This window comes from Uloborus diversus, chromosome 9, assembly GCF_026930045.1.
Source record: "Uloborus diversus isolate 005 chromosome 9, Udiv.v.3.1, whole genome shotgun sequence".
Classification (NCBI taxonomy): domain Eukaryota; kingdom Metazoa; phylum Arthropoda; class Arachnida; order Araneae; family Uloboridae; genus Uloborus; species Uloborus diversus.
The window spans coordinates 89,949,266-90,093,444 of NC_072739.1; the positions used below are offsets into that span (position 1 = coordinate 89,949,266).

The window sequence follows — 144,179 nt, forward strand, 5'->3', positions numbered from 1 at the left end:
TTTGTCGAAGCAACAGGACGAGGATCATGAGCGAAACGCCGCTCAACGAAATCCCACACATGTTCAATCGGTGACATATCCGGGGAATATGCAGACCAAGGAAGAAGCTGTACCTGCTGCGAATCAAGGTAGGATTTGACGGTCCCGGCGACATGTGGACGTGCATTATCCTGCTGGAATACAGCCCCTGGCAATCCTTGCAGGAAAGGAATAGCTTGGGGCTGTAAAACGTCGTTTATGTATCGGGTACTGTTCAAATTGCCTACAATTCGTAGCAATTGTGATCGTCTATGATATGCTATGGCACTCCAGACCATAACTACGGCTGTTCGTCCACTGTGGGCGTTCGATAATGCACTCCGGGATGTGCCGTTCACCGGCATGGCGCCTGACACCAATTCGGCCATCATGGTGCCACAAATTGAAGCGGGATTCGTCAGAAAAGACGACCTGCTGCCAATCAGCACTCCAGCTTCTATGCACATTGGTCCATTGTAGCTGCTGGCGGCGATGTTTTGCGTGACAGGAATCCTGTAAAAAGGAAACTTTGCGCGCAGCCCACGCTGCAGCATACGTCTCTGAATTGATGAAGCACACGATGAAACACCAGTAGCTGTTTACCACTGTGCTGCCAATTGTCTAGAAGCTGTGCGGTCCGTCAGCGCCATACGCACCAGGTGTCTGTCATCGCGAGCTGACGTCACATTTCGGAGTCAACTCCCGGATTTCCAAGCTGTCCGACCCTCGTCCGTCCGCTGCTTTCAAACACGCATGATTGTGCTGCTGTTACACACACGAGCGGCTACTGCACGATAAGACAATCCAGCTTCACGAAGGCCGACGATTCTGCCACGTTCAAACACCGAAATTTGCTCAAATTTCGCTTCCTTTCGTCGAAGAGGCATAGTAAAGATTCAGTTAACGTTTACTGTAGCATATAACCACCGATAATCATACACTCCTCGCTACAGCCGTCTATTTATATTCGGTTCGATCCGCCGTTCAGAGGGCGTTGCTCAGCATGCGATACCGGTCTGCAATTCTAATCATTTGCATATCATGCCCTACCTTATATTTCCTACAATTTTCACAAACAGGAGTGTACTATAGCTCTAATGTACTATTTAAGTCAAGTTTTTGCGCGAGTCTAGTTTCCATTTTACGCATAAAAATGAAGCCAATATAAGAAAAGTGCCCCCCCCCCTTCACATCATGCTTTGCTTATTATCTTGTGTGAGGGAGACAATTTACAATAGTGCTATTTTCGGCATACAGTGTTATAAGAGTGAGAAGTAGAGGTGCCACATCGATGTAAGAAATTATACCATCGATGGTTTTGATACATCGACCAAAAAAAAAACAGATATTTCAAAACATCGATATTTTTATCAATACATAGCATATATTTTTCAATATTTTACACTATAGACTTACATAATGATCTATAACAAATGTTTCTTAGTGGATCAGTGAATTCTTTTGGCATTGCGTCAATTTGTTAAATTATAGCTATTTCAGAAATTTCTAAGTAAAGTCAATAATATACATATATATTTGTTATTTTAAGCAATTCAAAAGAATAGGGTCTGGTGGGGTAAAGTGGTCATAAAATCGTAGGTTTTCAACTTAGGTGGATAATAAATACAATAAATTCTTTAAATACTTCAACTTTTTTTGTTATTATTTTACATTGCATTATTAAAGAACACGTACATTGAATTTCAGGAAAAAAAATATTGATTTAAGTAGTTTTATAACATTTTCATTTCCCTCTGTATTTATGACCACTTTACCCCATGGGGTGGGGGAAAGTGGTCATAGTATGGGGTAAAGTGGTCATAGTTAAAAACAGCTGCAAAACTGTTACAAATAACCCTATTATTTGTATATTTCCGTTATTTTTATAGTTACAAGTATATGTACGAATATATGCGGGTATACACAAGTATATACGTGTCGTGTAAACAAGAGTAAACATGTTCATATATGAATAAATACATGTATACATCAGATACATGCATGCATGTGCCTACTCAAGTATATTCGTGTATACACGAGCGTATAAGCATGTATACGTGATTGCCTACAGGAGTGTATACGTGTCTACACGAGTATATACGAGTCACGTGTATATGCGAGTATATACGCGCAAAACGAACATCATTTGCGTGTTTGCACATGTATCTCGAGTATATATGTGCATACCTGAGTTTCTGAGTATATACGTGCATAGTCGACGTATATACGCATAGATAAGTGTACATAGATACACTACTGGCCATTAAAATTGCTACACCAAGAAGAAATTGCCAGAATGAAGCTAAATTTTACACACGTGATAATAAAATTGACATTAGAAAGTGATTACAAAATTAAAGCAAATTGATCATTTATGGTTGGAAAAATCTCGAATAAATGGAGGTTTAAGTACTCTGTTAAGCCACCTCTAGCGTGAATGTACGATGTACTTGAAGCGAAACAATCGGGCATTGAGACATAACAGTCTCCTACGATATCCTGCGTCATCTCGTACCACAGTTGCTGTAAACGTGCCACTCATTCGATCAAACTCATACGTGTTAGCACTCACGACGGGGCTCCCAGGAACCATTTTTTAACATGACAATGCTCGGTCAAACACAGCAAGGGTGTAAAGGGATTTCCTCTTCCGCACTATCACTTTCTCTGGTCTGCGATTTGTGACTTGTCACAAATTGAGCATATCTGGGATCACTTGAGACGGTAAATTGGACAGCCTGTAAGTTTGATCAAATTAGTGGCGCGTTTACAGCAACTGTGGTACGAGAAGACGTAAGATATCGTACGAAACTGCTGTACCTCAATGCTCGACCGTATCGGTTCTTAAATTCCAACTAGAGGTGGGGCAACAGGGTACTTAAACATCCATTCATGTGAGAGTTTTCCAGTAATAAATGATCATTTTGCTTTCATTTTGTAATCGTTTCCTGGTGTCAATGTTGCCATCACGTGTGCAAAATTTTGTTTCATTCAGATTATTCCTTCTTGGTGTAGCAATTTTAACGGCCAGTAGTGCACTTACATACATATACGGGTATACACGAGTTAATTCGTGGATATATCCAGTGCGTGTTTGGTACGAGTCTACTCACGTATATATATATATGTGGAAGCAAGAGTATATACGTATGCTTACGTGTAAACACGATTCTATACTTGTTAGACGTATATACGTACATTTACGTGTAAACACCAGTACATGTATCCACGTATATCTACGAGTATATCCGCTAATATACATGTATGCTTACATAGTGAATCCAAGATCTTGGGCAAAATCTAAGTGGTGTGAAAGGGGAGGATAAGAAGCAAAGAATCATAAGGAACTTATGGTCGTTGACGCGCTACATGCACAAAAGACAGAAATCGATGGAATGAAAACAGGTCACAAATTTGTTACACAAAGATGATTTTACCCGATATTTTAGTTCTTAAGAAATATTCAGACAGTTGTTAAAAAGTAAGACCTGTAGTAGCTCTAATACACGCATCGCAACAAAGGCGCAGCTACTGATGAAAGTTTTTCAAGAGTCTCGTAATTGCAACAGAGTGATTACGACGCATGTATTACAGATGCCGGCCGCAAGCTTCATCAATGACTTTAAAACTTTCTTAAGTCGTTGAGTAAAATTGTCTTTTTTGTAATAAATTTGTGACCTGTTTTGCATTCATTAGTTTCTGGCTTTGCGTGCATGTAGCGCGTCAACGTTGAGTTTGTGGCCATATGTTTCTTATGATTCTTACTTCTTATCCTCCTCTCTAACACCTTTTAAAAATTTGCCCAAGAGTTTAAACTCACCCTGCATGCATGTATATCATATGCTAGTATGTAAGTGTCAGCTCGAGTATGTATGTTTATATACGTCGTGTCTACCTGAGTATATAAGTGTTCGTATATGTACGAGTATAAGCGGGTATATATGTGTATAGTCGAATGTATATCTGTATAGATAAAAAATACTACGAGATACCCAAATACGTGTATATTGATGCATTTATGTGAATACGTATATATACGAGCCTACACGAGTATATGCGTATGCATGCGCATATACTCATATATTTACCCTTGTTTACTGTAAAAACAATACATATTAAGTGAAATTAATATTTAATTTATACCTGCCTTATACTTAAAGATTAAGTGATTTTAAAAGAACAATATTCGTTAAGCCTAATATTATGACCACTTTACCCCATCTTACTAAATGTGTTCTAAAAAATTATTCAAAATAGATTCAGCTAACTGCTAATGAGTATGAGTTCTTGAGACATGTAGGAAGCTTCCTGTGCAGTCAATCTGTTCATAATTCTAACAAACAAAATTTCCCAAGAAAGTTAAAAAAGGTGTTTATATTTTTAAAAAAATCATAATCACTCAAAATATTTTTTTTTACCAAATAAAATTTTGCCAGTTGTAAAATTTTGTATTCAAAATGTAGTTTCTAACTGCACTAGCGCAAAAATAAAATTTTCACATTCATTCGAACATTTATTTTTAAGGTATAGCCATTTATTTTAATTATGACCACTTTACCCCATTGACCACTTTCCCCCACCAGACCCTACGTACGCGACAAATGTATTCAATACTGAACCTCAAATCATGAATATAATTTAGTGGAAATAATTTCACAACGTCTATTTACTATAATAGGCAAAAAATAAGACATGCAGCGATTAATACAAACTAGTTATAGAAATAAGAAAATATTTTCTAACTGAATAAAAATAAATCTACATCAAAAAAGAATCTAAGAAAAAAATGTATCGGCACTTGCCGTCAGTTGAATGATTAGAAAGAGTTGTGCAAATTATATTAAGAATATAAAATTAATTCTCTAACAATTATTATTAAGAGCAAGAAACGTGTGTAGTGTTTGTGCTACATAATTAAACACAAATTGAAAGTAATAGAGGGACGACTTGTTGAGAAAGTCGATAAGTATTATAACCCCTCAATATTTAGTGTTGAGTTTTGAGAAAAAGAAGTTTACTTTGTCCCCAGAAGTGAATTTCCGTTTTCGCTGACAAATTTACCAGTCAGCGGAAAAAACTTTCCGATGGGACAGAAGTTGCCATCACTGTCAAATACTTCAATGCCATTATAACCAGTTCTGAATTTTTAAAGTTGAAATTTTCACCGTAATGTATAGGATTTTCCTTCAGCTTTGACTGCAAGTTCTGGCACCAGACTACCTGTGTCGAGTTTTCCAATTACTTCGACCTCTTCCTCACACTCCAGTTATTTCTTACCATCTTGTTGTAATCTTCGCAAAAATCATCCTCTACACAGAAAAAAAATTAATCTTATAAAATGTGTGCAAATGAATTTTTTGAGCAATTTCATAAGTAAACTTAATTACCTAGCTAGCAAATTGGAGCAACTTTTATTCAATTAAAATACTAAAACATCAATACTAAAAAAACATTGAAAATTAAACATCGATGTTAAAAACATCGACGTTTTAACAAAAACATAGATATCAATATCGCATCCCTCGGTGAGAAGTATCAGATTGGACTACGTTTTGCCGTGGCTGATGACGTAAAACTTCATTGCTGGTTAATCTTTGAGAAACATTTTTTCCTAAAATTGAAAATAGTAGCCTTTAAATTCTGGATGACTCAAATAATCTGCTTTTAGGGCAAAAAGATGTTTATAAGAAATATGAACAGAAAAAGAGAAATTAAGTTAGGTTTACGTCTTACAAACTTGATGACGTTTTAAGATTCGATAAAAAAAAACGTAAGTAGTCAAGAAAACATTCTTTTTTCGAAGAATCTTAATAAAAATTCTTTGTTATCTTTCCGTAGTACTAATAATTTTATCTGAACCATGAGTGTTATAGTCTATTATACACTCATTCAGAAAAAGAAAAAAAAATTATTCTTGAAGGCTGTAAAGGAAACTTCCGATAACTCGAACTGCCGATTACTCGAAGATTTTAACCGATCTCTTGGGACTTCGAGTTATTGAGAGTGGACTACTTAAACACTTCGGAGGGCCAACTAGTATTTCAATGGCACCGCTAAACTAATTTAGAAGTGATACTTAACTCTTGTTTTAGAGTGACGTGAATGCTGAATTGAAGATTCCAAACACTTCAAATATGGAAATCCCAGCAAAAGAGTGGAATCGATACAAGGTACGTACTGAAGCGACTAAGTATTTTAGTGCAATGTAGATACGTATCTCTATTCCGTGTAGAAAGAATCCTTTTCTTGGAATGAAACATATTTCCCCAAAAGGGCCATTCCACGGAAAACGGTTATTTTGTAACGCACGTGATGCCTCATATATTTCATTAAAAATACTTTAAAATATTTTTGGACAGTTTTTTCTGCCTTAAAAATTACAAACTTATGTGATATCTGAAGCAAAAAATTTCGTCATTACCCTTTAAAATTGAAGGGATTGGGGCAGGAATGTGATATGCCACTTGATGTGAATTTTCAGTAGGCCACTTTCCAACTTATAAAAAATATTTATAGGATTTTTCAAACGTATTGTATGTTCTATATATGCAATACTAAAACCATATGTTTTCTCCAAAAGGCATATTTAATCCATTGTCATGTTTAGTTCAACTTTAGTTATGAGGAACAAATTTTGATCGAAAAGTCACTCCTTGTGGCTTGTCACATTTCTTCCTCGAGCCATTCAATTATTCTTTTCAAATGAAATATATGAACTGTTACGTGCGGGACAAGTGGTTGACTTTTTTCGTGGAATGGTCCAAAAATCCTTTTTGTAGGAGAAATGACTTTCTTAAGAAGTCATGAAACTTCGGGAGTAAAGCATCATTTCGATGATGGAATTTCACAATGATATTCAAGCATCCGAGACACAGGTGCAAAAGATTATTCCTATAACCGAATTAAAAAGTCTATGGATAAATTGGTTAACCGTTTAAAACATGGTACTCATAGGCGGATTTAGGACTGAGTTCCTGGGGGGGCAGGATTTTTTTTTGGAGCAACATTTTTTAATTGCCCTCCCCCCCTCCCATGTTTTTGTCTGTTTTCTGTGATGCGTAAGGCCATTCTTTACTTTTTTTATGTGTCGTTTTCATTACTGTGTGTAATCATGCTGTCCTTTTTAAATTGACCTTAAGAGAGGGGGCTGGTATTAAGAGAGTAAGGTAGAGCTCCCTTTTAAGTGGGATATAGAACATCTCCAGTTTTAGGGGGCCCGGGGGTTACTCCCCCGGAGGAAATTATCTAAAGTGGATATAAAATTCTGCATTTTGAAGTCTTATAAGGGTTAATTGGAAATAATAGGCAAATAATTTTTTTTTTTTAATTTTACACTTTAAAAGTGCTTTGTGATGCAAGTTAATACTTTAAAAAAAATGGTGCAGAGATTTAGAGAATAGGTATTAAGAGAGTAACATACTACCCATTTGAACAATTCTTAATTTATACACTTGATAAGAAATAAAATTGAAGCACAATTTGCTTAGGAGTTTCAAAGACTTGTCTAATTATTTTCAAGGTTTGGTAGGCTAGATTGGGTTTTTGGTTCAAGAGCCCTTGTAGGCTATATTACGCCAATTCTTTTCAGGGATTTTAGAACCTATGAATAATTTGCACTTTCCAGTCTCTGAAATTGAGTAGTAGATTATACACTTGTACAGTATTGTTCAAACTTTGTAGGAAACGGCTATTTTAAGTTTAAAAGAAAAAATAAACTTTAATTTCCTATTCAAAAAAGAAAAATCATGATTTTTTTTTGGTATAAGATTTTGGAAGATAAGTTGTTGCTATATAAACTCCTCCCAAAACTGGGGGGCATTGTCCCCTCCCCCCCTATAAATCGACCCATGCTCTTCTGAACTATTCAAAAACGAAAAAATAATATATATATATTTTTTTTTTTTTAATTTTTGAAAGATGTGTTGTTACTACATAAAGTCCTTCCAAAACTGGGGGGGCATTGCCCCCCTCTGACCCCCCATAAATCCGCCCATGATGGTACTGTGTTAAATGGATCCTATTTTGAATAAATGTTAGCTTTAAACATATTGCCACGCTTATTTTATTCTATCCCAAAAATGTTCGGTTGTTTTTCTATCCCAATGTTTACGTAGTTAAAAATTTGGACTCTTCATCAGAAACGATATGTTATGCGAAATCTTAACTGTTTAAAGTTTGCGTCCAGTTAATTTGAATTCCACCAAAAAAAAAAGTTTTGTTAACGTGTTTTCAGACTCTATTTGTTCTGTAGGTCGTTTAACACTTCTATTACTAACGTTACCTGATATAAAAAAATATTGTAATGCTTTACAAACCAATTTGCCTAGTGTTCAACCTTGTATGTTTTTTCTGATACACGAGTTAGTGGAATATTAAGGATGTTTCTTATCTGTCAAAATATGGCAATACTACCAGAAGACTGTTTAAGAAAATGTCGAAATTCTTAAACAAATCTATACTAGGAGAGTACTGTTGATATGAAGTTCAAAAAGATCGATGTTGCTTTTCTTTCTTCAGGAATGGGACGTTGTAGAACTTACACAGAACTACATGGAACTGATTCTAACCTACTTTATGCAAGGTAAGTGAAACTGCTTAATTTTGAACTTTGAACACAAAAGTTTTAATTTTTGCCAGAGTTAACAATTTTTTGTGTTACCAATTAGTGTTAAAAACATTGTGAAGCGTCGAACCATAATTTGAGGAAAATTTACTGGCTCTTCTATTTGGAGGGTAAACTACGGCAGTGGGTAAGCACCAGCGAGTAAAGCACCTTTTACTTGCAAGAATGGTGAAAGGTGAAACCTAAAATGAGTCTTTTGTGTAAAAGACTAGTGAGAGGTTGAACCAAAGCCTGGGTTTTTCGGGAGAGGGGGGGAGGTATCAGAGCTCATTGCGTATTAATTTTATGTGAATGTTTGCATATCAGGCAGAATTCAGGCAATTTATGCTTGAAAATCAGTTTTGAAGTCTGTGCGGCTCAAAAGTAGCATTTTAACTTAGATATTTCTTATTACAATAGGAAAAAAGAAGGTCCATACCTTAGCAATTTCGGTGTATGAGTAATTACTGGAAATACGGGAGTGAAAAATCTTATGCTCCTAGAAAATCTAATTTAGTTAGAAGTTTTAGTTTTTGTTTAGAATTTTTTTCTTTCCTGTTACTGTGCGGAGATTTAAATGCAAGTTCATATTCGTTTAGTAGGCAACATCTCATAATGTATGACTGATAAAATTAAAACGTTAGTTAGAAATAAAACTAATGGTTTGAATTAAAAAGAAATAAGATTATTATATTTAGAGGGGGAGATTCTGAAGTCTGATTTTATTTTTTCCAATCGCAGAATAGAGCATGGAACAATCTAACTGTACTTCATTTACGGGAAAGATAGACTAGCTGCAAAGTATTGCGCCATTTGGCAAACTCAATCACGTGCTTGGCTTCGACAAGAACAAATCGGTGCCAAGCAGGCGACGAGTCCTATTTAACTTTTTCTATTACAAAGAAGCCCCCAAAATTGGCATAGTGGCAAACATTCTGGAAACATTTTTGTTTACTTTCGGTCTATATTTCATGAACACGGTAGTGGTGTTCAGATGTTTTGGATAGAAAATTTTTACTCATGGGAAAAGTAATCACAGGAGCAATGTAAAACAAATGATGGCATGAACAAACGGTACACATTTTATGTGCTGCTTCTTACAAATAGCAGAACTGACTACTTCAGCCTGATGAGCATTTAAACTATCCTGGCAGTTTGTGAAAAGAAGTTTAGCATTTTGCTCCGCTTCAAAGTTTGGTAGGGGAAACTTACTTGACTTTGCAATAGGTACGATCAGCAAAAACGCACTAGCGTACCTAAGCAGTAAAAACTTTACTGCTTGCGCGTTCTCTCTGATCATACCTAAACAAAATGAAGGGGTCTGTTTCCGCTTCCAGCGCGTCACCCGTCTCTCCGTGGTACAACGATGGAAGGACTTTCTACAAGACGTTCAAATTTAAAAATGACTGCACTTTGTCAACACTCCGTTCTTTGGGCTACTTTTGCATAAGTTCTTATTCCTCTTTTTTAGACGAGTTAATTTGCGTGTTTCTATTGACGGGTTTAAGATGTCGCAATTGCGACCATGACATAGGGGTCCCAAAGAGGGTTCAAAAAGCACATATGGAAAAAATTTTCATCGTTCTTTTCATCTCTAAGGGGCTCCAAAAAATGAACTACGATCAGCCCTGAAAGTTATCGGTTGATTGAGTTCATATTGGAAGAACATGATGGTCAAACCAATAGTAATCCTCCTTTGTAAAAAAGTCAGTCCAGCTCAACTTTAAGTGCTCGAGCAGTTAAGTCTAATTGGTGCTTGCCTAATCGATGCTTGAAGTGCACAGATATAGCTAGTAATGTGCTCAAGGCTTAAATACTTCCTGATATTTTATAGAGGAGTGATATAGACGATAGCAGTTAAAACGATCATCGTGATCAATTCCATAAATTGTATAGGGGCGAAATGGAAGCTATTAGGGAAGGAAGAGACGCGATTGTTTGAATTTATGCATTTAGAACGATTGATTTTGCATTTTGAAAAACATTTAAACGTGATGCTTCAAATTTTTTTTAACTTCGCTTTCCATACTGAAAAGTTTACGAGCACAAAGCGTGAACTTGAAAATTTGCTGGACTAAATTTTTACTTTCAATATGCGAAATCCGCTTGTGGAGGTATTAAAAATATTTCTGTCGAAGCGTATTAAAACTTACAATGTGCAGAAACAAATTCTACTTTATGTTTTGTGCAGGAGACATGAGCATATTGATCCACTGCATATCAGGCTGGGACAGGACTCCCCTCTTCATTGCGCTTCTCCGCATCTCACTTTGGGCCGATGGACTAATACATAAATCCCTAAACGCTCATGAAATGGCGTATTTAACTCTTGCATATGACTGGTACCTTTTTGGGTAAGTGAAAAATTTCCCACAGTAAATTATAAACCTCGTTTATATATTTACACATGTGGGTAACAACGTTGGACTTCATAATTTGTCAGATGATTAAACATATTTTTTTTTTTTTTTGAAACTATGTGTACCTTTCGTTTTCAGGCACAATCTACCAAGCCGCGTGAAACATGGCGAAGAAGTAAGTAGAAGTATTTTTTGTCCTTGAAAAAAAGCAAGTTGAAAACAACTTGAAATGAATGCTTACCAGGGCCAACGTTAGGGGTGCTACACCCTCCCCCCCCCCCCCTCAGTGTTTCAAAAGTAGAGCCGCAAATTTCATTTTAGCGATGCAACAAAGAAAAAGGCAAACTCTTCGCTTTTTAAAAATATTAAAATAGAAATTATAAATGAACAATTGAAATAATAGTGACAAAAAGTATCTTTTCTGTAAAATTTGAATAGAAAATGTAATCTTAAAATAACAATTTAGGAACATCCACGATTCTTTTATTAAGATTATCTAAGTAAGGGCCGCAGAAATGTACGCTTCAAACATTTTTAACTCAAAAAAAAAAAAAAAATCAGTACACGATTCATTAGGCCGCAGAGTGGGTATGCCTGTCTAGTCGGAAACTACGGGCCCGACTCAAATTAAAGTATTGTGCAAAACACCGAGAGACTCCTTGTCTCTCGGCGGCCTTGGTTATTCAAAACCATACTTCATGGTTCTTCAGTTAAAATAGATAAATAAGATAGCTTCATAGGGGCCACCGAAACATTCCCATATGTAATTTTTTTGAAAAATATTGTCCTGAAAATCATTGCTAAGTGGAGAAAAAGGAATAGATCGCCGAAATATATTTGAAATAGAGAGGAAAAAAAATGTTTAATGCAAAGAGTCAAATTATTGTGATAAATACTCACACCAGAAATGCTAAATGTTTGAATGTAAAAATCGTAAGTAAATCAAAGCTTGATCAAGAGATGCAGGAAGCACATTTAAAGTAAAAGTGGAATAAATAAAACCTAAGGCATCACAGAAAATCATCAGATCCGTTGAAAATGTTAAGTTCTTTTTCTGGGGCTTCCAAGCAAATAATCGTCTTTGGCAAAGGGAAATTAGAAGAAAATATTACCACAATATGTTAACAATTCCAATTTAAAATGGAGATAGGGACGTAGCTAAAGTGAGGGAAAAGTGGGGAACTCCAAACTCTTCTTTTTAAGTCCCCAAAGCTGGCCTGAAAGCGAGTTTTTAACTTAGGTTTTCAAAAAATTCCGGAAAAACGTTCTCAAACCCCTTTTCTTGGCCTAACGCCATTAAAGACGTCCTACACATCAGTCTCCCAACGTAACCCCCCAAAAACGCCTTCTTAATCATTCATCATCATTCACGGTCGAATCCATTCCGTCGAATGGACTTTAATTTAAAAAAAAAAACTCCATGAGTCTCCATGAGGTCCTCTTACTATTACCGAAGATCCTTCAAAATTGCATTGTTGAGGCTTATTTTCAGGAAGACTTTCGCGGGAGATCTACCAAACCCCCTACCTTTCTCAGTACAAAAGCGCCTACAATTGCGTTAATTGAATTTCAGTTTTGAACATTTGCCAGGTGAGCCGGACTCCGAATCTTTCCACCTATTAACTTTAACAAAAATATTATAAAGCTGCGTTCTAAACATTTCTTTGCGCGAGTCCGTTTAAAACTGCCCCCCCCCCCCTCCTTTTCATCGAAGGTTGACATTTAAACAAAATGATTAAACTACTTTTTCGGAGCTTTAATTTCATGAAATTGGAGGTGCACTCAATTTTAACAAAAAGCCTACAATTACTTTTTTAAGGCTTCAATTTCAAAAAATTTCTGATGGGTGGCGATCGCATCTCTTTTCCTTAATATCAACATCAATAGTCTAAAACTGCATTTTTCAAACTATTTTTACATTTTTCCCGGGGGGAGCCCCCGGACCCCCCTTTACCTGTCACAATCAGAGATAATTCACAATGGGGTCGTTTCCAAAATTGTAAAAGTATTTTTTCTGAAAGAGCATGCTTAAAAACGTAGGATCTGACCATTTTTTTAATTTACGTTTTATATTTTTCAAAAATTACTTTAACTGAAATGCCTTTTTCATAGAGCTAAATATTTAATTCGCATCTTTACTCACGTTTATTGGCAACGATTTGGTTGATAGGAAGCGTAGAGCGCAATGTTAAATTTGCTTCTTGATTATCGTAATGTGGAAACGTGGAAGAAAGATGCTCAAAAGTGCATCATTTGACGTCATAAAGACCACACCTTGCTTGAAAAATCGGACATTTGAAAAAATTAATAAATAACTAAAAAAAATAATGTATGTAAAATGAAAGTATTTTCTGGGTCAATGTTTTTTTTTTTGCTTATTCGACCAATTTGTGACTAAAAGTAGTACTTTTGACTGAAGGAAACAACCCCATTGTGTGCTTGAAGTTAAACTGAAAAATAAGTCGGGGAGGATCCAGAGTCTCTTCCTTTCTTAGCATCACCATAGATCGTCTAAAACAGTGTTTTTTCAAATAACAATCTTGAAAAATTCCCGGGGGAGAACCCCCGGACCCCCGCTTTTAAGCATGATCAAATGTAACTTACAGTTGTGTTTTGGAAACCTAAATTTGGGTAAAAATTATTGAGAGAAGCTATCCTGGACCTCCTCTCCCCTTTCTCCCCACCTTAAAATATAGTCTAAAACTGCGTTTTTATATCTTAAATTTCGAAAAAATGCCAGGAGGTAGCCTTCCGACACCCCTATTTCTGAAGGAATATTATCCTTACAATTAAATTTATATTGCTAGTACTAGGGTCTAGTAATATGACTATCACTGCTAAACTAGAAGCTAAATCTCTCTCTCTGCATATTGGAATATGCGTTTGAAACAATTTAGGGGCCGCCAAATGCGTACACCCCCCTGTTTTTTGACCTAGCGACGACCCTAGTGCTAACGCCCTCCGTCTCTAATTAAGAGCTATTCACGTGAACGATATCGCATTTTTCCCAACATTTTTGACTCCCTTTCCTTTTTGTCAAAGTGATACGCTTCACCCCCCCCCCCCTACCCTTGTGACAACGTGTGAGGGGGGTAAGCATTCTTTGTCACATGTCACTCTGTTTTTCATAAACTTTTTTTTATTAAATAGTGACCACCCTGAAACCGTGACAACATTTTTAGACAACCCCTTAGTTGCTACATTTTAATATTTTTGCACTGATTATTAATGATATTTTTAGGATTTCATGTGCACATTTTTTGCGAGTTTTAGGTGTGCTATGCCATCAGCATTTGTTTCCCAAGCATTTCTACCCTGCACCCAATTAATTGCAAAAATTCAATTAGCACACTCTTAATCCCTTACGCCCCATTTGATATGGACTATCCCACCATTATACCAGAAAGATCAGTTTGCTTTCTAATGAACTCGCGATTGAAGATAGTTTTATGCGATTACTGGTGGAAGAGTCCATTCAAAATGGGGCTTGGCTAAATTGGATGTGAACACTGGATTTTTGAAACTAATTTAGTTGTGATTTAAGGAGGGAATGCTTGGTAAGCAATTGTAGTAGATTTACAGCGCAGAGCCCTGTCAAATCTCTGAAAAATGTTGGAATAAAATAATTACTTTCAATATTCAGAACAGAAGTGTTCAAATCTAGCATCCAATGTGGGACACAATTTGTGATCTAAATGTAGCGACTGATTTGGAACGGAGTAATTTATTTTATGAGCCATTCCATTTCAGATCAGGCAGGGTCTGTCATACGACCATCGCCGATTTTTTTGAAAAAAAAAATACAGTAGTTACAACTAAGGAACATATGAAATATCCCAAAAGGATTTTGCAAGAATTTTTTTACCTTCAGTTACAGCCTTCTAAAATTCTGCACAAAATCGACTATTTTGGAAAAAACCGAGCAAAACGCTCGATTTGAAATGGACACTATTTCAAAAGTATTTAACCTATTTGAATAATTCTTTTTTCCAAAAATGAATAAGGACCCATATATCATCTAGACATCGTTTTTGAAAATTTAGTTAGGTTTTTTGGACAAAGAAAAAAATATTTTTGTGGCGAAAATCTTCATTTTTACAGATTTCATTTTTTCTTCATGAAATTTTTTACTAAACGGAGAAGGCAGTCTAAAGCCCTTATATGATAGTTTCATAGCATATTTTATCCTTAGATGCATAGTCTTGGGAAAAAAATGAAACTTTAAATTTTCAAAAATCAACGATTTTTAAAGTGAGATTACTTAAGAAATCCATTTTTTAAAAATCTAAATTGGCTCATTTGAAACCCTTTTAATGCTTAACAAGTGGATATACACCGCATCCCGTGTTTTTTCTCAAAATGTTTTATTATTTTTTGAAAGTGACCTTGTCGCCCATGGCATGCATGTAAAATGTCTAATTTCATTCACTGAAATTCTGATTATATTAATGCCTAATAGCTACAATAATGGTGTACTTTATCAGCAACAACTAAAATCTTACTGACTTTTAATAATATACGTGTAACAAACCGCTTTTGATGATCCAGTCAATTTGTCTTTTTGTATGACTCTGTGCGTAATTATAGAAGAGCCTTTGGTGACCATCTGACTTCGTTATATAAATATATTTTCCTGGTGTCAGGGCTTTGTTATGAGAGCTTAGCTCCCGTACTTCCTTGCTTATTTCACTCAAATTTTTGTAATTTTGACCGAATTCACGCCACTTAGGCATAAAAAAAAGTTCTGAAGACTAGAAGGCTCCTGCACTTATTTTTAAAGAAATTTGGATCCCTAGCTGTTATAATAGCTACGTTTGGTGATCTGTTTAGTTTCCTCTTTCAACTATCTTCAATTGATTACTTTCATAAAACAGGTAAGTTTTTAAATTCCCAAACTATAGGTGAGTTTTGAGTTTTGAATTTAGTGTACCTATACGTATGTATAAAAGTAATCATACGAGGTAGGATCTAAAAATTTTGGGTCAACAGTCACCAATGACAACCAAAGCACGAAATTAAAATATTAAATCGTTTTAAATGCATTGTCCTGTTCTTCACTTTGAGCTTGGATGGTTTCCCTTGTCATGTAATTAAGTTACACGTTGTAATTGAAAGAGAAAATTTGATTGGTTGCGACATATGTAAGTAACTGTGATTGCATAGCTTTGGAGTCAAAATAAACTAATATTGAAACAAGAAAAAGGAATGATTTCAGCTGTTATTGATAAAGTACACCATTAATTGTAGGTATTAGACATTAATATGATTAGAATTTCAGTGAATATTATTATTAGATTTTCATTTTACATGCATGCTATGGTCGACAAGGACGGATACAAGGGAAGGGCGATGGGGGCGATCGCCCCCTCCTTGAGCCGAGATCTAGGAACTCTCCTTCGGCTTATTTTCGATAACTGAAGTTCCAAAAACGTAATTTTAGACGATCTTCAATAATGTTACGTAAAAGAGTGCTCTCCATCGGATTTTTTTCAGAATTGTAGTCTTAAAAAAGTAATTGTTTAACATCTCTTAACACTCAAGGATCGGAACTTTGTATAGGAAGTTTTTCGAAGTTTCCAAAGATCAATTTTAGACGATCTTAGATGGGTTTTGGAAGCTTTGATTTGTAAATTTTTTTTGAATTGAAGTCCAAAGATAGTAATTATAGGACACCTTTGATGACATTTAGGTAAAGTATGGGGTTCAGTATAAATTCATCCGAAATTTTTTAGAAATGGAAATTCCAAAAAAAAACTTAATTTGAGAGTATCTTTCAGGATGTTAGGGGGCGGAGGTTTAGAAATTTATAAAAGCGTAAATTTCCGAAGTCAATCGCCCCCTCCTTGAATATTTTCTGGATCCGTCCTTGATGGTCGATAAGGTTACTTTCAAAAAATCATAAAATATTTTCCGAGAAAAAACGCGGAAGTCGGTGTATATCCACTTGTTAAGCAATAAAAAGAGTTCAAATGAGCCAATTTTTAGATTAAAAAAAATGGGAGTTTTGAGTAATCTCACTTCAAAATTCGTTAATTTTTGAAAATTTTCAAATTTTATTTCCAAGGCTGTATGAATTTAAGGATTATTACAAAATATGCTATGAAACTATCATAAGGGCTTTAGTCTGTCATCTTCATTTAGTAAAAAAATATTTTTTTCATGGAGAAAAAAAAATCATAATCAGTAAAAATGCAGTTCTTTTTACCACAAACATTTTGTTTCTTTATCAAAAAAAAACCTAACTACATTGTTAAGAACAATATTTAGATGTATAGGTTCTTATTTTTTTTTAGAAAAAATAATTATTCAAATAGGTTAAATACTTTTGAAATAGCGTCCATTTCTAGTCGAGTGTTTTGCTGGTTTTTCCAAAATGGCCGATTTTGTGCAGAATTTTAGTGGGCTGCAACTGAAGAAAATTTTTCTTGCAAAATCCTTTTGGGATATTTCATATGTCTCTTACTCTGTCTGTAACTATAATTTTTTTCAAAAAAATCGGTGATGGTCATATAACACTTTTCATACCTGCCTGCCTGATTTGAAATGGAATAACTCTGATACCTTTTTTTTCGTCAGAAAAGAAAACTAAGCTTTCAAACAAATTTGAGTACCTCGGTAGTTAAGGAAAAATATTGTAAAAAATCTTTCGGTCACCAAGCAGAAATAGTAATTTGCTGCATAAAATTTATTCGAACGTTACATTTATTAAAAGGTGTTATAGGAGGTGTAGCTTAAATGCAAATTTTTACTAAAGATTTGTTGAGAAGTGTATTTAAACAGATCTTAAATTCACGATTTCCCACTCATGAAGTTTTAGGAGTGTTCAAATTTTAAGTATTTCAAAAAAATGCCGCTGACAGGCACATAAAACATTATAGCTAAGCATCTTTTCAAAAACCTCCTATTCACTAAAAATAAATTTCTTAATTAAAAGAATTGTTCTAAGATTTGAAATTTTTCAGATTATGCACTTCTGCTTCAATTTTCTCAAGTACTTCACAGACGACCATTTTTCTGCGACGCTGTAAGTATGATTTTTAATGGCTTACGTAAACAGAATACTTATTTTAAGAGAAGATTTTCATTTTTATTCAAAAGGAAAATAAATCATTTTAACACGTAACCCTGCTCGGGAAGGAGTGTTTTTCCTCCAAAACAGTTTTTCTGCTATTTTACAATGGAGTTGTTTCCGAAATTTTAAAAGTATTTTTCTCTGAAAGAGTATGCTTAAAAACATAGGATTTTATCATTGTAAAACTAATTTGACGAAGCTTAGTATTTTTTAACAATTATTTTAATCGTTGCACAGATTGAAATGAATTTTTTATGCTTCTGCACATGACATCACAAGTGATGAAGTGCCATTCACTTATGTCATTAGAGCACGGCACAAATTATCATAACCTGGCAACGCGTTTGACAGCAAAGCGTAAACGTTTGGCGGGGCAATGGAGTAGCGCGTCAAAGTACATAAATTGTGATGTTATAAAGACCACGCCTTACTTCCACAATCGGACATTAAAAAAAAAAATAATAAATAAACTGTTTGGAAAATAAGTTTTTTCTGACTCTGGGTATTTTTTCCTTATTTTATAAATTTCAGTGACTAAACGTAGTATTTCTGACTGAAGGAAACAATCTCATTTGGTATCCCAATGTGGAAAATATGCGTAAAAACTGCACGAGTTGCTTCTCAAAACTCATTGTTCATTTGAAGACAGTTTATATCTTTTAAATAAAATAACCGAAAACTCAAGATTCCAACCTAATTGACTTACGTCTTGAACCAACAAAACGTTAAACCAAATACCATTCCAAAAAAAAAGTTGAAATACTTGAATTTTACTTTTGCTTAGCATCAACAAAATGAGTTCCTTAAGAGCTGAAAAGTTAAGACGTGGACTTGAAATTGCTGTGAGAAGAGAATGTTTTATGTGGGAAACATTTTAAACAGCTTCTTAAATTTCACTAAACGAAAATTTTTATTTGAAATTCAGTAGACTTAAATTTTTTGGTGACAATATGAATGAAACAAATGGTTAAATAATTGTTACAATGTTCTAGCTGAAGTGGAAGGTTTGCTTTTGCAGTACAACTTTTTAATTGCTGTGCATTAATCGATCACTTTCGAGGTACGGAATAATACCACAGACTCCACCAAACGTAATGCCAAAATTCAAACCATTTCTTCTAAAAATCTCTCAAAGGAAACCTTTTTAAATATCCACAGAAGTACAATTCGTCTTATTTCCGTGCAGTGATTCTAAGTATCTTTGAGCTGGTCTAGCTAACTTTGCGACACCTCATATTTTTTAGTTACTTTGACTTAGAAAAAAAACTAGAATTCTGCTTGTTGGGTGATATTTTGATGGTTGAAATTTTAACTCTAACTCTAGTGAATTAACATTAAACTCCAGTAGATAGCGTTAATGGGCTAGTTTCCAAAAATTTAAAAGTATTTTTTTTTTCTGAAAGAGCATGATTAAAAACGTAGGATGTGACCATTTTTTTAAATAATTTGCTAAGTTTAATAATTTTAAAAAAAATTCATTTTTATATTTCTGCCGAAGACATCGCAAATGATGAAATGCCATTCAGTGTTGCCATTCACAGAGCAAAATATTTAATTCGCATCTTTACTCACGTGTATTGGCAACGATAGGGTTGATAGCAAGCGTAGAGCGCAGTGTTTAATTCGCTTCTTGATTATCATAATGCGAAAACGCTGTAGAAAGATGCTCCACACAAAGAGCATCATTTGTGACGTCATCAAGACCACGCCTTGTTTGAAAAATCGGACATTTTAAAAAAAATTAAAAAATAACTTTTGGTAAAATGAAAGTATTTTCTGGGTCCTTGTTGTTGTTATTTTTGCTTATTCTATCAATTTCAGTGACTAAAAGAAGTACTTTTGACTGAAGGAAACAACCCCATTGCTGACCACTTTTTCGTTTCTTCATTAGGGTGGTTCGAAGAAATTGATATCTTTATTTTGGAATTGCATTACCTCTTAAAAGTTGTAGTTTGGTATCCTAAATTGGGGAAAATTTGAAAAAATTCTTAAGTTGATATTTTTAGTTTGCGCGCATAAGGCTTGAAAGTTTGAAAAAATATGCTAAAAATTGAATCATTCAAAAAATAATAAAATTATAATTTTTATAACGCAACAGCCATAAATTGTCGGCATATAACTTAGTCTGAACACCAAAAAATTTTTTATTGTTTTTACATAACATCTTTCGTTTGCGCATACGCCTTAAATTGGGCTAAAATCTCCTGCCCAATCCAAGGCGTATGCGCGAACTAACTCTTATGTAAAAGCTATTTAAAAAAAATTTAGGTTCAAACTACGCTTTTTGTAGACAATTTATGGCTGTTGCATAATGAAAAAAAATCAAGTAGCCAGTCGAGATTTTCGGAATGCAGAAAATGGTCCCCTCTCAGTGCCGAATCTTAGTTAGATTTTTCGAAGGCGGGGCAGCCCTTCAGGCCTAGCCGTCGACAGGAATTATCGGCCCGTAAGCAACTTTCTTCAGGGCTCCTACCTTTTTACTTAGTCCTCCTTTTTCTAGACAAATTTTTCACATAAATATCCTGAATATTGTAAGTTTATCTGATAGTTTCTTTTTTACCGGAAGTTTTTTTCAATTAAAATTGATTTGCGATTTCAGGATGTTGGACCCTTTCTTTTGTAGCTCGGACAACTTTATGTCAATAGCAAAACAGGCCATTTTAAGTTTTTTCCTCAGGGATGTGTTCTAACTTAGTAAGAAACCCCTATTATTCTGCACTACTTGTATTTTTTAATAACAGGTAGTGTAGTAACTTTTTCTCATGCGGAACAGATTGACAGTATGCAATAGAAATAATACAAAAGCAAGCAATAACAAAAGAACTTTAAAAATACCGAATTCATGTTTGAATTAATAGCAAAATGTGAACATGCTAGTCACGAAAATATCTCATTCAAGCAATATGGTACAGAAACGAGACAACCACGCTTTTTACATTCTTGATGCAGAATGTAGCAAGGAGCTGAATTTGGCACATTTGAGCATCCCCTTCCTCTCCTTCGCATTTGAAGAAGTTTAAAATGTGCCAAGTTCTTTAGGATTTCATGCTTGTGAAAATGAAATTCACTTTTTACAGCATTCTTCCCTTTTTTTAGGATCGAATCATGCAATTTTTTTCGAGAGTTGGGGAATTATCTTTTTCTCAGGTCAGCTTAGTGGGCCCCAATCTCTCACGGGCCCCTGTGTAATGCATAGGCTTGCCCCCCCCCCCCCCTTCTCGACGGTCCTGCCTTCAGGAGCGGATACAGACTACCATTTTTGGAGGGGTCGTGCTGAAGGATGATATCCCTTCCCTACAAATGAAATTACGGTTTTGGGTTGGGAAAATTTCTGAAACTGCTTGGGTGTCAATACAAAGTAAATAATCGGCCAGAAATGCACCTAATAGGGCCATAAAGTTGCTAATAAATTTCGTAAACAATAAAAAAAAGTAGTATTTAAAGTTTTTACTTAATTTTTTTACAAAAATTAACTAAAAACAACTGAAATCGTTTAAATTTTATTCATAAATTGTTAGAACACAATGTATATGCATAATACTGTCGACGGTTTGGGGAGGGGGTCATGACCTCATAACCTTCCCCCTGTATCCGCCCCTGCCGCCCTATCTTCATTTAATACTTTATCTAGTTTCAACGAAAAGGCGCAGTAGGGTGAACGCCGCTCGGGGCATTTAAATCCCACCTTGCTCTCCCCCCCCCCCTCAGCATAGATCTGGCGCTGATGGCCAGTGCCTATATCGCATGATCATGCCGCATGTTCAAGATCCCTTGAGTATATTTGTGTCAGTCACTGCTAGTTAAATTGAATTCCTAGTGAAAATTCGAATGATGAGAGCAAGAGCCTCTATCTGATGGGAAACTTAACGTCAAAATTCTCTCAAAGAAACCACCACGTTTTGAGAATATTTCTCTCAGAAGCAGTGGAGCAGCCAGATAATTTTTCTGGAAGGGGTTTTCAAAATCGAAAATTATTGCTTTCTTTCCCATTCATTAACAATGCGTAATTATTCAATATGAAAGAATTTCTACAGATTAGTAATTATTCATTCAAAGTAACTGCTTAAAAACAATAATTCGTATTGATATCACTATGAAACGAAGAAAGGGGAAAAAGCACAGAATATTTATTAGTTTTACTTTAATCTTATATTCACTTTTTGTGTGTTTTTCGCGAGATCATTTAAAACCTCCTCCTCAAATACATTAATGTCTTTATGAATGTCAAATGCTAGCTAATAACGGTTTCGATCTTCCGATGAGAATTAGTTAAGAGCCTCAGAAAATCCGATGCGGTAGGCTTCCTCTAGATGTCTCTAAAAAGGATTTGTGCAGTGATGGAAGTGCTGAGGGACCATGACACCCTGTAGAGCTTTAATGACACCATTTTAGCTATCTTATACCAGGGGGGACGTGGGACGCTCATCATGAAGTACAACTCTTATATTTAAGAATTGAAAAGTAATTTCTGACTGCTTCCCGATCATTAAATGCAGTAAGATATTTTGTTGAAACCTATTCCGCTTGGAAAAGCTTAAATACTGTTTTTTCCCCCTTGACTTTAACGGAGGAAATGAATGTTGTGTTCTGGGAAGGGTTTTAACCCCAGAACCCCTCCCGTGGAAGCGCCACTGCTCAGAAGCATGTCCATCACCCATTGCATTAACCTTGTACAGTAAACTCCCGATTATTCGCGGAATAGGATGGCACGGTAACCGTGGATGATCCGTTAAAAGGTAAAAACGATATTTGTGTATCCCAGTAGCTTAACAAGATCAATAACACTAGCATATATTTAAACTATAGCTTAAACTATAAGTGTGCGTAAAAGCTAAACACAGACCACTCATTATTGCAAACAGATTAACTGAAACAGATAAAGCTAGGTTTTACGGTAGAAAAGGGGAATATTTTCGAACAAGACTGGTCCGGTCACTCGTCCTACGCGCACAAGTTATGTAGATCTAAAAATCAGTTTTCGACTACTCGGGTTTCGGTGACCATGGAAGGTTTGATGTCATTGGAAGGGACGGGGGAGAAAGAATTAGGAATGTCTAAAAATAGATTTTGCTATTTTTAAGTTTAAAATGTGCATTTATCTAGAATCGGTTAATCATGGACGATCCCCTCCCCCCCACCAGTTTGAAAGGTTGCGGATAATCGGGAGTTTACTGTATGCGGTATTTTAAACATCTACTTTTTCAATAATAAGTTGTTAAATGTAGTAAAATTATCAGTACTCAGGTGACAGTGAAATAACTAAATGTTGAATAACCAAGATCACTTTAACATTGCGTTCATTTCATTTACAGAATGTGGAACAGCAGCAGAGTAAAAGCCGCGGCATCGGAATCTGAAAACGAGGGATTAGTACTATTGCCCTTCTGTCCTGAAGATAGGGTACAAAAAATTCAGCAGCTAAGGCAGATCGTCTTGGAATTGTATGACGAGCATGTTTCGAGAATCCCTGCATAATTTATTATAGACTTACTACTTTTAAAACGGTTTTTAATCATTTTATTTGTTTTAGTGAATGATTCTGAGACGATTGTAATTTTTACTTCAATTACTGATTTTAATCGTATGCATTTGAATTTTACATCAATTGCTACAAAACTTTATTTGTTGAGCTTGTTACAACTTTATTTTTAAACATTAATAAATATTTGTTATTAAAGACTTTTTCTTGAGTTACTCTTTCTGACACAATGCCTGCAGGGTTCGCAATTCCATTATTGGCAAAAAGATGAAACAATGTTAATTATAAAGTTAATTTTGGATAGGATAGGCGATAGGCAAATAAGTTTTTTTAATTTCGAAAAGTTTTATCTCAAACAAATTCATAAAACTTTAAAATAAAATAAGTAAAATATCTTTAGATTTAAAAAATTGTGTATTTCTTTAGTATTTAGGTTTGAAAAATTTAAGTGAAATCTGGAAAATGTTCCGGTTTTCGATGCTTGGGAGTGGCGGCTAGTGGGAGTGTGATAATGCATATCACATTTTTTACCCATTTACATTTTTCCCATGTTTTCGGTCATTTTAATCGTTTTCTTCCCCCATTTTGTTGTTTTTTATTTTCTTGTGCATTCCACGTTTTCCCCGCGTTCCCCCGTTAAATTTCGCACACTTTACGATATCAAAATATGACTTATTCACTTTTCCCATCGTTTAACTTTTTGTCACTTTTTCAAGCGTCGATCCAATTTTTTGCATCTTCTTGTCGGCCATTAAAATGGCGTAGCGTCCCCTTCCCTTCGTTGTTTGGGCGCCAAACGCACTCATTTGTTCCCGCGCATCACCGCGTACCCGGATCCGATCGCTCATTTGCCGATTCATTTTTCCACCCCACTTCACTCTACTTGCTGCTCTCTGTCCGCTCGGTCGCATTTTCTGCGGCTCCGGTTTTTGTTCTACGATGGCGATAATGAAGCATCGGTGCACGGCGTCTGGGGACGGCCGTTGCTCGCCGCAAAATCGTTAATAACCTCAACATGAGGTGAACGTGTCATTTTTTCATATATGTTTAAAATATATTAATCAAGACCGTACTTCGTCGCAGCTGAAGATGAGTGCATTGATGATCCATCACCTGTTTGAATGATGGCGTCCGATGGCGGCACGCAGAGTGCACCTGAATCGTCCCCTTAATGTAACTACTTCTTCGATGATCTACATACCATGAGGTGACGGCATGGATCCGCAATTACCTTGAAAGTATCCTGATTCCTTTTTAAGCGTGTGACGAGCTCAACGTTGTCACCATGGTGATTACAGCCTGCACCATTTTCGTCTCAACGTACATCGGCCTGCAACGGACATTTTTTTTTTGTCAAAAGCCATCCCTCGATAACATCCCACCATATTCATAGCGAACTGTACGTCCTTCGTCCATTTCAATTTAAATATTCCACCGCCCTCCGCGAGAACTCTACCTTTTTTTGATCGTTAACGAACTTAGCAACAAAACCCAGCTCCATTCATGAACTCTTAAGTCTGTATTCCTCGCATTTGTTTTTTTTTATACTAAGTGAAATGTTCTGGTGATCACCATGCCTAGTGCCTGTCTTCATGTCTGCTTGGAAGTAACGTAGAATAAAGAATGTGTGGTAATTAATTTTGTGTTTTCTATCGTCAACAAACACCACCCCCGGGTAAGTCTCTTTTAAATTTTTGTTCTTGGGCATTCAAGGCAGTCGTTGGTCTGAGGTTATGCGCGGCAGCGATGCTTCCACTTCCACGGCCTAAAATCGTTTTTTTTTTTGGTTTTCGTATAATTTGACAAAATTAATCGCGCGCAACATGACAAAATGGCGCCGTTTTTGACCAGGTCTTGAATGCCTTTTTTTTTCTGAAGTTGAATGCATATGCACTTTTGTTGTTTTTTTCATATGGCTTTTTGTATTTCTGTGATGTTAATGGGGGGATATATTAATTTTATATTTTTAATTTAGTTCAAAAATTTGATGTCATTTTTTTATTTTATTAGTTGCATTTATTCTCATGTGTGCATGTGCTTTCAACAATATTTGCATTTAAAAATTTTTTGTTTCTCATGATTGCACCGTGTGAATTAAGTGAAAATTATATTAGATGCTCATTGATTTTTGTGATAAAGTAAAAGACGGCACATTTGTTGCCATGTCAACTGATAGTACTCAAACCGACCCACCCCAAGGTGTGAATATGGCCAATGAGTCACCTCAAGGTGCTGTGGCGAGTAGGAATTTTAACTTCCCCATTCCCTCATATTCAGGCGAGCCAGAAACTGTTGAATTTTTTATATCACAAATTAAGGACTTGCAGAATTTAAACGGTTGGGATGATCCCACGACTCTTATGTTTTTAAAGTCAAAACTTTCTGGCTCTGCCTTGTATTTTTTTGCGACCAATCCCAGTTGCTTGGAGTCTATGACTTTTAACCAGGCTTGTGACAAATTGCGTGCATTTTTCAAAATGCATACCCCTTCTTCTGTGTCCCTTTCAGAATTTCAAAATATCAAATTTGAAACTCATGAGAGTATTCAGAGTTTAGCACATCGTGTTGAACGTGCTGCTCACTCTGCATATCCTTTTATTACGGATAGTGCTGCCCTCACCCAAATAAAATCTTACCAATTTTTGGCGGCTTTACCATTGAATATCAAGGACAAACTACTTGATGTCGACACGTCAAAGTTTACCGATTTAGTCGACAAGGCTAATAAGTTACACTGTTTACATGTAACAGGCCAACCAAAATTGACAAATGCTATGACTAGTGCTCAAGTGCAAATAGATGCCTTGGCCGAAAATTTACGATCTTTAACAACATGTGTCACTAAATTAATGTCAAATTGTCGTCTTTGTGGGGAAAGTCCACACCCACTTGTTGAATGTCCTTTGTACATTCGCGTCTCTTCCGTTAATGAGAAAACTGTTTTGCCCAAACCCCAGCAAAAAGCCTCTCCAAATTCTAACAACACTTTTTGTGTATTTTGTGGTAGAACAAACCACTTAATGATTAATTGCCGGATTTACAATGGGGGTCAACCCCTTAACAATTTCTCAAATCAAGGTCAAAATAGGCCTCAAACTCAAAATTTTTTTGCCCCTCGTATTCCATTTAGGCCACGAGGTAACTTTAATTTCCCCAACCAGTTTGTTCCACCCCAACATTTTCTGTCGCAAAACAGATTTTCATCGCCGGAAGTAAGACTTAGTACTCCAACACAAAATGGAGACAATTTAAACTGGCGAGGGGGTCATCCATGAGGGACGGCTTGGCCTCGGTAACTGATTTCTCATCTCTGGTCCCTCAAAATATTAGTGTACAGGAGACTGAATCTGTTCAATGTAAGAAACATAATACATATCCAGATTTACATACCTTTTTAAATAGCTCCATTGGTAAAGATACTATTGGGGAATTTTTGTCGAAATTTTCAAAGCCTGATGAGTCTCAATGCAAACAATCCGAATCCATTTTTAATGTTCATTCTGATAACAAGGTTAGCGACTTACCTATACTTAATATTTCAATTGGTCATGAGATATTCCCAATGCTTTTGGATTCAGGATCTTCGGTCAGCTTATTTTCAAAAGCTGTTTTCGAACAGATAAAATCTTTGACAAAATGCAGATTTCTCTCACGCACTGTCACAATCAGGACTGTAAATTCTAACTTATCATTTTCTGCGTGCGCTGAGGTTTCATTTAAAATTGGTAAAAATTTCTTTAAGCACCCATTTTTTGTTGCTGATTTTGCACCTTCCTCTTTTTATGGGATATTAGGTTATGATTTTTTAACCCGTTTCAATGTGTTAATTGACACTAAGACCGGCAGTGCCACTTTTGATAATTTTAAAGCTCCTTTAATGCCTCAAACTGACATCTCACAACATTTGGCCAAAATTAATTCTCTGCATAGTGACAAGGCTTTTTCTGTTGCTCTTAAAAACAAATTAATTATCCAACCGGGGGAAACTGCCATTGCTAATTTTTCGTTATCTGACATACCGGTCAAATCATCTGAAATTTATTTTATTCCTACCGTTAATGACATAACTTGTGAAATTCATCCCGCTGTGCACTTAGTCGAGAAACATAATTTCTCCTCTATTATCAGAAATATAGGTAACAATCCTCTTCATTTAAATAAAGGTATGGTAATGGGTCATGTCACTGAACAGTTTGAAATTTTAAATGATTCTTTGAATGAAACTACATGCTCAAGCAATCAATCCCAATTTTGTCACCAAATTATTGCATCAGACGAAGTATTAAAAATCAGGAAAGAGGAACTGAGTCCTTCAGATTTTAAATTAGATCACTTAAATACTTCACAACAAGATATTTTATTAAACATTTTGATGAAAAATTTTTCTGTGTTTAGTAAATCTGTCAAAGCTTTAGGGTGTTCTGACATTGTCACTCCTTCAGTCATTTTGCGTAACAATAATCCAATTAAGGCCTTACCTTTTGAAATTCCTCAGGCGTTAAAAGGACAGGTTCAGGAAGAATTGGATGAATTAATTGAGGCTGGAATTATTTCTAGAAATGTGAGCCACTATGCGAGTCCAATGATAATGGTACGTAAGAAATCTGGGCCTAATGAACCACCTAAGTACCGTATGGCATTAGATTTAAGATTATTAAATTCCGTCATCGAAAGTTCCACATACCCACTTCCCAAAATTTCTACGTTAATCAATGCCGTCTCATCCTATAAGTACTATACCGTTTTAGATCTGCATTCGGCCTATTGGCAAATTCTCCTTCCCAATCATCTCCAAGATATTGTGACTTTCTCGACCGAATTTGGCTCTTTTGCTCATAACCGTTTGCCCTTTGGCCTTAAGGTAAGTAGCAACATTTTCCAATCTGCCGTGGATCAGTTAATTGATGAGTTAAAATTGCTAGGAATTCACGGAATTCATGCATTTCAAGACGACTTTTTGGTTTGTGCCGAAAACTTTGACCAGATGGTATCTAAGCTCGAGGCTGTCTTTTCTGTTCTCTCCAAACATAATCTAACTTTATCGCCATCTAAATGTGTTTTTTTCCAGACCGAAATTGATTATTTGGGATTTCATATATCACACAACTGTATTCAACCTATTACTTCTAATATTGCCAAAATTACCAAATTTGCCCCACCTCGCACTGTGCGACAGGTCAAGAAATTCTTGGGGTTATGTGGATTTTATAGGCATTTAATTCACAAGTATGCTGAACGTACCCATGTGTTGACACAATTAACCGCAAAAAATAAACCTTTTGAATGGAATGATGTTCACCAAAAAGCTTTTGATGATCTCCAGTCTACCTTTTTTAAGCAGCCTTTTGTGGTTCTTCCAAATTGGAATGATGATTTCTATTTAAATACTGATGCTTCACTTCAGGGAATTGCTGCTGTATTGATGCAAAAGAGAGATGGTATTCTAAAACCCGTGTCTTATTTTAGTAAAGCTTTGTCAAAGTCTGAACGTAATTATCCTCCAATTAAACTCGAGTTGTATGCTATATATAAAGGAATGACAGCATTCAAGACATACCTCTTTAATAGAAGATTTATTCTCATGTCTGACAGTAAGCCCTTAGAGCGTTACAGCAATGTAACCTCGCCAGCCGATGTTGTTACTCGTTGGTTGTTAGAAATTGGTCAATATTCCTATACTTTTTCATATATCCCTGGCCCTCAGAATATTTTAGCAGATTTCTGTTCTCGGAGCCCTGACCCCAATTTACATGAATCAGCTCTTCAACCCAATGCGGATAAGGAGTTGATCCTTCCCTTCACTGATATTTCCACCCCTGACAATATGCTGTGTGATATACCCTCTAATACTCCTTGTGTTGAATCCACTAATGTGGTTAATTATTTGAGACCGCACCCTACTTCCCTATGTGAACCTCAGTCAGGTCATAATTTAAGCTCTCATTCATTTGTGTGTGCCCAAACTGATGCACATAATGAAATATCTATTAAAACCTTTTTACGTGAGCAACTTAATGATCCGTACATTAAAGAAGCTGTTTCCTTTTTGCAAAAGCCTAATCTGCATCATGCTCACAAGCTTAAGGATTTTTTCATTTGTCCAACTACAAACCTATTAATGCATGTACGCAACAAAACTTGTTTACCTACTATTGTTGTTCCCGACACATTGAAAGCTAAAGTTTTGCAAATTTGTCACATTTCTCACACCGGAATAAAGAAAACGTATGAGGTAGTTGTTAGTAAATATTTTTGGTTAGGAATGTATCGGGATGTGTCGAATTTTGTTTTATCATGTGATTTTTGTATTCGACTGAAGCCCTATTCCATTAAACCCGCCCCATTGCAAAATATTTGGATTCCGAGGAGACCTGGTGAGTTCTGTTCAATCGACCTGGTAGGTCCAATTCGCCAATATGGATATATTTTGACGGTTACTGATCATTTTTCTCGTCACGTTGTCCTTTATCCTTGTAAAAATATTACTGCTAACACAATAGTTAAGCACATGTTGAATTACATTTCTCTATATGGTAGAATGTCGTATCTTCTGTCAGATTTAGGCCGTCAGTTTGACAGTGATGTATTTCACTCTCTGAACAAGGCCTTAGGTGTTACAATTCAGCATTCTTCTCGTGCTCATCCCCAGTCCAATTCGATTTCTGAGAGAATTAATAGTCAAATCAAGTCTAGTTTACTGTCTTTACTCGAGCAGAATGTGTCTTTAGAAGTTGCTGTTATGGTTCACATGTCTATATATAATGGGACAACTCATTCATCTACTGGTTTCACTCCTAACATGTTGCACTTGGGAAGGGAACTATCCTTGTTTTTTGACACTTTTGATAATGACGTGCAACCTCGATTTCTTAACACCTCACATTATATACAAAATGTTCTGCAGGATCTTCGCCTAATCTATGAGGAGGCGTACTCTTCTTTACAACTCAAACAGATCAATCAAAACAATAGGCAATTGCCTGCTTCTCACAGTCGAAATTTTAAACAAAATGATATTGTATACATGAAGTCGGCTGACACTTTTAAACCTAGATTTGATGGTCCTTATACTGTAGTAAGCAAAGTAGGGGAGGTAAATTGTAAAATTAAACTCTTAGGTGATGACTCCGCGCAACCTTTTGTAATTCATGTCAATCGTTTACGTTTAGCCCCACCTCGCAAAAGCAATTTAATGTCTGTTAACACAGATAACAATGTGTCCCACCAACCTCAGCATCCCAGTCAACAAACCCGTTACTTTCTCCGTAGTTGTAAGTAATTTAATCATAGGGTGTGCCACTTGCTGTTATGTACGGGCAGTCGTGCTGGTCGTGATTGTAATTCCGGAATCCGTATCATTTTGCTTGTGATTCTCTCTATGTCTTTTATGAACGTTTTTTTTTCTCCCCTATGTTTGTTTTCATTGAGGGGCACAGTGATGAGAATGTATTGTTAATACACGGCAAGTCGATCTCATTTTTTCTATTTTTGGAAATGTATTTTTATGTTTTTTTTATTTTTACGTATGACAGGACGCTGTCATATTTTTTGCTGTTGGTACCAACATATGTATGTCAACATGTGCGTAACAATTTTTCCTCCACATAATAATGTCAATCTCTCGATTATGTCCTAATATCTACAACCGGTTTTCTTTATTATGTCTTACTCTTCATGCTTATGAATTTGTCCGTCTCAATCTTAGTGTGTCTTCAACATTCAATTTTTTTTCAAATACAAATTTTGTACTCAGTGTGCTCCTGGTAATTTGGTGCACTACGCTGTTGAACTCTTTAACAATATGAACTGTTTAAAAAAAAAAAAAAAATTTCTACTTGAAATTTTTTACTCATGTTACCCTAATGTGTAACACTTGACATAGATAGTCAAGATAATGATTCTAATGTTTTTTGTGCATTAATATGTTTCTGTATAATTTAATGCATATCGAGAATGGTCATATTTGAGGGTTATTGCATTTTTTTGTATTCATACCTTCTACATGTGTTGGGTTGTTGTGAATTTTTTTTGAATGTTTATATTTTTAACTCTTGGTATGCTATGTGTTGTTCACGTAATCACAACTGTGTGTACTTTTTTGTCCTTTTGGTTGGTCGTGTGTGGCAAATTGTTGTGTGAGCAGGGTGCAATCATGACATGCAAAAAGAAAATGCAAACTGTTCATTTTCTTTGACTTACCCATTTTCTACCTTGACGATAATATAAAGCTGTATCCCATGTCTTTTTTTTTGGATGTTACAACTCTTTATGCATTTGAATATATATGATGTATGAATTTGTTGTGTAAAGTTTCGGTAAATTGGAGCTGGACTTAAAATTTTCTTTTTTTTCTCTTTTTTTTTCTTTTGCTTTGCCAGTGTATGTGATAATGCATATCACATTTTTTACCCATTTACATTTTTCCCATGTTTTCGGTCATTTTAATCGTTTTCTTCCCCCATTTTGTTGTTTTTTATTTTCTTGTGCATTCCACGTTTTCCCCGCGTTCCCCCGTTAAATTTCGCACACTTTACGATATCAAAATATGACTTATTCACTTTTCCCATCGTTTAACTTTTTGTCACTTTTTCAAGCGTCGATCCAATTTTTTGCATCTTCTTGTCGGCCATTAAAATGGCGTAGCGTCCCCTTCCCTTCGTTGTTTGGGCGCCAAACGCACTCATTTGTTCCCGCGCATCACCGCGTACCCGGATCCGATCGCTCATTTGCCGATTCATTTTTCCACCCCACTTCACTCTACTTGCTGCTCTCTGTCCGCTCGGTCGCATTTTCTGCGGCTCCGGTTTTTGTTCTACGATGGCGATAATGAAGCATCGGTGCACGGCGTCTGGGGACGGCCGTTGCTCGCCGCAAAATCGTTAATAACCTCAACATGAGGTGAACGTGTCATTTTTTCATATATGTTTAAAATATATTAATCAAGACCGTACTTCGTCGCAGCTGAAGATGAGTGCATTGATGATCCATCACCTGTTTGAATGATGGCGTCCGATGGCGGCACGCAGAGTGCACCTGAATCGTCCCCTTAATGTAACTACTTCTTCGATGATCTACATACCATGAGGTGACGGCATGGATCCGCAATTACCTTGAAAGTATCCTGATTCCTTTTTAAGCGTGTGACGAGCTCAACGTTGTCACCATGGTGATTACAGCCTGCACCATTTTCGTCTCAACGTACATCGGCCTGCAACGGACATTTTTTTTTTGTCAAAAGCCATCCCTCGATAACATCCCACCATATTCATAGCGAACTGTACGTCCTTCGTCCATTTCAATTTAAATATTCCACCGCCCTCCGCGAGAACTCTACCTTTTTTTGATCGTTAACGAACTTAGCAACAAAACCCAGCTCCATTCATGAACTCTTAAGTCTGTATTCCTCGCATTTGTTTTTTTTTATACTAAGTGAAATGTTCTGGTGATCACCATGCCTAGTGCCTGTCTTCATGTCTGCTTGGAAGTAACGTAGAATAAAGAATGTGTGGTAATTAATTTTGTGTTTTCTATCGTCAACAAACACCACCCCCGGGTAAGTCTCTTTTAAATTTTTGTTCTTGGGCATTCAAGGCAGTCGTTGGTCTGAGGTTATGCGCGGCAGCGATGCTTCCACTTCCACGGCCTAAAATCGTTTTTTTTTTTGGTTTTCGTATAATTTGACAAAATTAATCGCGCGCAACATGATAGGGAGAGGCGAGAGGAGGCCACAACCAGGGTTGTCCGATTTTTCCAACTCCGGGAAAAAAACGCACCAGACAAAATATCATTTCAACTTTTTCAGAAAATTCAATTCTGGACTAAAACTGAATAACTTAACAATAACAAATATATTGATTCTCGCAGGGACATTTTTACATCAAATCATCCCACATGCAGTTGTATATACACAATATATGAAATAATAGATTTTTTTTATACAGTACGTTTATAAAACAGATGAATATAATTTTAATGCATTCAGTAGCAATCATAAAAAATGTAGGGGAATGTGAGGCAAAGTGAAATACCAGTTAAGATGAGTTTTTCAAAATGAACAAATTAGAAATTTGTTTTGAAAATTACAGAAGATAAAGAAAGAATATTATATTTTTTAATAAAACTTGCAACGAAACATAATTTATTTTTGACAGTAAAATTGTTCCTCTAAAAAAGTGAAATTTTTAGTTTTTGTCTGGAGCAAAGTGAAAAATGAAATATTTATCGAATGAAATTTGTTCTATTTGATAGTAAAAAAATATTTTTTAACTAATTAATCAGCAAATAAAAGGATAATCCAATAAATGAAAAGATAATCAAACAATAAACTAAGTTATTTTTCTTCATGTATTAATTTATTAATTGGGTGAATGAATAAGTGAATGAATGAATAAGATAATTATTAAATGAAGGAATGTAAATAAATTATTTAATAAATGGGAGAAGTAAGTGATTTAATAAATGAATGAGTAAATGAAATGAACTATTTCACTTTATTCCACATGGACTTTACTAACTGAAAAATATTTAAAATACAAATAAGATAAATATTAAATACTGCACCGAATATTAGAAGGTCCCAATTAATGTTTAAAATGTTAATGACGAACTGTAGTATGTGGTACCTTCAAAATACTTTTTGACATACAACAAAATATTACAATTTGATTATCAATTTTTGAAAATTGCTTGTATTATCATATGCTTTGATTTTCAGGGGTAATCTTTCTTGACTGAAATAGACTATATATGCTACTATATAGTTAAAATATTACTAGGTAAGTGGAGCTAAAAGGAGTAAACATTTCACCATTTCACTTTACCCCACATTCCCCTACCCCCCCCCCCTTTTTGTTTTAAAACATAAAAATTGTAAAATGTAATAGTCTCACACATGAAATACAGTTCAACTGTAGTGAATTCACAGTCCCAAGAGGCCAACAAAAACCTTTTGAGTTAAAGTTTTGCGCTAGTTCTCAAGAGTTTGGGACCCAGTGAAAACTTGGAGATAAAGGAATATTCAAGTGATAAAGCTTCGAGTTATCGAGGGTTGACTGTATATATATATACTAATAATAAAAAAGCAGAAAGTCTGTTACGCGCATAGGGCCAAGACTGTTCGGCTGATTTTCATGAAATTTGGCACAAAATTAGTTTGCAGCATGGGGAAGAGCACATCTAAGCATTTTTTCGAACATTCGACCTTTTTTTATTCCAGTTTTAAGCTCATTTTCCCCATAAATTTGATAGTATGGGGAGAAATATTTCATGTACATTTTTAAATCATTCGAAAGCTGGGAATTTTCTGCTTAAGATGAAGTTTGTTCGAAGTTTCTATGCATTAGGAAAGCAGAGAATTGTTTTTAGAAAACCAGAATCTAAAACTTACCTCAAGCAAGCCAAACAATTTTTAGTGATTGAGCTCGAGAATAAAATTACAAAGATGAATAAATTGAAATATTTTCCCTCCAAAATAAAAAGGTATGTGTTTTCCCCCTCAATTTTTATGGTTTAATTATGCTTAGCAAATCATTAAAATTAATTGGACCTAAATAATGCATTTGAAATGTTCTTTCTAAAATGTTGAATATCGGAAAAATTAATTTTGCTTTTTAAGCTCGAAAAGAATTAAAACTTTTACAAGACTTCTGCTAAGCTCTGTAAGCAACACAATTAGCTTTTTTTCTCTTTTGTCTTATTTTTTATAAATTTAATAAAATTTAGTCCAATTATACCTTTGGTTGGAATTTGTGTGGTATAGGTTTATTACTGCCGATTCTGATTTATAATATTTCTTTTCCCCAAATGATAAAACTAATTTTAATTAATTTTAGGAAGAAATGTCCACTTTGTCTTCCATTTAAAGTTTATTGTTTGGTGCTTAATTTAATGCATTAATATCAAATATTATATTTCCTCATAACCAAGCTGATCTAATGAATTTAAATTCAATACACAAAACAAACGTTTTTGAAATTCACAAATGTAAAAGTTATCCTAATTTTGGTTTGATGAAAGCAAAATTTCTAATTTCATTTGTAAAGTCGCGTAAGTAATGTAATAGAGTGACATGGTGAACATTTGACGACAACATAGATATCATCTTGGAATACTTGAAGCTAAAAGTGATGCCTCAAATTCAATGATAAGAATATAAGAGTAAATGCAATTCTGATTTTGTTTTCTTTTGCATTTTTTCTCGCAAAAAATAGTTGACGGAATAGAGGCTAATCAACTGGTAGCCATAGATGGCAAATTTTCAAATCTGTCCAATTGATGTAGTTTTTGAGAAACAATATATACTGAATGCATAACGAAGTTACCTGTAAAGTTGGGGTCCCCCCTAAGGGCAAGGGCTCACCACCTTGATATGGCGAAGACCCCGCCCCAAAAGCAAGAGCTCCCCCCCCCCAAAAAATGAGAAAAATATCCCTCAAAACAACCTCTCTAAAAATTTCAATGACACTGTGCGCCATGATCCCCTTCCCCCCCCTCTTTAGGTGGGCACCCATACAAGCAAACCAAATGACTATTTAATATTCTAAATGGGCAAGCTGTGCAGGTACTGCTTGTAATGAAATAAAATAAATTGGCATTAATAAAGAAAATGTTTCATTGAAACAAAATTGAGTTTTTTTACATTAATATAAATTTAAAGCCGAACTTTTTTGTTTTGGTTAAAGTTCTTATTCACTATGTTTCCACATTTGGTTTAATATACAGGTAGTTATCAAAATAATGGAAACACTTGGAAAAAAATTTCGGAATCGCTACTCTGCCGTAAATGTTCTGTTTATAAAGAAGCCCTACTAACTATAATCACTCACACTGGTGAACCCAGATCGTGATTGAGTTCTGTGGTCACTTTTGCTGCTGTTGTTCACTTTTTAGATGCTGCAATCCACTTCAGCACCCGTTGGTTTCTTTTACTGGGCTTCTCTTTCCTTCCACTGTTTTACTTTGCCAAGCTTGTCTTACCGAAATGTGTGTATGCTAGCATGACTTTAGATACTGTATCTCTAGAAACGCCAAAAAGTTGGGATGTTTCAGTTACATTTGCTCCAGCTACGAGGCGTATCCGGAAAGTAAGTACCGTTTCGTTCTAATGCCGCTGCAGCGCTGCTGTCGGCGTTCAGTGCATGCGTACTTGTTTCCTCTGTTCATCGGCTACAAACTCGCGCCATTACGGTTGATTTGTCTTGTGTTTTGCGTTTACTGTGGCCGTATATAATATTTAAAAAAATCTATGATCCCGCCGACTGCGAAATTCGTTCTGTGGTCCGGTTTTTGAATGCAAACGTAGAGGAATGCTCAGTGAAGGAATTGTGTTGCTGCATGACAATGCTCGGCCCCATACTGCTCGTGACACTCAAAGACTAATTGAACAGTTCGGTTGGGAGCAGTTTAATCGCCCGCCGTAAAGCCCAGACTTGGCACCGTCTGATTTCCACTTGTTCCTGCACATGAAACGAGAACTTGGAGGTAGGCGCTTTGCTTGTGATGACGACGCAAAAAACGCTGTAAATTTATGGCTCTCTTCATTGGCGGCAAGTTTCTTTGAGGCAAGTATAAATAAGCTGGTGAGCCGCTACGACAAGTGCCTCAACAATGGTGGAAACTATGTTGAAAAATAATTTAAGGTATGATCTTTCATGTAAACATTAAATAATCTTAAAAAAAAAAAAAAAATATAGCTTTTTTTTTCAAAACGGTACTTACTTTCCGGATACGCCTCGTAGATGCGCTCCAACAATTTGGTCTCTTTAAAAAATTGAGGTTTGACAGTTCACGCGCTTGAAAAAAATCCAAGACTTCCAGAACTTCCGTTAAACTACCAAATACTACCAGATGATATACATTGCTATTTATAAAAAAAATAAATATCTAGTTTTATTCTTTATTACTTACAAAGAGCATTCAAAAATGTCGCTTTTATTCACAGGTGTTTCCATTATTTTGATAACTACCTGTATAATTGGACTTAACGTGAAACTTCTTGTGGCATTATATGGTTCTAAATATGTATGGTATTCCTTGATTTAATGATATGTGTCACCAGTCCGGATTTGACAGCATTGAATGTCTATGCTCCTCAATTTAACAATATCCTTGATTTAACGATAATTTTTCCAGCCCCTTGACAATCGTTAAATAAGGGTTATACTGTATGTATATTTTTTAATTTCAAATATTTATTTTATAAATTATAACAAGATTTCATCAAGTAGTTATTAAATGCAAGAATACAAATGTACACAAATCTTTTGCGAAATGTATTCGATTGCAATTTGCTTCATAAAATAAGTTTGTTTTAAAATTAATAGCAATATAATAACGCAAATTACATTAAACAGCTATTTTATTTTGTTAAATAGCTTTACTTTTACAGTATAAAATTGCTTAGAGCTTGTTGCATAAAAATGTAAATAACACTTTTTGAATTTATTAGATTATGATCCCGGAGGATCGCATCTTTAGTGAAGCACAAACAATCTATTATATGGGCAAGGGAGGCATAGAAATTTTATAATTAAGAAAGATTTTCAATTCTGTTTTTTCTTTCAACAATACTCATTTCAGTTTTAAAAATATTTATTTTAATAACAACATCAAAACCTCATGTGATGTATTCATCAGACTTTATTATTACAAAATATTCCTTACAATTTCAATAACTCATTTTTGAGAAAATAAATAATCAAAACTGTTGATAAAATATTAGAGTTAGTATTAATCTTTTTAGTTTACACACTTAAAGTTTATTTCACAAAACTTACTATATCAGTTATAGTTTTATAATTAGCTTGTACATCAAAAATTAATTAAAAACAAAAAAACATTTTTGAATAACTTTAATTGAACAACAATATTCAATCTTCAAACGTTTAAGCAATTTATCATTAACAACATTGAAAAGATTCAATACTAATAAATACAGTTTTAATACTTTAAGAAAATTCTGCATTATAATCTGTAACTCAACAAAATTGTTTCAGCTAGTGCATATTATAAAAATTGAAAGTTTTATCATTAACTGCATGGCTTTTTTTATATTACTAAATACATAAAAAATATATTTGTATAAATCAAGCTTAATAAAAATTTTTTTGAAAAAATATATTTGCATAAAATATAAGAGTTAAAAATGCACAAAGATTGAAAGCTTTATCAAAAAATATTTACAAAATTTTCACAAAAATACAACACATAAAATTTTCTCTCTAACAATAAATACTATTTACAGCATGGTGTACAGACAAATTCTTATTTACAATCATGGCGATAAGAAACATAATATAAATATATATCTTATTTACAAGCACTATGATTTGTCCAATATCAAATCCCAAATTTCATAGAACAAAAGCGGCTTTGCAAAGAAGGAGTTGCCTTAGTTTTTCAAGAACATTTAGGCATCTGAAATACCATAAACAAAAAAGGCAAGTTAGAACACAGCTTTTATACATTAAGACTATAACACTTTGAATTTTTTTAAATTTTAAATCATATTAATTTTAAGAGGAATTAAATGTTTTTCTTGCTTTTAGGTGAATTTCATAAAATCTAAAAAACTAAACTACAATACTAAAGAAGTTGAGTAAAAATAAATAAAAGTACTTCAAAATATATTTGAAATTCAGCCTATTATTAATGCAACCTATAGATTGGCTTGCCAGATTTCTGAAATGTTCAGCCACAATGTTTAACACCAGAATACTTCCCCCCACTCCTTAACCCATTAATGCCGGTTTCGAAAAAAACAATAAACTGTGATAATTTTATTAGTATTTATTTATTTTATGTCTATATATTATAATTTTTTTCCCGGTTGGTATATTTTTGTACCAACCGGCATGAATGGGTTAATGTAGGAAGTATTCAAAAGGGTACACACCCCCGATTGCTTTTTTAGAGTGTCTTAGATGGTAGTTCATTCTCACTGCTATGAATAAATGGTTATTGATTATGAGCCTAAACCAGGGGTAATAAATAATACATGATGCAAACAGATGCATTTAAAAATTTTATTTCCCACACATTAATATTTTTAAATTACTTTAGTAAGAAGAAAAACTTTGAATGAGGAATAAATAATTTGAATAATATTTACATGTTCTTTGCATTAGCTAGGAACATTTTAGAAAGTCTTTTTTTTTTTTTAATTTTTTTGTAAAAATCCTCTTTGGCAAACCTGATATTAATTTTGCAAGTCAATGATAAAATCTGTCCTCAGAGCCAGACTAACGTAAGTCACATGATCGCTTTACTTTACAGGAGATAGGAAAACCATTTGCCTAGAGCTTGCAAAGGACAGGACTTAACACTGGTAACACTCTTTTAACACTGGTAAATAATTGCAGAGGATTTTTTTTTTAGAATTACATTTGCATGGCTTGATGTGGACTATGATTCTACAGACAATGCAGCAATAAACAGAAAATCGCAATTTTTGAACTTATGTCAGTCTGGCTCTGAGGTACAGAAATGACAATGTTAAAATTTGAAATATTTCTTCACACTTAAATTTAATTACAGATGACCAAAAAAGTCTAAAGATATTTATCTTTTACAAGGAGGTGAAGTAAACCGCATGGGACACCGGGATTTTGTATGAAAACCTGAGCCTGTCCCGGTCAAACCGGCATGTCTGGAAAGCCTGCCTATACTGCCATGCTAAGGGGTCATTCATTAATTACGTAAGGGTCCTGGGGGGGGGGGTTGGAAAAATCTCTATGTATCTTTACTTGGAGGGGGGGGGGACAAACTCATTCTTACATAATATTTTCCATGTCGGTATTTTACATTAGAAATTGTGCCGTCAAGTGATCTGGCAGAGATTATGTTCCATTTGCATCTGGAAGGTAAGAAACGTGTTAAGATAAGATGTTTTTCATTTGTTTTACAAGGAATGAACAGTGTAAAATATAATAAAAAATCGCACTGTGTATGGCATGTTTTATTTTTAATTAATATTACATCAAAGCAAAAAAATGTCGAAAAACAGTCAGTCTAGATTCTAACTTTTCAGTAAATATTTCTTTTCGCAAAAGGTTAAATTAAATAATGTGAATTTAATGATGATTCCAGTGATGTAACGATTACAAGATTTGTTATTTTATTTTGAAAAAAGAAATAGAATCTTACGTAAGAATAGGGGGGGGGGGTGAGAAATCTTACGTACCCTTACATGGGAGGAGGGGGGTCAAAAATTGCCAAAATCATCCTTATGTAATTAATGAATGGCCCCTAAGCGCAAAAGTTGGATCTGTATCTGAGTTCAAAATGAGAAATTGCCGTTTAAAGTTGTGTGCTCCATGTATTTGATACAAATACAACTTTCTCATAATTTAAAAAAAATATATTTCCCATTCACAAATGACCATAAAACATGGTATTTAGGTAAAATATGTGATAAAGAATCGCTCAATGACCACAACTCAATTTTGATAAGAAGTACAGATATGCCTTTCTCTTTTGTGCTTATGCAAATCATTATGCTTAGTCTCATATTGCGTAGAGTTATTTTACGATTTTCGGAATTATTGAAAGAATATTTTGCTATGATATTAAAAACAATGAAAATTATACTTGTGTGTAATAGTGAAATATGTTAAAATTTATAAAATTTAATGCAACAGAAAATATTGATTTTTTAAGGAAAAAAATAGTTTTGAAGTTACTAACCTCATAACTCAACTAGCATTGAAAATTACAAACTAAACTCCATGAAACTAATATTAGTGTAGAACACTGAAGTATGTTAAGATTTAAAATTTCAATGAGAAAGGAAAAACAAAATTTACATAAAGTTTGCTCTCCTATGTGAAAATTCATTTAACTAAATACAGTAAAATCCTGTTACTACAAATACTGATGCAACCAAATATCCATAACAATGAACAAAACATTCGGTCCCGTTTGAAATGCCATTAAGATAATGTATAAAAATTCTGGTTTCAATGAAATAAATTTATTAAAAAATTCGTTACAACAAAATGTTTTCTCAACCTTAATTTGAATATTTTTTACTTAACATTGATTTTGGAAATTAAAAAATGACTTTCACGTGTCGTAACATGAAAACTCCGTTGGTGCTTTTGAAACAGAACCATTTAAGATGGATATCCACTCATGCTGAAATGTAAAATGATGTGCGACAACAAAAGCCAGTGTGCAAACGGTCAGCAAGCTTTCAACTTTTCTTGTGGGTAGTATAAGTGACGTTAATGAATTAGAATCTTTTATAATGTCCTCTGGGACCAAGTCTCTCGTACAAAGAAAAACAGCACATTTTGAGAAGACGACCAATGAATAAAAGGTCAGTGTTTAATATTTTTCTCATTGATTTTTCAGAGTAAATGATGTCTTTAGTTATATTTTAGATTGTTACTAACAATAAATGTTGCAGATTTAATTATATTAGAAAGTAGCTAAGCGAATTAAAACTTTTATAACAAAAAAGAAAGTTTTATGACAATTCCGTAACAACGAAATATTTTAACGGTTCCTTGGAGTTCAAATAATGGGCTTTTACTGGGATTATATTTCAATGTCAAAATACATACAATTAATAAAAAAGAATAAAATTAAAGATGAATGAAAAGCAAAGGACATTATGTTCATGCAAAATCAGGCCAGGCTCCGGGGGTAAGTGACCTGTACACCTAGGGTGGCAAATTTCATGATAGCAAAATGTGAAGCGGCAAAAAAGAAAAAAGAAGAAAGAGTATGGAGAGTATGGTTGGTGATTCAATATATATATTATTAAGAAAAGGGGATGGCACTTGCCAACATCACTTGGGGGCGACAAATCTACTAAAGCCGGCCCTGTGCAAAATCATTGTTTGTACATTTATTTGCATTTTACCTTTCAATTTCTGGAACTAAAGATTCTCCATTGGAAGCAAAAGAGGCGAGATTGATGGCACAAGAGTTTATTTCATCAATGGAATGCATCGAGGACATAAGCTCGCTTAGTAAATTACAAACTTCATTTAAGCAGTGGGTCAGTTGTTCCCCTAGGTGATGAAAGAAAATAAAAGTTATTTAATTAACACATTAACTGTAGTGTTCATGTATCAAGTATTATTTTGAAAAGATGAGTCATATGATGGTAGTATTCAACTAAAACAAATCTACAAAACTAATAGAGGGATGAATGTGGAATATGTACAAAAAGTCTGAAAATATACACACAAACAAAAAAAAAAGAACCTAAACTTATATTTTGCACTAAAAAAATACAATACTCAGGTAATGCTGATTCAAAATGAGATTTGTGAAATTTATTGGCTAAGACTACTAGTCTGTAAAATGAGCGATTGTACAAATCTGTAGCTCCCATAAAATTTCAGTCAAATATATTAATGCACGGCCGACAACTAAAAAAGGACTTTTTAACATTTTTTTTTCTAATGTACCTCTCAATTATGAATGATAGTTTTTAATGCTTACATTTAAGATATCAAAAAATAAGATCTTTGAAAGTCTCATGAAAATTTCAGGTGGTCATTTTTTTTTTTTTTTTGATATGGAATAACTCAAACTGAAATTGATGGTCATGTTCTGCATCAGATTACAGTTATAAAATTTCAATGGTTAAGAATTGGTATGAAATGAATTCTTTAAAGCTGCCATTAAAATAAACAGGATTTCTACTTCTCAAATATCACTACAAATTACAGACAAATAGAGCAATATTTTTTGCATTAAAAAAAAAAAACTTTAACACATGAAAGAATTATACATAAATAAATAGCTGGGAACTTAACACTGAAGTGACAAGTAACAATTGGATAATATCTGCTGAATATAAGAATAACTGTTACTACTTACGAAAAGTAGAGAAACCTTCAGATGATTTATTTAATTACCTACTGATAATTAAAAGAAGGCAATAGTATTCCCTAGCATTTCTTAGAAACATTCATTTCAGCGAATTACTGACCCTTTTGAGTAGGACCTGATTACCCAAAAGGCTCGGGAAGCTGGAGCTTCCTTTCAGAATTTTTAAGGGGCCCAAATATGAGTGTAAAATTATGCTTAACACTTCCAGTTTCTGTTTTTAACAGTGCTTTTCCAAGAAATTGCAAAAATTAGTACGTGCTTGCTAAATAAAAATGTTTGAAAGAATTAAAACAATTATAGAAAATGAAAACACATTTGATAAAATGTGGTCACAAGCTATATTTTTAAATGAGGGATTATATTTTCAACTCTGTTACAATGTACTTTTATAACATTTAATTTCCTTTATAAAGTCAAATATGTCTATATTTGTTAAGAATTCAAAGGCAACGTATGTAATAAACAAAATTTCTGTCATTCTGTAAGCTGGAATAAACTTAAATCAGAATTCTGCTGGCCCACTTAGTATTAGTCAGTGTTGTATCAATGTGCATAGAATATTTAGAAAGATTTTATGAAACAAAAAGTGGGTGGCCCCAAAATGAGACTGAGCTAACCCTAATTTCAGAGGTTAATCGGATTCTGCTTTTGAGGGATATACAGGAAGAGGTTTTGTTGAACAAAATGAGTGCAAGTTAATATTCTTAAACATCATTACAAGACATTTTCTTTCACAAATTAAGAGATCTTACTCATAAATAATCATCAATACCTTCACAATCAGAACTTGGTAAACAAACATTCTTGACTAGTAACTGATGTCTGACAGAATCAACAGCTGTAGCTATCTTCTCATACTGACTCCTTAGTGTGGGAAGAATGTCAACAACAGATTTGAGTACTTTTTCCTGAATACAAACATTCAATTTTAATTATTTTCAAATTATATTACACTTGACAATACTGCATAGAAATGAACAAATAAACAGATATATTTGAGGTATTGAGAGCCCCTTAGAGATGAGCCAGGCTCAGCCGGCACCGGAATCTAAACTACAGTTGAATTAAGGAATTTTAATGGAATAGCCATTTGGCCACAAAAAATAGTGTAACAAGTGAGATATTCCATTAATAGGGATCAAAATAACACATTACATTGGTTTGGTACATTAAAAATGTATTATATTAAGCGATATACTCTTTTAACCAATATTTTAATAAGCGGACTCGACTATATTATGAAACTTCTGAATTCAGCAACTTTATCAAAGATACTATTCTAATTTCTTCTCAGTTTTTATAAGTCTGTTAACAATTTTTATTGCACTAGGAAGGTGGACTAGCACCCAACTGATTTCTTTGATCCATACTGTTTTATAAAAAGTAACTGAATTATTAAGATACTGTAAATCATTTTCTTTGTACAAGTATAGGCTAAATAAGAATATTAATACTATTAATAACAAAAGAGTACAATGAAACTGAAAAAGTTATAAATGCTGCAAGGTAAATGAATTAGCTGATAAGAGAATAACTGCTGATAAATGACTATTAACAATAACTGCTATTTTATTATACTTATTATGGATTTTATTTGATATTTCTTTTAAATATGAATGTTCAGTGAGAAATTTTGGTTTACTTCCACAGAATTCATTTGAAAAATTTCCTCTTTACTTGCATTAGTCTAATTGTTAACAGCCTCCTTTCTCTTCAGATAATAATCAATATGCATTTAAACCCTAAGCTGGTTTTGGATTTGGTTTTAGTTTTTTTCTTCAAATACTACGCTACACACAAACATAGATTAGTTAGTTAGTCCATGACTGCTCAAGCCATTTGACCTTGAGTCTCCCAGTAGAACAAAAGAGTTAGACAGACAAGCAAGTGCTCATTCATCCTGGTCCTCTGCTAGTTATTTATCCTGGATGACTAACAGAGAGGACACACATTATTTTGCATGCATAATAATTACATCAGAAGGATTTCCAATTGTACTACATAGAACTTCAAAACAATTAATAAAACAAAAGCTGGAAAGCAAAATATAGAGCGAGGGGGAAAAAACCTGGCCAATAATTTTTAAATATATTTCAATAAAAAATAATTCATTAATAAAATTCAGCACATAATAATAAGAATAGATTTTTGCTAATAAATAAATTGCTTATAAATTGGCTATCTTTCTTAGTGAGGAAGAAGCAAAATTCCTCATTGAAATTTTCAGCAACGGGTTGCATGCCTTCTGCTTTTATTCTATCTGATTCCTGCTGAAGCAATTGCTTCAGAGCACCCAAACTTTTGTGTGGTTTAGTGCAGGTCTTAATGTACTAAACGGACTATGCACTGTAATCCATAGGGTTGAGATTTTGCAAATTGGGTGGTCATTCCGTGGATGACATTGTGTCCAGTAGAATGAGTCTTGCCCCACTCGTGTCTTTTTGGTGCTATGAGCTGATGAAGAGTCTCGTTAAAACATCTAGTTTACATTGCAGAAGCAGTTTTGGACCCACAGAAGTACAGCAGCTACTAGAATGTTCTGTTGGTACACTTTTGTGATTAATTTTAATGCCTCATCCAGAAAAACCAGAGATGTTTTGCTACTTGCACAAATTCTGCCTCTGATCATGACCAACTTTGGATTTTGGCAATGTTCAGCAATTTCTGAGCTGCTTGCAGTTTCTACAGACCAGTTTCTATTATTCTTGGGTTATGAGAACCTCAAACCCAAGCAGACTCAGAGTTGCACTAGTTTTGGGGTAGAGGAGTTGGAGTCAGGAGTAAAGGCTTAAAATTCCAATAGTTGGAGACAGTCCATTTCTCTCAGAGTTCGGGATTCTGCCAGTGATGCAGAGTCAGAGTCGGACTGATTTTGTGGTCAATGTTGGCTCTTTGAGAAGGACAATTCTGATGCAATTACATTCTGTGCACGCCGACTGGGCGCTGGATGAGGCGGTTTACATCATCGCTAATCAGCGATTGGCACATGCCGAATTAGAGTGTATAAGACGCATGTTTTGGAGGAATGACTGAGCTTGTAGTTTTTAGCTTTGAGTGAATCGATAGATGTTGATAGGGAAGCTGTTTTTTTTTTGTTAATTGTCATTGGCTATGCCTTTCAGTTACATTTATAAATAGTTATGTTTGTAATAGTTTTGTTTAGTTTTCAAATAAACTATGAGTTTTTTACACTTAGTTAGTTTTCTTTCAAGATTGTTATATGGACACAGGGGCGGCAAATAGGGGGGTCAAGAGGGGGCGGTCGCACCCCCAAATGTTTTGAGCAGAATGATAGTAAATGGGTGAATCCAATTTATGAAAGTTGGAAATAATGTTCCTTAAAAAAATCTCGCTGGTTCTCAGTAACTATTTGATGAAACTCGACACATTCTCAGACTAGAAAAAGTGTTTTTCGTTATTTGGAAGTAGATTTAGAAATTCATCAAGCATTTTCAGAACATAGAAAACTGATAGAGAAACATGGTTAATTTCAACTGAAGAAGACATTTCCTCATATAGGCTAAATATTTCATACTTGTGTGCCCAGTGTAACGATGGTATGTCCAATATGAGAGGCTCGTGCAAAGTGATATGGCTGCGTGGTTTTCACAAGAAAATTCTTGATATTTTACATTCACTTTTACGCTCACTTTTAAAGTGTATATTTCATGAGTGGTCATCGCTTTCTTCTGCTAGAAACACGTTTCAGCTGCTCAATGCTTTCATAGAAACTTCTTAAAAATGCATTTGATTATTGAATCAATAAAAACATCTCAACAAATACCTTTTTATGGGGTTCTATAATTATGCAATCTTGGAGTGACACAAGATGGTATTCAAAAGTTAAAACTATGTAAAAACATTTCTCTATAGCTTCAAAGCAGTGTTTTGACGACTGGAAGAATTTTTGTAAAACGATTGTTTCAATGGTGAAAAAGCTCATGCCTTTTAGCATGTATGACTTCGTTTGAATTTTTATTCAATTTGTTTGTATAGAGGAAAGTTTTTGAAAAATGCTTTACTCTATCAAAACATCTTTAATCCGCTACCCTTAATTTTTGGAGTATTCAAGCCACAGTTCAATCTACAATTGATCTGTTGTGCACCATACTACCATAGTTCAATCTACAATTGAAACTGAAAATTGATTTTACATAGATGTATATTTCAATCAAGCGTGAAACTTAAAAAAAAAAAAAACTCTTCCTTCGTGCCGATTTTAAAAAAGCGAAAAAAAAAAGTGACAAAAATCCACATGATGTTGTGAAGTTAAACAGTGATTTTTTAAATTTTGTATGAAGTAAAAGATTCAGTTTCCAATGAAATTAACACAAGATTTGATGATAATCATTTTTCTGTATGGTTGGCTCTATATTATTTGGATTGGATTTTGAAAACGTAAAATAAAATGTTTCAATTATGAGTAAAATTTTAGCATGAGGCAAGAAAAATTACAAGCAATATACCGGCAGACCAGTTATCACATCTGGAGACCGCAGTTTCGTCAGTCCGGAATAGTGAATAACAGACCTGGAGGCAGATGACATCTCATTTAAGTTGCGACTGCCGACGAGACTAGATTATTCAATGATGAAAAATTAAGCTCCTCACAATTTTTGAAGTTGCTTGGGTGATTTTGAAGAGCAATATATAAAAAGTGTTTTCATACATAACTTAGTTACTTCAATTATTTTTTAACTATTCCAATCAGCTCAGATAGTAGAGAAAGATTTTTTTATTTCTCAGAGGGTTGTTTTCGGAGCACAATGGGCAAAAAAAAACAAAACTTTTCTATTTAGCTGTGCTGGCAAAACAGCACGACACTGGGCACTGATTGATTAGTAACACGATTCCCTGCTCTTTAGAATTCCAAAAATCATGCATTAAAACTTTTCCAAAAGCTATAAAAACTTTAGTATCGAGATGTTTTGCATGATAACTTATTAGAAAATGAATCAAAATTTTAATTTTTTCTAAACACTAATTTTTATTTATATTAAACTGATTTAATGACCACTTCCTGTTAGCTTATGTGTGTTTGGTACCACACTGTGGTAATACATATTTAAGAAACTCGACCCCCCAAATAAAATGCTGAAATGCCGCCCCTGTATGGACATTAGATGTTGGGAAATTTAAAAAGAATTTCCTAACAGTCAAGAGGTTGGAGTTACACTTGAAGGCTCCAAAACTCCCAAAGTGGTCATTTTCCTTCTGACTTCACAGCCCTGGTTATGAGCTTACTACACAGTAAAAAATTTCTCATCACAGAAAAGGAATCTCTCCCAGCACTGACTCGTCATTCCTCTCAAAAGTTTGCGGCCTTTTTAGCGCCACACAAGCCTGCTTTCTTTAGTGAGAAGCTGAATGTTCAGGAACTAGTACGGCTTTCATCCAATTTCCGTTTTTGACGTTTGCCTCACTTATTAGTCACTTATTCCAATTTCATGAGCAAGCTTTCTCAAGGAAATTCCCGGATTTTGTTAAACTTGCTTTTTGATTGCCCCACAATTTTTGGAAGTGCTCAACTTACGAACACTCCCTGGACCAGGGGCGGATCTAGAGGGGGGACATGGGGGCCATGGCCCCTCCCAAAGCCTTGTGATTGTAGGATTTTTTTTTTAAAGAAAAAAAAGATCGAAAATATTATGAGAAAATAATAAAATTTAACACATGTTTTTTACATTAAAAGAAATTTAAGCCTTAATTGGGAGAGAAATTATATCTCTCTCCTCGAAAAAGAATTATTATTTCCAAAATTTTACTCCTTCGTTTGCATCATATCTAGATTCCAACTTTAGACACTTGGACGCTCTCTAAATGCTGTTGTATTGCTCACGAGACCAAAGAGAGCCTAAATTTGCGTATTTATGGCTTTAATTTCGAAATTTTTCGGAGGGAGAGCTCACAAATCCTCCATCGCTTTCTCTAATACATGCAAAAGTAGCTTAAAATTAGATTTTTAGATCGTCTAAGGTAAAATATTAAGGAAGGGGGGATTCCAAACACCCTCACTCTCTCTTTAGAATCATTTATTTTAATAATGTTTCTCGAGAGTTTGTTCAAAAATTTTGGATAGCCCCTCCCAAAATGATAGGCTAGATCCGCCACTGCCCTGGACATTAACCATCATTGTCAAGCTCTTTAAAACAACATATTGCATCAGACAGTTTCCAAAGCACGCTAAGCAAATGAACTGCTGCTTTCCTTGCTTGTAAAACTCGAAAATAGCAGAAGTTTTGCTTGAGATTGTAAAAAGTCCAAAAAACAATACTAAGACATATATTATAAAGTTAATGTGCTGAACAAAAGAAATGAACACATATTTAAAAGAAATCAGGTTGATTCTATGATGCACTAACTTTGACGTTTTTTTTTTTTTTTTTTGCAGCACCTTTTAACAAATATATATTTAAAAAAAACTCCTTGCTGACTTACTCTTTCTTTCAGAAGCTCATATGTTTCCAGTAGGCATTGAACTAATGACAAACATTTGCGTGCAGCTTGGCTATTATGCAGATAAACTTGCGACAAGCGCCACATTTTGTGATACTTTTCCTACAAAAATATACATAAATAAAGCTTAAATACCTAGAAAATACACCTGAATAGGTAGGTATAAAACACTAGATTTTTTTCAGACATTTACTTTAGTAAAAATATTAGATATTTTTGGAATCTTACATATTATGCAAATAGAATACGACACAACACCCCCACCCCCTCCTTACATATAAGACATTTTTTATTTTGATTTATTTTCTATCAGAAATCTTTTTTAAGGAGTTGTGTTTAACTGTTTTTCCAAGGTTGCGTTCGACGAGCTCGACCGGGAGCGACCGGTTAGTTAATCACGTGACAGCTAATAATCACGTGCTCCAATCAACCAATCAACTGCTTAGAATGGTAACCGGTTGATCATAGAACACTTCGGTTAGTAACCAGTTACTTACCGGTCGACCGGTGAGTTTCGTCGAAGGCAACCCAATTGTAAAAGCAGAACATAACTATTTTATTGTTGCAAAATTAAGTAAAGGAAAATCAAGATTCAAAGGCAACAGTAATCTCTAATCTGTGTCATAATTAAAAATTGAGTACATACAAACATAAAATAAATGAGTTTGTTTAAAAAGGTATTTAACTGACGGATTGAACTTCAGACAAAAATTAATCATTTCAAATTCCTTCAGAGAGTTGAAACAAAAAAAAAAAAAAAGGAAATGTCAGTCACGTGTGTGTCTGAATGAAAATATTTTGCTTTGTTCAGCTTTAAAAAGAAAAATAATATACAAATAAAGACACAAATGGAAAATCAAGAAACAAAAAGAAAGTTGAAAACATTTCATTGCCAGAAACTTGTACTTAAACATTATCAGAGAAAAGCAATTCTAAATTAGTAACTGAGCACTTTTAAATCTTAACGAAGAAAAGTAAATCTTTCAAGACATTGACAGACAGTTGTACCTGTTTGTAGTGAACTCGAATATGTGGCTGTAACAGAGATGGGCAGATTCGTATTCGTAAATCCAAATCCGAATTTGATTCATAGCACCGTAACGTGTCAATCCGAATACGAATACATTCGTATTCACAAGTGTGAATTCGAATAGATTCATGTTTGCTAGTGTGAATCCGAATAAGAAATTCGGATTCATACCTATGAATCCGAATCTATTCGGATTCAGACCTATGAATCCAAATCATTTCTGATTCACATCTATGAATACGAATCCATTTGGATTCACACTTGGATTCACTGAAAAATTCAATTTAAAAGTTCATTATAAATAAATAAATGTTTCTTTGTACCTCGCTACAGTTCGAGTTTTGGGTGTTAGCGAGTTTTTGGATGTATATTTATTGGCGTCAAACTAAGTAATTGGCCCGAAAATGAACTTCCTACTATTTAGAGCCCCAAATCAAATACGAACCCAGGTCCTTAGAAGTCCATAAAAAGTTAAAAATCATGATTTTATGGTCATGAACACTAAAAATGTTCGCTAATTTTTCGTAGAGTCAAGTGCCCATACTTGGGACAGTTTTGAACTTTTACCTCTAGTAGCATATTAATCATACGTTTTCCATTCGAACGAAGTATTTTACTTTCAGGATGTGCCTTACTACGTCCCTTCAAGACAAGGTATAAATGTGTAGATTTGTCATTTTTCCCTTTACAAATAAAACAAAAAAAATGTTCATTCTCCCGTTAGGGACTTCCCTACGGGGTTCGTGATAACGAATTCTTCCCTCGCAGATATAAGACTAGCTTTGAATTCTTCTACAGTATCAGTGGAGTGGTATCGCTGTAAATGGCGTATTAAATTCGAAGTATTCAAAATGTTCACCTGAACTTCTTTAGTTTTTGAGGGAACATTCGCATCACATTTTAAAAATAAAGCTTGAATAGATTAATGAGAAGCTCTCTCTAGGGAAATAGCATCGGCATTATCACTCACCGGCTTGAAAAAATCACCACTTAGTGCTGATCTAAGCGAAAATCGCAATTTCTGAAAAGGTTCGCATTCCGAATTCAAAGAATTGTCCTCGGAATAATAAGCAATCTTACTAAAAAAAACGAAAAAAATTCATATTGTTATTAAATAAATGTAATTTAAACCGAAGAAAAATATAAAAAAATCATAGTAGCAATTAACATTAAAAAAGAAAAAACTTGCAAAGTATATATATATATATGTGAAACGAGATTACCTTTCAATGAAATTAAAAATAATAAATTAAATTGGATACGTACCTATTAAGAGTCAAGCTTCGAGTGGTTCAAAAAAACTTTTTTTTGCTTGAGACCAGGACACACTCTATTTTTTTTTTTTTTTTTTTTTTTTTTCACACTTACTAATAGTATTATGCTGTAAAAGTTTTAGTTTCTTACTCAAATTTTAATAAGGTGCTCAATTTGACATTAGTCGTAGCATGAAAAATGTCACAAATTTGGAAACATTTAATTTCCCCAGCTGTGGTTTTGCAAATAATTTTTTTTTTGCAATGTATATGCATATTGCTTTTGTATATTATAATATGTAGCATTGTTATTTCAGTTCAATGTAATTTTTAACGCCCCTCCCCATACTTACGATGTTTGGGGGAGGAAGTTGAAAACACTCTTTCAGTTGAAATAAGAAATCAAAATTCTTCCGGTATATTACTATCTACATGTCTAAAAATATTGAGGAGTGTCCTGTTATCTATTAGAAACTTTTTTTACATGTATTTTTGAACCACCCTAGTTAAGCTATTTACTTATTCACTAAAAATAAACATACAATCCTCCTCAACTTACAGTAAGTCAAAACAGTGAGAAAAAAAATGCATGCGTTTTATAAGATAAGAATTCTAAAAAACAGTCTTCTTTTCAGTCCTTGATGAGTTTTATTAAAATATTTAAAATACAAGAAGCATATGGTTTTCTTTTTTTCTTCGTGCATTTTATTTCAGGTGTTATTTTTCAAAAAAAAAGGGGGGGGGGAATAATTAAATGTTCTACGCTATTTTTATTCTTTCTCAGTTTATGCAATTCCATATTATTTCCTTTTTTTCTTAGGAAAAAAAAGGTGTTATTTATTTTGATTGTTAAAAAATGTCTGTAAAATACACCCATATAGATATGGGACTTTATATTGTAGCAAGATTTTATCAAGCTCTGATGTGTAATTATTTTTTACTGATTTCTGAATTACTCAAACTTAGATTTTATGAATTTTTAACCGTATATAGGAAAAGGATTATCTAATTTAACATCTAACTTGGGCATTCTAACTTGTTAATATCACTATATTTAAATAAATTTAAATTTCAAAAATTCTATTTAAATCAAAAAAAATCCGATTTAAATAAAAAAATTCGAGCTTTTATATATATTTTTAAAAATTCTGATTTTTATCAACCCTGTTATGAAGTAAGATCCAACAATTTAAACATTATTTTATAATCTGTTTAATAAAATATGTAGAGTTTTTTGGTGTTCTTAAATAGTGATTCAAAATTTCCCGATTTATCTGTTGAAAATCACTGTATTCTGTCAGTGCATTTATACATCATTCATTAAAACTTTTTATACAATTTAACCTCAAATTATTTGACAAAAATTCCTAGCAGATTCCATCGTTATTTCCATTTGAAATTGCATTTGAGGAAAAAAAATCAGCAATTTGACGCAGTAAGAGACATTTATCGCAGCTTGAATTTTCATTACGTTTCTTAACGAAACTACCGTTCTTGCCACTCTAATCTCTCTCAAACCGATCTCCGTGCTTGGTCATGGCGGCCAATGGAAGCAGTATACGAGTCGTTCCTCTACCCTATTATAGAACTCTTTGGTACAAACAAGAACTTTTTCGCAGTAGTCAACGGTTGCGATAGTTGAAAATAAATGCGAAATACAAAATACAACCTAGCTTTCTTTTACGCATTTTCTGTTTCTTCGTGAGAAATTTGGTTAGAACTATTAGTAAATAATTATCTTTGTGATCGATGCTTCTTTCTGGAGATGGAGTATTAAATGTATGTTTGTATTATTGAATAAAAAACCGTTTTCTTCCATCATAATATATTTGTTCTTTTTTTTTAAATGAAACGTTTCAGAGAGAATCTGCATTTTCAACGGTTCAAGTATCTGTAACATCAACAAATTTTTACAATCAAATTTGGTCCTTTGTAACATCAATCACTGTATATTCATTATATTTTAAAGTTGTGAAATTGAGATAAATTACCTGTGGTAAAATTATATAAACAAATCAAGTTTCAATTTACATGACTTTGGTAGAATTCCACTTTTAAAATTTTTGGACCTATAACAATATCGTCAATTTTCTTCAGAAATTCACTAACACCGAAAACTCGACCTGTAGCGAGGAACAGACAGACATTTATTTATTTATATTGGGCTTTTGAATTGAATTTTTCAGTGAATCCAAGTGTGAATCCAAATGGATTCGTATTCACAGATGTAAATCAGAAAAGATTTAGATTCATAGGTCTGAATCTGAATAGATTTGGATTCGGATTCATAGGTATGAATCCGAATTTCGTATTCGGATTGACACGTTAAAGTATTGTGAATCAAATTCGGATTCGGATTTACGAATACGAATCTGCCCATCTCTGGGCTGTAACATAATAGCTTTAATTCCCCTTCTTGATTTACTGAGCATTGTTTGACTTTTTATAATGAAATAACTGCAATCACAATATTTTTATTTGTCACTTTATTTTCGCTAAAAACCAGGGGTGCTCACCTTGGGTTAGTCATGGTGCAGACTGCGCAATTGAAATTTTTAAGGGGGGAGCACCGTTGCCCTTAGGGGAGCTGGGCACCCCTGGATAAAGGGGTGTGACTGCATATACTCAATTCACAACAATAGCTGCATACACTCATGCTCTAAAAATATTATTATTGCATACTTGGGGTTTCTGTAATGTGAGTTCAAGAAAAATAAATGGTCTTCTTACGGGCTGGACTTCTGTTAGAAGGGGGAAAATACAGTCACGCTTTGCTTAAAGTGACGATTGGTGTTAGGGATTGGGAAAAAAAAGACATTAAATGGCGAATAAATGAAAGATTTTCAACATTTTTAGACATACAAGCACTTTTTTAAAAGGTAGTATTAAAATGTTCCAGCATCGTAGACAAATTTTTTATCTGCAAATTGATATTTAAAAAAATAATTTTTAAGATCTTTTTCTATCTACATAACTGAGACAAATTATCCATCGAACTTTGCATGGCTTCAAGAAAAAGAAAGGTTCATGAAATTGAAAATTTTTTACTAAGATAATAAAATTTCTCTACTAACTAAAGCACATTTCGAGTTCTTTTCCATATCAGACTTTGCTTGACTGAGCTGAAATGCAGCTTGCAAATACTGGGCATACAACACGTCTATCTCTTCTTCTTGCTGTCTGCTATTTAACTGTAACAAAATATAATGCCATTACATATATCAGCATGTAAAACAATCATTTTCCATTCAATGACTAAAGTTGACTTAGGACTTTTAACCTTTCAGACTATAAAAATAAAATGCACAATTTGCCACTTTTTAAAAACCCTACTGGCTACAGATATATTAGGTTACAAAAGGGTAAATAGAATTATCAGGGCAAACAGAATCACATTTTTGAGAAAATTCCTAAAAATATTACAAAACGTCAAGAGATTAAAATAGGTTCAAAATTATTTTGACAGTGCAAAGATAACCAAATAAAAATACTTATATAAAAAAAATTATCTAAAAGTGACAACACTGCTCTAGGGTACGGTTAGTAACTTTTGTTGGGTTCACAGCTGTCAGCCCAGACACTCCAAAACTCCAGATTTAAATTAGTAAAGGTACAGTTATGAGTGTTTTGTTTTGTTGCTTCTCCTATTTTTTTAACGTTAAACCAGTGCTGGTTTATTTAACTAGAATTAGTGATCATAAATTGATTTTTATTTTACATATTCATTCATTCATTTATTTATTGTGATTTTTTTAATTTCCCAGTTTTAGATGTCATAAAAAAGGGGTGAATGAAGAAAATTAAAATTGTTTATTGTTTGCATAGAATATTTTTGTTAATTAGGCTGATAATAAAAGTTATTTTTTATTTGTTTATTTTATATTATATTTTTTTTTCAGCATAAAAAAAATTAGCAGCAGCATGCCAAATGATTATAAACTTGATCCTTGTTTTAAAAGAAGTATTAAAAGCTCAAATGAAGAGTTTGAAACAACTTTTAAAGCAAAAAAATATAAATAAAGAGCTTAATTTGGAGCTAAATTTTTGGATCTCCTCTTTAAATTTCAAGTTTACCCTTTATTAATCATTTTTTTGTAAATACCTTTATCTGTTTTGTGTAGTTATTAATTGTTATTTCATTTTTTTTTTTTAAGTCGTGTGGGATTACACATTCGTATAAATGCTAATGAGTTTGACATTTTTTTTTTTTAATGAATACAAACTTTAAAATTATATTGATTCTCCTGGTCAATAAGGTTCCCAAAAAAATGTAGCAATATGGTTTTTAATTACAGTCGAACCTCCATATATCGAAATTTTCTGTATATCGAAATCTCAGAAAATTTCTATGTTCATTATATAGAAAAACTGTTTCTACATATCGAAAAAATCTCTATATATCGAAATTTTTTCGAAACATTCGTAGATTTTTTTTTCGTTTTTGAATGTTTGTCTCATGAAAAATGAAGGTTAGAGGAGAAAATAGCGTTCACTAAGTTTGCTCCGGAACTCATGAGAAATCTCGGGTTGAAGGGTGTGTAGTTTAGTCGTTGTTCCGTTCTGAAGTTCTTACATTCCCTCAAGTTTATTTCAAATCTTAGCTGTAACCACTAACACTATAAAATCAATTTCAAATTATCCCTTTTGTTTGTTGATAATCATTTCTAGTCTTCTTAGCTTCAGTAAAAATCATTCAAGTTAAGTAAATTGATTTTTTACTTTGCTCTCGATCTCATTGTTAAAATAAAAATCCCTAATGTTGCGATCAAGTTGAACTGCCGAAGAATATGAAGATGTATTGTTGGCGTAAAAATGTAATTTCTGTAAATTTTTAATCACTGACTTTCATTTAATCTGATACTCGTATAAATTATAAATTGGGTTTCATACACGAAAATTAGCTTTTATTTTAATGTTTTAGGATACTTTTATGATAAAATTAGATAGTTTCCATGTATCGAAATTTCTATATATCGAATTTTTTTCTGGCAATTTGCTACTTCGATATATGGAGGTCCGACTGTATATCTATATGCACTAAATGCTACATTTTCCCATTTTTTTATTTTAAAAGACAGCAATTTTATCAATTTTAAGAGGAGGATTGAAAATAAAGTACATATTTCTGGTTGAACCGATTCACCCTCTACTTTCAGACTAATAGCGTCACTAACAGTAGATATAAAAAAAAATTAACTTAAGAGTACTGTTTAGTTAAATTATGAAAAATTCTTCCAAAACTAAAAGAGTAGAAAAATCAGATTGCAAAAATCTGATTATTTTTACATAAAAAAAAGCAGCTGCAAAAAGTTAAGAACTAATTCTATTCACCCTGTTGTATAGTACTCCTCTCTTCATTTATATTTTAACAATTAATTTCTATTTTGTCGCACTTGTTTTGTGATGTAAAAATGATCTAAAGTTCTCACATGGTATTCAATATTGTAGATGGATTTAAAAAAAAAAAAATCATATATAAACTTCAATTTGTTTTACAAAAGTTGATGGTTGAAGCAATTCTAAAATTTTTATTACTTCATTTCTTAAATATTAACATGTATAACGTTGCAGTTCCATATGCCAATGTTTTCATTTTTTAAAAAAGTCCCGGATAAAGGTCTGCGAATGGTTAAAAAAAGTGGCTGCTAAACTAAAAGTTCTTGCTAGCCACTGGTGACTAAATAAAAATTTGAATTTTCAGGTCTAAGGTAAAACCATGTCACCTTCTACAGAAGTTTAGAACAAAACTATCATTTAATGAAGATTTTATATCTTTTCAGGTTGATTTTCTTAAAAGTGGTGGTAAAATTACACTTCGTAACTTTATGCATGGAGACAAATGAAGCAGTAATAGTTTTATTTTGATATAACAAATGATAATAATAAACAATAAAAAGAAGAAAACCCCAGATCATGGCTATGTTTGCAATACAGAAAATTAACTTGATTGATATAAAAATATTCTGTTACTGGAGATAATGCTTAGCTTTCAGACTTGATAAGAATGTATTTAGTTTACACTAACAGCACCTATCAATAGGTGAAACTTACTTGTATTATCTCCCCTGCTAATAATAATTATAATAAAATTAATGTAATTAATAAACTACTAATCTAAATCTAATGTTTACACTATAAAGAATAACTTTTATACTAAATTATATTAATTCAAAATTTTAAAGAATGCCTCTTTCAATATAATTTATAATCTAACCTGATGCAACTGTTTTTTATTTCCATCAGAAACCAAAGAAGATGAAGTTGATGAAGCTGAAGCACTTTTTGAAATTCGAGTACTTTCCAAGTTTGTATGGCTAAAAGTAGTATCTGAAAATACATTGCATGCTCAAAATATATAAATAAATAAATAAATAATGCAGTAGTTTATTATTACAATTGGCATTTGGGAGATAAATATAAAATTTCAAGCAAGTGGAAAACAAATTTTAAAACTAACAGAACATAGTTCCTACAACAAAACTTAATCCTCAGTGAAATAAACAAAAGCAGAGTGCTAGTTGGAGCACCATATTGATGCTCCAACAGGCCATCGAGTGGAAGCTTTGTGAATTCTGAATTTAATGACATACAGTGAGTACCTCAACCCACCTGCTTTGATTGCTGTTTCTCTATGGAATGGATTAGTTCAATCTAGACCTCGAAAAACCTGGTGCTACCATTGCAATGGCACTGTGCTCCTATTGGTCAGGAGGGTCTGTAAATCTGTAGAAAAATAAGGGGGGGGGGGGCATTTGATGAAGTTTCTGAAATCAAGAATTTGTTGTCCACATTTGCCAAAATAGTAGATAATCCAGACAAAGAAAATTTTAAAACAGTTTTTGGAGGTTTAGATTTCTTTTTAAATGAACTGAAGATGGGAATTTAAGTAATTAATGAGCTAACAGAATTGTTTAGCCCAATTCTTGAACTCAGTTCTATAGAGCAGATGGATTTAAAAATTAATTTTCATTTACCAGTTAACATATACAAAAACCACTGATCCGTAAATTTCAATGAGGAAAGTATCTATATTTCAATCGCAGTATTGGAGGCTCAGCCAAACTGCTTAAAATTGCGCAATTCAATCTATAAAAAGAAATTATAATAAACGTTTGCATTGCCCTGAAATTTTTTGCAAGATTTTTGCTACCATTGCCACAGCAGAAAAGGCATTTAGCATGCTTGGAATCAAAATAAAAACATGGCAGTGTTCATCTAAGAGCAGGGGCATGCGCAAAACTTCAGTAAAGGGAGTACCAGTATACCAGAGTCTGAGGGAGGGGGTTTTAGGTAATCAGCGGAAAAAGAGGCATGGCCGTCGCGAGGTCAAAAAATAGGATAAGTGAAATTGGTGGCTTTAAATTTTGTCAAAAGCATCCTAAATATAGAGAAATGATTTAGCTTCAAGTTTAAAATGGAGTCAAGGGAGAGAGAGGGGATCAAAACTAGATATAAGTAATAGCAATAACCTTATCGGTTATTGCTATTACTTATAAGTAATAGCAAGCATAAGTAATAGCAAGAGTATAATAGCAAGAGATATAAATAATAGCAAGAACCTTATCGTAAGCATAATATTCGCTCAGAAGTAGGGGGTCCAGCGGTTTCTCCACAGAGTTTAAAATTGTAGTCTTAAAGATGCATTTTAAACTAAATTTGGTAATGTTAGGGATAAAAGATTCAGAGACGCTTTCTTGTACAGTTTTCAAAATTGAAAGTTTTAAAATTCCAGTCTCTCCGCAAAATCTCTGAATATGTTGAAGGGAGGGGGCAGGGGGGCAGCCTTCTTTCAGAAATTGCTTGAAATTATAGCTCTAACAATGCAATTTTAGACAATTTTTGATGAGATGAGGAGGAGAGAGATTCAAGGGCTCTTCCTCGGAAATTTTTTTATCTTCAGCATGTCGGCCATACAGGAATACTCTCCCGCAAAATTTTCGAAGTTTGCTTTTATTGGCTTTCAGGTAGACTAACGGATGTGGAATGGTAAGTTCGGGAGAAATGAAGCAATGGAAACTGAATTTCAATTTAAATAACATTTTATTCAAAACATGTGTAAAATGTAAATAGGCAAAAACAATCAAACATTTATAAAAAGCACATCCCCTATTAACAATTCAAATAGAATAATCCCCCCCCCCCAAACAAACAAATATCACTGAGAAATATCACAAGATTTAGTTACTGAAAAAAACCATCAACAGTTCTAAAACGTTCCTAATATTTTTAAACATTTACCCTACGCCATGCCACTATGATGTCCAGAAAACTATTTAAAAATTCATACCACTGGAAGTCCATACTTTAAACTTGGCACACATAACAACGAAGGCAACATCCATCTGTCGGATGTTCAGACGAGTTGAAAACGTCCACTCGTGGACGGCAGACCAAAATCCATGGTCAATCAATCCCAGGCACACCCATGCCACAGTAGACGACTCCTCACCATATGCAGCACAGGAAATTATTTGCCCAGCTTCAAGCAAAACAGGAACCATCCACTAGCAGAGGATGCCTCACCATATAGTGGATTCAATCCAGTCCGACCGGCTCCGTAATCGGGTATATGCCAGACGAACTTTCCGGCCCTGTTAGGCCTAATACTTAAAAAACATCAACTCTTCAAACTTATATTCCTTAAAAAAACTCCTTCGCTACTTGTAGGGCACTGTTTTAGAACATCCTGCACTTTTAGCAGGCTATCGAATCTTGTTATTACATACCTCAAAACTTCCACGTCCTCTGCGTGGATAAATCAATCTATTGAGCACACCATGCTCAAATCAAAACACACCGTCTGCAGAACGGAACCAAATCATAAGAGGACGATTGATTGATTTACTTTCTATTTAAACCATCTCAGTTACCCCCAAGCAATGACGTGACGTCGTCAAAATTTACATCTGTTGCCTCTCAAAGCAACTCACAGTTAATCCTTTTAACTGTTGCTACTTCTTAAATTTACTTTCTTGACTGCTACCAGCAGAAAGATCCTCAACTCTTGAAGCCTGACGTCACGTCCGCCAATGGGCAAAACACGTGATTGACTTGTTGGGTGTTTAGTCACTGGGGATTTCAACACGCTCGCCGGATATTTACGTCTTTTCAAACCGGGAATCAATTTCTCAGATAGTTTGAATTCACAGGTAAGTTTTAAACAATTTAAAATACATTCAAGCTTTTTATGAAATTGCTCCAAGAACATAAAAATATAGGCTTATGCCAACAGTTTTTAAAACACGGTTTTTAGAAGATGATGTTAGTGGGCGGAAAAGTTAGCGGACCTCCCTTGCTATTTTGCAAAGTTGAAATTACAGAAATGCAATACTAGATTATCTTTAAATCATCAGGGAGTTTGGGTGCGCTCCTTTGGAAAAATTTTCGAAAAAGCTCAAAAGAGAAATTACAGGCGATTAACGTAAATTTTTACGTTGATACCTGGAATGAATTTTGTCAAGTTGAATATCGGATTGGTTTTGTTATAAATGGATCTCAAGGTAAGATAATTTTAGTTATTGGCAGGTACTGTCCCATGGATGGCTAATTATTCGGAACTTGTTTTCCTAATTAGTCGAGGTGAAACCCCCTGCTTTTATTTTTAGGTTTAAGCTCTTGTTATAGTTTACAGTTTAACATGTGGTGCGTTTTGCCCAATGTTACTCTATATTGCATATACTGGAGCTTAGACACTTTCTTTTAGTATATAGTTAAATTTTTTGGTTTTTTGACCATATTTATTGAATCCTCCATGGCTGATGAGCTCTGGATTCATACTTTGTCTTTTCCTATCAAATAGCTGCTTGCAATTTTCATTTTTCTCATCATTATTTTTTATATAAATTGTTTAATATTTGGTATTTGTCTTGCATATTTTTTATATTTACTTGGCTTTTTAGTTTTGCTGCCTTACGCTTGTATGGGCTTTTGGTGTGGTCTTTTCAATATTTTTCACTTTTATTATTATTTTATATATATATATATATATATATATATATATATATATATATATATATGTGTGTGTGTGTGTGTGTGAGGGTATGTGTGCATTTGAAAAGCAATATCTGTAAAATAATTTTTTTTAATAATGCTATTCCAGAAATATTCAAAGCATGAACTAAAGTTACTCAAAACTAGAATATCCATTCAACTCATCACAAATATTTTATAGCAATTAAAATGTCACATACCACTTCGACCTTCTAACGAAATATGAGAACATGAAGGAATTGGAACCATTGGTGCTGAAGAACATGAAGAAACTGCTACCATTGGCGTTGAAGTAAACTCTTGAATACCTTTCTTTCTCATATTGAAACTAGGCCCAAATCTTGGCGTTGCTGAATCGAGGAAGGATGGATTTATTGTAGTCTCATTCTGGAACAAAAGACAGAATGTTGATATGCATTAAAAAGCCTTCACTGCATAAAGTTTTAGCTGAAATTCTAATCTCAAACAAAAAATGCAAATAACAGCATCATTAATCAAATATAACTCAAATTATATATAAGCCTTAGGTTAGATTTGAAAGAGATTTGAGTTCAAGACAAAAGCTTTTGTGTTTTGTAACATGCTTTTTCATTCAAAACCTTTCTTTTTTTTTTTTTTGCATTGAAAAAGGGGTTCTCTGTAACACCAAAACATATGTCAACGGTTCTAAGCAAATTTGTGCAATTTAACATTAAGATAATTATACATCTCCTTTTCTGCACAATGATATTTATTGATTTATTATTACCAAACTCTCTCATAATGCCTGTAAAAAGCCAAACATATTAACAGAATGAAATTACACTGGACAATGCAATTTTAAGAGTTAAAATGAATAAACAAAGGAAATGAAAATAGTAATTAAATTACAGCTCAGCTGAAAACCAATGAAGCAAAGCTGCAAAATTTTCAGCTTTTGATTAGATGTAGTATAAAAAATGAGACAAAGTAATCCTGATAAAAAACAATGTGGGAATTATAATGACATAGGCAAAACCACCCTCGGAAAAGGCTGATCTACCTTTAAACAGAAACAAAAGTAGAAGAGAAAACATGCTAAAAAACAGATAAATATATTTTTAATATCTTCTTAAGCTGCAGAGCTGCACTAAAGCCTTTAATAGGACAAGGCTATCTTTACAGGTCCCTTCCAATTAATTCAATTCAACATCTGAGTCTGCCAACAATTAATTTTCAATGTCTTGACCAGGGAACCAACCGTACCAGTTTTTTAAAAACAAAAAAAAAAAAAAAGGGGGAATTGAAAGAGGATAAATTTTGACTCACAAGTTTCATATTTTGCTATTTATTCAATCCTGAATGCAGTAGTTTGGAAAAAATTTTGTATTGTTTGTTTTTATCTTACTTCTACTGCATACTGTTAACCTGTTTTGCCTGAAAAAAAAATATTACTCTACCTCAGTTCCTCTTTGTTTTCTACACTACTTGTAATTGAAAAAAGGTTGTTGTAATGAAGTTATTTTTTCTTTAAAAGCTGTTTCTTACAAAGTTTTAACAATACTGTAAGACTGTAAAATCTAGTGCTCAAGTTCAAAGACTGGAAAGTGCAAATGAGGTACCTTAAATAATTAAATTTTCTAGAATCCTTGAAAAGAATTAGATAAGTCTTTGAAACTCCTATGCAAATTGTGTGCTTCAATTATATTTCTTATCAAGTGTATGATTATGAATTGTTCAAATGGGCAGTATGTTACTATCTTGTTATGCCTATTTTCTAAATCTGTACACCATTTTTTCAAAAGCATTAATTTACATTACAAAGAACATTTAAAGTATAAAATTTTTTATTTGCCATATATAAGATATTAATTTTGCCTGCCTGTATGCCAGCAAAACCTGGACCTTGAATTTAAAGACCCTACTAGCTCTAGAAATAAAATTTTCGAAAGGAACTAAGAACTATTTTTGGACTTGTTAAAAATCAAGGATGTTGGCAAAACAAATTCAATTTTGAGCTATATAGACATTACAAAGAACCTTAAATTACTCAAGTCATCTGAAGAAGCCCTGAAAATTACCTGACCATCAGGGTCGGATTTGGAAGTGTGGAGGCCCCGGGGCAAAAAAGGAGTGGAGGCCCCTAATCAGGGTTCGAAAAGATCACCATATTTTTGAAAATATCCGATAGTTTTATATATATCCGAATATTTTCATATATATGTATATATCCGATATTTTCGATTTAAAAAATTTCCATTCAAGTCATTTCGTCAAATAATTTTTAAATTTTTGAGCTCAAGAAGCGAGAAGTTGTAAAAATGACCTGAAAGTTAACCATTTTTCGGATTTTTTTTATTTACTTTATTTTTCTTTAACTCATAGGTACAAATTACAAATTAAATAAATTTAAAAAAATAATAAATTGCCACTGAAATGCTCGATTAAAAAAAAAATTGATAGTAAATGGATACTTGCAATCAGGGCTTCCTGATATATCCATAATAATGTTATTTATGTGCAAGCATTCTTTGTAGAAATACAAATAAAAAAAGTCTGGGAGAAAAAACGTGAAATTTGCTGACCCGTGAAAGTTAGGATATTTTGTAAAAATTTTATTGTGGGGGCCCCTTTAAATTGGAGGCCCCGGGGCAGTAGCCCCGCCTGCCCTCCCCTAAATCCGGTCCTGCTGACCATAGAGCTTAAACATTCAAGAATCCTATTGGATCCCGAACAAGAGAAAGACCACCAAATATTGAAAACGACTTGAAAACTTTAAGTATTAAAAATTGGCAGTTGCTGCATATTACTTGAGTTGGAGGATGCAAGCTGTCAAGGCAGCCAAGACCTGCAACAGGGCGTTGCACTTGTACAGAAGATTTTTTTCCCAGAGATGTTTGCCACCCCCTCCTCCATCCAGTTATCCCTTATAAGGCCTCAAAATGCAGAATTTTATATCCATTTTTCAATAGTTCCTAAATTTGGAGTTATTCTATATATCACTTAAAAAAAGAGCCCTGTGTTACTCTCTTGATACCAGTCATCCTCTTAAGGTCAATTCAAAACCAGCATACAAGCATATAAATAAAACGAGCTGATGTGTGCATCACATGACTTTCCTTTTACTCCAATTTAATGTCATTTCCCCATTACTGGCAATTTTAATGTGATTCAATAGTTTACTCTCTAAATGTCACCAACAGTGGCCAAATTGAAACCGATTTAAAAAAAAAAATGCCGAATTTGTCGCCAAGTTGGCGACAAAATTTGGTGACCAAAACAGTGGCGATATATCTCCAAGTGTCCGTCAAATTATAACACCATTTGAGTTTATATCGAAATTAACAATGATTCCCCCCCACCCCAAAAAAAGGGGCAAAAGACCCCTTTAAAAACACCCGAATGCAACCAAAAGAGGAGGTGCACAACTAGACCCCACTAGGAGTCTACGTATCAAATTTCAACTTTCTAGGACTTACTGTTCTTGAGTTATGCAACATACATACGCACATACATACATACAGATGTCACGAGAAAATTCGTTGTAATTAACTCGGGAATCCTCATTACGGATATTTCGCGTGCCTATATGTTCCTAGGCACTTATTCACATGTGGTCGAGTCGAAAAAAAACTCAATATTCATTCAGAGGTTAGTTAAAATGGAAATTAAGATTGATTTTTGAATGAAAACTTTTTTGCGAATACAATACTTCCTTTTTGGTAAAAGGAAGTAAAAATGACACACATAAAAAAGTAAAGTATGGCCTTATGCATCACAGGAAAAAGACAAAATCATAGAAGTGGGGAAGCATACAAATAGTGTTACTGAAAAAAAGCTCCCCCTCTAGGAACTGAGTTCTAAATCCGCCTATGCATACATGGCACAATTTTTGAGAAAACTCGGGCATTTCTTTTATTTTCAAAACTTAGGGCATTTGCTTTCAAATTAAATGTACAAAATCATTCATACTCGACTTCACAAAAGAAATTGGAATTTGCAAAAGAAAAACTTTAAACTCATCTCCTGATTAATTTTGTTTTTGTAACTTAACATCCTTTATCTCCCAGGTACAGAAATAGACAAAGAACTTACAGCTCTAGATTTAGCACCAAGAAAAGTTCCGTCTTTCGGTGTGGCTTTGGTTTTTGGAAAATCATCAGCAGCTTGCTTGTATCTAGATGCAACAACACGACCTACAGAAAAATATAAGTTAAAAATAAAAATAATAAAAAAAACATTCGATATGCTGAAAAAGCAGTCTTTAATCTGTTACTTGTATAACATTGTTGAATCATTTACTTTTTGGAGAGACTTTTCACCATCATCCAGTTTAATAATGATCATGCCCCCCCCCCCACTTGATTGCGGGACTGCATTTCAAGGTCCAGTGATGGGCCGCCTTTTTTGTAGTCGTAAATTTTTAAATTAAAATTGCATGAATATTTTTTACCAATAAAGTATTATAATGTAATTCAAACTGAATATAGGGCAATTCCACCGTTATGGACGTAACAATCACAGACTTTAAACACTCATAATTTCAATTTGGTTTCATAAAAAGCTACAATTTTTTTTTCTGTTGAATAGTTGGGTGTTATTAATGCTATCAAAAATTTGGGTGCAGATTGCTTTATTAGAAAAAGTAACAAAAATTAAAAACTGCCTGTTACGGACGTAACTCAGAAAACAGCAAAATGTATACATTGTCATACAATTGCCAATATTCCTGTGAATTATTCATAGATTTCTAAAATTTTCTTTGAAATACTTGTTCTAGAGATTTTAAGCTTTCTAAAACCATGAAGTTTTCATGGATACTGTTTGTAAAATTTATGATAGAAATTTATATATTTGTTACGGACGTAACAAAAAAGTGTTACGGACGTAACATGTCTGATATACTAATTGCACAAAGCAAATAAAAGCTTATGTATACTAATAATTTTTGTTAAGAGAGTGCATTGGTCTAGATTAACACATTATTTTGACCATTTAAGTTACACTTTAATAGTTTTTAAAGATTTGGGGAGGTAGGGAGCAGCCCCTGTCCATATACCACCATGTAAATAAATATAAAATATAAATTGGTGTGTCATAAAAAGTGAAATTATCCAAGGGGAAATTAAGCAAAACAAAAGTGGAATTATTCAGTTACAAATAAATTTTTCAAATTTTTAACATGAACATGGAGGGAGAGCGGGGGGGGGGGGGGGGTCTTCTACAAGGGGGGGGGGGGAGAACTTTTACAGTTTAAGAATTTTCGATGATTTTCTCTATCTCTCAACAAATACATTAACTGCCAAATTTCTTTTAAAGTTTAACGGTTGCCTTTGATTTTGATCGCTTTTTAATAGAATTGGCACGTTTTTGCCAAAGGTGGAAAAAAAACTGTCGAAACTGACATCGGAAAAATGCATTTTGGCCAACATTTGCCTAAGTAATCTAAATCTTGCTTCAAAACTAAATAAGCCTTATCTGAGGATCAGATGTAGCTAGTTTAATATTTAGTATTTTTAACTCTAATCTAATTATGCTTTTTAATTTAAGTTTTAAAACTATAAAATATTCAACGCATCAATGAAACAGTAATCTGAATATTATTTTTTTGTGGAGAGTAAATAACAATAAAAAGTAACTCAGTAACTTTGGTTTAAACTATTAAACAGGACAAATTCTTATCTCTAAGTTAGTTTTTAAATAGGAAGTAATATCAATTTGGCTATGCTTTCAGAATGATAGAAGCTTGAAGAGAAAAACTATAATTAATATCTGTAACATAAATTTAAAAAAAAAACTTTATTGATGAAAATTACGCACAAAATGCTTTGGATTTCATCGTGTTAAATGATCAAGGAATTTTCACAAAAATCTACTGGGAGAACATTATTTTTTTTTTGTGTCATAGTGCATTGATGAAGCAAAGTTTAAGAAATTAAGGAACCCTCTAGAATATTTTAATGCATGTTATTAAGCATTAATTGCTAATCTAGAATTATTAACACCAATTGAATTAGGATTTGGAGGACAAAAAAAAATCTTACATTGAGAGGAACATCTTAGAGCAACAGTAGGATATCTTGTCTTATTCCTAGGATTAGATGTCTTAATGTTGCTCTGAGGCGACGATGTGTATTTCAATAATTTTAAAAAATGAAATTAAATATCCACTAATATTTATAAAATTTTGAAAATCACAGTATCAGAAGTTTTGTTATATCATATTACATGTCATACCCTATATTTTCATTGCCTATCCTGTATTGTTTTTCTTTTTAATTGAAAATATACATGTGTTACGGACGTAACGTACTGCTTTTTGTTACGTCCGTAACAAAAAATGTTACGTCTGTAACGCCATTTTTTTAAAAACTAAAGAAATTCTAATGTTTTAAACTATGGTAAACAATTACTCTGATGAATTGCTAAAAGGACAAAAAAGGATTTCTTTTAATTTTGATTTTTTAGGAAGCAACAACAACTTTTGCTAAATTTTTGTTACGGACGTAACATTGAACTTCATTTTTAAAAAATTTTAATTGCCTAATTTCATTTTGTAAAAAAATAAAAATAAATGCATGTTATTATAGTATTATGTTGATAATTTAAGCTGTACTGCAATTAATTTTGTTTATTTTTATTTTGCTATTAGAAATAAGCGTTTGAAAATGGGGTATTTTTTTCTGATTGTTTTGAAGACCCGACTATCATACTTCCAACTAGGAAAAAAAATTATTATTTAATTTTTATTAAAAAAGCAATGCAATATTCTGAAAATACACATTGCAAGCTTTACAATGATGTATAATATAGCAAAATAATTGCAATATGAAATTTTGACTTACTGGTTTCACTTTTCATGGAATTGCCCTATAGAGAGTTTAAATAAGATAACTATTAGTTTAAGTTAAATTTGCATTGTTTTAATTAAAATGACATACACTTATTTAACTTACTAGTATTAAAATAAAAAAATAACGATCAGTGATAATATCTCATTACTGTTCAACTGCCACAAAAACACTAGTTACAACAACATAACTGAAGAAGAATTAAGCGGGTCTTCCTTCTTCTGACTAAAAAGGTCAATCGTCTTTCCCAACTCATTTTCCTCTGACAGAAGTGCTACACAATTTAGGCCGCTTTGGCTTGTACTTTTCTGCTAGGTTTTTAAAAAATTTGCTAATCTACTGAAAGACCTTTCAGCTGAAGACACAACGATTGGAATGCAAAAAAAGAAAAAAAAAAGACTCTCTGATATCAGTTCACAGATTTATGAAAATCATCTCAAGACTTCTTGTAATTGAAGTTAAGAAGATTCATTGGTTCTTTTTCAGATAAGAAAACATTGTCTTACAGACACTCTTCATCTGTATAATTGCATCAACTAAGCTGTCTGTGTCTGCAAAGTCCAAAGGATATTTACAGGCAAGATTGATGGCTATAACTTTCAGTTCATTGTTCTTGACAGTTGCTGTCAATAGTTTACAATGAAAAACTATTGACAGTATTTTTACTCACGATTCTTTGTTACAATCAGCAATATAATTTAACCCTCTGACAGTTCAATTAAGATCTGTGAAATTCTTCCCCGTAATTTTTTTTTTTTTGGAGTAACTTGCTACGTAAATTAAATGCCCTATCTTCTATCAATGCCTAGCTACCGCCCTGCACTGCTGACAACAAACATTTAGCATCAGAAAAATGAGTGTAAAATGCTTTTGAAGAATGCTCACTACGGCGTGATAAGACGTTCAAAACCATCAGAGAGTTAAGCTATAAAAAATAAATATAGTAGGACTAATTCAATGCATAAAAATCTTTTTAATTTAAATTTATGTTTACTAGTTTAAATGCTTTAAAGGACTAATATATTTAAATAAAAATACCACCTAAATTATGACCCATACCTCGGAGCCCATCATTTCAAAATTTTCCAGGGGGTTTGTGTTCAATACATTTTATAAAGGACTAGTAAAAAATACCCGGCGTTGCCTGGGTTAGCAATAATTATCAGAAACAATCGTTACTTGCATTTGTTTTCTGTTTTAAGTGAAAGAACTTAAAACACACCTTTTTGACGTGACTTAAAATCTAGCTTCTTCCTTACTCATAAAACTAAAGTAGCAGTAACTAAAAAGAGCAAAATAGTATTCGTTTAGAAACGAAAACACAAAATTTAAGCGTATACAAATTTGAAGAATTTCCGAAATATGAAATTAAACTTCACATGTTTAAAAAGATTTATCAGTTAATACTTATTTATTTATTTTTTTACATTGAGTCTTACCTTCTCTGTATGTATATTGAAGAACGAACTGTTTAAAAAAATGTGGCCGCGCGCCCGTGATCCCCTTAAACTTGCTTTAGTTATTTTGGAAAATTTCAATTATTATGGACTCTTAGTGCGATTTAAAATATTTCCGAATTTGCGGGAATCGTTTTGGGATACCTTGGATAATGCTCCCCCTCCTTAATTTGAAAAACGGTATGTTACTAATTTTTGTTAAAGAGATATTGTCGCCATATGCTAAGATATTTTTGGTCACCATAAAATGGCGCTAAACAATTTCATCCGTAATGTTTCCAAAATAAGTAGTAAAATTTGGCGATGGCTTGAATTTGTGCACAAAGTCACATTAATGGAAGTTTTTGTGCTGTTTATGGATTTGCCTAATTTAGTTGCTGGATTATTTTACAGTAAAAAAAGTTTTTAAAGATTCTTTGATTGACGATATTTTGTTTACATGGTGAAAGCCGACAAACATTATTACGTAGTCTTTGACTTCAAAAACCGTGACAGTTGAAAAAACTGCCAAATGCATCCGCTACTGAAATCAACCTGCATAAATTTTGGCGAAGTTTCTGCTGTTAGATTGGATAATGATGAAAAAATCCAATCAGCACAAATAACAAAAAAAAAAAAAAATCATTAATTACACTAAAGTTCTATTTAAATGGAAAATAATCAACCAAATCTACAGTTATTATTAGCCAATCTTGGGGAAAAAACGTTAATTTAAGATTGGACTTGAGAAAAGCCTCAAACAGTCAGACGAAACACAAAAACATTCAACAATTCTAACTATGAACTGGGAGTTGAGATGATACACTAAATAATGAATTGGGCTTAGGAAAGCCTTCGAACATGGAACAAAAAAGCCCATAACTCGTTTTTCATACAACTTAGAACTTTCTAACAGATGCCATCTTCAGCAGAAAAATAAGCGCTTTCGATGGACACATAATTTTAATATGTGCACGTATTTTTTAACCGTCATATTGGGGCATTTATGCGAAACTTTGGACAAATTAGAATAAAAAAGGAACTATCAATCGGATTTTTATCGAACTGGTCTATAAACCTTCCCAGTACCAAACTGAACAAACGGTGAAAGTTTCAGCCAAATCTGCCGGGTAGTTTCTGAGATCTTAGGGAACAAATTTACCAAACTCCATTTTTATATATTAAGAAAAACAATAACATAAGTACAAAAAATGCCTAATTTCATTATGTTTCTAAAATACAGACCCATAACTTGACCCCTGATTGTCAAAATAAATAAGCTGGCCTGAGGTCTACCCAGAACCTATTTCTGTGTGTGTGGGTGTGAGGGGGGGGGGGGGAGGGCATGTTGATAATCATACTGGATGATGGTGGATAGTTCCCAAATGATGCATATACAGTTGATGACTCTCAAACAAAAATATTGTTAGAATATACAACAGGGTCATTCCATAGAAATGTCAACATCAACCTCAGAAATTTTTTTTCCACAAAGCCTTAACTATGACCCATCATTTCATTCAGCATACTTTCTAGTGCATAAATCCAGTAACAGTTTGCAAAAATTTAATTCGGGGTTTTTCTTCTGGCTCTAAACGTGAAAAGTTGTAGAAAAGGCTTAGCATGTGCAAAAAACATGAGTCTACATTTTCTTGTGTAATGTAAATTTTTTTTTCAAATTTTTAAAAGGACTATGTTTATTCTAAATGATTAGATGTTGGCCCAATAAAATTGACTGTTCTTTATGCATACATTATAAGATAAGTATTTTAATTAGTTTGGTTATTTCACTGAAAATATTTAAGTTACGTTAGTCACGAAAATGTACTATTTTCTGCTTAAAAACTAAACCACATGATTGAACCAAACAGCACTTTTTATTTTCTTACATCTGTGTCATATCTACTTTAAAAAGTGCAAAATATTTATTTTAAGTATCAGTAGATATAAAATAATTAGTGTGACTAACGTAACATTTGAGCTGTGACTAACGTAACATTTTAAAAATAACTGCTAATATTTAAAATTTATTTAATTTAATGTACATTTTCATGAACAATTTTGAATATGTAGGCATTCTATATTGATTAAAAACATAAAGGGTGAAAAATACCAGTAATATTGCATTGTAGACATTCTGTTTACTTAGAAAAATACTTTTTTAAAGGTCTTTAAAAAGATACTTCCAATTTAAAGAATTATTAAAAAAGAAAAAAGGTGAGTAAAGCAAAATGAGTACTCTGCTGAATGTGCATTCAACCCCTGAATCCAAGCTTAATAATTAAGATAATAGAAATTGTCTTAACAAAGGAGAACGTACATGAAATACACCGCCAACTCAGTCATTTCCAGCCGAGAACTGCAGTTTTGTGCTTATTAGCACTCATCAGCCCGGCATAGGAAAGTGACTGAGCTGGAGATGGAAAACCTCTTATGGAAGCCAAGAGGGCCAAACAAACTGGTAGCTAATGTAGAATTAGCACAGACAAGCCGGGCTGATGAGTGCTAATAAGCACGAAACTGCAGTCCTCGGCTGGAAATGACTGAGTTGGAGGTGTATTTCATGTATTTCTGCTTTAGCCCTGGCTAATGGGCGGTAATTTATTGAATATACCATGCCTTGCCATCAATTTTGAGTTGAACCGAACCATTGCTTTTGTCGCTCGGCTGGTCTGTGCTAATTTTACATTAGCTACCAGTTTGTTTGGCCCTCTTGGCTTCCATAAGAGGTTTTCCATCTCCAGCTCAGTCACTTTCCTATGCCGGGCTGATGAGTGCTAATAAGCACGAAACTGCAGTCCTTGGCTGGAAATGACCGAGTTGGCGGTGTATTTCATGTATTTCTGCTTTAGCCCTGGCTAATGGGCAGGAATTTACTGAATAAAGGAGAACGTCTCTGTTTTTTAGAAAATACATCTCCACCTGTTATTAAAATGAAATAATGGCTGCTCGTTGGAAAATATTTGAAGATGTTACATGATACAGTGACAATAAGCGCTGCTGCCATATATTTCAGAAAATACAAGAATGATCATTTAGAAATTCAAACATTTGAGGTGATATCTGGAATTAAAATGCATTCTGCAAAAACGTTCGAATATTTTTTTTTCAATATACATTTTAATTCAAAAGGATGCACAATACAATTTGTTCGATGAATCAGTAAACCTTTAAAAATAATATGCCATTGAAAAGTACTACGGAGTTTCTTATAACGATAACTAGTATATCGACAGAATACTAGAATTCGGTGAAACTATCAACTTGCATAAAGTTAATTTTTTAAAAGAGATATATTTAGGATTTAATTAGCCCAAAATGATGTTATTCAGTTTGTAAAAGCAGTTTTTTTTATTTGTTTATTTTTTTTTTTTTTTTTTTTTTTGCACATTCAAATTTAGTTAACTGAACTGAATATTTCCATTCAATTTCTTACACTAATATAGGAAAAAAATAAAGGAAGAACCATAATGCAACACAAAGAACAGGGTGGCGACAGGAATTGTGAAAAAAAGTTCCCTGACTTTTCCCTGATTTACGTTGCCAATGATAATGGCTTTCTTTCTTTGCTCTACTTGAAATTCATTGTATGTTTGTATAAAATGCAGTATTTTAAACGTTTTAAGTTGTGTAAAGTTGTTGAACTAAAGATATATTTTAAAAAGATGCTACTTTTTTAATAAAATGGTTAAAAAAAGCGTATCAAGTCAATTTTTTATTGGGGGAAAAACCTACAAAACAGTATATTAATTTTTTCTACAATGGAAAGATTATAGAAAATTAAAATAAAAAAAAAACTTTACTTCCAGAAACACCACTTAGCATAAGAATTTTAAGAAATTATTAAAATTACTCTTAAAAACATATGTGTATTTATGATAGAACTAAAAAGTAATAGAAATTATTTTAAACTAAGTTTTCAAACAGTATAATAATTGTTGCAAGAATAACAAGTAAAATAGTGAAAGAAGAGAATCAATGTAGTTATTCTTATATAACTAACTTTGCATAAATATTGACATATTTATGCAAAACAGATGAAACCATTTGACATCCATTCATGGGGAGCTAGCTTTTCTCTAATCAAGACAGGGGTCTGTCCAGGATTTTTCACAGGGTCCATTTTTTGTGAAAAATCAAATAATTTTGTGAAAAATCAATTAATTTTGTGAAAAAATCAAATAACTTTGCAAAAAAAATTTTTTTTTTTTTTTTTTTTTTTGTAAAAACGAAATTTTATAATTTTGATGGTCCAAATACTGCATCATTGAAGCTTAAACTAAGGTGTTTTTCTTTTTTCTGTTGAGAAAATCATTATTGGTTGTTTTGCTAGCATTTGGGGGGAGGGGGGACATCGCTCTCTGGGAGATGGGCACCCCTCAAGTATCAATATTTATATACAATTCTACATTGTGTAAAAAACACTAGAAATGTTGTATGTATAGTACTCAAAATAATTGAAACAAAAAAATAAAATTCAGGCAAGGATTCAGCATTTAACTTTTTGGCCAAAGACACTCTTAACTAGTATGTTGTGGCCATCACGAAACTTTCTTCTATATTTTTCCTTTTTCTGATCCCTCCCCATGCTTGACGAGGAAGCAATATTCCCAACAAAAACAAAATTACACATGCAAAAACTTGACGACTATCCCAATGTCTGAATTATTGCAAAAGCAAAGCAAAGAGCGAAAATTGAAAGTTATTTTAAAAGCCTTGCTTGAATTAATTACAAATATTTTATTTGTTAACAAACATAAGATGGCAACAGTTAAAAATTTTAAATCATTGAGATAATATTTCCTATCATTTCCATACAATTAAAATCACGAGAAATACGCAGACGACAATCTATTACGATTTATCTTTCTTATTGTTGCATTAATAAAAATATTTTTATTCGCAAAAAAAAAAAAAAAAAAAAAAAAATCAACACCTCTTGGAGCGATCGGCGTCAAAATAGAACCAAAGCCTGTTTACATATGGATTCACATATATTCCAAATTTCAACCAGAACGTAGCATTACTTCTTGAGATAGGGCACTCAAAATGGAAAAAAAGAACGGGTGATTGCGCTACCCCCCTTTTAGCTGTTGACACAAAACTAAAATCAGTTCTTATACCCACTAAGGGCTACTTGCCGATAAATTTTTCTTTCATTCCGTTCATTATTTCTTGAGATACAGCAGTCACAATTGACGACAAAAAACGTTCTACAGCTCAACCCCCGTTTGAGTTATTGACACCAAAATTGAATCAGCACCTGTTCCTGTTAATACCAACATATGGACCAAATTTTGTTTGATTCCGCCAGTAACTTCCTGAGGAATAGCAAGCACGCGTAACTCGAAAAACGTCCCATTGCTCCACCCCCCTTGGAGGAATTCGCGCCAAAAACTAATGGGCACAAGTTCACATAGGGGCACATATGTGTACTAAATTTCGTTCGATTTCATGCGGTAGTTTTTGTTGTAGAGCGGCCACAAAAAACTGGTCACACACAGACGTGACACACATACATACACACACACATACACACACACATACATACATACACACACACACACACACAGACAGACATTTTCCAAAAATGATCGAAATGGATTCAGCACACCTCAAAACTTTCGAATCCGTCAAAATTCGAAATTCGAAAATTTGCACGAATCCAATACTTTCTTCTATATATTAGATATAGAAGAAAGTAAAAAGCACAGAATTTCATTTAAAAATTTTAAATTCCGTGATTTTAATAAAAACTAACAAGATATTTTATTTGTTTACCTCTTAACAAAGCGAACTAAACATTAACAAGTCAAAAAATCCCATCCTTATAGCAGATTCAAAGAGATCACTATCCTCAAAGTAATGGCATCAAAAGTATGCAAACGGTTTGTAAACGAATTTTTTTTTTGTTAAAAACTAGTTTAGAATAGCACTTAAGAGGCCTATGACAAGCGAATCATTGATATATATTGACACATTGAAGCAATAATAACCATCGATTCAACATTTTCAACAACCATCAATTCAACATTTTACTTTTTGACTCATACTAGAAAATAAAATTTCGTTTTAAAAACTTGAAATAAGCGTCGAAACAAAAATAAAGATACTTTTCATTTATTTGTATCTTAATAAAGCGAAGTTATCTTGAAAAAAGAATAAAATGTGATTCTCATATTGGATGTAAAAAGATTGCACTTTTCAAAATTTAGGCATTTAAAGAAAAAAAACGGTAAATAAAGGAGTTAATTTAAAGTCAATCATCCTTGCTAGCATTGAAAAAACAAACCCATATAATTTTTTACCAAAATAATAGTTACTGATAGCATCGCAGATACGCAAGTATTGCATAACAGGTAAGAATATTTTCTAATCAAGTGACTAAAGATTTAATGCCAGTCGCTAAGTGGCAAAGTTGGTAACCCCATCTGAAGCGATCATTTTTTCCCCGCCAGTACTCCGTTTGCCATTCTAAGTTCATTTTCTGATATATATTATTATTGTTTATTAAATCATGAGCAGGGAGAAAAGTGCTTAGGAAGCAAAGTGCTTATGAGCTGCCTTTTCAGAGCAGAGAAGATGGCAACAACACTGCAAAATAGCTATGATAAAACAAACAAGCAAAATTATTTAAAACCAAACTGACTTTCAGCTGTTAATTTCTTTCAAAGAAACAAACAAGCATTATATTTATTTGGCAGTTAGTAGTTATTTATTGCTTGCAGAAGCGGCACAAGTGCAGATTTTTTTTTCTACAAAATTAGCAGATTTTGTATAAGCTCATCCCTCTAATTTAACTTTAAAAAAGGTTTTAAAAATTATTGTTTTTATACACGGAAAAATATGCATTATTTTGATTTCAGACTTGCTCTTTCAATAAACAATTAGTGAAAGATCCGTTTTTGTTTATCAGAATTTTGTGAAGGGTCCGTTTTGGTTGATCGGGATTTTGTGAAAGGTCCGTTTTAGTTATTCGGATTTTTGTGAAGGGTCTGTTAACGGACCCAAATTTCCTCTGGCCAGACCACTGCAAGAACATAGAGTTTAATGAATGAACACAGCATTTTAACAATGAAAAAATAAAGATATTTACTTAAGTACACAAGTTAACTCTATTTCAAATGATTTCAGTATGTAACGAAAAAAAATCTTAGATTGCTTTTGTAGCAAACAACTTTGAAATGCAAGGAAAAGAAAAAAAAGCAATTAGTTAATTTTAAAATATATAAAAGAAGAATACAACTTGGTTATAAAATTAAAGAATCAATTAAGTCTGAAGAAAAGAAAACTTTTATAATCTGCGGTGACAACAAATAGTATAATGGCAACAAAGGTTTTTTTTATTGAAAGTTCAATTTTAGCAATTAAATTAAAAACGCGAAGAAGTAATAACTTTTAAGCTTTTTTAGTATTATTCCAAAAACCAAAGATTTCTTCTTGAAATCGTGATTAGAGTACGCTAATTACTTCGAGACAATGGAATAAAGGCAAAGGAGCTAAGGCATTAATGAAGGCTTCCTCTTTGTCTGTATGGTTTATTTTACATACCACTGAAAGCGCAAAAGGAAATTTCAAGCTAGGTAAAATAAACAACCTAACAGACACAGAAGCAATCTTAGGAAGTTCATCCTGTGGTTAATAAGTAAGAATCAATACTTTGACGTCGAGGAAAAAAGATGCAAATATGTGGCAGTGTATAATCGCACCTCATTAATTTTCCTTTTTTTTTTCAACAGATAATTGGCGGAAAATGCGTGGGGAATTAGAGTACTTAATTTTGTAAAGCAAAAAAAATTTTTTTCTTCATAAAATCAATTTTCCCTGATTTTTTGTTATTTTTTCAAAATTCCCTGACTTTTCCCTGATTAATAAAGTTCCCTGACTTTTCCCTGATCTGTCGCAACCCTGAAGAAGATTCCTAAAAAGTGTAAAAGTAATATAAAAGCAAGAGATTAATTACAAATTTTTTTATATGCATTCATTGCTTGTTATTCGATGGTTACGTTAGTCACACACAGTTTTTCGTAAAAGTACCATTAAGGGCCAAAAAAGTTTCATCTGTAATAAATCTGAAGTACATTTTTAAAAATAAATTGTTTACCTCTTACAAATATATCGGCCAATTTTAAATGCCTGCGTAAGTTTCAGAAAAATTTGCCTCGTAACATAAGCATTGTTTCTCAGGGTTGCAAAAATGTTGGTTAGTCACAATGCCTTTTTTGGTGACAAAACACCTACCAGCGCTTATTTTGCTTCAAATTCTTGGTAGAAATGGAAAATAGTCACCTTGTACATTTTAAATCTGCGTATTAAACCAAAACACATTTATTTTTACTCCCGGTGTAAGTAAAAAGAGTTTAAAATCAGCTGTGAATGTTACGTTAGTCACAATGGAATGACCCAACAAAATTTTCCAATCATTAAATATTTTTACATTAATTTTTAACAGAACCTTGTGAACTGGATCAATGTCTGAGACAACTTTTGCACAAACAACTTCTATTACAATTTTATTGATCATTATTCTCCCATATTGAAATTAAACTCATTTTCTTTTGCGCTTAAAATAAAAAATATAAAAATCAATAAAGTACAATAAATTAATTTTAATTAGTAATTTTAAAAAATACAATAAGTGATCACCATTAGTACAAAATTATTATTCAAAGATCAAAAGAAAAATTAAATATTCATGAGAAAATTAATGCATAATATGAAAGTAAGCAAAATGATATCTGTGAATACAAAAGTTTCAGACTTCCTGAGCAAACACTGGATTCTCAAAGTATTTAAGACATAGTTATGTTCTTTTTAATAAACAGTTGCATGATAAACATTTGCTAGAAAAAAAAGCATTTTTGTCTTCTCCATTGCATCTTAGGAAGTGAATCTCATAATGCCATTAATCTATTTTAGCATTCCTCAATTTTAAGTAATTTATACTATTGTGTTTTTCGTCTCAAATTTTGACAATACATGGTAAACAGGGGCGGATCCAGAAATTTTTGTAAGGGGGGTCAAGTTTCAATGGCCAGCGTTATACTTCCAACATAAAAAAGTATCAGTTGAGGGGGGGGGAGCAAGGAGGATGGCGGATCTCCTCATATGCTACGGAGCCCCCCCCCCCCCCTTAAAAGAGATCAAATTTCTTATTTCAAATTACCCCCTCACCCCTCCCTTCCCTAAATTTTGTATAACTTATGACATGGATCTTGGTGCAAGTTGCCTTAAATTTTAAGTAAGTCATATTTCTTTAGGTAAACAAGCTGGACACGGTTTCGTATAAACTTTGAATATATTTTTCTTTTAAAAATTATAATAAAAATCTCAAAAGAACAATAGCCCAGTAACCGAACTCAGTCAATCCTTTGAAATATGACATGATGAGAAAAAATACCTTGCAGATAGAACCAACCAAAAAAAGGTTAACATTGATTTCATGTACTATTTTTTCGAAAATTGAAGTTTAGTAACAATCATGATATAATTCATGCCACAGGGGGGTCACCTGACCCTTTGACCCTCCCCTGATGGTAACCAGCTTTTACTTGACCATCATTTATGAGATGCAAGAAGTAACACAACGATGGCCCGCACGAACTTCACATTTTCTGGTTCTTCTAAAAGTTTTCATTTTTGCTGTCTTTTAAAAGATGGCTAGTGGTACCCTGTGCTCTTTTTGTCAACAAATGCTATCTTTTTTTTCTTCTTTATGACAAAAAAATAAAATTTTACACATAATTGTGAGATAAAAAACTAAATGTAATTGAGAAATTCAAATTATTGCCCCATATAAATAAAAACCGTTTAAAAAATAAACTTTCAAAATTCTACACTTCCTGAATTAAAATTGGTTCAAATATTTACCATGTGATTTTAATACTGGATTAGTAGGACTCAAATAGTTCGTTGTTGGTCATAAATTTAAAAAATAAAATATTAATAGTACTAAAATAATTGAGACTTGTTCAAACTCCAAAGTGACACATGATTCAACGACTTCAGACTCCTCCTATACGCATGATTTCGATTTTAATTAGCGATTGGTGATGGCATAGAGCAGAGTTTGGCTAAATATGTATTGAGTTTCAGCATTGAATGCACATCTAAATGCATTTTATATCATAGCATTCTGAAAATATCAACAAAAATGACATTATAACACTGCTTCTACTTTTCTTTACACGCACCCACTTAAGTCAGAAAAAAAAGAGAATTTGCTTACACCTTCGGGAGAAAATCATAAATAAAACGAACATTGCCGCCTTTTGTTGAAACTCTCGAGAACTTACCTTTCGTTTTTTTAACATCCCTCGGTTCCGACGACATGATGCTCTCAATTTATATAAATATATTGAAAAATGAAATTCAGGATAATACAATAAAAACCATAGAATATGTTCTTAAATTCAAAAACTTTCAACAAGATAACAGGAATCTCTTCCAAATGCGATAATAATAAAATATAAACCACTTGGATTTGAATTTGACACCACACATTCGAGGTTCGAGCGGTATATTACGGTGCATTATATTAGGCGCTATGGCACAGTAAAAAAATGAGAGAAACAGAAACAAAGCTTCTACTCTTCAATACCTATAGCATAGATGACTGTCGCACTTTGTTCATTAGAAATTAAGCATTTCTAACACGATACTACTGTACATTGAAAAATTCTAGAAACGATATGCAGCAAGTCATCCTAATTTCATCCCAAAAATACTTGAATTGAATAAGTTTTGATTAAAAATTTGAAACTTCTGGGAGAGGAGTATTCTATGGTTCACTAACTGCAATGTTATTGGTATGCGATATCACTCCAGAGACTCGAAGCTCACGACTCTCACTCCACTCAACTCTACACTTTCGTAAATTTACTTTTATTTTGTTAAAGGATTCGCATTGTAATTTCTATGTGGAAGGAATAATTGACATAAGTACAGAGAATTTGTGTAGTTATTCAAAATGGTTTTGGAGAGCACTATAATTTGGTATGTGCTTAAATTTCGTTTATTTTTTTCAAAACTAGTCACTCCTATCTAACGTTGGACATAAGTAAATTGTTTGTTTTGTTTACATGACTTGCAATTTATGAAAATCTTTACTGCTAACAGTAAACTAAACGTAAGCCTTTTTTCGATAAGTTTGGCAGTAAAGCGCTGTTTTTGCTTTAAATTAGCTATAAAGATGTATTATAAAGTAGCAAAATTAGAATTATACTGTTAGTAAGATGGCTCGATGCAGCTATTTCCTAAATGTCATGCATCTAATCTATCATGTTTGACTTAATTTTCAAAGACAAATGTGGAAGTATTATGTTCTTGTGGGTATTTCGCTAATTGCGATATTGACGTGACCGCCAAATTTTAGATGGATTGTTTTATTTTTGCAATGCTGAGTCCAATCAAACCATAGTGGGTCTCTAAATGGATTTACTCATGAATTAAACAAGCTATAGCTTAGGGCCTCCAACTCCTGAAAATTACGTGATTCATTCCAAAAATATTGAATATTTAGTTACAAACCTTGTATTTAAAATTTTTTAACTAATACAAAGGGGAGTGGGGAAAGCCAAAATGAGGCAAATTCTGTTCCTTGCTACATCCTGCATAAAAAATAAAAATCATGGTTCTCACTTTTCTGTAACATATTTGGGATAAATTTTTGAGACTTGCATGTTTCATGCCTTGCTAATTATTTAATCCTAAATTACTATTTTGGAAGTTCTTTTTTAAATTTAAAGCAGGAGTTTCTTACAGAGTTAGAATGATTTGGCAAAGCTATATGATCAAGTATTAAAATGTTAGTGCCTGGCAAGGGAAAATGAAGAGCTTTAAATAATTTTTATTTTAGAGATTTTTCAAAGAAATTGAGATTAGTTGAAAAAAATTTCAATTTTATTTATCATCAAGAGTGAATAGTATAAATCAGGGTTTCTCAAAATGCATGCCTCAGCACCCTAATTCACCAACTACAGATGCTCTGCAGAAATTTTATATTCTAAATATGAAAAGATTCTGATTCTTCTAGCAATTTTGGTTCCCCTTTAACTTATTTTACCAATTGATCTTCCTCCACTACAATTTCCTTCATAAACTTATGTTTTAGAAACATGCCAACATTGAAACACGTCCATCGCTGAAAATTGAGTATCCTGTTTGAGATTTCAATTCCTTTGAATCCTGAAAATATTTGAATTATTTATAAAGTTTTGAAGAGTTTTATTATATGCTACCCTAACTCAATCGACTCATTTTATTTATTATTTTAGTACTTTATTAACACTATTTTAATTGCTCCTTCGTGCTGTGTAAAATCAAACAAAAAAAAATGTAGTTTGACACTTGGTTAGGATTTTTATAAAATTTTCTATGCATTTTATAGAAAGCATATAAAATATTTTTGGAGACTCTGAATTGGTTTAAGTTCCGTAGAAATGCATAGCAACAGTGTTTAATAACTGGGGGGGGGGGATTTTTATTTAGGGGGGCTTCCGATCTGTGGAAAAGGTTGCTGTATATACAATGCTTGAAGTATTTGCTGAACAATTTAGGTGAAACGATTATGTATTGCAGAACATAGTGAAGTATTCTGCTTTTTGGCAACCCAGGATAATTGCTTTGGAGACTTTATTATAAACTATTTCATCTAAAATGCAGTTTCCTGCCAACTTCTCATTTATTTATTTATTCAGCTTTTTATTTTTTTGTTTTGAAAAAAAATCAAAAATCTATTTTAATTTAAATTTTCCATATGTAAAAACACATTGAATAATTCTCTTTTAGAATGCAAAGTTTTAATCATTTATTTTTTATGAAAGTTGTAAAAACTACCCCCTCCCCTGTTTTATATCTTAAAACTTTCCGGTTGTGGTGGCCACTAAGTTGTTGATGTCTTTCGGTTTACGACATTTCTTATTATTTCTTCAGCAGGACACAATATCAGGGTTATTTAATTAGACCACGTTGGTTTAAACCAAGTGGTTAAAAAAAAACATTTGTTTTTTCAAAAATACTTTTTTTGAAAAACTTTGTTTTTCCCCAAATGTTTTCATAAATTTTGCAAATTATTACAGAGAGTAAAATCTAATTAGCAAAGTAACTAGCAAAGCTTTAGGGTTAAATTAAAGATCGATAAATTTAGAAACTTTTTTTTTAAGGTAATGCAAGTTCGCTAAATAGTTTTTTTTTTCTTTTTCTTTTTTCAAATCAATTCAACATTTCTAATCATTGCAGCTTTTTCTATTAGGTACCTAAATATACAAGGCAGACCAACTAAGTTTTCTAAAATTACATGTAGAAAAAAATCCAAGTAGTTCATTTTTATTTACAGTCGACTCCCGCTACAACGCGATCCGACTCACGCGAAATAGCTATAACGTGATTTTTTTCCGGAACAACGAATTTTAGAGCTAAAGCAAATTTCTCGCTCTCAACACGAAAATATTTGAAAAGAAATCGTGCTGTTAAGTTTCGGCTTTCTTATTAACAGGAGTGCCCATCCCCCCTCCCCCCCAAGCTCAATGGCGCTAATTTGCCCCCAAAAATCTTCTCGCTTTCGAATCGGGTTAAATATAACAGTTTTTAGAGTGTTTAATTTCCAGTCAAAATCATGGGGGGGGGGAGTAGCGCTAAGAAATAGCATTTGAACTGAAATATTGTTGGATTGTTGACCTGTCTTGACTTCCCAAAATTTACAACATGTACCTTGAGTGAACAAGTTTTGGGTACCCCTGAATCGAATTTTGCTACACCTTATTTTTTTTTCAAACGTATGAACAATTACAAGAAGAGTGGATTAAACTTTCTGGCTTGGGATGGAATCATTACTAGATGTATACAATATGAATCCATAAAATATGAATCTTACTTTATTGTCAATTAGATAGGGTGTTCGGGGGGTTCTCCTCCGGAAAATTTTCGAAATAGTTCTTTTAAAACCAGTTATAGACGATCTCTGGTGATGTTTGGGGGATAAAATGTTTGGTGTGCCCTTCCCGGTAATTTTTTCAATATCGAAACTTTAAAAGCGCAATTGTGGATAGTTTAACGGTATGTGAAAGAGGGCTTTTCCTTTGGTTTCATAATTGTAGTTCTAAAAACGCAGTTTTAGACTATTTGTGGTAATGTTCGTGAAAGAAGAGATCCTAGGGCTTGCCCCAGGAAAATTTTCAAAATTAAAGTCTTAAAAATGCTATCTATGGTTAGGGGAAAAGCAGTTTTCTGAAATTGAAGCTCTAAAATCGCAATTGTAGCCTTTGTGACGTTAAGAAAACGAGTTTTCGGAAGCTCTCCCGGAATTTTCTCGAAATTGAAGCTCTGCAAACCAAATTTAACACGAATTTTTAATGATGTTCACGAGAGTAGGGGGGAGGGGAGAGGAGCGCTCCACTTAAATTTTCGAACTTGTAGCTTTAAAAACACAGTTTTGATAGATCTGGATAATGTTAGTGGAAGGTGAATTTCGGTGCCATTCCCCCGGCAATTGTTTGAAATTGATACTCCAAAAGCGCAATTCTAGTCTTGTCCTTGATTGGTCAAGGAAAGAGGGGGGGAATCAGGGGCTCTCTCCTATAAATTTTTCAAAATTGCAGTTCGACACATGCAGTTTTGATGACTCTTGATGATAAAGAGGGTGTTACTCTGGCGCTCTCCTGCAAGTTTTCCAAAATTGAAGTTAAATATCCAAAAAAGATGGATCATATACACCGTGACAGATATGTTTCAGAAATCCTTAAAAATTGATTCAGCTATTCAGCACACATCGAAAATCAGAACTCGAGATTTTTAACGAATCAAATATGCTTCTATACATATCAGATATAGAAGAAAGTAAATATGATTTACGAAACATAATTTAAACACCTTAAGAACAGGCTATTCTACCTCCATCAGCAAAAACCAACATCACTGAAAGTTTTAATAAAAATCATCTAATGATAAATTGAAACAATCAGTTTAAAAATGGTAGAGAAGATGGGAGTAAAGTGAAATGAGAAAAATTCTTCATAAGCTTAAGCTCGTTAACGAAGAAAATATATTAATTGTCAATTGGAGGGATAAAAAATATGTTATTCGCAAACTTCTAAACTAGTTCTTAACGATTGTCGAGGTGCAAATGAATCAATGGAAGACTAGAGCATGCTGGTCAGAATTATTACAAACAATAAAACATTTTTGACCCCTCTCCCTCTCATTGATTTTACGCATGCATTCATCATGCAAAATTGTGCTACTTTAAGAAAATTTATAAAAAATTGAAAAGAAATCAAATCGTCTGATCCAGATTTAAAACGGACACTAACTCCATGCCGTCTGTGATGTTCTCTTCATTGAAAAAGAGACTCGGTCATTAAATTTTGGAAAGGAGTACCAGGGCCGTTGCTAGGTCAAAAAAAACTGGGGGTTTGGAGAGGGATACGCTTTTGGCGGCTCGTTAATTGTTTCGAACGCATGTTCCAATATGCAGAGAGAGAAGATTTGCTTCTGGTTTAGCAGGGATAGTCATATTATTAGACCTTGGTACTAGCAATATAAATTTAATCGTAAGGATAATATTCAATCAGAATTAGGAGGTGTCGGAGGGATACCTTCTTTGATTATTTTGAAATTGAAGACAAAAAAAACGCAGTTTTAGACTATATTTTAAGTTTGGGAGGAAGGGGAAGAGGAGGTCCATGATAGCCTCTCCCGATAATTTTTCCAAATTTAAGTTCTCAACACAATCGTACGTTATATTTAATTGTGTTCAAAAAAGGGAGTCTGGGGCTCTCCCCCGGGAATTTTCAAGAATGTTATTTGAAAAACACAGTTTTAGATGACCAATGGTGATGTTAAGGGAGGAAGAGACTCGGGGGTCATCGTTCTATAATTTTTCAAAATACAAACTTCAAGCACGCATTCCCAATTGCAATTTATTTGATTGTGACACGTAAAGGGGAGTCTGGGGGCTCTCCCCTGGGAAAAATCTGAAAATTGTAGTTTGAAAAATGCAGTTTTAGATGATCTATGGTGATATTAAGAAAAAGAGAGGTGCCCCCCCCCCCCCTCGATTTTTTTTTGAAATTTTGCAGCCTTAAAAATGCGATGGTAGACATTTTTTTTTTTGTTAAAATTTAGTGCACCGCCAGTTTCTTGAAATTAAAGCTCCAAAAACGTAATTTAAGACAACCTTCTATGAAATGGGGAGTTTTGAAGGGGCTCGAGACCAGAAATGTTTCGTAATTGAAGCACTAAAAGCGAGATTTAAGATATTTTTCGATGATAATGGCGAAAGAGAGATAGAGAGGAAGGGGGGGGGGGGGGGCATTCTCTTGAAAAAATTTCGATCTGTTGAAACCGCAGTTTTAGAAGATTTTCGGTAATGTTAATGGGTGGAGAGATTTGGAGTCCTACCCTGGCAAATTTTCAAAATTAAATTCAGTTAACGCAATTGTAGACGATTTTAAATACTGTTATAGGAATAGAAGGTTTTGGAGATCTCCCCCGAAAAATTTTCTGAATTGAAGCCTTAACAATGAAATTTTTGAGGATCTTTGGTCATATTTGGAGAACGACAGTTTCGGGACACCTCAGGGAGTTTTTTTTTAAATTAAAGTCCAAAAGACGAAATTTATTCGATCTTGAATGATGATGAATGATTAATTGAGAGGGCGTTTCTCGGAGGTTACGTTGGGAGCACTCTCACAGCTTTTCAAAATTGCAGTCCTAAATACTTAGGTGTAGGCCATCTTTAATGACGTTAGGGTAATCGATTGGGTTTGAGAACGTTTTCCCGGGATTTTTTCAAAATCTAAGTTTTAAAAACTCACTTCCAGGCCAGCTTTGGGGACGCAAAAATAAGGGTTTGGAGTTCCCCACTCTTCCTTTCAGTTTGGCTACGTCCCTCCTATCTTCATTGTAAATTTCAGTAATTGATAAACATATTGTGGTAATATTTTTTTTTCAATTTTCCTTTGCCGAACACGATTATTTGCTTGGATTTTCCATAATAAAGTTTTCAATTTCCCGCACAATATTTTTGTTTTCTTGCAATACAAGCATTTGCGGCCTTAGAAAAAGGACTTTTTTAACATTTTGAACGGATATGCTAATTTTCTGCAATACCTTAGGTCTCTATTCCACTTCATTTTATTTTAAATATGCCACCTGCATCTCTTGATCAAACTTTGATTTACTTACGATTTTTACATTCAAACATTTAGAACTTTTAGTGCAAGTATTCATTATAATACTTTCTCTCTTTGCATTTAACTGTTTTTTTTCCCCTCTATCTCTCTATTTCAAATTTATTTCGGTGACTAATACATTTTTCTCCACTTAGCAATGATTTTCAGGACAACATTTTTCATCAAAAAAAAGTATATACATATGGGAATGTTTCGGCGACCCCTATCCTATGGTCTGTCCTATCAATTTATCTATTTTTATTTTTTTTTAACTGCAGAATCATGAAGCATGGTTTTGTATAACCAGGGCCGCCGAGAGACAAGGCGTGCAACATGTTAGTTTGGTCGCCTGTTCTCTTTCCCATTATTTAAAATTTTACTCTATGCACAATGTTTTTAATTCGAACCAAGCCCATAGTTTCCGAATTGGCAGACATACGCACTCTGCGGCCTAGTGAAGAGTGCACTGTACTGAATACTTTTTTTGTGTTAGTAAAAATGTTTGAAGTGTACATTTCCACGGCCCTTACTTACTCTTGAAAAAAGAGAATTATGCATGTTTTTAAACTGTATTTTAAGATTACATTTTCTATTCAAATTTGACAGAAAAAATAACTTTTTGTCACTATTATTCCACTTCTTCATTTATAATTACTATTTTAATTTTTTAAAACCACGAAGAGTTTTCCTTTTTCTTCGTTAGTTACATCGCTAAAATGAAATTGGCGGCCACACTTCTGAAAAACGGGGAGGGGGGCGGCTTGCTACGGCGACGGTTCGCGTAAAAGTACGCGGAAAAAGTATTATTAATGCTTCTATTTCTTGTTGAATGAGTTTAAATATTTTTTCTTTCCAAAATTCAAAAATTTCATGTTCTAAATAAAAAAACCTTCTGGAAAAAAAATACCCCCCAAAAATTTTGATGGCGCAACTTGCGCCATAATCCCCCCCCCCCCCTGTGGGCACCCCTGCTTATTAACTACTAAACATTGATTCATGAATGTACTTTCATCTTTTCAGCATCACTTGACTGTGCAAGTTCCTTAATACCGCATTATAAACATAGCATTGTTAGTGTGTATGTATCACTACTCCTCATATTTTTCATTTATTTATTGTAAATTATGTAAATATGAAAGGTGGTGAAATATTGTGGCACTCAGACACGCTGTTTCATCTAAACTTCAAAAATGGACACAAAAAGCGAAAGTTTGCGACAATTTAAGAAAAGGTAAAGATTCTTGATACGCTTGAACAACTAGAAAGTGGGTCGAAGGTAGCACGACAATTAGGTATGGGTTATCTTTCATACCTATAATTAAAAGTCGAGAAGGCAATCCGTATAAGTCCACGGGGTCTAAGAGAGGTGTTAAGATGTAAATGTTATAAAAGTAAATGCGAAGCTACTGTATTTAAAAATGTATTAGAATGACGATTTGATTGCTCAGGATAAATCATCATCTTCAATTTTTAAGTTATAAATATAACTTATTGTATCTACTGTATAGTACTCGTGCAGTGCGATGCTTTATTACTACTACATACTGTATGTACCGTACTGTTTTTTTTTTGTTTTGTTTTTTTGTCTCTCTCCCATTGATCATTGATTTTGTGCATCGTAACAGTATTTTATGTTGAATACTGCAACTGTTTTAAAAATATGATAAAAATTCAGCTCTTTGTATAAGAAACGATAATATATAGTTAAAAAAGGGCAAAAACAGTTTAAAGGGTGTTTAAATATCTAAAATGATTGGATATGTTAATTAAAAAAAAACATATACACAGCACTTTTCCACAACGCGAAATTTCGACTTACGGGAAGAGTCTTGGAACGCATCCCCCACGTAAGTCGAAATCCGACTGTATTCAGTTATCATTATTTTTCAATCTTTTGCATTTTAAAGTAGTCCAATAAGCATATTTCAACCAAAACTTTATTTACTACCTAATTTGTTTGTTTACTTAAGATTTGTTGAGATAGATTATGTATCATTGAAGTGATGCATAGTGTGATAGACATCGGTAAACGATATTTATCCGCGTTCTCATTCCTAATGTAATGTAATATAAAATTAGCTTTATTCAAATTAGATTAACTTCTCAACTCTTTCGGCACGTGTAAAGTTTCAGTTTTAGGTTGGCATCCTTTGATGCCCAATCATATGCAAATGAGGCAAGTATAAATAGTGAACGATTCCAATCGTTCTTTCTCTCTTCTTTTGTGTTCGTCAGCCTCTTGTGAGTTAGGTCCGATAGGTGTTGGGGAGTTGCGAACTCCGCCTCCACTTATGGCCGGGTTTTATTCTTAAGAACTTAGTTTTGTTAGTTATATTTTATTTTAGTTACTATTGACCAATAAATTCTTGGTAAGATTTTAACAAGTTTCCAATGTTCATTTCTTCACATTAATATTTGATTCTGCACCTTCCACTGTGTGATATTATCTCTGCTTGTATAAGCATGTAACATTGTTGACTGACTTACGAAATTTAGCCCTTCGGCTTTTCGTTTAAACATCGTAAGTTATCATAGTGTACATAAATCTTAATCAGGGTTTGAAATAGAGCGTGAGATTGCTCGAAACGCGCACAAAATTGGTAAATCTCGCGCAATCCAAAGGTCCGTGCGGGATTCCCGCCCCCCATAAATTCTTAAACTTGATAACGAAACCCATACCGGGAAAGTGGAGAAGATAAAAAAAAATTTCAAAATCCACTTTCATTTTAGAAAGATGGAAAAAATTTAATAAAGCCATCCGTCAATTCAAAGCAATTCAAGTTACATCAATGAATTCCGATCTGCCGACATCAACCGATTCCGATCCGCCGGTCGAAATGCAATCCACAAGCTGCTGGACACGACCGATAGTCTGTTTTCGAAAGGTATAGGCAATTTTTTACTTCAACTTTTTGATTGTCAGAAAAAAAGTCTTTATGCAGTAGAAATATTATTTAAAACAATGGGGACCGAATCCTATCCAGATAATTAGATCCAGAAAATAGTCTATTTAAAAAAATAATTGAGTATATGTGTATGTTACTTAGTTGTAAAATATTTTATTAAAAATAAAATAATAAAATAAAATTGCAAAACTACTGAATAATTATTTGAAAATGTGGGTTGATATTACACTAAAAAAATTATAATTTTAAAATGAATAAATGGAAAAATGAAATAAAAATGAACTATAAAAAAAATTCTAAACAAATTTTCAGAACTTATAAAAATTCTCCCCCAAATTCAAAAATTCCCCCCTGGTCTGAAGTAAAGGAGGACATTCCCCCCTAGAAATTGAACCCTATTTTAAACCTTGCTTAATGTTAAAGATATTAAGAGATCTAAGAAAGTCCAAAAGCACTTAGAGTCAGCATAAAACTGTGCCAATACCTGCACACATTTGCATTCTTGATAGACGATGCAGCCAGAGCAAGGGGAAAAAAGTTTACAGCAGTGAAAACAGAAAATATCTGTGTGACTCAGTGCTTTTATAATGAAATTCAATGCCAAATTTTCTCCTTTCAAAGAACTTTTTTGATCTCAATATAATAAAAGAAGTCCTCTGTATGAATGGGGGGGGGGAATCATTTAACATTAATTTTTATGATAGTTTTCATAATTAAAATATGTTAAAAGTATATTTTCTTTTAAGTTTGTACTGAGGCTTTTAATTAAAATATATATTTTTTGTAATAAAGAAATTCTATTCATAAATGCACTAAATCAGGAGAAATTATGTCCAGAATGGAAAACATAATGATTTTCTTAAAATCTATTTGTCTTATTTTTATTAAGCGTTCTCTTTGATACATTAGTTAAAATAGTACATGATCTGTAACTTTTTTTCAAATCTTCAAACAAAATGTGTTGATCTTTTGATTTTTAAAATTGTGTAATGTACATTAGACATGTTTAATAACACATGATTTTAATTCTGCTTTTATTTATTTTTTATTGTAGCTGGCTATGATTGTGAGGAAATTAATTTACAAGACTTTATTCATGGTTATTTGTAATCAATAATTTCTGAAATATCACAATGAATCATTTCTTTGATTATTTATACCTAAGCCCATTTAGGTATTGTAATTTTTTAATATTTAAGTTTTTCAAACAATATTCCCCTACAGAAAGCTCTTCGTATCTGGAAATAAAATTCCAGGATTTTACTCTTATTTAATTAATTATGAAGAAATTAGGTATAAATATTAATATTAAACATTCTTTAATAAATAATTCACAAAAATGGTTAATTTGGAGGGGGGGGGGTTCCGAAAAATCCGGTTTGCATATTGAGGGAAAATACAAACATATTTTTCGAATAAAAGTGTTTTTATTTGATTACATCACCTGGCATGCATGTAATGCACAATAATAAAACAAAATGAATTATCCCCGAGTTATGTGTTAAAAACAATTGTTTACGGAAATAATCACAATTTGGACCATCATAGACCTAAATAAAGTAATGTAAATGAAATTTTCTTAGAGCGCGAAGGGAACAAAGCGTTAAAAAAAAAAAAAAAAAACAGAAATCAACACGGATTTTGGGCGTTGGCAAATTTTAGGTCGGTGGATTTGTGGCACTCCACTGTATTGTTTGCATGAATTTAATGCCCATTTGATTGAATTTATAAAGACATTTTGAAGCTTTTTTTTAACATATATATTTTTTTTTTAGTGTTGATAATAGTGATTATATGAGGAATGGAGACTTTCTTCCCACACGCCTGCAAGCTCAGCAAGATGCAGTTAGTTTGATTTGCCATTCAAAGATCAGATCAAATCCTGAAAATAATGTTGGTCTTCTGACTCTGGCTAAGTATTATCATTTTCCTTGTTCCTTGAATTAATAAGTGCAATTTTTCTATTTTAATCTGAATGCTCTCATTATTCAAAAAAATGTACTCAAATTAACTATGTGTATGAAAACTATCGTAATGTGCTATGAAAATTATCATAATAATAAAATGTATTATGCTTAATAAAGTTAGGCATCAATGTTTTCTTAAAACTTTTACACATAATATTTAGGTCATTAAAGGAAATTTATTTCTTAATAGGTGTAATTTCATTATTTATTTTATAGACCAGAAGTTCTTGCTACTTTAACAACTGATGTGGGTCGAATTTTATCCAAGCTTCATCAAATGCAGCCTAAGGGTTACATTAATCTCTGTACTGGAATTCGAATTGCTCATGTAAGTATACTTTTCATGAGTTCAATTTTAATAACTTACGCAATTAATATCGAAAGCCGAAAGGCTAAGTTCCGTTAGTTAGTCAATTATCTTAAATGCTAATACGAGCAGAGATAATACAGTGCAGCAGGAGAATAGCGTCAGTATTAGAAGCATCAGTGGAAACTTTCTATAAAAACATAGCAATGATTTATTGGTCCTTTGAAAACTAAAATAACATATTAAATAAACAATCTAAGAGGAAACCCTGGCCATATGCGGAGACAGAGTTCGATAACTCAACAACTCCAACCTGTTCACTATCTATACCAAACTGCCTCATTTGGATGTGATTGGGCATCCAGAGATGCCAACCTAAAACTGCAACTTTACATGCTTGAAAGAGTTGAGAAATTGATCTTATTTGAATACAGACGATTCCCTACATTATTGTACATTAGAAATTAGAATGCAGTTGAATATCGTTTTCCAACTTCTATCAAATTTCTGCTGTTTTTGCAAGGAATCCAGTAGTCAAAAATGTTTCATTATTATAAAACATTAATACATACTAAGGGGCGAATAATTTTATTGGAGGTTCATTATGAAGGGGTCAAAGTACAATTTTTGGGCACAAATACGGGGTAAATTTTTCGAAAGGTAAGTCTCCAAAACTGATTTTGGCTAAAGGGGGAGGCTCATTACCCTCTCTGGATCTGCACCTGAGTGTATGTGCAATTTCTATCTGAATTGACAATTTTTTGCAATCAGTTTCTTAAAAAAAAGATTCGTGTTACAAGTGACCATTTAAGCTGTTATTTTATGAGAAAAAATTGGGAAATGCAAATTCGATACAAAATTTTCTAGTGAATATTTTCCACTGAATTTGAACCACTTGATTTTTTTTTCTCTGAATTAAAGCTTTAATTGCTGTTAAAGTTGTTAAAAGTACAAGTTCAAGGGCAATTAAAACTTTACCCATGGAATCAAAATTTCTAGAATCTTTCAAAAGTAGCATCGAAAGTGAAAGTGGGGGGCGAATAGCATCGAAAGTGAAGGGCGCCATATGGCGCGGGAGTGGGGACTCAACCCCCCCCCCCTCCCCATTTGAAATTAGAACTTTCTTGCTTTTAGTACTTTTTCCTTTCAAAAATGTAAAAACATTTCTTCTCCAGCATCTAATGAATAAGTTATTAAAAATGTCAAATTTTATTAACTCTAATCTGTACTGAAATCGGTTTCTATGGGAAAAATATCCTGTTAACCCATGGGGAAAATAGCTGAGCCCCCCCCCCCCCCCCCAATTAAAATTTTACATATGGGTGCCCTTGGAAGGTCATGATGATGTCATTCTAAGTTTAGTCTTAGTCAAATGGTGCCAAAGTCAGAAACCACAGCTCTGGCTATCTCCACAATATTGTCCTCTTACGGGTCCAATTCCTGAAGAAGTATACCGATTTCCAGAAGATTAGCAATTATTGCCGGATAGCCAAATACAGCCAACCTCCCAATAGCGGAACTTGCCGCTATTGGGACCAAAGTTGATCTCCATTAATGGGAAGTGTCCGCTACTGGGGAGTCTGAATTTCAATGACATTTTAATTTTGTATTTTAAATCTACACATACAGTGTATAATTCTAAATTAAATTAATGAATAGTGCTTATATAAGTGTACTTGCTCAATAAGTAAATAATCCGCTGAATCTTTCGGGAAAATAAAATGGGAAATTGTTTTCTCTAGCTGAATAAAGCCAGTCAAACATAATGGAATCAGTGTTGTTGATTTTCACCACTTTTTTTGGACAAAAAAACTCTGCTGTAAACAAAACATTTTTCACTCAGGCATGCTTAGTATTATCCACTGTTTTGGAAATAATAAGCAATACAGAAAACCAATAGGAACAAAGATTGCTACTCATTTTCAAAAGTGCTGTAAAATAACCTGAACCAATTTTTCCATGTGCAAGTGAAAGAACCTATATCTTGTTATCTTGTGTGCGTAATCTTTCTACATTCTACACAAAAATCAACTTTTTTTTTTTTTTTTCATCCATTTTTTAAGTAAATGCACTCTGTGTCCCATTAAAAAGCTACTAAATCATTTGAACAATCAGCAATTAAAGTAAACCAATAATAAATAATATGGTGATAAAATCTAATTTTTTTATACATATTTGTTTCCATGTAGTTGAAAAATAATTTTTGAAAATATCTATATTTCCTGATAATTAGCAGATTAACTTCTCTGCAATTCTCAGATTCGGCAAAATATTTTCAGCTTATTTTGTTTTTGAGCAGTCACATATATGCTAAGTAAATTAAGAAAGGGATGCAAAATGTTTTCACTCAAGGTAATTATACTATAATTATCATGCTTACAAGATCTGGAGAACATGCAAGTTGCTAAAGATCTGGGTTTACATAAACTATATTCAAGCAAAATTGTGTTGTCAATGCACAATGAAAAATGAATGTTTGAAAATAAGAACATGGCTTGAGTTCCAATATGTTTTGACCTCAGTATGATTGCTAAAAAATAATGAAAACCAATCTGTATGCATAATGGAAAATATTTGAAATTATAAAAATGTGGAAATTAAAATTGAAATGCTTTTAAGATTTGTCTATCAAAGATTAATCATTCAGTTGCAGTATTATGTGTTGTATTTATATATTTTTCTTAATTTAAGTTTCAAGAACATTTTAGTTTCGTATTCATATTTTACTTTCTTATGTTATTTGCAGCTAGCATTGAAGCATCGACAAGGGAAACATCACAAAATGAGGATTGTAATTTTTGTTGGTAGTCCAATTGATGATGAAGATGCAGAGGTAAACTTGCTTCATTCATGTACTAAAGATTTGTATGACAAAGTAGTATTTTTAATTTAAATATGTAGCTTATATGAGATTTTATTACTGAAAAGTGCATTATTTTTATGTTAAAACTATTTTAAAAGATGGACTTCAATTTTGTGTACCGTAAACGCTGGCTACTTTGGCCCTAGGGTCCTTCTTTGACCCAAAAGGATAAAAAGATACAACGTCGTCACTCAACCTTCAGGGCGCATTTTTTTCAACATATTTTTACGGATTCCACTGGAGGGCATCCCCAAGCACTCAATTATGTATACCAAGCAGTTCTATAGCTCTGCTCAAGAATCAACACTAGTGGTTCCGCATTCCTTGTGCTAACATGTGCCTTCATAACCTCTCAAACTTCTCCATGTAGAAAGAGTTCTATGTGAGCTAAGAGTTTTTTAAGTACCCATTTATGAGCACTATTTGATACTCTGTAACGTAGTATAGTTGTACTTCTCATTTCTTTTGTCTTTTTTTTTTAATTGACAAAGACAACATATCTCTTTATTTAAAAATTATGACCTACTGTGACCTAGCATTAAAACTTAAAAATATCTGCCAGAGAGATTTGGAAAAAGAAAAGAATAGCTAAAATTAAGACTGAACAGGAAAAACGCAAGAAAAACCTGGAATTCTCAGCGACGGATAAAAAGAGATATTTCTGACTCGATTCATCAGGGCTCATGGCTTTCATTATGGAAGATGAAGAGGAATTAAAAGTTGCAGTAGGTTTGGAAAAAATTTTACCCAGTTGCATCTACATCTTTCAAATATTTTCTGCAGTAGATAGTTCATAAAAGGAATAATTTATTTTGACTTTTAAGGGAGACTTTTATTGTTACCTTTATTCTAGTTGGGTTTTATGCATAAATTGCAAATCTCACCGAGGCAGTAAATCATGCCAACTTGGTAGCTGTAATATAGAAGTTTCGACTGCTGCAAAGACAACAAATCTTACTGGTTGCTCTTATGCTTAACATCCAAGCATTCACAAGGACCTACTAGTTTTTCCGTGCATTCTTTTTGCGATTTGTATTCTGCTTGTGTTATTTATTTGGAACGATTTGTTTGTTTTATTCCACTTACTTTATATTTGAAATTCTATTTTCCCCATATTTTGCATTCATCTGTTTCAATTCTATGACAGCTTTTGCCTTGTTTCCAACTGGGTCAAATCAGGTGCTTTCTTAATTGCTTGTTTTCAGTATGAAATGCTTCTGTACTCTCTCTTAAATGCTCTTGAAGCTCACTGCTTTTTACATTGCGAAGGATTTTTTAAAACCTTTAAGTATTCTTTAGTGCCGTATCAAGTAATCTATATAAGGTAAAACACTAGTAGTGCCCAGTGCTTCAATAGTGGCCACTTCAAGTTTTCTTTTGTACTTTGTAGAAGGAAATGAACAATACTGATGTGATTTTTATTTGGTACTAAATGTAACTATCATATTGAATCAATTTTGTTCATCAGCTATTTGAATGGAAATTAAATAATGTAAATACTTCGGATGGAAGAATGTCAGATGGCCACTACTGAAATTTTCAGATTTTGAGTAGCCACTGCTGGATCAGATTTGGGAAAAATTTTAACAAATTGAAATTCTGGTATTTTTAGAAATTGGGAAGATTTAGAAAGCTTTGGGCTATAAAGCGCTCATTGAGTTTTAAGAGGGACAATTAACATTGTAGACCTTCAGTTTAAAAATATACTTCACATTGGCCACTACTAGTGCGTTTTAAACCTTGAAGTGGCCACTACTGATGTTTTACCTTACTTGGTGTTTAGCCAAATTTTGAATATGAGTTCTCGACTAATATCTAGTAGGTGTAAAAATTGAATATTTATATGCTTCAATGAAGGAAAGGAATTTTTAAATGAACATTCATTTTTATACTCTATGCTGTGATTTATAAGGGGGTGTGGAAATTTTAAGCCTTTTTTGCGCAATCACAATCGCTAATTGTTTTCACCTGATACCTTCCGGTTCACGGTCCTTGATGTCCGGTTCCTTTTTCAACCCCACTGTCCTCTGCAGGCGCAACTCCTCCGGCCCTAAGCAATCTGCTTCTCCTGGTCGGTGGCGTCCATGTCCTACACACCCACCCTCATACACACACACATATACACCAACGTGCATTCACACAGGTCTACGCACACATACAAGCCTACACATACACATGCACAACTATACACACGTAACTGCCCAAGAGGACCGGCAGGCTTGGAGGGACAGGAGCTGTTTCTAGAAACAATAATTCCAATGAGTAGGATCCTGTCGCAGCTCGTGATTTCAAAAAACATCATTTGAATTCAAAATTTCTGCATTCAAATTTTTTTTTTGTAACTATTGTAATTTTTGTACATTTTTTTACTGCAGTTTAAAAGAAAATTTGGTTAAGTTAGAATGTATGAAGCTGTTTTCACTAAATTTTTACTCAAACTAAATTATGTTTGACCGGTAGATTTTTAATATCAGGAGAAAAATGTAATAGATTGATAATTAACTTTAATTTCACCTCAATTAAATATATTTTTAAATTGCAGTAGCTTACTGTATACCCTATCCCCCCCCCCTCTTTTTTAAAGGACAAATTTTGTTCATTGCTTTCAATTTTCTTAAAGGAAAGAGTGTTAGAGAAATTTAAAAAATCAACGTACACCATATCAAAAATATTCTTTTGATCAATTTCCGATGGCTTGGAAAAATAAGGGAAAATCAATATCAAAATAAGAAATTTGCTGTGAACTCTTGCCCTTTTTCTGCATAATAACTGCTGATTTCTCGAAATAAGTAAATGGCAGAGTGCCACTTAGTAATGTTGCCAGGTTCGATTTGCCCCAACTGTATGTAAATTACTTTAATTGTTTGTACGTAGTAACATTGTTTATACCATATTTAAGTATCCGTATAGTTTATAAAAAAATTTGTTGTCAACTGTTGTAAACCTTATTTGATTGTAGTTACTGTACTGTACATGTCTTCTACTATCTTTCCCTAATTTCTATTTCTTTTTTAATTTGGTATTGATTTGTCTCTTGTACATAGATTGTAAAACTGGCAAAGAAGTTCAAAAAAGAGAAAGTATGTGTCGACATTGTCAATTTTGGAGAAGATGTAAGTATTTTTTTTTTCTTTTGAAGCTGTATTATGATGAATTTATCATACATGCAGCTAAGCTTCAGTTGTAGGTTAGCAAACTTTTACTTTTTAATATTCAGGGAAATTTTAATTCATACAGTTTTCAGTTATGTGTTTGTTCTCTACAAATACAAATGATTTAGATCTATTATACAACTGCTCAAAAAGAAGTATGCTATTTGCTGAAGTTCATAAAGTACAAAATGAAAGGCAGTAGTTATATCATCACCAAAATAAAATCTGTTATATTATAATTTTTATCAGGGCCGTATGCAAGAGGGTGGTTTACAGGGTTCAAACCACCTCAAAAAATTTTCATCCAAAGAAATGCTTTCAGGGGTCGATCCAGGTTTTATTTTTTGGGTCCCCATTTTGTGAAAAGGCAAAATATTTTTGTGAAATTTCGTTATTTTTGTGAAAAAGCAAAATATTTTTGTGAATTTTCTTTGTTTTTGTAAAAAAGACCTTCTCATGATTTTTTTCTTGGAAAAGATTATATTAAAGCATTTTTAGCTGTCGTATCCTTATAGAAAAGCTCTAGACAGGTTTCAGGGGTGATTGCAAGTTCTTGAAGAATACATGAAAGCAGTCAAGAGAAAATGCGCTGGGGGAGGGGGGAAGTAAGACCCTTAACATTTTATTCGTAATTTGACACATACATTACATTTATTGCTTTTTACAAACATACATATGCAAGGCACACTTTCCTAAGGTGAAAGTCTCACAACAGATTTCCTGTTTGCCCCTCTCAAATACTTTAAGAGCAATGAAAATTGCACATGCTGCTGAACGTAATGATAACTCCTAATAAATACAATATGAACAGACTCAAAGATATCACATATTTCTTAACACAGAAGTGAAATACTCATTAAAGATTCCATGTATGTGTTTGAAAAACTTAAAAGTAATTAAAACCCAAAATAATACTGCACCAGCATTCAGCGTTTAATTTTTTGACTTTTGACGTTCTTACAGAGTAGGTATTTCGTTTAAAACTTTGCAATTTAATGATGTTAATAAATATATAAGAAATTTTATTTGTTTGCCTCTTAACAAGGTACAGTAAACATCAAAAATGCGAAAAATTCGTTTACCACGGCCGATGTAAGGAAATTAAGATCTTCAAAACAAATAAAAATATAAAAACAGCATGTAAATATGTTTATTTTAAGTAAAGTTATTTTAGAATTGGATTTTGAAACTCAACACAAATTAATACTAAATATATATTGCGTAATCAAAGTAAAATTTAAGATTTTCCTGAAAACAAGCTACCAATCACAAGTTTCCCTCTCCCGTCCCCCTTCTGACGCTCTCAAGGAAAAACACCTCACGCAGCAAGCAAAAAAGATAAGATGGGGGAAGGTGGAAGAGGCTCCCGCGTAGATGCGTGCACATTTGCGGTTAAAAAATATTGTGAAAAGGTTGCCTTTTTATAAATTTTTGTGAAGGGGCTGCTTTTACGACGCGGAATATTGTGAATGGAGCCGCTTTTGCGATGGGGAATTTTGTGAATGGGGCCGCTTTTGCCATGCGGAATTTTGTGAAGGGGCCGCAAAGCGGCCCCAATTTGGCGCTGGATCGACCCCTGGCTTTCCATTATTTATTTATTTTTACTTTATTTATTTTTTGGTGACAAAAGTAATATTGTTGATATTATTATTATTTCAATTTTATTTGGGAAATGAAATTAGTGTGACTAAAAAAAGATACAAACTCATTGCAGGGTTCGTACGCCTCCTGAAAATCCTGAAAAACTCCTGAAAATTAATTTTTTCTTCTAAGTGCCCTTAAAACTCCTGAATTTTTGTTTTAACCTCCTGATTTTCCCCCTCTCCTGAAAATAATTTTTACTAGTAAAAGTGCTTCGTCAATCTCAAAATAAAACTTTAACAATCGCTAATTTTAATTCCATGTCATCTCAGTTTAGGCGGCCATATTGAAACGCTGGTAGCCAATCAAACTCTCGTATTATACAGACACCCAGTGCATTTCGCAAAGACATGGGGTCTGTTTGAACATTACTGATCGTCAGGGCCGGATTTAGGGGAGGGAAGGCGGGGCTACTGCCCTGGGGCCTCCACAACAAAGGGGCCCCACAATAAAAATTTTACAAAATATCCTAACTTTCACGGGTCAGCAAATTTTACGTTTTTTCTCCCCTATAAATTATAATAATAATAATATAAAAAATAAATTGCAGTAACTTCAGGATGTATTTACTATTGCTGATTATAAGTGCTGATCGAAAATATCGGATATATACATATATATATATATCAAAATATGATCTTTTCGAACCCTGATTTGGGGCCTCCACTCCTTCGTTGCCCCGGGGCCTCCGCACTTCCAAATCCGGCCCTGCTGATCGTAACTGCCACAAGAGAATGAACCAAGAGCATGTGCTAGGTTTTGTGTTAACAGCAACAGCTATTAAGCATATTTTCGATATTGCTAATTAGTAGTGCTATCGCTATTTTGTAGTATTTGTAGTATAGATAATATGTCAATATATCTATTGAGACTTTGTTAATAATTTGTGTATTCCTGTTATTTTCAAATATTTTAATCTATTTTTTATTTATTTATTTATTTATTTGATTGAATAGTGTGTGAAAAAAAATACTAATCAATTAAAAACTTAATACATTTTTTTTTTTAAATTTTCACAGCAAAGTAGATGAAATGTTATTGAAACTAATTTTCTTGTAAAGACCGCTCGTGTTATTACCCCTGAAAATTTTGTTTTTGACTCCTGAAAACTCCTGAAATTCTTTTTGTCTGGAAGAGTTTGAACCTTGTCATTGTGTTTATGGTAGTTTTTGAAAAATTCATTTATATTATGTAACAATATGGCATTTTGTAAAAACAGCCCCTCCTTCCATTTAGATAATCTATTGTAACAAAAATCAATAGAATGCACATGAAACCAAATTTGATAGACCAAATAAATGTTTCAAAAATTATGTTTGGTAAAAACCCTTCCGAAACAATAGTCTGGTTACGGCCCTGATCTTTATGTATATCAGAATTTATTTTTAAACCTCTAAGTGATTTTCAATCTTATCAAAGAGTAGCTTGATCACATGACTTGTATGTGTACTCCTTGTAGAAGTTCAAAAAACATTGGGTTTAGCTATGCTGTTCATGTAGATGAGTCAATAATATGTTGTATTTCAAGTAATTAGTTAAGGGTTTGTTATCATGTGTGATCAAGTAAAGGCTTTTGAAACTCAAGATTTTTTCCAAATCACTAAGCTGTGTATATATAGGTCAAAATGATCAGCATGTAATTAAAGAAGTCAAAAATCACTAATTTGTTTCTAATCAATGCATTGAATCAGTTTTTGGCATTGAAAAAGAAACTAAAAAGAAAAAATCTAATTTGAATTCTGAATCTTTGAATTCAAATTATGTTTTTCGCAATCACGAGTTGCGACAAGACCCTACTCATTAGAGTTATTGTTTCTAGAAACTGCTCCCCCCCCCCAAGCATGTCCCTCCTCCTGGGTGGTTATGTGTGTATAGTTGTGTGTGTGCAGGCTTAAGTGTGTGTACGTAGGCCTGTGTATGTGTGTAAAGGCACTCACGCGTTGGCGAGTGTGTATGAGCATGCGTGTGAAGGACATGGACGCCACCACCCAGCAGAAGTGGATTCCGGGGGGCAGTGCAGCCGTGCCGCCGCCGCGCCGGTGGGCGGTGGTGCTGCTGGTCCAAGCTGAAAAATAATCCCAACGTCAAGGACTGTCAAATGAGAACAATAAGCAATCGTGATTGCTCAATATAGGATCGTATAGATTGAGCTTTTTGCCCCTTTTGGTTGGTCAATGTTAAATTTACATTGTTTTATTTATTTATTTATTTTTTGTAAATATAAGCAATATTAAACTTATTTTCATAATGTTATATATTTTTTTCTTTCAATTATTTCTATAGGCTGTTAATACTGATAAATTAACATTATTTATCAATACCCTGAATGGAAAAGATGGCACTGGGTAAGTTCTCTTTACTTGTTTTCTCAGAATTTTATTCTTTAATTGCTTACACTTCTAAGTTATTTATCCTATTATCATGTTTATTGAAAACACTAAGTGTAAATATAGCATAGTTAAATGCAAATTACTATTTCACATTTTGTTTCACTAAAATTATTGAATCATTTAGTTGTCTCATCGTTTAGGTGTTAAGACAGAACTGCCCCCTTTTCACTTTGAAAAATTGATTTACTTGCGTGTGTTAAGGTTCTGTTATTTTTTAGTATGAAATGCACTGCCATTAAGAGAGACTTGACTACTTTTAAAAGAAAAGCTTTCAGCACTAAGTCCTAGTATATTTCCAATTGTCTTAATAACTGGGATAGCCTGTTTGATAATACAAATAATTAAAAATATATTTTGTAATCAACTTGCATTTTGTAATAGATACACTAATTCTGCTGACCTGAAATTAAAATATTGATTCTAATCTAAAGAACTAATCTTCATGCATGTGCTGAAATTCAATTGGAACTTTCAAGTTGTATAGAACTAAAATTATAATCCAATTTAGTAAATTTTAAATACAGTTCTAAACCTTTATTCACATGATGGGTAAGGATGATTTCACTGTTGGTAGAAAAGGAGAAAGAGCTCAATTATTTAAAATTATCTGTTGCCAGTTGCTTTTTGTTAAGTATTTGATTTTAGCGAGCATTGCTTTTGAAAAGAAGTATATTCTAATTTTGTGATTAACAAAAATTGGCAGTTGTAATTATCTCTCCTTTGCTGTACTTTCCCATGTTGTCTAGAAAAAGAATGAAATGTGCAGTGGAACCTCGGGAATGGGAACTAATTGAGGTAGAGCCCTGTATGGATTTCGGAATGTTTGGATTTTGCAGGTGGCTTATTTAAACTCTTGTAGTTAGCTCTTTTGGGAACTGAAAATCTGTCTTTTACTGCTTATTGCAGATTTGTTGTGTAGTGAAATGTCGATCCCTTCCCTTACCACTTTTTTTTTTCCTGTCTCCAAATGAAAAAGAATTAATAAAAAGAAAGAAACAAAAAAGGGGAGAAACAAAAATAACCTTGAACCTCAATGCTCTTTAAATCAGAGGTGTACTTTTATAAAGAAGGGGAATCCCAATCATCTGGTAAACATATGCAAAAATATTTTATTCTTCCTCCCCTATCCAATAATTTATTAGTCAACTAGATGTGTCTTTCAATTACTCATAACAAAAAAAAAAGAAAAGCAAAGTAATAAATTAGAGGAAATGAGACCTTTTAAATGACATGCATAGAGCAGTGATTCTCTGTTGTTTATATTAATAAATCTATCCTATTGAGAACCCCAAAGTAGAGACTGAGGCAATAAGAGAGGAATCTTTTTGTTTTGCCAGTGCCTGTGAGATGATGGGTGGTGAACAGGTTAATCTAACCTTTGAAATTTGAGACTTCATTCTTTCTTTATCATTTCCCCCCCCCCCCCTTTTGACAAAAAGTTTTATGTTTTTAGCTCTCATCTTGTTACTGTACCTCCTGGTCCTCATCTGTCTGATGCTTTAGTTAGTTCTCCAGTTGTTCAAGGTGAGGATGGCAGCGGAGCTGTTGGTATTGGAGGAATGGGCTATGAATTTGGTGTAGATCCAAATGAAGATCCTGAGTTAGCATTGGTAATAAAGTTATATTCTTGTACATTTATGCAAAGCACCTCAACCTCATTAGTTCACTATGCACATTAGTTAGGCCAGGCATTTAAGTTTTTTCTACTAAATTTGAGTCATGTCGAAATAATATTATTTTTTTTTATTGATGATTATACTGCCTTCGGCAGGCAAACAGCAATATCTGCAGAAGTGAGTTTTTGAGATATTTGAAGAAAAGGGTTTTAAATTCAATACCAACTCCAGGGAAATGTTGGAATTTGACATTCTTTTCGCATTTTTTTTTTTTTTTGAACAGAAACCCAGTAAGAAAGCTTGTACACTAAAAGCTAAAGTACAATATATAACTTTGATATAAAGGTACCCTATTCAACGATTTCCTCAATATAATGATACATTCACTGGTCCGGATTTGGACTGCATTGAGTGTCTATGCTCCTCAAATTAATAATGTACTTGATTGAACGATAACTTTTACCAGTCTCTTGACAATTGTTAAATCGGTGTTATACTGTATGACAAAAAGGAAAAATTCTGAAAAAAATGAATGCAGTTATGATTGCTCTCCTGCATTAGTATTTCTCTCTCTGACTTCAGAATAGTGTCTGTAATTTATTGGATTTCGTGAAAGAAAGAAAATATAAACATGTGTTCGCAAATGAGAAGGGAAACGTATACTCATTTTGAAGTTGCTCTTTCTAGTTTTGGTTCCATTTATAATAGGATTGGAGAGGAGATATTCTAGCAAGGGGTTTTACTTTTATGTTCATTTGGTAGCCATAGTGAACACGTTATCTTTCCGAGGAGGAAATATCTTAATTTGACTGATCCATCTATGGATCTTTTGGGTCACATTGAAACAACTATAAATTATTTTTATTGGAGTTCTTCATACAATAGTTACTTTTGAAAATCATACGCTGAAAAAGAAGGCAAAGAACTTAGACAGAGATGTGTAATTTGCTCAAAGCAGAATAAAAGACGTAACACTACGTATGAGTGTAAAATGCTCAATGCGCATTTATCTGTGCTTTAAAATTTTTCATGCGGCTTTAAAATATTTATTGTTACAATATTCTTCAAGTATTTCATAATATTAAGTGCAAATATTTTTCCTGTTTTGTAGAAAATATATTGTTTAATTTTGGTACTTTTAGTTATTGTAAGAAACAATATATTTTGCATTTTTATTGTTAAATATCAATTATTTTCATCCAATTTTTTGTTATGATTGAAATTTTTGATATATTTTATCATATATTAAAAAATGGTTTCATTTCTGCTTAAAGTATACATTTTATCCATTATTATGTATGCGTACTTTCCGAAATTGCGTATTAGGCTTAGCGGGAGAAATTGCCCCGGCCTGTGCGCACAGTCCGTGTGTAACAGCTGCCGTCCTGAGGGAGCACTATCTTCTGCGGACTGCCGTCCCGAACGGGTTAATCTGCCCATGGCAGTATAGTAATTTTATTCCTACTTGTGGAAAGTAACATGTTGATTAAAGTACAGGGAAATCCAGTTACAATGAGCTTCAAGGGACTGAAAATTTTGTTTTTTGTAACGGGAATTTCTTTGTAATGGAATTCAAACAATGTTATGGAAATTAAATCAGGACTGAAAACTTATTTCGTTGAAATGAACGTTTCACTGTATTGATATTCGTTGTTACGGGATTTCATTAAATTACATAATATTGATTAAGATCTGAAACTTTTGTGTTTGAATGCCTTTTAACACAGAATGTCTCACTATGAGTTGTATTATTTTTAATGGGTAATGTAGCCATATTTGTTGCTCAAGACTTGAATAATTATTTCAGTTACTTGCACAAGTTTATTGTCTATGGAATTTTCCCTCACATTTTACTTTGCGCTGTTTGACACATTGCCTCGTTTAACATGTATTGGCCGTGTCATCAATTTTTTAAGTATAGGCTCACTTAGATCATTTCAAAAACATTGAAATTAATTATTCTTTGTTCTATTCTTAGGCTCTTAGAGTATCTATGGAAGAACAAAGACAGAGGCAAGAAGATGAAGCTCGTAGAACAGTTTCTGCTACAAGTAATGAATCTGCTGGACAAAGATCAACTGATGGTTGGTTTAGTAAATTCTACTTAAACACATTAATTTGTACTGATTTCACTCTGCTGTTCAAATAAGTCAAGTCGTTGGCCCCTACAAAATTCACAAAATATGGAAGTTTTAAAAAATAAATTTTAACACTTGTTATCTTAGTAAAACAATCTGATCTTGTTTTTTAACCCCTTAACGATTGAATAATTTTCAAGCGAACGGTCATAAAAGTGTCTATTTTTTTATTTAAGAAAATTATATAAAAATAAGGTGTATGTATAGCATGTGCATTCAATTTTTCATGTTCAATATCTTTTGGATTGAAATTTAAAAAAAAAATAAAATTTTATGAAAAGTCAACAAGCAAGCAGCAAAAATTTAAGAATTACGTCTTTTAAACATTAAAAAAGAATTTTATTAATATTTTGTGTAATATAAGTTAAGATAAATAAATTTTTCTTGTGTGGTAAATTTCAAAGTTTGAGATACAGAGGCCAACGTCACAATCTGGTAAGAAGTACCAAAATTCCTTCCTGCATCTCTGCAATTACATTTAAAATTTGCAATTATGTTTAAAATTGACTGGTGCTGCTATCTAGTGTATAAAAAGAGAAATAAAATGTATTCCGTGCCATAGAAATGAATTGATTTTAATCGTTTCGTCGCGTTAATATTGCACACCCCGCATGGCAATATCACGGGCACGAGAAATGAAGATCGAAACCCCAGCACAACATATTCACGGGAGCAAGAGGGAAGGGGTTAAAGATACTATCAAAGATTACCATCAAAGAAAAAACTGTTTTTGAAAACAATATAAAAGTTACAAACCTTTCTAAATAAATTGTAAATTCAATATATAATCATAAAAATAATTTTTTTTTTTTTTTTCAAGTATTTTTTGAAATTTTTTGCTCACATGAAAATTTATTCAGATTCATTCACAAAAACAAAAGTTCTGAAAATCCCTATGTTAAAGTTTAGCTGAGTATCGGCAATATTTCATGCATTAAAGTAAATAATGGATGCTTAGGATAAAAAATATGGATGCCCAATAGGAGAATGAGTAAATTGAATGAGATTAGTTACTTCAAATACAGTCCAGTACTTAATAACTTACAATCTGTTGTGCAGTTCTATATTTGGGTGCTTAACTTTTTTAACAGAAACTTGCTTAAAAAGTTCTTAAAAGGCGCTTTTGACATTATAAGGGGGGGGGGGGGACCAGTTTAGGAGGCAGAAATTTTAGCGTTTTTCGTGATTTTTTTCACTAGGGAAGGAATAATCAGAATTTGTTCAAACTTGAAGCATATTTTACTCATATTTTAAAGTACACTTTGTAATTTTTTCAAGTCGTTTTTACCAGAAATATGAGTTAGAAGCTGATGTCCATGGACAGTCATCATCAGAGCTTGTTAATGTTGTGCATTCCTGAAATCAAAGTTTTGATCTGTAATCATTACATTTTTTTTTTATCGTTAACAACATATTTCCTCAGAATATGAACCTAATTCTGGTTTAAAAATTATACATTTCGTGCTTTTGAGGTATATGATCACAAAATTCACATTTTTCTACCATCTTTGTTCACTTTTTTCGCATTAAAAAAATATTTCTAATAATAATATCATCCCAGAATTAGGTTCATATAGAGTGTAATCGAATAAGGAATATTCACACAAAATTTCAGAGCCATTTGCCTATAACATTTTGCGCTAGAATGCACACCAGTTGAAAAGTATTGGTTTCGAAAAAACAAGATTGAAAAAAACTGCTGTGAACATTTTTTCCAATTTTCACAGTTTTTTAAGTGCAAATAACATTGGAACCAGGGACATCCGAACGGGGTGGCGAGCGGGGCAATCGCCCTGGGCACAAGGTGAGGTGCGCCACGAGGTGAGGTGCCCCTCATCGTTTAAAATGCCCCAATTGTAAAAAAAGGGGCGCCGCAAGGCGCCCCCTCATTTCGTGTATCATAGATATACAGTCATAGACACAAAATAGTGAATCATTGCAATGATTCTCTATTTTTTCCTAGGGCATGAAAATATTCCTCTCTTTAAATCTCCTAAACATTTGTTTCTTTTGTATCATTGAAGCAGATACAATTTCTGAAAATATTAGAATCAAACAAAAGGCACTTCTCCTTTGTCTAGTTCTCACCAAATTTGCTTGAATTCTGCCCCTGCGTGCAGGGACGTAACCAGAAAAAAGATTTTACAGGCACATTAAAAAACAAAAAACACCATAAAAAAAAATTTTTTTTTTTTTTGATCTGATAGGAAAGAGGTCAAAAGGTGTCTGGTCAACATTTTGAAACTTTTAATTTTAAAAATGCAATTTTAGCCTTAAAAACGTGATTATAGGCCATGTTTATTGACGTTAGGGTAAAGGAGGGAGCTCAGAGACTGTTTCCGATCGATTATTTTTTTAAATAGATTGAAATCAATTCCTTCTCCCCCAGCAAGTTTCCGAAATTGAATTTTCAAAAACGAAACTTAAGACAAGCTTAGAAGATTTTATAGATAGGAGGATCTGGAGCATTTCCCAGGAAAATTGTTCCAAACAATTTAAGCAATTTTTTATGTTGAGAGGCTGTTCCGCTTAAATTTTTTGTAAGTATTGTTTGGGGACCCTTGCATGAATATTTTCTTATACTCAAGTCTTAAAATGCAATTTGTAAGGGCATATTTTGTAATATTAGTGCCAGTGAATTTTCAAAATTAAAGCTCCAAAAACAAAATTCTGCACGATTTACGATGTTGTTGAGTATTTGTGGGCTTCTCCCTAGAACTTACAAATATTTGAATATAACGAAATATATAGAATAACATCTTTGTTTTTAACATATATGAAAGCTGGTATTAAGTTGGTACAAGTAAAACCAAAAAACTCTTAAAAAGAATCATTGGATGAGTCCAGATCAAAATTAAATTTTGGATGTAATTTACTTCGATAAATACATTTTCTATTTATAATCAGCAAATTATTTATTCGTGTTCTTAGTTTGATCAATATGAATAACCAATTAAGTTTTAATTGTTTGTTTTTTGTCTAGTGGAATAACATTTTAGTAGATAAATATTTGGATTTTTAATATTTCCATTTTTTGAAAAGTTTTTGGGGCATTAATGTTTTACGAATATTAAAAACAGGTTCATTGCTTATGTGTTAGTTTGTATTATGCATAGCCCTCTGATTTTTCTATTCATTAATACGTAAAAAACTCAAATATGACGCGTTCACGGATATTATGCACTGATGAACTAACTTGATTTTTTCTATGCGTAAAGGGGATAGGGGTGCCAGGAAACTTTTGCCCCGGGGCGCTGTCAGCTTTTGGGAGGGCCCTGATTGGAACTAAATGAAATTTTGAATTGAAATTTTGGCAACATACTCTTGAATAGTTCTACTAACTATCTAACTATATCTAATATCTACTAAAATTTTATGACATTTAAAAAAATGGATTTTTAATTTATTTTTTGGTGCATCTTTTGAATTTTGTATGAGCAATTCCATTTTAATAGAACTACCAATCATTGCACAAAACATCCTACAAACAAAGAATCCAAATAAATTGGATCCTTGTTTCATTGCATGAAATTTATGAAGAACCTGCATTCAACTTCTATACAATGCAATTAAATTTTGAAAGATTTCAATTCACAATACTTCAATGGCACTTTTTTTAATCAGTGACGGACATATCTTATGAGATATGTGACTGAGCAAAGAATATGTATATTTAAAAAAAATTTCTCTAAATTTTCAAAATTTGATTACTTTTATATAGAAGTAGAATCTATGTCCTTCATAATGGTTCATGTAAAAAAACAAGATTTTTACATAATTGGAGTCTTTGCAGGGTGTTTTGTGCTACGATTGCTGCATAAATTATCATGCCCATATTTATTTTTTACTTTCATTTTAGTGAAATATTTTTGTTATTTATAGGTAGTAATGAAGAAGCTATGTTAGAGCAAGCAGTAGCTATGTCTTTGGCAACTGATGCAACTCCAGCGGCATCTGCTCCTATTCCTGACTTTGCAGCAATGACAGAAGAAGAACAAATTGCTTATGCTATGCAAATGTCCCTTCAACAAACTCGTAAGTCAATGAATGATTAAGTATTGTGGCAGTACCTTGCTTTTGTTAATTACTATATTGAGGCATGAATTTTTTGCACATCAAAATTCAATTGCATCGGCTCCTTTTACACTCCATCATTTTCATCTACTAGGCTAGTCTATTGCTTGAACATTAATAAGTTTGGATTGATAGTTATTTTTGACACCGATTGTACTAACACTTACATTCTTTTGCCTTGCCAATGGAATTGGCGGAAGTTTCTTCTATCCAATTGCTTCTGAATTATTTCAAGCGATTTTACCAAGCTTATCTAGAATATAGGTTATAAAGATTTCAAAAAGAAAAGAAAACCATTTGGGATGGCACTAGATTTTATTTGGGAGAGTCAATAAGTAAAGAGTTGTTGAATATTGCACAAAACGTATGGTCTGTGGAAAAGTGCAGATGGGTCAAAAATTAGGTTTTGCCTAATGATTCATGCATGTTTCTCTCACCCAATTGGGTTACTTGTTTGACAGGGAGTGATAAAATGACGATGATAGGATATCAGCCTTGTCCAGTCGTTTTGCTTTAAACACAGCAGAATGGAGGCATCCAAAGTAGAGCAGCATGATTTTATGTGTTTTTTGACAGCAGAAGGTGCGGGAGAAAGTGAATTCATAGACAAAAAAAAGGGGATATGTGACGAGCACTATAATATATGGGCACGAAATGGGAGTGGCACAAATGATTTCGTGAAGGACGAACACTGATCGGTTATGACTCTTAGAGTGGAGCACCAATGTGCCACAGAAGAGCATGTTGCAAAAGTGGATGAGCTCATACAAAAAGACTGTTGTGTAACAGTACACCACACACACACACAGTTCTGTATCACCAGGGCTAAGCCATAGTACGTTTAATGAAATCAAGGACAGGTAAAAGTTCTAGAAAGTGTATGTGCAATGGGTACCATATCATTTGACCCTGGAACAAGAGGTATGTTTCAGGACCATGTCTCTACAAGCACTGCTGCGTTACAACAACAATAGGGTCGAATTTCTTTCCACAATTGTTACTGGTGATAAAACTTGGTGCCACCAATTTCTTCCCGAGTCAAAACTGCAAAGTATTCATTGGAAGACATGATTCTCCACTACCAAAAAGTTCAAGACCCTCCACCCTAGTGCCGACAAGGTACTTCTTTCCTTCTTTGATGATAAGGGACCACTCCTTGTCGATTTCCTGTTGCAATAAGCTATGGTCCCTGCTCAGCAGTATTGTGAAACATCTTATTGAAGCTCAAAAAATCAATCAAATCGAAAAGTCTTTGTAAACTTTCTTGTTGTGTCATCCTGTTGCACAACGCTGCAAGACCACACACAGACAATACAACAAAGAAATGTCTACAAAAGTTCAAGTGGGAAGTTTTGAACTCAAAAAAGTACTAATTTCAAACAGACAATGAAGTCAAGGAGTGTGTGCGCAATTGATTTAAACATCAACCAAAGAATTTCTATGAGCATGGCATTATGCGACTGGTGTCACAATGGGATAAATATCTAAACACCTACGGCCAGTGTTCTTGAGTTTTATTAAATAAATGCTCTAAAATTGGCTCTGACTTGTTATTTATTTGCTGCTGCTAATAAACATCAAGGAATCCAATGGTTCTGAAAAAGCTTAGACATAAGTCTGGAAATGTTGAGTTACTCAAATGCAGGGATTATTTTTAGCTTTCCTTTTGGTGATCATGTCAATCATTAGAATTATTAAATGTCGTTCCTTGACTATTAATATAGTTCTGAAAATATTATGCATTGAAAAAAAATCTTTTTCAGGCACTGGGTGGCAATGGGTGATGTTCAACTTCGGCAAGAGTTGAGAATTTGATAGGATGGAATTGTAGCCGCAACATAGCGCGTCCACACACCAGGCAAAACGGGAACTATCAGGGACTTTAATGATTTTAGTGAAAATGGGAATTTTGGAAAGACTCGGGGGAAATTTTCGAGCTTGTTTTGAAACACCAATGGGCAACTGTTCCTGCATTTTCAACATGTTTCTGGTAAAATATTCTTGGACTTGAGGAATCACTAAATTCTAATGTCTTCCAATCTAACACTCGCTAGAATGTAAAGCTCAAAACTCGCGGTCGCCAGTCGCCAAATGCGACCAATTTTCAAATTTTGGCGACCATTATTTTCACTTCAGTCGCCAATGTGGCTACCATTCGCCAATGCAACCTTCCCTGACCTATAGTCTTGATATATGACCTTTCCCCAAATTCTTTTGTCCACTAAAAGTTTGTCTATCGGATCGCTAGGGATGAAGGAGGGGAGGGGGGGAGTATTGTCCAATTGTGGCTAATTGTGCTATGTGTTCTTGTTCTGAATAGAAAACAAAAATCGCAATCACGATGGCAAATTCGTTACAAAACTTGCTATTTCGAAAACTCGGCTTTCTTTACACGCGATCGTAAAAATAGACAAATTTCATACACCAATTTAGTAAATTACGCTTTTTTGATCTTAAATTCATTTTTCAACTTTATTTCTCCTTAACAAATGGCTATTTCTTCGTTTTGCGGTATTTTTAAACTACGCGTTTTCAAAATGGCGTCACTTTGTTATTGTTTATTTTACCAGTTAAGACGAAAATGTCCTTTCCAAAATAAAAAGAATTAATCTTGTACATTTGGTTTACATATGAATGAACAAAAATGGCGCCTTTGAGTCAAAATGCACCGAGACAAGGTAAAAACTAAAAACTATATCGCTGAAAAAAAAAGTTTTTTTGCAAGATTTTTGATTTTTTGTTTTAATCATATTGTTACTTTTTCCTTTTTTTTTCTTTTTAAAATAAAAAACCTACTGGAGGAGAGGACATATCCGTTTATTTACTTTATTTCTCCTTAAAAAAGTTGTTACTTTTAAGTTTCACGGTAAATTTTCAAAATGGCAAATTTTCAAAATGGCGTCCCGCGTTTTCAAAATGGCGCCACGTTGTAGATTGTCCATTTTCACCATTTAGAAGAGGAAAATGTGTGTTCCAAAATAAATAAGGAGAAGTACAATCGTATTTATAAAACACATAAATAATAAAAAAAATGGCATTCCTGCATCTAGAGAAGGTGGAAAGAATACTGCTGAAACCCTTTTTTTTCTTCTGCTGGATCTTTTATTTCACTTTTTATTTTATTTTTCGTTTTGTTTTATATTGTTTACCTTTCTTTTATTTATTCATTTTTTGACACTCTGGCTTCGATTTTTATAAAATTCTGCATGCATTTGTAAAAACAAAATATTTTTGTAGAATCGCAAATGGTTTAGGTTTTACATTCTGTTCAAGTTTTTGGTATTTTGTTGTTTTCTTTATCAAGGAACTAACTCGTGTTTTGGTTGAAAGCTGTGATGTTTCTAGAAGTTTTGAAAGCTGAAAAAAAAATTAATAATAATAATAATCTTATTTATTTTTTTATCCTGATGTGTTTTGCTTAAAGATAAATTAATGCAGATTATAGTTTGCAAAAGATGTGTTAAATAATATCTGGGCAGGGGTGCCCGTTCCCCCCAAGTTCAATTCCCCCCCCCCCCTCCAAAATTTTTCCTCAACCCTCTTTTCCTTTTTTATTTTTAGCTCGTTTTTATTTTATTTATTTTTTTAATATTTTTTTATTTACTTATTTATTTTTAATTATTATTTTATAAGAAACGTTCTTTGTTACGCCAATGATATATGCACAAATACTAAATAAATAAACGGATTAAAATAAATTAAATAATTTAAATTAAAATAAAGTTTGGCTATCATTTTTTGAGATTTGGCTACCATTTTGTGAGGATCTGGTAGCCATTGGCTACCAATTCAAAATTAGAGTTTTGAGGTATAAATTGTATATATATATTTCATATTTGTATTTCAACCTTATTCTTTATTTTCTACTATAATGCTTTTATTCATGTTAAAGGAATTAAAGTTTGTTTTATGTGTATAACACATCTAATGAAGTTTGTATGTGCTATAATTTAAAATTAATTGTAATTTTTTGTTTCTGATGAAGGAAAAGATTAAAAAAGTCCTCTGAGGTTTTGATTGTATTATATCCAGTTTTTGCTGACTTCATTTCGTTTGCAGCAAAAAAATTTAAACTAAAATAGTAGAAAATGATGAGTATCACGTATCAAAAACCAAAATTAAAAAAGCAAGTGCTAATGTAATCAGCATTGTTGTCCAGGTCAGCTTAAAACCATCAAATATTTTTACTACGTTTCTGCTACAAACCTTGACTTTCCTTTCTACAAAAACTGCTACACAGAAAACTCTATGCTAGATCATACCAAAACTGAAATGAAATACCAATACCAAATGAAATCTAAATTTAAACAAAAAAAAAAAAAAAAAGATTGGTGCTTTTTTTTTTTTGGTTATATATGCTTATTTTAGTTCAAAATTTTAACTCATTAAAGTTCCACAAATATTGTTGAAATTCGTGTTGAAAATCTTGCTCTTCTGTTATTGAATCATATTCTTTCCAATTTCAAATTTTACCTTTTTACAGATGATGGCTCAGATGATGAAGCTCCAATGGAAACAGATGAGAAAGATCAAAGCAAGGTTTGCATTATTTCTTTTTAATTTGCTTGTGCATTAGCTGTTATATTTTTTATTTTTCTTGAATCTTGATTCAATTAAAAAAGTTAATGTCTAGTTTGTCAGTTCAGTGCTCTGCAACCTTTTCCAACTTGGTAAATCTAACTAGTTCTTAATACAGTAGAATGTCGAAAACGTAAACATGCTCACATTAATTTTATTTAAATGCTTGACAGTTGCTAAGGAGCAGTTACATTTCGTGATAATTATATACAATAATTAAAGAAATGAAACTAAATACACATGAGACAGTGAGAAGCTAAGGGATGTAAGTGGACATTTTCAAGTTTTGAGTAAAATGCGTTTAAAGATAATATCCTAGGTAGGCTTTCATTGATTTTTTTTCTAAATCATGGTGTTACAGCAGCACTTACCAGGGCTACTAGTACTATCTCTTGTCCCAAGACAGAGGAAAGGTTCCCCTATTATTTGTTGTGGTTATCTCCAAATTTTTAATTTTTCCACTTACATCTCTCTGCTTCTCACTGCCTCATATGGAATAGACTGGAATAGACATGAAGTGTTATACTTACCATGGATTTCACCCAGTGGGGAATTGGAAAAAGCAAAAAATAAAGTTTAACAGTGAAAATTTTTAGTTATAAAAAAAGTTCTTTCCAGATAAAACAATGGGATATGTTAGTATCTCAATAAAGAATACTCATTAAACTGCAAGACCTCTGTTTTTGCAATCATTAGTCTTAAATGCATACTTCCAATTGCAAAAGTGTTCAAAATCAGATTTAGAGTTATATAAGATTTTGAAAGTTTGAAACAAAAATGAAACTGGTCAAAAAATACAAATTTTAACTTTTATGTGGGCTCTAGATCCTCTAACTTCGAATTATATTTCCGGAAAAATCTCCATTGAAAAAAAATTCAAGCTCAAAAAGTTTGACTTTAGTATGACCAATATTCATCTAGGTGCAACTTTGAGTACTTCGTATGAGAGATTTGGTATGAGTACACCACTTTACACTTGCCGCCAATAACACCTTTTGGAGGAAAATATAGCGGTTAACAAGGGTTTTAAATTATATGTGTGCATAGAATTGTTTTTCATATTGTATGAGCTTTTGTAGTGTGTTTTTGTATATCATGGCATAACATTTGCATTTTTTTTTTTTTAATGGCAATGAAAAATATAAATACTTTGTTTTTTTACTTCAACAACCTGTCATTCTTCTGAAATGGCAATAAGTTCCAGTCATGTCTTTTGCATGGGCCCTTAAAACTTCGAACTCTAATATCTCCTTAAGTTTTGGCAGCACGAATGTCAAGTTTTTGTATTAGTAATATTTTTCTACATATTATTTCCCTAAATATAAGTAAGGGAGCATAAAAAATTAAATCTTGTATGAATATTTTTTACTCTCTTCAAACTTTAAAAATGTTAAATACCTTTACTCTGCATCTCTGATTTTGAACATTTTTGCAGCTCGAAATATGCATCTAGGACTAACGGTCGCAAAAATAGAGGTCATTCAGGTTAAACGGGAACACCCTGTATGTCTACCAGTGTATTTTGTAGAAACAGCAAAAATTACCTTTTTTCCAAGCCAACTTTCTTCATTTAACTGCTGTTTATTAATTCCTCACAAAGTACATACAGTTCTGTTTTTTATGTATACATATTCCCCTTATATTCAGTTAACAATAAGAATTTTTGTTAAAAAATGTAACTGCATATTTTGTTGTGTTGCATTACGTACTGTAGCATGGGCGCCCATATGCAAAATTGTAAAGGGGGGCTCAGATATTTTAACCATGGTTTAGCCAGATATTTTCCCCATGGAAACAGATTTCAGGACAGATTAGAGTCATTTAAATTTGACATTTTTAATTACTTATTCGTTAATGGCTGGAGAACAAATGTTTTTATATTTTTGCAAAGAAAAAAGTACTAAGAGCAAGAAAATTCTAATTTCTAAGGGGGGGGGGGCTCGAGCCCCCCCCCCTTGCTCCCCATATGGGCGCCCTTGTACTGTAGTGTATGTTGTGTTCATACCTTTTGTATTGCCACTTTATTTGAATAAATGGCTTACTGTTTTTCTACATGGTCCAAACACCATACATTCTCAATTAGTTCGGATTTTTTACTTTCTACTGTATTTCAGAACACACACTATACAATGGAGGAAAGAAAGATTAGATTTATGTATTCTACTCAAGGGTGCTGAACAGGGGGGGGGGCTGATGAAGATTGGAATTTTTAGGAGGGTAGTTTTCTGGGGTATTTTTTCCTTTGGTGAGGGGCTTTGTGGTATGATGGCTGACGGGTGCCAGCGTTCTTGAGGGGGGGTGGGATAACCACCTCTGATTATGCTTGTGATTCATGCATTCAACATTGTTATCATTAGCTTAAATATTTGAAAAAGGAGGAAATGTTGTTGAGCAGAATTTAGTTTATGATTTTAAATGGTAGGTTTTGAAAGCAACGTGAGGTGAAACTAGTGTAAATGGTCAGTGTTGTTCTCAGTAATTTTTTTTCAACTTTCAGTTTTACATTTCTATTGCTTATGTTTTTTGTTAGCTTTTGTTTCGTTTCCACTTTTTGTTTTTACACTCAGTTCGTTGAAAGATGCCAAAAATGCATAATCTAGTAACATACACATGAATGTTATTCCTCCTGACCAATCCAAGTTTTCATGTTATAAAATGAGAAAAGAGTTGTAATTCCATACACATATTTTCCTTTGCTTGTATGTCTGTGTTTTATCTCACCACTTTCATGTAAATGCTACTGTGTCTTGGTAATATCAAGGTAATCAAATTTTTGTTTATTTTTAATAGGAAGAAGAAGAAGACTTGCGTGATGTTATGGACGATCCTGAATTCTTACAAAGTGTTCTTAGGAATTTGCCTGGTGTAGATCCGCAAAGTGAAGTAGTACGCAATGCTGTGCAAAATTTAGAATCTTCTAAAGATAAGGACTCCAAAGAGAAATCTAAGGCAGGGAAAAAGGATGACAAGAATAAAAAATAATTTTATTAATGTGTAGTGTAATATTTTTTCATTGTGAAACTGTTGCAAATTAAATTTCTTTGAAATAATTTTACCATTGTGGGCATTTTTGCTTTTTAAATTTATTTTCAAGTATGAATTAATCATTAAATCAATGACATGCCAAACTTGAGTAACCAAGCAAAGTTGATAAGAGACTTGGATAAGTCATGATAATAACTTATTTTTATGCAGGTACATCACAGAAAAGCCGGAGTTGGACGTTTTAAAATCAAGGTGTCTGAGTCGGCCATTTTCTTTCTGACACTTAAGCCCTAGTATGCACTTAGGTCTCAAATCAACCCACTTGTTTATCCAAGAAAGATCCCTTTGCTGTTTAAGAAAATAAGGCGAATTCCTGAATCTTCAGAGCTTTGGCATGATTTTCTTCTTAATTTCGATAGGAACCTTAAAACCCAAAAGGAAAGAAGATAAATACCTTTGTGCTGAAAAGTAAAGTAAGAAATAACAACATCAAAAAGCACTAATTGCAGATTACTACAGACACCTGTTTCGGCTTTACAAGGAACGCCTTTTTTCAATGCATAAAGGAATGAGCTTATGGATGAAAAGACATCAGACAGATGTCTTTCACTTTTGATTTGAACTATTTTTCGTTCAATTTTGAACAGTTCAAAAAAAAATAACATTAGCGCCTACTGGGAAATTCAATGCAATTTCGAACTTAGGGGCAAATTTGCTTCAAACAAACTTGTAGGAAAAAACTTTTGATGAAAAACATGTATATAAAATATCTTTTTGATCTGAACAATTTTCCGTTCACTTTGGAACAGTTCAAATCCCTTAACATTAGCGCCTACAAGGAAACTGAAATTCAATGCAGATTCTGCACTTGCAGGTAGATTTACTTCAAACGAACTTTGTTGGAAATAACTCTTGACGACAAACTCCCAACTTCCGAGAATTTCAGGCACTTGACTCTGACTCCTGTGCCTGACAATTAGTCGGACTCCGACTCGGACTTCGTAGTTTTGGCAAAAATTTATACACAGAGGAAAAATGACTGACTCTGATTCTTGGATATTCGACTCCAACTCTGACTCCTTTATTCCAAAACAAGTCCAACTCCGCAAACATTGGCAGAGTTGCGTACTCTAAGGGAAATGACCGATTCCAACTCAGAGTCTTTAAACTAAATACCTTCAGCTCCCAAAACGAGATTGACTCAGACTCCACAGCCATGGTTTTAACTGAAATAATTATTGTTAATATGAATTGTTTTTATTTTCACTCTTAAAGTTTTAATTTATGTATTCAGTTTTCGGCAGATAAACTCAAAGTCCTTTATGTTTCTATGATATGTGCAGACGTTTTTTTTTTTTTTTTTTTGACAATGAAAATTATTTCTTTAAGGGGTTGACATTTTATTGTTTTTATTTATTTTGAAAAGTACATTAATTCATTTAAAAAATTATTTTTTGACAACAGGGGAAAAACAAACTTTTTTTTTATGTATTTAGTTTAATGAGCTTATTTATTGAAATTATTTTTTTTTCTTTTTGAAAGCAGTTAAAGAATTTTTTTTTTAATGGATAAAAGTGTATTAGCTGCTTTGTTTAACCCTAGCATCAATGACCAGGTGCCTTTTTGTGACTTTTATCATAATTTTTACCTTTTCTAACTAGGTCTTGGTAAGATTGCTTTTAATCCTTGTTATTTACATGAATGTGAAATAAAGAAAGTTGCAACCATGTTTTCAGATAAATTTTGGGGGGAATTTTTTAGCCTTTAAAATTTTTATACCTAATTTCAATGACCAGGTACCCACTACACTGCACATCAAAAAATACCTGTTCAAAATGCTTCTGACACCATTTTTTGATGATTCTCATGTAAAATGGAGCCCTTGAATCGAAATGTGACCACTTTTCCCCCATCACTCCCCCCATGATACGCGCCTCCTAATTTTATTCTGTTTTCGGCAGTTACATAGCAATTATTTATATTTGATAGGAAAAACAGCCTTGTATTCACCATTATTTTTTCCACACTGTAAAAAAATAAAAATTAATAAACATTTGAAAACATTGCATACCACACAGGGTTGCCACGCACCTGGAAAAAGTACCAAATATAATAAAGCAATAAAGAAATTCATACGAAAACTATAAAGCTCTGATTTATATAATTACATTTTATTTTGCTTCTTTTGAAAAAAAAATCGAGCCATGCTTAGCTGGAAATTACTAATATTTTCTGCAGAGTTTGCGTGGTCTTACTAGTATTTTAAAAGCCATTATTCTACTTTTTTCTTTCTTTTTCACTAAATGAATGATCATAAAAATTTAAAGTCTCAAAATTTTAGCTTTTATAGGTTAAAACTTATTCTTTAGGAAACATGTCAACATTGAAAGTGACTCAACCGAAAATTACTTAGTATGTTTGAGATTTCAGTCCTTATGCATCCTTTAAACTTTCCCATTATTTCAATGGTTGGAAGTAATTTTCTTTATTTATTTATTTTTGAAAACTTTAACTGTATTGAGTTAATCAGCAATTGCATATTTTTTGTAATAATACTAAATTGTAAAAAAAAAAAATGAGCATTTAAATTTTTAGTTCATCATTTGTTTTTAAAGCAAAGGATTTGTAAAAAATCTTTAGAATAGTGGAATAATTTTCTATATTCTTATGTGTTAAGAATATAAAATTTAAATTGGATCATCATTGCAGAGAATATTTAGCATACATTTTTATTTTTGAAGCAGAATGAACTATAATTTTTATGGATTCTTGATTACCAAAGAAAGATGTTACAATTTTATCCCTTTATCACAATGCTGATAATTTTTTTCGCTTGTTTATGTTACATTTGAGAATAGTGGCGATGTCATCGATGTTTTGGAAACATCTATCGTGGTTTTTGATAAAACATTGGTGTTTTAATTTTGAACATTTTTTTTTAAACATCAATGTTTTAAAAAAGATGTCACACCACTTGCTGAGAGTGTAGTATCAACAAGAGCATGTTGGTCAAAAATTTGAAAGAAAAGTCTTGTAGCATTATGAACTGACGGAATGCTGTTATTCATGCTACAAGGAAAGAAGGAGACTTAAATGAGATTTCTTCACAATATGCTCAGTTATGCTAGAATGGTCCCTAGCACATATCATCTTGCAATAGGAAAAAGTTACAAAGTAAGAAAAAGTGTAAAAAAATGTGCTAACAAAAAGTTTTGAGCAAAATAAAATGTTTGCATTGAAAGGGAAACAAAGGTTTGCACAACACAATTGCAAAGATTCAAAAATAAAAGCATTAATTGGAAATATCTAGTCTTTCAAAACATTTGTAAGTAAATTTTAAGTTTATCTTAACCCAAATTTGATAACAATTATTGATAATGTTTTAAAGCATTATTTGGTTAATAAAATAGGTTTATTTATAGTAAAAATTATATTGTATCAATATTAATTAACGTAAGTTGACATTCATTATCCTGGACTTTTTTCTAAAATCGACTGGAAAATCTGGAAATGTCAGGGAATTTTATTCTTGAACTTCTGTGGCAACCCTGATTACATACCAGTCACACTGCACATCTTAGACGCAAAGGAACTTTTTGCATTATTGACACTTATTCCAATTAGATTTACAGATAAAATTAAGATTTTAAATGAAATTAAGTATACTCATAATATGAATTAATACATTTTTATATTTCAGAGGATATTACACCCATTGTTTATCATCATTGGATCCAATGCTTCGAAATTATCGAAACATTTGATCAATCGTATCAACATCAGATTTTGTTTTGTTGGAAAACAAAATAGTTGTCACTTTTGGTTGCTCCAGAGTTATTTTTGCTATGATGTGAAGTGAAAAACAATATTATGGCTTTTTTTTCTTTTTGTTGATGTATGAACATGTTACATCATCAGTGATACCAAATTAGGAACTTCGTATCTCTCCAAATGCTTTTTTTTATCGAGTATACCTAAGAATGACATACAGCATGACAGTAAAGGTTGAACAAATGACAGTGAAGATAAAAATTACAGATAAAATATTTTTCGATGCAACAGGCCACATGTATGAGTTTCGCGGGCCCCATGTGGTCCGCGGGCCTTAAGTTGGACATCACTGGTATAAATAAATGAAATACTAAGAATTCACTATGAAATACCAAAGCGTAAGACTTAATACATCCAGTATTACAAAAAAAATGGGAGAAACACATTTTTTTTTCTAACGGACTATTTAGCGTGTTACGTAAGCATAAAATGTTGGAAAAACAAGCCATTTTGTTTTTTGGTAAAAACAGCTACACTGCCGTGCTAAGCACAGATGTGGTATCTGCACATTTTATCAAAATTGAGTTATTGTCACCAGGTGGTCGTTACTAATTTAATTTACCTAAATCTCAAGTTTTTCGGCGATTTGTGAACGCGAAATATTAAAAAAAGCTTTAAGAAAAAAGTCGTAACTGCAAATTTGCTTAGTTTGCTAAGGCAATTTGAACGTAAGTGACAAATACTAAGCCTTTAAAGTGGTATCTGCGCAGTTACCACTTTTTTCCTTAGTAATTTGTAGATACGACCTTTATACCTTAGTAAAGCAGCATATTTAATAATGTAGCATTTTATTGTAACACAGAATATTAAAATTAGTTTACCGTTGAATAGTTGATACAGGTTGATAATAAAAACTAATACAACTTTGCATAATTGTTAAAGTAAATATTCAGCTTTTTCTATTAAAATATTCATATCTAATTCTTTCATGCAATAAAAAACGCATTTCATTCTACGGCCAGTAATATTTTTATTTAAGTATCGTCTGCTGCCAAAATTATCTCTATGCTCGGTAGAAATGAATCTAGAAAATAAAACATTATAAAAAAAACACATTCTTTGAATATAAAAAACAGAAAATTGTTATGGATTACAGTTTTAACTGTCTGGAGTTTTGAAAATGGTATCTTTCAGAAGGTAGATTCTGTTAGATTTGTATTAACAAAATAAAGCGAAACAGCCAAGTCCAAAGAAAGCAGATGTTTTCAGTATTATTTAATGATACATTGAGCACGTTTTTCTAAGCTACTTTTGTCGTATCTGTGCAGATACCCCTAAAAATGCCTAGTAATTGTCACTTACGGTGAAAATAGCTTAATATATGAAAAGATTTTGAAAAAAAATTTTGTCGTAACTACATTTATTAATTTTAAATTAAGATTTTTACAAAAATACTCTCTTACGGTTTTTAGAAAAGTTATTTACAAAACAACTACCGCAAGTTGAGCATTTAATTAAGTCATAAATCAAAGAAACGAGTTGTAAAACTTTAATCATCAATTTCTCATTTTGAGCTCTGCTGCAGATACCATATCTGTGCTTAGCATGGCAGTACACTCATTTCCCAAGATGAGGTTGGAAGAAAACGTTTCAAATAACTAGAAGAGGTGTCAGAAAAAAAATATATTTTCCTGCTCTAAATCTTCAAAATGAGTACTCAGTTATTGAGAGTAAGGGAAAAGTTTGGTCATTGACACTAGGGTTAAAAGGTGCTGCTATTTGTTTGTTTATTTATTTATTTATTTATTTAATTTTTTTTACGCATCTAATTCTTTAGATGAGTGAGGCATATTCTATTCCTAGAAATTGGCTTAAAAAATTTTAAAAATATGTTTGAAACAATTTGCGATTTTTGCTATTTTTGAGAAAATTGATCAGATACTAGAAATTAGATATGGGTATACGGGACAGTAGACTCGTTTAGTTTTAGACGGAACTTCTTGTTTTTATTTGCTAACTCAGCTAGTGCCGTTGCATCATTTGATAGAGAGCTGCTGGCAATCAAAGTTTCTCTTTCAAAGCTGACCTGCCTCTTAAAAGTTTACCAAAGCAGTCATTCTTAGTTATTCTCGGGTCTCTTGGAAATTTTTGAAGTCAAATTCGAGCTCTTTATCCTCTTTGGTCATTAAATATCGGAGACAGTTGCAATCATTGGCGGATCCAGACGATCCTGTTGGGAGGGACGATTGAGTAAAGCATTATAGGGTGGGTACTAATGAAAATAAAATGAAAAAAAATTTAAGAACTGAAGCATTTAGTGTTTTTTTTTTTCGAATAATGTATGATTATGATGGTATCTTTAAAAAATTTGCCCCCGCACTTGTAAGTCCCACTCGCCGCCTCTGTTGACACCCAAGCAGTTTCAGAAATTTTTCATACCCAAAACCGTAGGTTCGTTCACAGGGGAGAAGGGGTCATTACTTAGCATGACTTCCCGTAAAATGGTAGTCTGTATACGCCCCTGGATTGAGTGACACAGAATTCTTTGTCATTTTGCATGACATAATTTAGAACTTTTTTTTTGCTGATTTATCAATATATTTTCAAAATAGTATCTAGAAAAATTTGCAGTGGAGTGACAGTATGACTTAGGTGATCATTCGTCCTGTTTTGAACGGGGCAATCCCGTTTCCAGGTATCCTGTCCCGATGTCCCTGCACATACTAAAATGTCCCATTTTCTGAAGTGACAGAACGGAACACTGAATGCTTCATCGAAAGATTATAGGTTGGAGTTGTTTAAGCATTTTGATACCAATAAAATTAAATCATACACAATTATTCAAAATATTTTGTATTTAGCCGAGCCTAATGCTCTCATAGAAAGGATATTTTCGCTTTCCACTAACCTTTGGACTAGAACTGACACAATTCAGAGCTCACTGGAAGAAGAGCTTTTAGAAGTGGAAAAGGAGGACGAAACCATCGAGGATACCGACATCGATGACATACAACCAAAAGTTTTCACATGGAAAATTTTGAGCCATTCCTTGACAATAACAAATGATCCTTCGGATTTTTAAATGAAAGGAGATCCTGTCACATGAAAGGACGCGAGCTGTCATGGATGCGTTAATATTCCACAAAGAAAAGTAATTAATGACTGCCAAAAGAATATAATAACCAGATTTTTTTTTTATAAGCAGTAAGATAAGCACTAAGAATACATGTTTTCTTTATGCACGTTGTGCACATGATCGAAATAAGTACGCATTAAGCTTACTATTAAAATTCATACTTATACAGGGTGTTCCGTTTTGACCTGCAAGACGTTTATTTTCGCAACCGTTGGTCCTAGATGTATGCTTTCAATAGCAAAAATGTTCAAAATCAAATGCAGAATTAAGATATTGAAAGTTTGAAGCAAAAATAAAAATGAGTAAAAAAATACGAAATTTAACTTTTTATGCAGGCCCTAAGTCCCGTAACTAATATTTGAATAAGTAATCTCCATTGAAAACTATTACTAACACAAAAAACTTGCCATTTGTGCGACCAAAACTCAAGAAGATATTCCAGTTTAAAGTTTTAAAGAACCATACAGAAGATGAGATTGGAACTCATCGGTCTTTTAGAAAAATGACAGGTCGTCAAAGTAAGAAAAAACAAGGCATTTATATTTTTGATTGCTATCCAAAAATAAATGCAAATGTTATGCCGTGATACGCAAAAACACACTACAAAACCTCGAATATTTTGAAAAACCACACTCTATGCACACATGTAATTTTAACACTTGCTAACTACTATATTTTCCCCCAAAAGGTGTTATTGACGGCGAGTGAGAAGTGGTGTAAATCACAAAGCGCAGCGTTTCATATCTCGGTCAATACTGGTCGCACTAATTTCAAACTTTTTCTGTTGGAATTATTTTTCAATGGATATTATTTTCCTAAACATAAGATAAGGGACCTGGGGCCCGTATGAAAAGTTAAATTTTGTATTTTTTGATTATTTTTATTTTTACTTCAAACTTTCAATATTTTAACCCTGCATCTGATTTTCAACATTTTTGCAAGTGGAAGTATGCATCTAGGACTAATGGTTGCGAAAATAAAGGTCTTGCAGGTTAAAACGGAACACCCTGTATATCACTAGAACTAGGATGAAGGGTTTTTTGGGGGGTGGGGGGGGGACCAGGGTTGCCAGATTTAAGAACAGTAAATACGGGACAGGCTTCTAGGAGTGAAAACAGTGGAAGGGGGTTATTTTTTAAAGTTGAGGGCAATTACTGGATGTGGTGTATTTTCAAGGGGTGCTTTCCGACGTAGAACGTTTCTTCATGAAAAATCTGAGAAATTCAATCGTTTTCATTGCGATTGCCGACGCATACGCAGGGGTATATTTCCAGTATTAGTCAATGAGCAAAGAGGAAGTAATCATTGGTCTGCTGCCCATGCCAAAACAAAGACCGAATTGAAACGAAAATAATTTTTGCGTTTGCTGCCAAATGATTTTCTTTTTGCTTTTTTTTTACATTTTTTTGATTTACAAATTTTTTTCCTTAAAATACTACCTTGTTTTGTAAAATATTGCAATAAGCTAGAATACGGGACTTGAGCCGTCCCGTATGGAAGTTTCCCGGGACGCGGGACAATTTTCCAACATACGGGACTGTCCCTTGAAATCCGGGACGTCTGGCAACCCTGGGGGGAACCCTAACCCCTATTTTAACACTTTTTTTAGTCTTAATTTACGCAGTTTTGATTTACGAGGCATTTCCGTAGTACGCAACCCTCGCGAAAAACAAGGTTCTACTGATACCTAAAATTGGTAAATGTCAAGTTTTTAGGAAAAAATTAAATGATCTCTTAAAGAATGATACTTCTTACTGCTTGAAAACTCAATATTATTTTTAATTAGTTTTCTTCTCTTTTACTTCACATATTTTCGGAATTGTAGCTGGCAGGTTCGTGACCGATTGACACAGTATTCTTTTCATGCGTTAAAAGGACTCGCACCTTCGGTGTGAATATTTTCTAATCTCCCTCCTAAATACAGGATATTCTATGAAAACCGAAAAGAGAATATAATACGAGTAAAAACGCCTGGTACTTAGCAATTCATGAGTTGCGCTTGTTAACATTTCCTTTCAAAAGATGAACTGTAAATAGGCAAATCATGAGCATGAAAAGGAATATAAAAAGGAACTGAAAGTTGTAAAACATTCAATTTCCTGTTTTGTATGGTTACGAAGATGTTAAGTTTGTCACTTTATTGGGGTTATGAGATCGTCGAAAAAAAAAACTCTGTTGATATTTTTTTGTTTGAAAACTTTTACTACCATGATTCATTTCTTTTTTATTTTACTTTTAAACGCCTCTATGAATTAATTTGATATTCCATTCCAAATAGCCAGAGATATAAACTTGAGATGATATATGTAGATTTTTTTAGAAAATAAATCATGTAAATGTATTGCTCAAATGCTATGACGTATTTCAGTTTTGATTTTCCGGATTGATCTACTACTGCGATTCCCAACCTTTTTTCCTTCGCGAACCCCTTCCAAAGTCCGAAAGAAGTTGGCGAACCCCTTGCAAATAAATCTATACAAATAAAATAGAATATGTGTGTATGTTCCCTATAAAAATACAGTTTATGTCGGATCTCGAGCAAATTCGACAGGGAGGTACTTGGGCACCCAAGAAGGAACCTAGGAGGGTTTTCGAACGCCAAAAAAGTACCGAACCGTTTGAATTTTAATTTAAGGACCCGGAAATGGCATTAAATACCTGAAATTCTTTACCGATCAGTGCGGTTTTAGTATCGTTGAAAAGCCTTTGAAAAATACCCCTTTAGAAAAAAAATTTCCCTCGGAAATGAACCACCAAGTCCCTAAAATCACCAGGAGAAAAATTATAAGCATTTTAAATAAAGGTAAAATCAATTTTAAATTCGAAATTCATCATCTGTCGCTAGCTCAGTTTTAATTAGCAGATTAAAATCATTGAGAAGAAAGATGTGTTGCCTTTTTTTTTTTTCTAGACTGTGAACAAATGAAATTCTTGCTTTTGTTTTGAGGCTTTTCCTGTATTTGGTTGATTTTTAATGTTTCCTTTTGGGTTATTTTTTCGGTCCGGAAATTTTGCAGTTTTTTTTTTTTTTTTTTTGTTCAAACTTGATTGTTGAAACGCGTCACTTGAAATAACTTTTATTTTCGAGACAGACCGTGCAAAGCTTGGCAACGCAGCTAGTCAAGTTTTTGTAACAAGCAGATAAATAATATGAATCGCACACACAATAAAAATTTGGGAGAATGTTTTTAGTAATATTGCTCAATAGTTCATAACAAGAACGAACACACAATTGCAAAATATAAAAGCACAAATATTTCTACAAATTAAAATATACAGCTAGAAAATGAATTCAAAAGAAATTCAACAAAGAACAATTTTAGTGATTATTCTTTCTTGAGGTTCAGTAAACTTTGAAAAAATATTAACGGGATAGTGTGTGTTGTGAAATAAAGAAGCTTATAGTTTGGCTCAAATACCTGTCAATTTTACATTAAGTTCAGAATTTAATTTGCTTCTGTAGTTATCCTTTTTCAAATGGCAACGTTGTCCAAAATGGTAATAAATTTAAAAAGAATTTTTATGACACAAGAGATGTCTATGACAGACGCACAGTGTGGCCAAATCCCAAAAAGCTGGCCAAAACTTCAAATAAACTCAGATTTGTGCCAAAATTGTTGTATAGGCGTTTTTCAGGTCGCTGATCATAAATCTGAAGTCAAAATTGCTGTAAACGAAATAACGGATCCAATATGATCAACGCGTATGTGAAAAATATGTAAAAATTTCATAAAAAATAATTTATGATGGTTTTCGAAGTCGCTGATTATAATAATCAATATCTGATGCAAAATGAAAATATGTTGTTAATTATATAAAAATATTTTGAAATTAAGGAATTAAAAATATTTAAAGAAAAAAGTAATAAAGAAAGGAAAAAGAATGAAAACAAAGAATCCAATAATACACTATGATACTGGGAAATAAAATACATTTTATCAATCAATTAGTTAAAATCAATTTCAGATTCGGATTTTATGTTAAAATCAGAATCTGTTTCCGAATCGGTGTTCAATGTAGTTCTGTTCGCGTTTTTAATGTAATGGTTACTGTAGGAGAAATTAATAACTCTACAACTTCCTGGGATAAGCTCTTTTTTTTTTTTTTTTTTTTTTTGAGCAATCACGATTGCTTATTGCTTTCATTTGACTGTTTTTGGCGTGCTATCATTTTTCCCACCGGCGCGGCGCCACCCTCTGCCAGCACCACCCGTCGCGTCGCACAGTGGAGTATTTGACTGAAAATCCTGGTCAAAACTAGTTTGAAATTTTCACCCTTCTGAAGGCGACATCCTTGTGTGCGTTTGTGCGCTGTACGGCGAAGCTATCCCACTTATGGACATGAAATTTGGTATACAAGTTGTCTGAAATGTCTAATGTTACAATTTGAAACTCGATTTTTAAAATTTGAATTAGAAAATGAAATATTTAATATTTTATGCACGGTTTGGACTTTTGCATGTTTACGACCGTAAAAACGATCCTAGTAAACGTAGAAAAAAACCCAATGCATCACTAGATAGGAAAAATAATTTTCTTCAAGATTATGGTTTGTTTGAAGTTCTAACGTAATTAACCGAATTTCTAAGAATTTACAAAGGGAGGTCACTTTTTCGACTTTTTTCAATTATTCAATCCATGTAAACTAAAATTCTTGCATCCAATATTCTAATAATGTTATGGCTCTGAAACTTTTTAAGGAAATAATATAAACACCTTACCTTCATTTACAGCGAAAACTGTGAAGTTATGTTCTTTCACTGATTTATAATGAATTTTTTTTCAATGAGTTGAAATAAAAATTTTCAATAATTTTCACTCGATCCGAAATGAATGCCACGGTTGGCTCTTTGCCAATAATGCTTAGACAAGTGATAAGTAAACATGTTCGATGCGAATTGCTGTTTTCCTTTGAAGATATGTAATTAAGTGCACTGTTCGAGGGGGGGAAAGAGCAAAAAGCGGTTTAAAAAATCCTAGTATTCTGTGCAAAACACTAATTTGAAACCAAAAAAATAATCAATTTTATTCTTTTCGTTTGATTTCAATTATTAAAAACCATGAGTTAATCATGCACAAAAAGAATTAAAGACAAGGGTTTCGGGGTTACAAAGAACCTTTTTTCTATTGAAAAAAAAAAATAAATAAATGAATTAGGATATTATAACTGTAAAAACACTCGAAAATGGATATTCAAAAGCTTTTTGTTTTTGAATTGTATATATTGTACTCGTACCTTGGGTCGATCCTTAGTTTTACATCGTGTGATGTGTCCCGCTAAAAATTGTACGAACAAATTTGGAACTAAAATTTTATGTAACTTTAATTTCACAATGAGTAGGTAAAATGTCTTAAATATGGATAGCTCGCTAGCGTAGGAACGTTAGGAGACAATTACAATTGTCTCCTAACGCTAGCAAGTGTGGGGAGGGGGTATTTCCCCCCTTTTTCTACGTATTAGGGGGGAAAACCTCCTCCCCGGCACATTATTTGCAGCAATGAGCTGAAAAAATATAAATATTTATTTATTTTATCTAAAATCTATCTCAATTTTAAGGAAGAGCAAATTTTCTAAGCGAAATCACAAAATAATTTAATTTATTAACTCATTAACGTACATGAGAAAATTAACATAACTGAACGCAAACACATGTTTTAGGGGTGCAGTGAATCTCTTTAGCGATGCATCAAGGTAAGCGTTTTCGAAATTAATTGGATGATTCTTATTCCATAACTTACATTTTTACACATTGATGAAGCGGTTTCTCATAACCATGAAACTCGTGTCTGAAATTTTATTGTTGTTTGTGCGCTCAAATATGTCGTACTACTTTTCATTCAGTAGTACTTATGATAACTTTTTTGCAAATTTATTAAATCTTTGTAGGTAAATTCAGTTTAAAATCATGACTTGTCACAAAAAGATCGGATTATGCACTTTTTTTTTAAAAAATCATTTAAAAAAAGGGCAGTTGTAGGCGGAAGATTTTTTTGCTGAAATTAGCACTAGAGACTTTGTCAAATACGATGCAACTTTCAAAACAGCCCGACCAAGCCCGACACCCATTTAAAAAGCTTTCTCTAGTTATAAATTAAGGCGAAAAGCCTTTAAAAATCTCACGCACCAAGTTTTCTTTATTTTTTTCACTAAAAGAAAATAAAAATATTTACTTTGATTTATAATTAGCACTAAGCCCTTACATTTCTTTATACCGTAAAATTGGTTTGGTTCAATTCCATTCATTTAGAAATCCACAAAAAAATCTACATTGAAACGTAATAATTAAGCTGAAACGTAACAAAAAAGCGAAAATTCTTATAGAAATCTCATTTTTCACTGAGGCTATCAGCAATTGTTTGTGACTCAAGTTTCCAAAACAGGTGCCGATCGATGCACCAGTTAGTCAACTATCATGGAATAAATTTTCATAAAAATCGGGTAAATTTTTAATTTTGGACTTTTGGCCAGGATTTTCAGTCAAATACTCCACTGTGCGTCGGCCAGCCTCACGGTGCTGCTCCTCTAGCGAAAACCGTCTCCAGGTTGCGTCCATATCCTAAACACACACGCACACATACACGCACCAACACACACGCACACACAAACACATACACACACAAACACCACCACACACACACATACCCCTACACACATACACATGCATGCATACAGACACCTACACATACACACAATAACACACAACCGCCCACACATTCAAGCCTGCACACAGACACAAACACATATGCTTACACACACATGCACATACCCCGCCCCCACGCACACAAACACTCATACACACAACTACCCACACACTCATGACTGCACACAGACACAAACACACATGCCTACACACATACACATACCCCCCCCCCCCCCACACACACACACACTCGTGATTGCGAAAAACATAATTTGAATTCAAGATGACAAAATTCAAATTATTTTTTTTTTTTTTTTTGTTTTTTTGTGGCAATTTTCTAATACTGGAAGTATACGGATCAGAAGATATCATGAGTCGATTGAAAGTATCTTTCAAAGTTTTAGCTCTCGAACATTTTCGCGAGAAATCTCTTCGCAATATCTTTTAATATCTTTGTTTCTGCTTTCTTGCTTACCTTCTGATAATTGACCAGTTGGTAGTAATGCATGTGCTTTTATTTGTAAACCGTGAATTAATAATTTGTACACCGATGTTGGCATGTAATACCACGGATACAATTCGACAAATTTCCTTGCAGTTTCTACTGTATGTACTTGAAACTTTTTACAATCTATCGCAAGGCAACTTGAAACAACCTGCAGAATCACGTAAAAGCGCTTAATTAACATAACGCATAATAGCATGTTAGGCAGCTAATGGCAGTTAATGTTTACGAATTTCGTAAGATAAGGGAGTGAACTAAAGCCCTAAACGTGAATCTTAGCGTTATATAGCGTTATATATAACTTTTCATCTAGTTGAAAATCGATATCTCTACCATTATTTCGCTTTTTTTTAGGGGAAAGAATTTTAATTTATTTTAACAGGAAACAAATGAAATTTCTATCATATCAATGTAAAAACACTTTCTACATACCTGCAGAAATCGTTTCCATGTTGTAGATTAAAAATTGGACATTTCACTTTAAAATTATAGACTTTATAATATAGCCTTATTTTCGTTACATTCTAGCGACACGCGTGCGCTCTGCACGAAAGCTAACTTTCAACTAAAGGGCACAAGCGCAGGTATGAGGATAGACCCTTCTCCTTTTGGAATTTAACGCAGCAGTTATCCTTCTATCCATCCCACAAGTCAAAATTTCCCAAATCAAATTTTCATTTTTGAGGTTTTGACCAGCTTTTCGAGATTTGACCCCACTGTGAAACGTCGAGGACTGGATAGAGTAAGAAACAAACTAATAAATGTTGAATAAAAAACGCTCAGCAAGCAAGTTAAAATTCCGCCATTACAATATTATGTTTGCGAACCCCCTGTCCCAGGGGTTCGCGAATCACCGGTTGGGAACCGATTGTCTAATACAATTTAATGAAGGCGTTAACTTCAATTGCTTAATGTAAATTTATACACGGCTGCGGAGTCGGGGTTTTACTGTTGGGGAGGGGGAGGGGGGTATGAAACGGTCAGTGGCGGATTTACAGATTTGGGGGCAGTGACGGCTATTCAGAGGGGGCAAGAAAGAAGGGAGAGCAGGCCCCGGATCTATAAATTTTGGCCCTCTTGCAACAAAATCTGTAGGGCTTCTCCCTATAGGCCAGCAGTTTATATGAGTCTTAGTGCTAGTTTTTTTCAATATTTTTGCAATTTCTTGAGCCTTTTGAGGACGTGCCTCCCTCCCCCCGCATCGCGGGGTCTGCGGTTTGCAAAACCGCGCCCGGGGGGGGGGGAGAGCAACTTTTATGGTTAATAGCACTTTTTATGGTTAATTTATTTTATTTTCCAATTTGGAACCAAAACGAGAAATTACAAAAAGAAAAAAAAAAGCAGAAATGACAAAATTTTGTTTTTAAAGTAAAACAATATTTATAAGTTTTACTTTGAAATCTGCTTACGAAACATTTAGCACAGGCAAAAACTGTTAGTTTATGTATTGTTTAGATATTAGTGAATCAATTGTTTTACTAAAATAACTTAATAAAAGGCCACACTTGTTTGATAATATTATTACTAAATATTTGTGACATCTCAAATGACTCCGTTGTAAATAATGTAAGTCTAGTTCATGTCTGTTTCTTCGGTGAAAGTTATTGTGACAAAATTCATCAAAATCTTAGAAAAACTGGACTTCAGTTGTTAGACTTACATCAATTTCCACTTATCTGCTTCAATATTCTTAAAACTATCCCTAACAGAAGTTTGTTTTTTTTTTTTTTCTTTTATTTCATTTTTTGCAGCCACTAAAAGTCTCATGGCTTAAAGTTGTGCTTTTTGCCCCCCCCCCCCCTACTTGGAAGCCACATTCGGGGAGGGGTGGGGGCAACCGCTCTCCCTCCCAACTTTTTATTGCTAATTTATTTATTTAATTTCCCCAATTTAGGAATCAAAACTGGATGTTATAAAAAAAAAAAAGAAATGTCAAAATAAATGAAAACTTACGTATTTGGGTAAGAGACAGGGTTGGCCGGATTGGACCCAATTGGGTTGGACCCAATGGGTTTTTTTGAAAAAAACCATTTAAAAAAAACCCATTATTTAGCCCACTTTTGGGTTTTAAAAATTTTCTGAGAACTTTTTTTAAAAAAATAATTAATTTAAATACTTTTACAATTTAAACTTCTTTTTTATTTCTTCTTCACAATAGGCAATGGACATAAAAAATGAATTTTGAACTTTAATAGTATTTCTTAACTCTTAAGGGCATTGAAAAATGCTTCAAAGATTTTAAATAAATATATTTAACTTTTTCCTTCAACTGGTCAATAAGGAACTCAAATTATCTTGACTAAGTCCTGTCACGTCAGATTTTCTCGGTATTTGCAGATTGTACAAAGGATACTACTTTAGCTAAAAGGCTCTCATGTGAATTATTTTCTGCAAAACAACACGTCACAAAACTTGAATAAACAAGGTATATTTTTTAGAAATTAACAGGTTTTACAAATGGTCGGCAGAAAACGGAATAGGATGTACAGTATTTTCATTATCTTACGAAAAAGTTTAATATTTCTTACTCTGTACACAGAAATAGAAAAACAGGCAACATAAAATTCAAAGAAATGTCTTAATTAAGCTGGAATTCAGTAAAAAGGGATTTAAACTACTTGAGGTTCTACAGTAGTTTTGCATATAACAAAATGAAATACAATAAAGTAAAATACAAAAAAAAAAAAAAAAAGAAAAATGTCGCAATAAAAAACGAACAAATAAACAATAGATTTTATCACTCAAGAAGTAACTTTGCCTTAACTGTTAGTAATCATGGAAGCTAAAAAAATCTGAAACTTCACCATTCTTGAATTTTGTCGTCTTTTATACCCTTCTTCAGAAAATGCTGAATTTTCCAGCTTTTTTTTATCAAGACAATTTTTGTGCTTTGTCCATATACTTATGCTACAATATGCTACGAGTACCCCACCTTTCCCCTAAAAAAAGACAAAAAAAACCCACATTTCTTTTAAAAAACCCAGCTTTTTTTGGGTTTTTTATTTAAAAAAAACCCAAAAAACCCTGGGTCCATGGGCTTTTTTAAAAAAACCCGGGTTTTTGCCAACCCTGGTAAGAGACCATTCATTAATTATGTAAGAGTCCCGATGGGGGGGGGGGGGGGAATCTCTACATACTTTTTTTTGGGGGGGGGGGAGGGTTCAAGCCCATTATTTCGTAATATTTTCCTAGTCGATATTTTATATTAGAAATCGAGTGGTCAAGTGGTCTGGATCATACATTCTTTTGCGTTTGCTCTGAAAGCTAAAAAACGTATTAGAATGAACTGTTTTTTACTTGTTATACAAAGATGAATAATGTAAAACAAAACATTTTAAAAGAATCGCACTATGTATGGCATATTTCATTTTTAATTAGTATCGCATCAGGCATCATACACAAAAAAATTTCAAAAAAAACATTCAGTCTAGATAATCTGAATTGATCTGGTTTTAACTGTTTTAATTTATTTTCTTTGAAATGAATTAAAAATTAGTCAATCATTATTTTAAAAGTGTTATTCGTTTGTAGATTACTTTAACTGATTTTATGTTTAAAATTATTTAAGAACTTACTTTTAGCTACTGATAAATGGTAGTCCAAAGGCCAGATAATTATCTAATAATATAATGGTGGTGTGTTGTTGACAAAAGAAATAATATAACTTATCTGTTAAAAAATAAAAACTTTGACTTACGTAAAACTGGGAGTTTTAATGGAACTAATCCTTTTCTAACAGCATTTTATTGTTTTGAAAAATGAAATGGAAACTTACGAAGAATAAGGGGGAGGGATTTTAAAAATCTTACGTATACCCTTATGTATAGAAGTAGGGAGGGGGATGCAAAAATTTCCAAAATCATCCGTACGTAATTAATGAATGGCCCCTAAGTCTGAAGAACGAGCCTTCGTTGTTTTAAAAATAGTAAAAAACTTCTTGAGAAAATCTATGCAGCGAGAACTTTTGTCACACTTGGGAATGTTGAAAATTGAAAAAACCCATCAACTTGGATCATTGTGTAGACGTATATTCAAGGAGAAAAACAGGCGCTGAACATTATTTAAAAATTGTAATACTCAATTACTAACTTTGAGAACATAATTATTTGTTTTACTTTGTCTTTCTGTTTACGAACATTATTTAACACAAGTAATAACTTTTAGTTTAGGTAATCATAGTTTAGATCAGTGGTTCCCAACCTTTTTTGCCTTGCGAACCCCTTCCAAAATCTGTACGAGTTTGACGAACCTCTTGTGCTATAAGTAATAAGTGAAAAGCACCTCCCCCCCCCTTTTCACACACATACAGTAAAATTTGGGATTTTTGTTTTGTTTTGTTTTGTTTTGTTTGAGAAGCAAAAATACTAATTACAAAATACATAAGTACAAACATTGCTACAAGCAAAAATTGAAGCTAAAAGAATTATTACAAAGCAAATTCAACGGAACAAGTCCAATGATAATTCTTTTGAGTTTCAGTAAACTTTGAAAAAATCTCGATAGGGTGGTTGCGGAACAAAGAATTTCGAAGTTTGGTTCAAATGTCTTGTCTGACAGTTTCAGTCTTACATTAGGTTCAGCATTTCCTTCTGCATTTATCTCTATGTGCTGAAATTAGTTTTTCCCATGGAATATTGTCCAGAAGTAATAATAAAATTTAAAATGTCTCTTTCTGATACAACAGTACATTTATTTGGAACGGTATATCAGTCAATTAAAAAATAATCTTTAAAAATACCTTTAAGAAAAAAATGTCTCTTTTCTTCCAGTAGAATTAGAAATATCTCTAAATTTACATCTTCTTGGAAAAGACGGCGAATTTCGTTGTTTGATAAGGATACACTGTGCACATTACTCGTTTGAGTGCTGAAGAAATTTTCTTGTTCTTGTACAAAATGTACGGAACGAAATGCGTAGGGTATTTTTTTAATTATTATTTCATTTTGTTTTTGAAAAATAATAGAACGTCTGCAATTAACCCTAATCATTGCATAAACGGTCAATTTTACCGACAAAAATATTTTTATGCTCACTTTATTACAAGAGAGTTTTTCAGCGCATCATAATTTTCTTTTTTACATACAGCGCAAATTAAGTTTCATTTTTTAATTCCGCAAAATGTTTTCGACGTACCTCATAATGTCGCAAGCTTCACCCCAGGAACTTTTCTTAACACGTTTTTTTTTTCCTTTCTCATACTTCCTATCAGTGGCAGCTATTCGGGGGGGGGGGGGGGGTAAGATTAATTTTTTTTTTCTAATTTATGAACCAAATTTAGGCATCATAAAAAATCAAGAATGTCAAACTTTTCAGAACATAAATATTTGCTTCACTTTGAATATCTGTTTACGAAACATTATTTTGCACAAGCGTAACTTTTAATTTATGTATTTATTGTTTAGATATTACTAAATCAACTGTTTTACTTAAACAAGCCATACTTGTATAATGAAATTATCACCAAGTGTTTGTGACATCTTAAAAGAGTTCGGGGCTCTCACCCGGAAAGTTTTTGAAATTGCAGTCCCAATAAAAACGCAGTTGTAGGCCATCTTTGATGACCCTAGAGAAAGGAATGGAATTTGGAATATTTCCCTGAAATTTTTCGAAAATGAAACCCTGAAAACGCAATATCCAAACCGTCTCTTTAGTGATACTAGAGAAAGGCGAAATTCGGAAGCTTTCCAGAGGAATTGTTTCAGAATTAACATCCTAAAATCGCACTTGTAGGCTTTTTTTGATGACTTCAGGAGAAAGAATGAAGTTTGGAATTCTCCCAAGGAAATTTTTGAGTTGGAAGAACTAAAAATGTGGTTGTGGGCCACCTTTGGTGACGTTAGGGCGAGAGAGGGAGTTCAGCACTCTCTTCCTGAAATTATAAGAAATTGCAAGTTCCTGCAACACAATTTCAAAGGATCTTTGTTGATGTTACAAAAAGGGGGCTTTCGAGACTTTTCTCCGCATTTTTTTTTTTTTTTTTGTAGATGCAATTTTAAAGGTTACGGCTTCAACCCCAAAAGGTAGGGCATTGCCTCCAATGCCACCTCAGACAACGACCCTGCGAAGATTTACGTACTCAGACGACCCATATCACGAATGAGAAGCGCACAACCCGAGAAACCTAAGAATCTTTTTAAAAAATAAATTTATAAATCTTTTCTCAAATTTAAAGGTTTAGAATATTTTGATGTTTTTGCAAACATTTGAAGAAAAAACGAAACTCAACGCATATAACTTAAGAGCATCAGCGAATCTTGAAAAAAATACCTTTCTAGGACTGCCAAACTGTGAAGTTTAAACATATTTTTAAACAGAAAAAAGAAAAAGAAAAAATATATGTACGGCAAGCATGAAGAATCATCTAAGTTTTAAACTATTTTTATGAAAGTCACATCAGCTCTAAAAATTTGAAGTGTAAAACAACATTTTTACTTGATCAAAAGATTGAAGTTCATGCTTTGTATCTCAACTTATATAAAAAGCACACAACACTTTTCAAAGCTTCACAAAACTAACAAGGAACTAGAAATGGCGTGAAAATTGGGCAAGGGGCGAGGCATTTTCCGAAAAAAAAAATGTTTTGACCAGTTCAGATCAATAAAAATCCTGCGAATTTTGGTTTACCAATGCACAAAATCTAAACTACCTTAAACATTAAAACAAATGAGACAAAATTAATTAATGAGGCAAAAATGAATTCGTAGAAAATTTCAAACAGTTAAAAAGTTGCAACAAACAACAAAATATTTAAAAAGAAGCCTCATAACACAAAAACAGTCCCAAACTTGTAAGAAATACGGAACGAAAGCTGAATCAGTTACTAAATTAAACGATTCCATATCATGTGAAAACGCTTTTTAAAACCAAGATCTACCGAGAACAGTTTCGGATTTTTTTTAAAACTTAAATTAAATTAGAAGATTGAATGAAACTAGAGTACCGTCGCTCCTAGAAACTTGTTTACTTGTTGATATAACTTATAAATAAAGTGAGTAGCCAAAAGTCAGAATTGAAAAGCCACATTCCTTCTCAAAACTTCAAAATAATAATAAACAAATGAAGACATTTCAAAACAAATGAATTCAAAATTAAGGTAGAAATATTGCAGAGTTTAAAACAACAACAATCACTCGTTAAAAAAAAGTAGTTTTTTTGTTTTGGGGGCTGGGGAGGGGGGGGGGCAATCCAGTTGGTGGTTAGGGCCTAATAATTTTTTGCAGGGGTGGGGGGTGGGGGGGGGCAAAATTTTTTAAATCCAAGGCCTGGTTTCAAGAAACTATGAAAATATTAATACGTTTCTTGACTTGCAAGAAATAAACATTTATCTCATCAAATATACAGCATAGATCATACGAAACGAAAACAATCTCGGAATTCTTAGAAGAAAAAAAGCGCTAAACCTCATTCCGCGCCTCCTCTAATCGGAGGATTTATTTATCATCTTCGTCTCGGACCTCGGACACGGCTTTCGCAGTCCAAAACAAAAAATAAAAGAGAGCGCCGGAGTTATCACCGTCATTTCCCGTCAAGCGAGCACATGGAGGGGAAATGACATCACGAGTCACGTGGTCACCCCACAAGCAGGACTCCACAACAAGCTAGCCATTCAACTCCAACCCCAAAGCACTAACATGAATCCCAGACGCTAAGGAGCGGATTGTTATCGTCTGCTCTTGCTCGAAAGAAAATGCAACTTTTCTCGACTTGAAATTCAAAGTTTCACTTTTTTTCCCACGCTGCTGGAAATGTTCCGAAGTCAAAATCGCAAAACCACTTGTAACGATTTGTACTCGAAAGCACGACTTTTTCTGAAAATAATGGGTTTCAGATTCTTCTAAGTTTCTTGTCAGTCAACTTTGCCGCCTAATCGAATAATTTTCGCGGCTGCCGGCCACATGGTCTACTACAATCAGCTGCATTGAACTTCAGAGTGGTAAGTGACATCATGTTTATTTTTTATTATTTTTAAAAATCCCTATGCAAATACCGATTATTTCTATTATTTTACTATGATTCTTATTGGGATTAATCTCAAAAAGAAAAAAAAAAGTTTCAGTTCTGATCTTGGATTATTTCTTAGGGTAGATTTTAAATTGTAGTTTTTTGATATAATCTAGAAGAATTTTGCAAATTGTTTTTGAGATCGTCCGCAAAGGATGTCACGCTTTTGAGGGGGAGAGTTTTACAAAGTTATTACAGTTTGTGAGGGAGAGAGTTACAGGGGCAGTTGCTCCCCGACGGGAGGTCACTGTTACCTCTTAAAAAATTCCATGTGCGGTAAATTTTGTCTGATGATTGGGCCAATTTGAAGACAACATGGGTGCCCGACTAGGAGGGGGGGGGGCATTGAAATTTTTAGGGAGGATTGTTTTGAGGGCTATTTTTCTCTTTTTTTTGGGGGGGGGGGGAGATATTTGTGATATTTAAGGGGGTGTGGGCACTATGGAGACAACATTGCAATCTTTTTTGAAAAAAAAAAGCTATGCTTTTTTTTTAATAATTAAAATTCGGAGTTTCATTCGGCAATTTGAAAATTCCTCCCTCCCAAAAACTCAATTTCGGAGAGCCCCTGAACAAGAGGCGTGAAATTCGCATTTTTATTTTTTCAGAATAAATGTAATGAAAAACTGCTTGACAAAAGTGACGAGTGGAAGGAGTAACAGTAAGTTAAAGTGACACGGGAGAGAGGGTCAGATTTGTTGAAAAATAACAAATGACATCATTCACACACACACATGGAGAGTCTAGTTTAAAATATGAAAGAACTGGCTGTTAAAATATGATGCATTAAAAAATATATGTCCAATGTCATATTTATTTTAGTAACGCTTGCTATATTTACAATGAATAATCTTGTATTTACGTGATTCTTGAATAAGTCCAGAGGTGCCAAAGAAATTAAAAACTACAACTTTAAAATTTTGTTTAAAAATAGTTTTTAGTGGAGGCACCGCAGAGGGAAAAAGTAAAAAGCTCCTCCTCATACAAAACTTAAGTTTTCACGAATTTCTTTTTATGTGTTCTTTAGGCTGACAATTACCGTTTCTGTCAAAGAAGAATTGTTGTACGAATCGCGATTTTATGTACCTTTGAATCCTGAGCCAGAGAATATAGCCAGCTAAACGTATATTCTTTCACACTGATCTCTGACTCCAATGTTGCCCTATCGGATACAAAAGTGATTTTACTCAAATATGCTTTGAGTTTTTTTAAATAAGTGTTCGAAGAATTTGATTTCTGCTGTTTAGAAATGAGTTAGAATATTTAATTGGGATAGTTAAATTAATTTCTTTATTTTGGGAGGCCCCCAGCCCCCCTCAAATTCAGCTATTGCCCATTCCCCCCCCCCCTACGGCCCCGTCATTTCAAAATTTTCCAGAGGGAGGCAAAGGCTTTATGTTCAATACATTTTATAGTAGGAAAACAACAAAATGCGTACAAAAATGCCAAATTTTATTATGTTTCGAAAATCCGGAGGGGGAGGGGGGGTAAATTAACCCCCCTGATCGCCAAAATGACGTCATGCCCCCCCCCCCATTGCGATTTTTCAGCCCTTCAAATGTGACGGAGAACTTTTGAATTACTTGTTGATGTGCACTTGGTGAATAAAATTTCATGTTATGAAGAAAAATAAATTTTTCGCGATCAAAGGGAAGATGCTCCTAGGTCATTTCGAAAGTAAAAATGTTGATTGAAATGCAATGTTGAGATTTCTCTCTATTGTTACAGTCTCTCAAATCTATTGCAGAGAGATTACTATAATAATGGAATTGCGAAATATTTATGAACCAAAATTAAAAATTTGTTTAACAACTATTATTTACAACTTTTTTCTTGAATTTAAAACAATTTTCTGACTGTGGCTGTAACCTACCGAATAAAGTTTTCCGTCTTTTGGCGGATTTTCGATTTAAAAAAAAAGAAAAGAAAAAAGAAAAAACTTAGCGACAGAGTGAGACGGGACAAAAATCTCTACATAGTATAAAATGAAGTCTCCAAAAAGCGTCTGTTTGTGTAAACGCACAGAACTCAAGAACTACCAGCCGATTTCGCTGAAATTTTCACAGTATCTTTCTTTTCGCACCGGAAAGATTTGCAGACCGGTTCGAAAAGAATTCGATGAGTAGTTTTTTTTTAATTCCGATTTAGGCTCAATTTTCACATAAATTCCTAAATATGGGGGTGAAAAATTATTTGCACACATAAAAATATTACATATTGTTGGAAAGGGTAGAATATTCCGCGTTCTACGCAATTTGTTTCAATGCTCTAACTTAATTACGGCGGGAGTTAGGGGCCATTCATTAATTACGTAAGGTTCCCGAGGAGGGGGGGGGGGGCTTGTAAAAATCTCTACATGTCCTTACTTTGGTTGGAGGGGGGGTCAAACCCATTCTTACGTAGTCCAATTTTCCAAGTCTATATTTTACACTAGAAATCGCGCGGTCAAATGGTTTGGCAGGGATCATACTTCATTTGCGTCTGGAAGGTATAAAAACGTATTAGGATGAACTGTTTTTTTTTTATTTTTTTAAATTGTTTTACAAAGAAGGAATTGTGTAAAATATAATAAAAGAATTGCACTATGTATGGCATGTTTTATTTTTAATTAGCATCGCATCATATACGAAAAAATTTCGAAAAAACATTCAGTCCAGATTCCAACTTTTTAGTAAATATTCCTTTACCCAAAATGGTTTAATTTAATAATAGTGAATTTGATAGTGATTCCAGGGATGTAAGATTCGTAGTTTTATTATTTTGTAAAACGAAATGGAATCTTACGTAAGAATTGGTAGGGTGGGGTTTGAAAAATCTTACGGACCCTTACATAAGGGGAGGGGGGGGGGGGTCAAAAACTGCCAAAATCATCCTTACATAATTAATGAATGGCCCCTTATTTGTTTTTAGTTCGAATATTTTTAGGCTTAGCTGAAATTTAGGCACTACTTTCTTCATTAAATCTATCAATATGAAGTGAAGGAACTGTCCCACAGTTTTCTTTTTCACACCATTGGAAAAAGCGACATTTTTTTCTCTAGATCCATCTCGACCTTGGATCGAAATACTAAGCTTCTATCTCGAAAGGAAAAAAATTTACAAGCCTTTTTAAATCAAGTTTAAAAAAATCTCATTTCCATTCAAATTGTTAACCATTTTCTTTCGTATTTTAATTCCTTAAACTTATTTTATTTTGTGTTTCCATGGTTACGCTTTTTAAATCCACCTTTCTCGATTTAATGTCTTAAAAGTATTTTAATATCGGTCGTTATTGTTTGGAAGGGAACTTTTGCACGATGTTTTTTGAGCAATCACGATTGCTTATTGTTCTCATTTGACCGTTTTTGATGTTCCGTGCCTTTTTCAGCTTGGACCAGAAGCTCTCTGCGCGGCTGCTCCGGTCCTGAGCTATCCGCTGCTCCTGGTCGGATGCGTCCATGTCCTACACACACGCACGCTCACACACATGCCTACGTGCATACACACAGGTCTACGCACACGCACAAGCCTACACACTTACACACACAACTATGCACACGTAACCCGCCCAGGAGGAGAGGCAGGCTTAGGGGGGGGGGCAGGAGCTGTTTCTAGAAACAATAACTCCAATGAGTAGGGTCCTGTCTCAGTTCGTGATTGCGAAAAACATAATTTGAATTCAAAATTTCAGAATTCAAATTTTTTTTTTTTTTAATTATTATTATTTATTTAAGCCTGATTGTTGAATATTCGTCACTAGACACGATTTTTATTTTCAACTTATTGCTCGGACAAATCCGAGCAATGCAGCTAGAAAAAGTTAAAAAGTAATTCGCAACTCCAGCGCTCGAATACGCTACCTTGCGGTGATTTACAAACTTAAAGAAAAAGGCAACACATTGCGTTCCACGTGTGTCTGTTGGTAAACATAGCCAGGTTGTTTATGAGTATTTATTAACGCATTCGATGTGTCTTAGATTGCTTTCAGGAACAGAAATTGTTTCGTCCC

At 33.2% G+C, this 144,179-nt stretch overlaps 3 protein-coding genes across 3 annotated transcripts in view; 2 read left to right on the plus strand and 1 right to left on the minus strand.

Moving 5' to 3' along the window:
- Positions 1-23,527, plus strand: part of LOC129230368 (myotubularin-related protein 14-like) — a 24,633-nt gene extending 1,106 nt beyond the window's left edge. Inside the window, exons 2-7 of the mRNA XM_054864766.1 lie at positions 6,111-6,188; positions 8,536-8,599; positions 10,812-10,974; positions 11,119-11,155; positions 17,943-18,004; positions 23,365-23,527. Coding sequence (XP_054720741.1) covers positions 6,153-6,188; positions 8,536-8,599; positions 10,812-10,974; positions 11,119-11,155; positions 17,943-18,004; positions 23,365-23,527 — 525 coding nt within the window. The 5' untranslated portion in view covers positions 6,111-6,152. The remainder of the gene's footprint in view (positions 1-6,110; positions 6,189-8,535; positions 8,600-10,811; positions 10,975-11,118; positions 11,156-17,942; positions 18,005-23,364) is intronic.
- Positions 23,528-38,656: 15,129 nt separating this feature from the next.
- On the minus strand, positions 38,657-80,738 carry LOC129230369 (uncharacterized). The gene is made up of 9 exons (XM_054864767.1): positions 80,646-80,738; positions 66,159-66,259; positions 62,306-62,492; positions 58,330-58,442; positions 55,190-55,306; positions 49,815-49,934; positions 44,149-44,284; positions 42,397-42,547; positions 38,657-38,945 (listed from the first exon to the last, which is right to left on the minus strand). The coding sequence occupies exons 1-9, from the start codon at positions 80,680-80,682 to the stop codon at positions 38,882-38,884; spliced, it is 1,026 nt and encodes a 341-aa protein (XP_054720742.1). The 5' UTR covers positions 80,683-80,738; the 3' UTR covers positions 38,657-38,881.
- Positions 80,739-81,212: 474 nt separating this feature from the next.
- On the plus strand, positions 81,213-119,463 carry LOC129229893 (26S proteasome non-ATPase regulatory subunit 4-like). The gene is made up of 11 exons (XM_054864274.1): positions 81,213-81,345; positions 92,203-92,343; positions 92,611-92,722; positions 95,448-95,534; positions 98,609-98,677; positions 102,641-102,702; positions 104,201-104,357; positions 106,342-106,447; positions 110,384-110,536; positions 115,059-115,114; positions 117,944-119,463. Exons 1-11 carry the CDS (start codon positions 81,320-81,322, stop codon positions 118,133-118,135), a joined length of 1,161 nt encoding a protein of 386 aa, XP_054720249.1. The 5' UTR covers positions 81,213-81,319; the 3' UTR covers positions 118,136-119,463.
- The last annotated feature ends 24,716 nt before the right edge of the window (positions 119,464-144,179 follow it).

Excerpts from the sequence above, each read along its gene's own strand:
- LOC129230369 (XM_054864767.1), bottom strand. The coding sequence starts at position 80,682 with ATGTCGTCGGAACCGAGGGATGTTAAAAAAACGAAAG. Across the intron at positions 44,285-49,814 it reads ATGAGCTTCTGAAAGAAAGA|GAAAAAGTACTCAAATCTGT; the intron begins GTAAGTCAGCAA and ends GTTTGTATTCAG. Across the intron at positions 42,548-44,148 it reads ACCAAGTTCTGATTGTGAAG|GGGAACAACTGACCCACTGC; the intron begins GTATTGATGATT and ends TTCATCACCTAG.
- LOC129229893 (XM_054864274.1), top strand. The coding sequence starts at position 81,320 with ATGGTTTTGGAGAGCACTATAATTTG. Across the intron at positions 102,703-104,200 it reads AATGGAAAAGATGGCACTGG|CTCTCATCTTGTTACTGTAC; the intron begins GTAAGTTCTCTT and ends TTATGTTTTTAG. Across the intron at positions 106,448-110,383 it reads TGGACAAAGATCAACTGATG|GTAGTAATGAAGAAGCTATG; the intron begins GTTGGTTTAGTA and ends TGTTATTTATAG.